The sequence below is a fragment of the Pygocentrus nattereri genome, chromosome 2 (assembly GCF_015220715.1).
Source record: "Pygocentrus nattereri isolate fPygNat1 chromosome 2, fPygNat1.pri, whole genome shotgun sequence".
Taxonomy (NCBI): domain Eukaryota; kingdom Metazoa; phylum Chordata; class Actinopteri; order Characiformes; family Serrasalmidae; genus Pygocentrus; species Pygocentrus nattereri.
In genome coordinates this window covers 3,633,394-3,766,831 of record NC_051212.1, presented here as the reverse complement: position 1 = coordinate 3,766,831, position 133,438 = coordinate 3,633,394, and the positions used below count along the sequence as shown (strand labels likewise).

The following is a 133,438-nucleotide window of genomic DNA, read 5'->3' as shown; positions in this document are numbered from 1 at the left end:
TTCCAGACATTTTTACTTGGTTTAAGTCATTTTATTAAGTAAAATTCTCACTATATTGGCAGATAATTGTGCTTTTTTGTATGAAAATGTGCTTGAAACCAGCAAAATCATCTGCCAGTATCACAAGATAATTTTCCTTAATAAAGGTACTGAAATAAGCTAGATAATCTTATAATAAGTCCACAACCATCTCAAAATGGGACATATTAGATATATCAACTAGATTTAAGATCATTTCACTTGACAAGATGCCTTTTTTTTGTCAGTGTAGGAATTTAAGACAGATAATTAGTGTTTTTTGCCCAAATCAACTCTTAAAATGGTTTATGAAAGAGGCCACTGATCTCAAAAGGACATTCTAAATGCTTCTGGCCTGTCGTCTGTCCACTTCAGTGCGATGCCAAATAAACAGACGAGCTGTTTCTCTCACAGTGATGCAGCTGAATTACCGCTGGTGGCGTAATGTATTGTTTTACCTCTCGGCCTCTCAGATAAACTCATTTAGGATTCAGCAGAGGAATGAAACCTGATCACGCTGTGTTTAGGGCTGTGGATGTTTTTAGCCCTTTGTGAGGTCCAAAAACCCCCACTTTGACCATAACATGAGCATTTAGTGGTTGCGAGGACATTTGGCTGCTCCTCATGAGGAAGAATGAGGTTTTTTTACCAAAAACACAACTTTCATTAGAAAAAGGAAAAGAATTCAAAGCTGTTCTTTTGGTTGCTGAGGTTGATTATTGAAAATATCTCTATAATTAACTGGTAAACAGAGCGGTTCAGAGCGGTTCAGAGCGGTTTGGTGTGAAACATTCCGTTCTAGAGAAACTTACCGAGTCAGAACTGTTCACAGTGGTGGTGATGGGAACCAGACGTCCCCCTCTGAATGCTCCTCACAGAAAGTTCCTACATGAACTGGTTCTGAATTCCACTGCCTGATGACTGAGACGCTGTTTTATGAGAGTTTTCTTTGGCCTAAAATATTTTTAAGGGATCCTATTTTTTCTTGAGATCCATTTAAATGTTTGTGTGGTTTTATTTCCCCAAAACAGCCAGAATTCATTTACATTGTTTGACATTCATGGCTTTCCATAGATTCTCTTATCCGGAGTGACTTACACTTTAAAGTAGTCATTTTCTAACCTCTCTTAATCTCTAAGAGTCAAACAGGCTGTAAGACTCATCTAAAGATATATGTAAATGAGTTCTGTGAGTGGGAGGGGCTTAAATGCTGAAGGCTGATATGCAAATGAGTTGTTTTCCGCGATATCAGAGAAAGAGCCTGTTTATATCAGGAGTGTTTACTCCCCAGACATCAAGACAACCCCTGGTATAGGGTCAGTTTAAATGGTATTCATGGTGGAGGGATACATGCAGAGGCTTGTGAGGCAAAACAGTTGTTACGACCTCATGTTGTGTCAAGGGAGCTGTGGGATCAGGAACATGTGGCACTGAAAGACTGAACTGGTGATGATTGATGATGGACTACAAGCTAGAGGAAACCACAATGAAGCGCTGCACTGTGACCTAGTACCACCCTGGAAGGGTCAATCTGGACAGCACCAAAGAAAAGAACAAAGCCGAACCTGTCCACACCAGCCTACTAAACAAAGAACTTAGCCAAATACAAAAGGAAACAGCTAACTACTCAACACTCACTGGCCAGTCAAAAGTTTCCAACATGTTCCAAGCCCATTTCCAAAAAAGTTGGGACATTGTGAAGAATGTAGATAAAAATAGGATGCAATGACATGCAAATCATGTAAACATATTTTTAAGGGAAAATATTCAACATATCAAATGTTGAAACTGAGAAACCTTTGTTTTTGAAAAATATATGCCCATTTTAAATTTGATGCCAGCAACATGTTCGAACGTTTGGGACGGGGCAACGAAAGGCTGGTAAAGTTGTGTAATGATATAAAAAACACCTGGTTGTTGATTGACAGCAGGTCAGTAACATGACTGGGCATAAAAGTGCATCTCAGAGAGGCGGAGTCTTTCAGAAGTAAAAGTGAGGAGGCTTCACCACTCCGTGGAATTCTGCACCATCAAATAGTGCAACAATTGAAAAACAATGTTTCTCAACATAAAATCACAAAGAACATTATCTTTTCATCGTCTACGGTACATAATAGCATTAAAACCATGTGTAGAATCTGGAGAAATCTCTGTATGGGCCCAGAAACACTTCTGAAAACCACTGTCTGTGATCACAGATCATCACTGCATCCACAAATGTTTAAAGAAAGTTCAAACTAAAACGCAAAGAAGAAACTGTACATAAATTGGATCCTGAAATGCTGCCACCTTCTCTGGGCCCGATCTCATTTAAAACAGACTGATGAGAAGTGGAAAGGTGTGCTGTGGTCTGACGAATGAGACCGGTCACCGCTAAGAACATCTGGTTCATTATTAAATAAGAAATATTAAAAAAAGAGAGCCCGAATTGTTAAGCAGCAGAAATCCTGTATTGAACAAGAAGGAGAAAACATTTCACTTTCTAAACTACAGCAGCGTCTCCTCAGTTCCCAAACACTTAGAGGCGGAGGTGAGACACAGCGGTAAACAAGACCCCGTCCCAGTTTTTTTGGAATGTGTTTTTGGCATCAAATTCAAACTGGACAATATTTTTCAAAAAACAATCAAATTTCTCAGTTTCAGCATTTGACATGTTGTCTTCATACTATTTTCCTTTAAAATAGATTTTCATGATTTGCACATCATCGCATGATATTTTTATTTACATTCTACACAGCGACCCAACTGTTTTGGAAATGGGGTTGTAAAAATAAGTTTAAAATGTGCAACTAAAATACCAAAAACTAAAAGCACTTCCCCTAAATAGAGACAAAGTCTTGCGAACGAAGTTCAAAGAAGTGCTGGTAAAATACCTGAAACCAAAGCAGATTCCCAACACAAGAGAACAAACATACAGACTAAAAGACAGAACCTTCATGATCAGTCCTGACTTCCTTCAGCCCTCATGAAGGCCTCTTTTAAAGCGTGACGTACCGGCCAGGCCTCTTAGAGGTCCTCCTCATGACTGTAGAGCGGGTACACCTGTGAAGGGAGAGACTGGGAGAGAGAGAGGCACACAAACAAAAAAACAAAAACAAAATATGTGCTTCCACGTAACACAGTCCCCAATGAAAACTGATTATTCCAGATTTTCCACTATTTTCCATCAATTTTCCATATAAACTCAGAAGACTCGTGCAGGTTCTCTGGTGGTTCTGGATGGTAAATAAAGTGTCTATATCTGTGTTGTAGTCATGGCGACACCTGGTTCCCATCACCACCACTGTAAAGACGTCTCTGACTACTGAATTCTGAAGAAAATTTGGTGAAATTTCCCTTTAAAGTTAAGGTCGAGTCTTAAACACACACACACGTACAATCATGTGCACACAGTAATGTGTGTGTGTGTGTGTGTGTGTGTGTGTGTGTGTGTGTGCTCCACTGTCTGCGGGTCTGAATGGGGACCCAGATGTGTTCAGAGCTGGAGGTTGTGTGAGGCAGTAAAGGTTCAGGGGGACGTTTGCACGCAGCCCCAGCTGACCCGGCAGACCCCGCCTCTTCCCTAGCACACAGCCTGCAGCTAGACAAGCCTCCATCAACCCTATGCACATTCTGCAAGCTGTGAAATGAAAATATGTCTAAACGTGTGTGAATGTTGCTGTTCACAGCTCAACTCCATAAAAATCACTGACAAAAATGTCTCGCATGAAAACATTTACTGCCAACATCTCCTGTGGCATACAGCACTGTGCACCTTTCCCATCACAACAGCCATTAACCCATAGAAACCTAAAATCTAGAAACCTAAAAATCTTGGGGAATTTTTTTGGCATTTTTTGTGGGTCAATTACAACGTATTTCCATGAGACAGTCACACAGTGCCACATGTATTCTCAGGAGACCCTGGGCTACTCAGATATGCCATTGTTTGACATGTAAATCCTCCAGAAATTGAATGAATTTGGGTCAAAAATTTACCCAGCGGCTGCTAAATTTAGTATTTTTTAATTATAGGGATCTTGTAAACAAGTGCAGTTGTAGGTCTCTTTTCAGAAATTGTTAGTGTAGTGGGTAACACCTCTGCCTTCTACGCTGTAGACTGGGGTTCAGTCCCCCACCTGGGTAACCACCCTACACTATACCAAAGAGAGTCCTTGGGCAAGACTCCTAACACGGCCTTGGGCTACCTATGTAGATTGACCAAATTGTAAGTCGCTCTGGATAAGAGCGTCAGCCAAATGCCGTAAATGTAAGCTAGTCTTAAGTGTCTTTGAGCTGAAAAGGCAATAATTTGATGGTGATTCACTCTGTTGGTTATTATGAGTAAAAGTAAACACTTAGCATAAGGCGAACATGTTTTTATTGATTTTCTGTCCTCTTGGATTCAGGCTGAGTGCTACAACTGATGCACAGCAAGACAGGCTTTATTTCTAATTACAAATTGCGTTCTATATTTAATATCAAATCATTTTAACGCTCAAAATCAATGTGAACTGAAAGCCCTTTGTTTATTTTATGAAGGCTGAGAGCAGAGGTGTAGTATAACAGTGTTGAGCGGGTTTGGGTGATGTTGGAGCTGATCTCTGGCTGATGGACGGTTACAGGTGGATGAAATCTCTCTGGATGGTGAGGTCAGAGTCTGATGATGATCTGACGTGTGAATCATGTCGCTGCTTTAACCCTTTTGTTGGAATAAAACGGCCAAATAGCTGAGTAATAATATCAGGATTTTAGGTGATTTTCTGAGCCAAATTACTCGCTGATGCTGACATCAAGCTCGATGACGGGCGGGTCTGCTGAATGTCCTGATATGTGGATCATGTTTGTATCTTAAACTGTTTGAAAGTTATGAAGGCTAGAAGTGACCTACCATTTTTCTCCAGGTCTTAACGGTTAAGATACATTTTTAACATTAAATTACCCAGAAATCTCAGCAGCTAAGTCTACTCTCAGCTGTGTTCAGTCAGTGAGTCTCTCTTTCTCTTCATTCCAGCTTCCGAGGAGACTCACTTTCAGTTCCTCAAAGAACCTGCAGACACGCCTCCAAAGATGATTTTCTGAATCAAACCCATTCAGTGGTGCTGAGGTCTGGACTCGCTCAGCTTCTTTGTTTGACGTGTCCGTCTCCTTTTCTCAGTGAGGTTCTTCTTGATCAGCTACACGTCCTTTCAGACCCACAGTGCTGTGTGGTCTTCTCAGAGTGGAAGGATGGACAGAAACATCTGTGGATGTTTTCAGATCTGAAGCAGCTTGATGTTCTCCTCTCTCAGAGATCAAAGCTTTCAGTGCTGTTTATCTGGATATTAATGAGACTGAGGGTCTACATGTGCTGAAAACACCCCATTACTGGGCTCAAATCCAGCCTCTTTATTAGATTTCCCAGCCTTAATCCCATCTGCGCAATCAGAGTGTGGTGTTTACATGACAGTGAGAATCAGATAATTGCAGGAATTAAATTATGGTCGTACTATTACGTGCATGTAAACACACTCACTGGAACAGTTTAAGTGTACAGACAACTAAAGAAACAATGAAGAAAGTAACAGTCAGTGAACGCTGTACACTCTCAGAAATAAAGGTACTAAACCATCACTGGACTGGGACCCTCAGGGCTCCATCTCAGTCTCTTCAGTCAGGGAACATAACTGAACCATAATCCACTGAAATGATGTGTTCTAAGCTGTACTGACTCCACACACCCCGCCTCGCCTACAGGCTTTTATTCTACTGTTCTGTTTTAAATCATTCGGTTATGAAAATGAACAAATACCAACTTTTCACCTTAAATCTTCACGGTCAGACCTTAAAACCACTGGAGAACCTTTGAGGGAACATTTATACTGTTTGTACCTTGATGAACAAGAAATGTACCTGAACAGAACCTCTATTTCTAACAGTTTACTATACTGGACACATTACATTATACTACACCATGAGTTTGAGTAATAAAACACGACTTGAATTGTTTAACAGAATATTTTTAGAGTTTTTTAAGCTTTGTACTGTTTATAAGAGGGACCCTGTGAACTCCCATATCCTGAAAGCTGAAAAATCTCTTTAATAACAAAGTGTCCAAACACCACAAGTTTAAAACGGAAGCCTAGTTCTGAAAAAGTTACCGAGATATGAGATTGTGCTGCCACAGTGCTGTTTATTTGCTTAGATGGCAGCCTGGACACTAAAGAATGAAAGTAATTTTTCCTCTTTTTAAGAAAGATTGAGGAAGAAATATCTGGACCAGCTACAGAAGCTCCTTAGAACTTCCACTGTGGGACACTTGAGAAATCTAGATGATAGTTATGCATCACTTTAACCGACAAGAGTAAAAAGGTGGGTCTTCAGCTCAATATGAAGAAAACTGAGGTAAACAATCAATCAATCAAATCAATCAACCTCTATTTAAACTATATTGAGGGAGACCCTCATTTACAAAGTAGCCGAGCCAATAGAGATCATGGACTGAGAAGTCAAATAGTAAAAACATAGCAAATACTAAAAATTAATAATAGACATAGTTATAAATAATAAAGACAATACATGCAAATGATAACAATATAGTGACTAAATAAGATAAAACAAGAATAAATAATATAATTATTTTAAAAAATATATATTAAAAGTTGGTAACCAGCAGCTCGAAATCATTGAAATAAATAAGAAAAGAAACAATAACTATAAGAAACAATAACTAAAATCACTTTTAAACTTAACTGCAATCGAGTAAAACCGTTACAATGACCACAGAAAGGACTGCCAACGTTTCCTCTGCTGGTGAAGATGCAGAAGATGTGGAAGTGGTGGACAGCTTGTGCCTACTTGCAATAAAATGACCAAAGAAACCAAACAAAAGTCAAAACACAGTCAATTATTAACAACAAATGAAAGCTGGACTATAAAAAGCAAGACAGGAAAAATATTCACATGAAAGTTGTAAGAAATGTTTCAGACTTGAATGAGGCACAATACAGACCAGCCAATCAGAACAGAGTTCATTTACATAAAGAGTGGTTCAAAAGTGATCATGTAGACAAATATGATGAAAAAAGACATTAAAAAAAGAATGCATTATTTTCACTAACACGTGTATGACCATTTAGTGCTCTGATGCTGTGCTAACTCACCTCAGGCCAAAAATAGGAGTTGTTTTTGTGATTACTTTGAAATGAACCTGCTAATTCTACAGACTCGATTGTTTTATTTGGTCAAGAATGATAGTGAGCATTCAGCATGGATTTATATACAGTAAAAGTGCTGTGTGGTTGTTATAGTGTACACTGTAGACTGGGGTTCAATCCCCTGCTTAGGTAATCACCCTACACTATACCAATAAGAGTCCTTGGGCAAGACTCCTAACACCACCTTCGCATACCTGTGTAAAATGTTAAAACTCTAAGTCGCTCTGGATAAGAGCGTCAGCCAAATGCCATAAATGTTAATGTTAGAATATGAGATTCAGTTTGCAGACATGAATCAAGCAGTTCAGTCAGGGCTTCATCAAAGAACATATTTTGTTTCCATTTGTAGTAACATACAGTATTTGGCTGTATGTATGAGAGCCCAGCCTGCACCGCTGACCGCCAACAGAGGGCGATGGTGGTGAGGTGCCATAGGTTCATGGAAGTCAATTCCCCTCTGGCTGATTAGGCCTAACCTGGCACACCTGTGGACTCTTCTACTTAAGTCTGTGGTAAACAACAGCTCTTTGTCACACCTTTGTAGAGGGGTGACCGGTACGGTACTTAGCCCAGGTAGGTGTTTAAAGGAAAGGAAAAAAGTAAACAAAAGAGAGAAATTGCTTCAAAACTACTTAAAAACCAAAAGAAGGCTTGACCAAGAAGCGACTTCAAGCTATAAGAGTGTTGCTCCACTAAGAGCGAACAGGTGAGACATGAAGTCTACCTTCCTCTCCTAATCACCGAGGACGTGTCGGTGTTTTCTGATTATATTTTGATTTCGGCTTTTGATTACACATGATGGTTTCAGCGTCCCCTTTGTTTGCCTTTATTTCTCATTGGTAGTCTGAGGAGTTACTGCAACTAATCAGTACATCAGTGGTTTGAGTCTGGCTCTAAGCCACCTCAACTCCAACATGCACAATCACCAAATTCATATTCCATCACCTCAATAAATTAATTGAAGACCCTTTTCCTTGGGTTTTCAACTCTGCACTCCCTGCCATCCTGTAACCATATGGTTCTGTTCTGGGACATACCTGCCTTTCAGTGTGCACACAGGGAAAGCCAAAGGCGGGGACAGCAGTATAAAGCCCCCCCCCCCCATGACTATACCAAGAAAGTGTAAAGCAGCTCGTAGGGGAGTGGTGAGAATGGGAAGCTAAAGCAGCTTAAATACTCACCCTGATGAATTTAGCCAATCATATGTGCAGCAGTCGACCAGCTGAGCCGTCAGTTGACTGAGCTCGCTGAGTTTGGGGCCTGACCTTGACTTTGTGGCCTTTCTGACCTAACACAACACTCTGTACTCTCTGGAGAGTTATGTATGAATGTTGTGGTACATAATTGTTTTTTAGTACATATACAAATCACACACTCGCCATTACAACACTGAGGGAACTGACTGCCTTTGCAATTTTCACATTGCTGCATTTTCTCAGCTGAAAGTCTTTGCCAGTGATGGCACAGTAGAGCATGTACAGCATGGCCAAGTGTCCAAGCTCAAGACAAAACCTCACCACAGTTTCAATGGCCTCTCAGCTAGGGAGAATCTTGGTATCAGCATTTCACTGCTGCTCACTAACCTTACACTGAAGGCAGTTTGTGCTAATAAGCAGGTTCTGTTCCCAGCCACTTCCAGATTTTTTTCACTTCAACAGATTTAAGATCTCCCCTTGTGTGGTCTGACTAAATCAGACTGCACTGTAAAACTGCCCCAATATCAGGTTCAGCTCAGTTTAGTCAGTTTCTCCAGATCAGTTTTAATGTTGTTTTGTTCCAGCCGGTCTGTGAAGCTTCTTACAGCCCGTTTAGTTTGGCGAATGGTGTTGGGTTCATTTCTGGCTGATTCCAGGTTGTTCAGCTGTTCCTCTGTCACAGCTGCCGACTGAAAAGCTGCTCAGTGGTGACGACAGTTTGGGAATTTAGTGTCGTCTCGTCTTCAGAGTCGGACCAAATCAGCTGTCAAATGTGATCTTAAGTGTCCGTTTTCTGTTTGTGGCAAAGTGAAGTACAAACGTTTGAATTGCTTAGCGTCTCGTACAGCTGTCAGTCGTTGCTTAGCAACAGCGTCTCAGCAGAGTAATGGTGTTTGCATGTGTGTTGTGTGTGTTTTTTTTTTTTTTTTTTTTTTTTTTTTTTTTTTTTTTTTTTTTACAGTGTTCTGGTGAAAATACAGCACAGTTGGAACAGCCTTAACCAATCAGCTTGCATGGCTGGGAATTGTCATATAAGATAATATGTGCTGGACAGAACAGTACGAGGCAGTGAAGGGTTTACGAAGTGAAATACAGTGACTCTGTAAACTGAGCATTATACACTGGTAACGATCTTCAGTCCAAAATCCAAACAACATTGGAATGAATCATTCCTCAAGATTCAGGTTATTCAGCCATCTATTGACTTCTTACTGAACAAAGCTGGTGATGTACAAGGCCATGCAGGCATTCACAAATTTCTGCACCACACTGATGACAAAACGGAACCATTCAGATGCAGTACATGGCCAGCACACTGACCAACAGTGTTGCCTCAGAGTCTCTGACTTTACATCGACAAGGTGGACTGACAAGGTAGGAGTGTTTTTAGAGTGGACAGTCAGTGGACACAGTATGTTAAACTTCATTCATACCAGCACCACATCAGTATTACAGTGCTTAGAATGACCCACCACCCAAACAGTACCTGCTCTGTGAGGGTCCGTGGGGGTCCTGACCACTGAAGAACAGGGTAACAGAGTATCAGAGAAACGGATGGACTACAGTCTGTAACTGTAGAACTACAAAGTGACCCTATGGAGTAAGTGGAGATTATTAAATGGACAATGAGTGTAGAAACAAGGATGTGTGTGTGTGTGTGTGTGTGTGTGTGTGTGTGTGTGTGTGTGTGTGTGTGTGTGTGTGTGTGAACTATGGCCCCACTGCAAAAAAAATAATGCTCAGATATTGCAGGGTGGGGATAGGATTCAGGATTATCTACTCAAACCCAAAGCATTAATGCAGATGGAGTAATGAGCTACTATATATACAAAATCATTTATAGGGTACGTTCTGTTTTTCAAATGTTTAAGTTTGTGGTTTTTTTTTTGTTTTTTTTGTAATGAGGTTTCATTTTTACATGATCATTGAAAAATACTATCCCATGTTTCCATGCCATTGCTGAAAGTGTTTGTCTGGGCGGAGCCATATTTCCATATTTTAGCCTCTGCAGGAAGCGAGGCTGCATCCCTGTCCCTCATGGCCACATGGTGAGCAGTAAGATCCCATTGTTTTGAAGTAAATGTGACCCAAAGTCTGAAATCAGTTTGGAACATGAATCATTTTCACATTTTCTGCAGTTCAGCAGTTTTTAGTGTTTTAATGACGATAATTTTCTGTGTGAACAGCTGTTCAAAGCTGTTTGGTCATGAACGGAGTTTGAGCTCAAAATGAGCTAAAATAGTTACCAAAACAGTCACCACTGAGACTTTTGGTACAGTTTGGTAGTTTATTTATTTTTGTAGTGACAAAAAGTTCAGTTTTACTTTTAATAACATAATTAGGGTCCAAGTCTTAATCGATAGTCCAAGATCAGTTTTAAAAAAAGTGTTTTGATTGCTCATTGCTGGTGTCGAGTCATTCAGCACAGCACTCAGGAATGTAGCCTCATTCACCTGAGAACTGCAATAATGGTACACATGGCGATGGTTAAGTCCTCAGGGATGGTCTGCACAAGAGCAAAGCTCAGGAGAAAATCTAGTGTGGCTGTGAAAGGTTTCTTTTATGGCATGAGTCACATCTTTAGCTCAGTAAAGATCCACTGATGTGGTCAAGTTTCCAAAAAGCTCCGCAATACTTCAGAGAAGTTGTGCAACATTTACATCCAGTCAAATGGGAACAGCACAGTGACTGCAGAGCTGGGCAGCTCGGGGGTTTCAGAGCAGCAGAGTTCAAACATCACTTAAATTATTTAGGAAGGTTTCTGCTGTAGCTCTGAGAAAACGGACACTTCAGTCTGTATCTGAAACTAAAACTTTCTACAAAGATGACCACAACAGTGAAAAGTCAAGTCTTGTCTATTTCTGATGTAAGAAGTCAAAACTTCAGCACCGTCCAACTGACTGACCCCTTATCTGACACCGTAACCTAATCTGCCCAAAGGTGAGTCTAATCATTCTCTATTATGGAGGGAACATCAGCAACTGAGTGGCTAAAAAGACAAGTGTACAGAAATACTGTAAAAATCACAGCCTTAACAGTCCAAACAAAGGAAGCCAAAATACTAAGTTACAGTAGCCACGTTTACATGCAGCCAAATAATCAGTTAATAATCCGACTAATAGCCCAATCAGAATAGAATGTCAAAGTAAAAACCTTAACGGGAATAGTCTAGTCCAATTGAGGCCATTCGGAATACAATTTCTATGTGTTTGAACGAAGTGGGTAATCCTGTAAATAATCTAAAGAATAATATCCCTGTAAACGCCTGAATCCGATTACATTCCCTATCGGAAAGTTCAAGTCCGCTCTCCATGTGTGTTGCGTCGGTTTATACCGTTCAACATGATGGAGCAGTAACTGGTCTGCAGAGGAGACGAAGTTCATGCTCTGATCTTTAAAAGACGGCGGTGGGACGGACGTCCAGCTTGTGTGTCTCAGAACACACAGTCTTCCTCATCTGTCCTCCTTTAATAAGGACATGTGAAGGACATTTTCCTGAGTCTGACATCAGTATAATGCAGTTAAAAACAATCACTGCTCACTGCTGCTCATCTCTCTCTGGCTGGACCTCATGTAATGCTGGTCGTCATAACATCTACAAGTGGTTCTCCATGCATGTGTATAATTTTAGATCGGATTACTTGTAGTGAGCATGTCAGATTTTTCCATCAGATTGTTGAGTAGTGTGAATAAACACCTCAGTCTGAATCTGTAATCAGAATGTCCTCAATTGGTTTGGCAAAAATCTTTGCATGTAAACAGCCAATGAGGGGAAAACCAGCATGCAGACTTTTTTTTTTTTTTTTTTTTTTTTTTTGGGCTTACATTTATGAAGTGTTCATTCATAAATATGCTTGAAAAACTTGATTGAAACAACAAATGTTCTGACAATTATATTTATATAAATCACTGCTGAGCAAAATCTTGTCTCCATTTTTGATGGTTTTTACTTTTGACAATGTGAAAATACCTGTTGCAAATTTCATGGTGAATGGACTGAAACAGCCCAAAATTATTTTGAAAAAATTCTGGTTACACTGACTTGCATTAAAAGTAAAGTGCTTGTGTGAGGGTTTTTTTTCCCCCTTCTCCTGTAAAGTTACCGTTGGAGGTGGCGGAGATTTTTGTTGGGAGTGACAAGGCTGGACAAGATTAGAAATGAGCAGATCAGAGGGACAATGAAGGTGGAGCAGTTTGGAGATGGTTTGGACATGTGTTGAGGAGGAATAGTGGATATATTGGGCAAAGAATGTTGGAGATGGAGCTGCCGGGCAGAAGGAGAAGAGGTAGACCTCAGAGAAGGTTTATGGATGTAGTGAAGGTGGACATGGAGATGGTTGGTGTGAAAGTAGAGGAGGCAGTGGATAGGGCAAGATGGAGGCAGATGATCCGCTGTGGCGACCCCTAAAGGGAGCAGCCAAAAGAAGAAGATTAAATTACAGGACTAGGTATAAAACCTGTCTGGGGAAACATGTAATTTAGCTAATCCAGATCAAACCAGATTGCATGTTTTGTGGTTTAGCTAGCTTGCTTTTAGTGTTTTTATCATTTTTCAACTGGTTTGGCTATTCACCATATTTAAATATATTCAAATCAAATTTATTTGTAGCGCTTTTTACAACGGATGTTGTCACAAAGCAGCTTCACAGAATTCCAGAAAAGACAATGTTTTAACAAGAATGTAAAAACCCTCTGCCGGGCAAGCCAGGGGCGACAGTGGCCAGGAAAAACTCCCTCAGAGCTGAGGAAGAAACCTTCGGAGGAACCATGCTCACCAGGGGGGACCCGTCCTCCTCAGACTACCTACAGAGTTATTATACTACTAATATTAATAGCAGTATTATTGGTAATATGAATAGCTAGGAGTTCATGAGAACATCAGTGTAGGGTGGGCAGCTAGTCCAAGGCAGGTGGTGGTAGCTGGGGCGTGGGCAGCTGGTCTGAAGTGGGTAGCAGGAGGGCTCAGCAGTCAGTCGTCCTTCAGTGTCCGGCTGGACATGTGGGCGATTTTATACTCAGAATAAAGGCGGGGAGAGGGAATTAGTTTTATTCTGTTTGTTTATATGTAAAACAGGGAATGTAAACATTTCCAGAGTGTGGCTAACGACTCCGGCAGATCTGACTATGACAGCTTAGCTAACAGGAGAGAACCAGAAGGACACACAGACACGGCAGCACTCTGAAACAGTCTGGCATCCCTCCGCTCCACCGTCCACAAACCCGAGTGAACGACCGCACCAGCATCTGTTTACCGTAATTCCCTGTGTCCATGGACCCCTGGAGCTGCTGCCTTCATCTAAGCTAAACTGAACAAGTGAGTTTTCAGCCTAGTCTTAAAGATTGAGACTGTGTCTGAGTGCTGAACATTCTGGAAGATCATTCCAGAGTTTGGGGGCTTTATAAGAAAAAGCTCTTCCCCCAGCTGCAGCCTTATGAATTCTGGGAACTATTAATACGCAAGCACTCTGGGATCTGGGTAGTCGTGAGGGCTCATAATGGGGAAATAAGGTCTTGCAGGTACTCAGGAGCGAGCCTGTGTAGGGTTTTATGTCAATAGAAGAATTTTATAATCAATACAGAATTTAACAGGTAGCCACTGAAGTGGTGATAGCACTGGACTGATATGATGATGATGATGATGATGATGATGATGATGATGATTTTCTAGTTTTAGTGAGGACCCTGGCTGCGGCATTTTGGACTAGTTGAAGTTTGCTTAGATTCCTGCTCGTACATCCCGACAGTAGCGCGTTACAGTAGTCTAGCCTAGTAATTAATAAGTAAGTAATAAAAGCGTGTACTAGTGTTTCTGCATCATGCAGGGATAGGGCATTTCTTATCTTGGCAATGTTGCGAAAGATGTAGAAAAGCTGTCCTAGTGATGCTGCCTATGTGTTGATCGAATGATAAATCTGAATCAATTATAATGCCAAGATTTCTGCTGCTGAGCCATGTGTGGCTGGAAAGTCGGCAAGATTTAAGATTAAATCTGGTAGTTTATTTCTTGCCAATTTTGGACCCAGAAGGAGAACCTCTGTTTTGTTATTGTTTAATAGGAGGAAGTTACGTGACATCCAGCCTTTCACATCTTTTACACAGTCCTCCATTTTCTTTAATCTGTATTTGTCATCAGGCTTGGCTGATATGTAGGTGGAGTATCGTCTGCGTAACAATGGAAGTTAATACCATGGTTACTTATAACTGTGCCATGTATATAGTATGACGGTAACATGTATATAGTAAATAATAATGGTCCTAAGATAGACCCCTGCAGAACTCCAGATCTTACTTTTGAATAACTGGAAGATAAATTGTTTACACTGAACTGATAACGTTCTGATAGGTAAGATTGGAACCACGATAGGGCCGTCCCTGTGATTCCAACCATGTTTTCTAGCCCTTCTAGGAGAATATTGTGGTCTAATGTATCGAAAGCTGCGCTGAGGTCAAGTAGCACTAAGAGAGATATGTAGCCTTGATCAGAGGCAAGAAGAAGATCATTAGTTATCTTATCTAGAGCGTCTCAGTGCTGTGGTGTGGCCTGAATCCAGATTGGAATTTTTCATATATATGGTTCTTATGTACATAGATATGAACTAAGTTGTTGGGCCACAGCTTTTTTTTAAGATCTTTGATATGAATGGTAAATTAGAAACAGGCCTGTAACTAGACAAAACAGTGACCATCAAGATTTGGTTTCCTGATCAGAGGTTTGATAACAGCTAAGTTTAAAAGCTTTGGGTACATTGCCCAGACTAAGGGACGAGTTTACTATAGTTAAAAGAGGGTTTATAATGACTGGCAGTACTTCTTTGAGTAATTTTGAGGGAATTGCTTTGAGTGTGCAGGTTGTGCAATTTGCAGAGGAGATAATCCTCTCTAGTTCTAGATGTGGGAGTGGGTAAAAAGTTTCCAGGCTCTTTTCTACAACTGGTCTGTTTTATATCAGCCAAGTCAGATGACAGCCAAGTTGGGCTTAATACTGTGGGTTGAATTTGTTGTCTAATTTTCAATTTTATTATTAAAGAAGTCCATGATAATTTCACTGAGTTGCTGGGATTTCTGGTTCAGTACCTGCCTGATTTTTTTTATTTTATTTTTTTTTTTTTTATTTTTTTTTTTTTGCAATTTCCCAAATCACATTAAACAGAACTCTAGGATTATATTTATTATTTCAATCAGTGAGGCCAGACATGCTGAGCGAGCTTCAGTGAGGGCATTTCTATACTCTATAAGGCTGTCCTTCCAGGCACAGTGGAACACTTCCAGCTTGGTTTGTCGTCATTTCTGCTCTAGTTTCCGAACTGTTTGTTTTAAGGTCCGGGTTTTATCGTTGTACCATGGGGCTTTTTCTGCCTTATTCTTTTTATTTTAAGTGGCACCACATTTTCTAAAGTGGATCGGAAGGTATTTTCTAAATAATCGGTTAGTAAATCTAGCTCCATTGGGTCTGATGGGGTAAAAACTGGCGTTGATAGTTCTGGCAGATTTTCTATAAATTGTAGGGTGGTAAAAGCTTTTATTGAGCACTTTGTAGAATAATGAGGGGACGTATATATATTATGGCTAAGACGTAGTTCATATGAAATTAGGTAATGGTCGGAGATTGCTGAGGTTTGCAGTAGGATATTAAGCCTGTCTATGTTAAGACCTAGGGTCAAAACTAAATCTAACGTGTGACTGCAGTAGTGTGTAGGCCCTGCTGCATTTTGGGTAAAACCAACAGAGTCTAGAATTGAGGTAAATGCCTCTTTTAGTGGGTCATCTACCTTCTTAAAGTGAATATTAAAATCTCCTACAATTATTACTTTATCGTTGCACACAGCCAGGTTTGCAGCGAAGTCACTAAATTCTTTTAAAAATTCAGAGTATGGCCCTGGTGGTCTGTAAATGTTAAATAATGAAAATGCGTTCTTTTTTTTGTGACCGGATTTGTACCATGAATGGAAAGGACCTCAAAGTAAATGAAGGTGTCGCATTGTTTCTGACTGATATCGAGAGTATTTTGGTAGATTACACAGACTCCACCTCCCTTGCCTGATAATCTTGGCCTATGTGCGTAATTATAGCCTACAGGTGTGGCTTCATTTAATGCTGAATATTCTGGTCTAACCCGTTTCAGTGAGACAGAAAACGTCAAATTTATGATCACTTATAGTTTCATTTACGATGGCTGCTGTTGAGTTTAGTGATCTTATATTGAGTACTCCAAACTTTAGACCTAAGGTGTTAGTGCTATCATCTGAATACGGATATATGTTGATTAGGTTGTTTAAATGGGCTGATTGAGGTTTTTCTATGATTTAAATTTAGTTTTAATTCGGGGCAAAGACACAGTCTCAATAAAGTTGAACCTGGGTGATGCCACAAGGCGGTTCGCAAATGGTCGGTTTAGCCTGTCTGTCTGCGGCCTGGTCCCGGCACTGGACTGTCAGCAGCTGTTTACATTGATTTGTTAAAAGTAAATTGTCACATGTATTTCATACACAACACTTTAATGGTTACATGTAAAAATTCAATTAATATTGAACTTTTACTGGTGTAAAAGATGCCAATTTCTAAATTGTTACTTTGTGAAAAAAATTTACGCGTCTAAATGTAAGTCCTTCCAGTAAATAGTAATTAATAATCATTTTAAAATCAATTCTGAAAAGAATTCTTGTTAGTGAAAACTAAAATCCTACTAGTACAATTCAAATTTTCACGTCTTAAAATTTGACAAATTTTGTTCAGGTGCCAACAGTAGTAACTTTTTCTGCTCATGTTAAATTGACTGGGTTAAAAGTTAAAGTTGCTTGCCAGATTTATTTTGTCTTGTTAATCAGCAACACTCGATGACCCCAGCCTTCATTTCTCAAAACACTAGCTGGTTAGAAACCATAACTTTGGGGGCCTTGGATCAGTAAATTTCAACTACAAATGAAGATCTACTGATTGAGTCTAGCTCGCCAAGTTGGAGAAACCTGCTGGAGGTCCGTATCTAAGAATTCAGAGGAGCACCAGGCCTTGAGATCGTTCATTTCCTCAGAGATTCTTCTGCCATGAGAATCTTTTTCCTAGAAATGTTATTGTTTACCTCAAAGGCCTCAACCTGCAGCCTTGAGGCTGAGACTACTCTGCTGTATAGTGCAAAAAAATCTCTCTAGATGCAGTTAATAACTTTTAATCTAGTCAAATCTCAAATGTGAGATTTAAGAGATCACTGCTTTGCATTAATTTTACATTTTTATATTAGTCACTAAAATGCACACAATAGTGCTCAGCCTTTTCAATCTAAAACCAATAGTCAAGTGATTTTAACATGCAGTTTAACTGGTTTTATTCAACACATAGTTTGACTATTGACTATTTTTAACAGAAAAATAGCTGTAGGATCACAGACGTGGACAGGCAGGAGTATTCAATTGTCAATTCTCACAGCCCAAGATGAGGTGCAAGGCTATTGTAAGTTTCGAAACTTTGTCTTTTTAGAATTATTCTTAAGAAAATACAACTCTTCTTTTTTAGAAAATAAGAACTTTAGTTCTTAAAATCTTCCTAAAATGTGTTTTTTTTTTTTTTTTTTTTTTTTTTTTTTCTTTTTTTTTTTTCTTCTTCTTATTTTAAGACAGACACTTTCCTGAATCTGGCCCATGATACCCAAATGATTGCACAGCACTTTGAACTTTTGTACTTCACACCTACCCAGTGAAATATTTAGAACCTGTTGGGCATTTCAGTGTAATTCAGTTAAACCAGCAAACTTACCATCATGTTACCCACAAGAATTACCTAGTACTTTAGAGTACCTTCACTTGGGAACCTGGGAGCTGTAAAAGTGTTGAATATTTTGATCTTTTTTTTAGGAGGATTTCACTTGCCAAGGCATCACTTTGCAGTTGCAGATTTATGAAAAGGCTCAATATCAGATTTAACAGGATTTGACTGGCCAGATTCCACCAGCCCTCCGTCTGCTGCAGAAACAATTATTAAAATGTCTTTACAGCAAATTTACAATTTTGGCTGACACTCTTATCCAGAGCAACTTACAATTTGATCATTTTACACAGGCAGGCCAAGGTGATGTTAGGAGTCTTGCCCAAGGACCCTTTTTGGTATAGTGTAGGGTGTTTGCCCTGGTGGGGGATTGAACCCCAGTCTACAGTGTAGAAGACAAAGGTGTTAACCACTACACTAACCAACCAAATGACATTCAGCTCCTCCGAGCCCGAAGGGGAGTGGACAAATCAGATAAAGGTCATTCTGTCCTGCTTGGATTAAAGAACTCTTCAGTAATATTGATTTCACATGTCAGTCAGCAGTTGTTTCTTTTTTGCTTTGACAACACCATCAAAATAAAGATGTTACATATCACATTCCCAACTGAGGAAGTGGACCGTACATAGACGCTCAGATGCTCCTACTACTGAGTGAACTCAGCTACTTTAAGGTCACTAATTGCTGACACACCTTGTATAATCTCCATAAAAAAGCACTGACTAATAAAATTGGATACACAGGTGGGTCACCATGTCCAGTGCCAAGCATAGGCTGGAGGAGTATAAAGCCGCCCAGCATTGGGTTGGAGTGATCCAGAACTGACCATCCAACATCAGTTCACCTCACTAATGTTCCACACTGTTGGAACACTGTTCCAACAGCCTTTCCAGAAGAGTAGGGGCTGTTACCACAGCATAAACTCACTATTGATGCCTTTCATTTCAGAAGAAACTGTGGTGCCTTTAAACGTTAGGACACAGTATACCTGTGTGCGCTGCTGTGCGTCAGGATATGATCACTGCTGAATAGGTTTCTGGAATTTCTTTTTGGGCAGCTTACAGCCAAGCAAGTGCACCGACAGACCCCAAGGGGGCTTGAGCTCCTGCTGTCTCAGCAGGCATGAAAAATGATTCGTCTTTTAACCGTTCAAATGGCCAGTGACCACCAGCAGGGGGGGTTGCCTTTATATGTTCGGTTGGCTGCTATACTTTAATTCCAGTATTAAAACACATTTTCAATTTTTAACTTTGGTGTAAGAGCTCCCCATATTTAGTTACAGTCGTGCTGTTTGTATTCATCTCTTGTTGTTTAACTGGTTCTGCATGGAGTGTACAGCAATTTGGTTAACAGCTGTTTTTAAATGTCTTCTAAGTAAAGTTGACAGACATTAAGAACAACTCAACACAGTGTTATATTTAAACCCTTTAGGTTTTACTTCTTTGTCTGACACCAAGCTGAATGGACACGGTGTTTAAACGTGCTGCTGAGTAAAGCTCAGCTTTAGTCTGGATGGACTGTGTGATTCGGGGGGTTTGTGGGACAGCAGGTTAACGCTGGGCTCATCTGTAAGGTTCTTTATACCACAGGAACACCAGTCAGACAGTAATGACACATGCTTCTTTCTGTAGTGACATTTTTAGCATCAGGTTTTCCTGAGTAACTTTCTCTGCTGTGGAGTCGTGAACATGCTGCTAAGGAGCCGGAGACTCAGAAACCACAAACTATAACATTTCAGACCGTTTATAGAGGAGCCGTCACACTTTTACATCACAATCCACACAATTACTGATTTACATGAAGAAATAATCACACAGTGGCATATTTACACTGGATTGTATGGATGGGTTCAGGTCATGCAGGTCTGCTCGTTTTGATGTTAAATAATGATAAATGCAGCAATGGATGGTGGGTTTTGTTGTTTTTTTTTTTTTAGTTCCCCACTGCTGCATGTCACACTGTCCCAGCTGTCAGTGCCAGATCCCATCTGCTGGTGGATCATGGATTTCCTGACCAACAGCAAAGAGCAGGTTTGGCTAGGAAAACACATCAAACCCCTGGATCCTCAAGGTTGCATGCTCTCATACCTTCTCTTCAGCCTCTACATCAATGACTGTCTCTAAGCAACCAGCTCTGAAGATCCTGAAGTTTCCAGAAGAAAGCACTGTGGTGGGAGTCCAGGAGAACAATGAAGATGGTGGGTGACTTCAGCCCCCGCCCCCCCCTTATACATGCTAACATGAGTGAGACGAGATATCTGGCGGTATTTGCACTGTCTTCAAAAATTTTCTGCCACATCACACACACACAGTCCATCTCCTGCTCACACACTTGTCTACACCATTCCTAATTATCTACACTTGTCCACAGGTTTATTTCAACAATAGTCTGCCTCCTTCTGCCTGTCCATATTGAGCCAGGCCCTCTCGTCCACACAAACGCTCCTTTGATTGAAATTCCCAAATTCACTCAATTCTTGTGAAGTGTGGAGAATGTTATAGCCCGGCTGAAGAGGGGAACTCCATGGTTTTGGAATGGAGATCCAACAAGCTCCTATAGGTGTTGTAACAATTTGCCTAGAGGACCCACAAGGTAATTAGCTTCAAAACCAATGAGGGGGATATTCTCTGGGATGCAAACACTATGGTGTTTAGCGATTATATAGAGGCAGCCAAAGAGGTGAGTAAGGTGACCAACAGAACCACAATGAAACAGGAATTATGTGACAACTTCTATCTACATGTAGAAAGTAGGGTAGAGGATAATAAACCAAAAGAAAATGAACCCAACAAACAAACCAGCATGAACACACCCCTGCACTACCAATCACTCAGAGCCCACACTGTCAAGAAAAACAACGTTCAGACTACTTAGCATGGGCTTTGGTTTAGGGAAATCCTTAAAGAAAATAACTTGGTCCCACCAGTCGAATAGCAGTCCATGGAGATTGCAGCTTGTAGGCCCAATGGGACAGATGTAACTTGGGGTCAAGTGATGAACCAAGGCTCAGCAAGTCTTCAAACAGTCCTGTTTCTCCCGACAACAGCCTCGGCATCCTTTTAGACCTTCGAAAAGAAAATACTTACAACGAGCCTGAAACACTGCCAGCAGAGAGAACATGTGCCTGAAGGTCCAACTCTTTACTGCTTCCTCCATTTACACACCTGAACAAGGCAACCTCCCTACAGTCCCCTGGTGGATAGGAGGGGGAATGACCCAAAAACACTACCTGATACTGGTGAACAGGTTGGTTAGAGTGTGATGGTCAGACTTTTGTCCATACAGTGGCTTAAACGCACAATAACAAAGTGCTTTGGAAATAATATGAACATCAGCAACAGTTAGATAATTAATAATAATAAACCCACTAACATTTTTATCTGGATTTCAAAACAACAAATATATAAATCAGTTCATTATTCAAAGGCATATACATCATAATGGATCTAGCTTAGTCTGTTCAGTCCAAACAGCCCTCAGGTTTCCTTCCAGGGAGCACAAAGCCTGAAGAATCCTAATCAGGAGTTGTATTTTACCCCACAACAATAAAAGGCTTCTGAATACCAAGCACTGCTGAACTGAGCACTATGTTTATTGTGCTGTTATTAAGCTCTGAGCTAATCCCACCTTTTGGTGCCGTTTCAGCTAATGCCGACTGGGGCTTGATAATAACTTAATAACTTAATCTTAACTTAATAAAAACACTAAACTAAAGAGATCTAAGACTCAACGCTATCTCCACTCACTGAAAAGACAGCACAGACCTGAATAATCTCCGCTAAGGTTACCGCCAGATGTCACAGTGTCAGAAAACTGTAATGCTATTGTAACCAGTGCAGACGAACTGATTCATTCTCTCAACAAATCATTTACAACTCTTGTTTTTTCTGCTGAATAATCTTGGTGTTCAGCTAGTGTGGCTACAAATATTCTTCAAACCTGTTGGGAACAGAAAACCATGAAAATGAGTGCAAGTTTAACCCTGGGAATTACTGCAATGTAATGGGAATGGGAGCGGCGTAACCGTGGTAATGGCAGCAGTGATGGTTGGTGCAGCATAGCTATAGAAACAAGTGTAAATGTAATTATGGAAATGGATGTAGCGTTACCATGGAAACAAATCTACTGTAACCATAAAAATGGGTGTATGTAACCCTTGAAATGGGAGCTCCATAGGCATGGAAATGAGTGTAAGTGTAACCATGGAAACAGGTGTAGTTGACTGCTCCATATAATAGTGGTGTATTTCAGCTTGATGAGCATCAATCAAGCCACGTTATTCTGTCTCTGCCATGTGGACTGAGATTGATCTGGATTTTCAGAAGTGTGAAGGGTCAGCAGTAAAACTACACTTCTGGTGTGTGTGTGTGTGTGTGTGTGTGTGTGTGTGGAGCTCCTGACAAAACACTCCTCAGTGCTGCTAGCTGACGTGAAGCCCATTGATTTGCTATCCGCATTAACTAGCACCTTGTGACATTCCAGCATGTCTCGGCCTCGGAGAGAAATCAATACCGGCAAGCATCTGTTCCTCCAGGTCCATTCTCTCCAGCGCTTTATGGGTCGTCAGCTTGACCCAAATCTCTAATATCAGCTTTTCCCATGGCCAGAGCTGAGGGACCATTTCTGCTGTCCTCTTCTTTCCTCCCAGCATTGAGTGGAGACTACAGGCTGAGTCAAAAGTCACAGGGCTTTATTTTGTAATTGACTTTTATCTCTGGGGTCATCTGAAACAAATTGTGTATGCTGAGACATCTTCAGCACCACATCATCGGGGCTTGTGACAGCATAAAAAAAAGAATGAATGAATGAATGAATAAATAAATAAATAAATAAATAAATAGTCCTGTGACTTTTGACTCACCCTGTATTAAAAACAAAGTGAACTGCACTGGTGCTAGTGATCAGTCGTGCAGTCAAATGTTATCAAATAAATTATGAAGATTTGTGATTTCATGATGTATTGTTTTCCTAAGATATCAGTTATGAGTTTAATTACATCATAGCTGATTCAGAACATTCTGTCAGAGGTTTACACTCTACTGATTGCAGTTAAATACAACTCCAAAAATTCAACTTACTCATTTTTATACACTCTCAGGCTATTTTCAAGCGTAAAAATACTCCTCAAAAACCTGCTGTATTGTTTTTGTTATCTATATTCCACTACAGCACAAAATCTCCTTCAGCCAACTTTATGCATTCAGTTTATTTTTTTTAAATGCCGAAATGCACCAAAACGGGCAAAAAAATAAATAAATAAAACATCTAACTGAATGGTGATGATGTGTATTGATGTATGATACTGGACTGGTCAGTATCAGATGTTTACAGGCTGAAAAAAAATCAGCATCACACAAATGTTTATTTTTGACTGATATTACAAACTGATATTTTGAGGCATTTACTGTAACAGAACGCTTAGATGACAAAAGTAACAGAGCTGGAGATTCTTAAATCGAGTAAAAGAATAAAGGTGTAATAAATTAATATCCCGAATGCCTCATGTATCAAAAGTGGTGGTCGAATCTTGAGACAAAAAAAAATTTAAATAAGAATTTTGAATGTAGGCCTCACAGTTCAGGAGATACGGGTCAAAATGTAAAATGTTGCTTCATAGCGCCACCATCAGATTAACTGGGATCATTTCACTTGGCTGAGTGAAAGTTTGCTCTAAGTTTATTGTTTGGATGACTTGAACTGTGTTCTTCACAATCGGTTTAGGGCAGAAAAAGCGAAATACTGGCAAAAGCAGTAGGGCTCCATGCACCTGTGGTGCTTGGACCCCTAAACATGCCATCATAGTCAAAAGTTTGGTCAAATTATGAGCTTTGTTGATTTTTTTTAAGTGAAGATGTTAACATGTCTGATACATCCTGCTGTCCGGTCAACAATCTGCTCCTGATCTACCTCATCACTGCCATTGTGAAGTCCTTGATTAGTTGATTGAGGTGCTGGATTTGGGTTGAAGGTGAAATCGGCAAGTTGGCAACTCCTGTCTTTTCTGGAATTCTGTGAAGCTGCTTTGTGACAACATCCGTTGTAAGAAGCGCTACAAATAATAAATTTGATTTGATTTGATTTGGTAGTTCTCCAGGAGGAGGGTTGGGGACCTCTGTCCTACAGGGAACACACCTACATGTGACATTTTCTGCAGATATTGGTGCACAACATCTATTTATTTGCTGATTTTGTTGGAAAATATAAGAGAGAAGATGGAATGTCACATTTTTGCCACAGGCCATATTTTACGTTTTTTTTTCTTTTCTTTTTTCTTTCACCCATATGTTAAATTCAGTAAGTAAACAGTAATTGTGTATTCAAATCTGCAGAGTGTGTCTCTAGATGACGCGTAAACAAATTTGCACTCAGAAAATCAACAAGAGTGAGATCGCTAATACAAGAGGTGGGAATGAGCTTTTGGCTAGACTACTGACAGGATGAGGAGCTCAGTCAACCGGGAGGAGCTCAGAGTAGAGCCGCTACTCCTCCACATGCAGCGGAGCCAGTTGAGTTGGTTTGGTTCTGATCAGGATGCCCCTGAACGCCTCCCAGTGGGGGTCCTGGAGCAGCTTGGGGTCCCTTGGAATGAGCTGGAGGAACAGGGTCTTCTGGGATTCTCTGCTCTCCCAAATGCCACCATGATCCTAGCTGGACTAAGCAGTTGATGATGATGATGATGATGATGATGATGATGAATGGATGGATGAAAAATCAATAAGGAATTAGACTGGGGTCCTAAAACTTTTGCACACACCTATAGACTAAACTGTTTAGCGTCACAATTTGTCGTAGTTCCCAAAAAATACTTGAAATACTGAGTAGCACATCTAAAACTAAAAGTACATTTTAGTGTCTAGTTTCTAAAATTTAAATCAACATTTCTAATTTTGGATATAAAATAATATGAACTTGTCCGGTGATAGCAACATTTATTTATTCTTTTGGCCGTTAGATCATTGGCATTGGAATCATGGCAAAACATGTACCGGATGTATGAAAATCCTGGAATTATTTCAGCAGATAATTACTTTGAGTAAATTATCAGCACCGGCCAGATTTTAGTTTGGGCAGAATAAACAAACGGAGTGGTAACGAGGTAACCGGCCTGTTTGTGGGGGCGCCACGTGCTGCATTGGGGCTGTTTTGTCTGCGTCTCCTGAAGGATTGTGGAGAAAAGAGCAGCTGCTGATGTTGATCATTAGAGCAGGAGAAGCTTTAGTGTCCTCTCAGACTCAGTGAGGCTTCATCGGTAATAACAGCAGAAGGGCTGAGACACCATCTCTCTGAAGAGACCGCCTGATGATAGGCTCTACACACACACACACACACACACACACACACACACACACACACACACACACACACACACACTGACTCAGGCTCAAACAAACCCCCACCCCCCCATCACTACCAAGGGTACCAACACTAGGGGTGTACACACACACACACTTGTAATTCTACCCTCATGGTCTTTTATTAAGTGCTGTCGTCGTTGAGTGATGGAGTGATGTACCCACACACTGCATACACTATAAACAGAAATAAAGGTTCTATGCCAGTACATCTTCTATTCATCGAGGTACAAACAGTGTCAACACACCTTTAAAGGTACAAGAGTGGTTTTAAGGTCCAACTGTGCACCTTAAATAAGATTTTCTCAGGGACAAATCAGAATGATAGAATAAAAGCCTGGAGGCGAGGCAGGGTGTGTGGAGTCAGTACAGCTTAGAAAATGTCCTTTCAGTGGACTATGGTTCAGTTATGTTCCCTGACTAAACATACTGAGATGGACCCTTTGAGGGTTCCACCTCAGTACCTTTTTTCTGAGTGTGAAACATTTGTGGGGTTTATTTTTCTCATAACCGATGACCTAATGACCTGTCTTCTGACATAATCTGTCATCATTGTCTCTTTTTTATTAGATACAAATGAATTCGCATTGCTTTTAACTGTTGAATCTCTTTGTATAAGGATGTGAACCAAAACAAGAAAATGTCCAATAAAAAGAAAAAAACGCAGCGCCCATTGCAGTAATGAGAAAATGGAAAGATACTATATTCTGCAAAATGTGTGTTTTATAAGTAGCTTTAATTCGTTACTCTGACAACATTGAACAGCTCTTAGAAAGAAAAGGCACTGGAACAAAAAACATTTACAGATTTATCTTCAAAACTGGAGAACTTGGTTGCTTAAACTGGCAAGTGTGACTAACGCTGGGTTGACCAACCAGACACTCAATATAAAATAAACGGTAAGATTTATTAAAAAGAGGATTAACCAAATAAACAGAGTTTACGCCAGACCAGGTCAAAAACCACAGCAGCACAAGACGATACGTGGCAGAGGGCAAAAACCGAAGTAGATAAACAAGCGAAGGTTCAAACCAAAGAGCCGATACACAGGTTACCTTAGCCAAGGGGGGAAATCCGAGAGTCAACAACAAGAAACAAAACGAGGAAAACAAGATTTCCGGCAAAACGAGACACCATCTCAGCACTGACAAGACAGAGTGAAACAGACGGGCATGAACACGCAGACTAACAGGTGACGGCAGTCAGGTGACTGGGATCTGAAGGATCTTGGAAACTGGAGTTTGAATAAAAGCAATGAGTCTGACTGAGAAGCTGAAAGTGTGACAGGGACGTAAAATGAACTGAATAATACAGGTTTATGTTTAATTATCCAACCAGGCATCCACGCTTGCTCACCCCAAATATAGCACATTCATACAAGTCGATTCCCAGCATTCTGATTCCCTGACCATCTAATCACGGCCTTCAGAAGTTCTTTTTGAATTTAAGATTAAGACCCTTATTAGTCCCACAAAGTGGAAATTTCACCTCTGTATTTAACCCATCCGTGAAGTGAAACACCACATACACACTAGTGAACACACACACACACACACTAGGGGGCAGTGAGCACACTTGCCTGGAGCGGTGAGCAGCCCAATCCGCAGCACCCAGGGAGCAGTTGGGGGTTAGGTGTCTTGCTAAAGGACACCTCAGTCATGGACTGTCGGCGCTGGGGATCGAGCCCTGTGGAGGTCACTGGTCAGTTCCCTAACCTCCAGCCAACTCGAATCAGATTTCAGCATGCTGTTTGTGTCACTCGTAACACAACAAACGCCGACAATGTCCAGTCCAGATTGATGAAGTGCTGTGAGTCAAGAGAACCAAAGATTCATGATTATGAAGAGAATTCTGAAGAGTTTGGAGGGTGAGATGATGAACGTCCATCTGTCCTGCATCCACGTATAAAAGCGTAGCTACGTAGTTACTGACCACAATTACCACTTTGGACTAGTTATTTCAGGACACACACATTTACATCTGATCACTTGCAGATAACAGAGCGGATTCAAAGGGTCTGATTTGAGAAATCTGATTTGCCTCTGGTAAGAGTGGTAAGATTACCCGTCCCTTTACAGTTGGCTTCGTTTCTTTTTAAGTAGCTACCCCTACACTGTTGGACAGTTTTTTGGGGTCTTTCGTATAACAGATTTAAAGAACTATACACAGCAATATTTTTTCATTTGAGTCATAATAAAATATCTCCTCTTACACAGTATTTCAAAACACCAATGTGGTCTGGATGGAAAATTCATAGTCTGTACTTTCCAGACAATTTCTCCCTTTTTCTCAATGAGCTACAAATCAGAAAGAATTAGTATCAATTTACACCACGACTTTGTTATTGCTGGCTTTTATGGACTAAACCCTTCCAAATGAACATAATAGCAGTATTTTGTGTTAATAGGTCTTTTTTCTTCATAGTGAGCTCACACTGAATTTTCAATTCAGTCCTCATGAAGTCAGTAAAACACACACACACACACATTTGGCCTCCTTCTCCAGCGGGGACCAGATGGATTAGAGAGGAATGAGCGAGATATCCACAGTCACACTGCTGTCCAGCCTGATTGATACTGTGTGATAGGAGGAGTGAAAGATGTGGAAGTGATGGCTGCCATTTGTCCTCTGTTTCTTATAGCGCTTTTACTGAGATGATTAATGCTCTTTATCCAGATACCCTTTCAGTGATTCTTGCACTTGAGCCAGATAGGAAAGCTCTTGTCTTTCACTCTTTCAGGTTAAGGGGGCTTGTCTGATGTGTGTAATCCATGTAACTTTCCATGTCTTTTTTCTGCCTTTTCCAAGTGTTTGATAAAAGAAACAGTGGATAGGAAAGAGAAGCTGTACAGAAGGAACCCAACACCATTACATCTCAATCAGTTAGTGGGTATACTGTGACTAGCTGACCACTCAGACAGAAACTTGTACATAACCACAGATACACACACGTTAAGTTAAGTGATGCATATTAGTCCCACAATGGAGAAATTCCACCTCCGCATTTAACCCACCTGTGAAGTGAAACACCAAATACACACTAGGGGGCAGTGAGCACACTTGCCCGGAGCGGTGGGCAGCCCTATCCACAGCACCCGGGGAGCAATTGGGGATTAGGTGTCTTGCTCAAGGACACTTCAGTCACGGATTGTCAGCCAAGGGGATCAAACCAGCAACCTTCTAGTCACAGGGCTGGCTTCCTAACCTCCAGCCCACGACTGCCCCAATATACAAGTCCTTAAATATATGGGTCTACAGTGAACTGCTCTGAGCCCCAGATCTTTACATGCTCAGCCTACGTATCTTCCCACCTGTACCACTACAGAGTGGAGAAGGAAAAGAGTTTTTCTTCTAAATTTCCACCAGGTGCTAAAAACTGTGACATTCACTTTGGAAGTGAGAGGCTGTCAGACTTTAGTCTCTCAAAAGTCTTCACAAAGTCCTCTGGTGTGTGGTAACATTCGTCATGCTGCCATGGTTATTTTTGGAGAGAAGGGCCAACCATGAAAGTCAGACTTGTTCAGGCTTTTTCTAATAGTGCTGTCATATTGTGCTACAGAGGCTTGTAGGTCACATGATGAGGCTCTCGGGTTGTTCTTTATATTCAAATTCAAAGTAGAATTATTGGCATGAGGGTCATTCTACAGAACTTCTATGGAGAGACAGAAGAGTCACTGGTGTTACGTATAATAAAGGAAACACCAGAGACGTTTTCAATGATCAGTGCATTTTACAGAACGGCTGCTACAGAACATCAAACCACACGCTGTCAATCAGGGAACGTCCACTAAAATATGAATTTAATCCATTCCTATTTTTTCACAATTACCTCAGAATAAAGTCGGTCACACCAGTGACGTCAGCTAAAAGCTTCATATGAGATCATGAGCTGAATGAGAAGATCTCTGAGAACTGAGAGACACAGTGGACTCACCATGAGCTTTTCTTCATAGATCCTCAGAAAACAGGTCAAAGGAGGTCGAGTGACGTCATCGGTGTGACTTTTATTACAAAATTAGAGATTTTTTGGTACACAGTAACACCAGTGACACGACTCCTGGGGGCCACAACGTACATTACATATTTTGGAACACACTTTATAGAACAAAAACCAAATATACAGTTAATAATAGCTGTAATGATAATAGATTAAAATAGCAGCAACAATATTAAAATAAGTCACATCAATTAATAAAATAACATACATTAAATAATAATAAAAAATAATAACAGACGCTGTTGTTGGAACAAAACCTTCTCTCCAAAATAACTTTACAGGAGAAGGAAAAACTGCTTTTAAAGTAAATCAGTGGAACCAGAATTTTTTTCCAAGTAATTTTGGGTCGTTTCTTTTGGTTCATTCTTTGTTAAATTTACAGGCAATGTAAAGAGTAACAGGCGTTTTCAAAACGGGCCAAAAACTAAAGAATTATGAAAATGGAGATATGAGCTTTTCTTCTGAAGGTGTGAGGTTGGGGTGTGGAGCGTTACTGTCCCTCAGACGTGAGATGCGAGAGATGGTGCGCTGCCTTCACTGGTTAAATTTCAAAATTTGGGAGAATGTTTTTTTAATTTCATTATGAAACTTTCTTGTGACAATTTGACATTTTCACAATGAAGGGGAAAGTGCAGCTCTGTCTCGACCACACTATGCTCTCTCTCTCATATATATATATATATATATATATATATATATATTTTTTTTTTTTTTTAATATATATATATATATATATATATATATATATATATATATATATATATATATATATATATATATATGAGTGTGTGTGTGTGTGTTTGTGTGTGTGTGTGTGTGTGTGTGTGTGTGTGTACACTGCTCAAATAAATAAAGGGAACACTCAAATAACACATCCTAGATCTGAATGAATGAAATATTCACATTGAATACTTTGTTCTGTACAAAGTTGAATGTGCTGACAACAAAATCCCACAAAAATCATCAATGGAAATCAAATTTATTAACCAATGGAGGCCTGGATTTGGAGTCACACACAAAATTAAAGTGGAAAAACACACGACAGGCTGATCCAACTTTGATGTGATGTCCTTAAAACAAGTCAAAATGAGGCTCAGTCTTGTGTGTGGCCTCCACGTGCCTGTATGACCTCCCTACAACGCCTGGGCAGCTCCTGATGAGGTGGCGGATGGTCTCCTGAGGGATCTCCTCCCAGACCTGGACTAAAGCATCCGCCAACTCCTGGACGGTCTGTGGTGCAACGTGGCGTTGGTGGATGGAGCGAGACATGATGTCCCAGATGTGCTCAATCAGATTCAGGTCTGGGGAACGGGCGGGCCAGTCCATCGCTTCAATGCCTTCATCTTGCAGGAACTGCTGGCACTCCAGCCACATGAGGTCTAGCATTGTCCTGAATTAGGAGGAACCCAGGGCCAACTGCACCAGCATATGGTCTCACAAGGGGTCTGAGGATCTCATCTGGGTACCTAATAGCAGTCAGGCTACCTCTGGCGAGCACATGGAGGGCTGTGCGGCCCTCCAAAGAAATGCCACCCCACACCATTACTGACCCACTGCCAGACCGGTCATGCTGAAGGACGTTGCAGGCAGCAGGTCGCTCTCCACGGCGTCTGCAGACTCTGTCACGTCTGTCACATGTGCTCAGTGTGAACCTGCTTTCATCTGGGAAGATCACAGGGCGCCAGTGGCGAATTTGCCAATCCTGGTGTTCTCTGGCAAATGCCAAGCGTCCTGCACGGTGTTGGGCTGTGAGCACAACCCCCATCTGTGGACGTCGGGCCCTCATACCATCCTCATGGAGTCGGTTTCTAACCGTTTGTGCAGACACATGCACATTTGTGGCCTGCTGGAGGTCATTTTGCAGGGCTCTGGCAGCTCCTCCTGTTCCAGCTTGCACAAAGGCGGAGGTAGGGGTCCTGCTGCTGGGTTGTTGCCCTCCTACGGCCTCCTCCACGTCTCCTGGTGTACTGGCCTGTCTCCTGGTAGCGCCTCCAGCCTCTGGACACTACGCTGACAGACACAGCAAACCTTCTTGCCACAGCTCGCATTGATGTGCCATCCTGGATGAGCTGCACTACCTGAGCCACTTGTGTGGGTTGTAGAGTCCGTCTCCTGCTACCACGAGTGTGAAAGCACCACCAACATTCAAAAGTGACCAAAACATCAGCCAGAAAGCAGAAAGGTACTGAGAAGTGGTCTGTGGTCCCACCTGCAGAACCACTCCTTTATTGAGTGTGTCTTGCTAATTGCCAGTGATTTCCACCTGTTGTCTGTTCCATCTGCATAACAGCTGTGAAATTGACTGTCAGTGTTGCTTCCTAAGTGGACAGTTTGATTTCACAGAAGTTTGATTTACTTGGAGTTATATTGCGTTGTTTAAGTGTTCCCTTTATTTTTTTGAGCAGTGTCTATATATATATATATATATATATATATATATATATGAGGGACAGAGAGAGAGAGAGAATGTCTGAGCACTAAAAAACAGCAAGCTAGCAAAATCAGGTAAAACAGCAAACACTTCCACCGGCGACTCCAAACAAAGGAACTACATCACCTGAACCTCCAGTCTTGATAGCTCGCCATTTGGAACGCGTCCTTTTCACTGTACAATTTCTAATTATTTGGATTTGGACTCCATATCTTTTCTTCAATCAATATCTTTTCTTCTTGGCATGATGTAGAGACACTAATCAGAGTCCAGAACACCCAAGTGCCAAAAGTTCTGCTTGTGCATCTGATTAATCACACCTGGCTGCCAAATGCTCTCAGTGACTGTGGAAGCAGGAATAGCGTTCTTGCATTTTCCCACCTGTTTTCTGAATGTTGGTTTACTTTTTGGGAAAAAACTGCATATGAAATCTGGTTTTTGTCATCTGAAGTTTGTTCATAGACGTTGGTGAGGACCACACAATTGTTATCCAGGCCCTGATGAATAAACACAGAAATAAGGAGGGAGTTCTTTCTTTTGCCCATGACTCTACAGTAGGTACAGTACGCAGATCAATGATTTATCTCAGTATCGTTGAATGGACTTTAGTGCTTACTCTGCTGTTTAGATGAGGACTCTTCAACATTGTGAAAATTCTTGCTTCAGGCCAGATACACTATTGTCCTTGTTGAAGCTCCGTGCTGTATCAGCATGTTCCCACAGGCCTGTGCTGTTCATCGCCCAAAGAGTGCAAACCCAGTGAAAATACACTACACAGATATAATAATGCAGGGCCACAGTGACAGAAACCAGGGGTCACAAAAATAGCCCTTTGATTTACTTTCAAAACCACCAAGCTACATGTATCATCTGAGCTTTTATTCGGACTGTTGATGATTTAGTTTTACTATAATAGTGGTAAATCTGAAAAACATCAGTTTTCTTCTGCATGGACCTCTGCAAAAAAAATAGATTTTTAGAAAAGGGCCAGAATTTTCTCACACAGCAAAACACAATCATCGTTTTTTGGTTTGCTTTACTTTTTTGTTAAAATTACTAATACAAATCTAGTAACACCCAATTTCTCAGCTAATTTGGAATTATTGAGGTAAATCTGGTTAAGATCGGTTTGTGTTTATTAAGTCTTATGTCTCATTTATACGTACAATTCTTTTTGCAAAATGTTGAATTTGTGTGTACTCTTATGTGAAATGTGAAGTTTGCATTTCGCTTGTTGTTGTTGTTGTTGTTGTTGTTGTTGTTGTTGGGCTACATTCAGATGGTAAATGTGGCCCGAAACTGATTTTCTCACCAAATCCGATTCTTTTGTTTGGCTGTTCACACTATATTTAAACTGTGACATTTTACACAACATTACTCAGAACAGATCACACTCCTAAACTGACCTGCATGTGCAAAAGAACAACACAGTACTTCATGTTGCTCCACGAGGCTCATCCAGATGTGAACACAAAAGAACCCAGACAAACATTTAAAGAGCTGCAGGCCTCACTTGCCTCAGTTAAGCTCAATGTGCACGATTCCACCATAAGAAAGACACTGGGGCAAACCCATGGCATCCATGGGAGAGTTGCAAGGGGCAAACCACTGCAGACCAAAAAGAGCACAAAGCCTCGTCTTGCATTTGTCAGAAAACATCTAGATGACCCCCTAGACTTTTGGGATGATATTTTGTGGACTGATGAGTCAAAGGTGGAACATTTTTGGAAGGCATGGTTCCCGTTATATCTGGTGTAAAACTAACATGCATTCCACCATAAGAACAACTGTGAAACATGGTGGTGGTAGTGTGATGGTCTCAGGCTGCTTTGCTTCTGCAGGACCTAAAGAACTTATCATAAATTGAAGGAACTATGAATTCATGAATTTCTCTACCAGAAAATCCTGAAGGAGAATATTTGGCCATTAGTTCATGACCTAAAGCTGAAGCACAGATGGGCTATGAAGCAGGGCAGTGATCCTAAGCACTCTGAATGGCTCAGAAGGTACACTATCAAGGGTTTGGAGTGGCTATATCAAAGTCCTGACTTGAATCCCATTGCGAGGCTGTGGTGGGACCTTAAACAGGTTCATGCTCGAAAGCCCTCCAGTGTAGCTGAATTAAAACAAATCTGCAGAGAAAAGTGGGCTAGAATTCCTCCACAGTGATGTAAAAGACTCATACAACATGATTGATACAGGTTTTGAATAAGTCCTGATTCTCGGTAAATGGAACAATCATGTAAACTTTAATTAAACTTAGTTTGATGGTCTGAAAGATTTAAATGTGACAAGTCAGCAAAAATAGAAGAAATTGGGGGAGGGGTGGAATTCATACACATTATAATTAGAAGAGAGTTCTATACAATTTTAACGTACATGTTTATCTGCTAAAGACCTGACCTCTGCCACCTTTATCGGCTGATATGAGCTCGGGAAAAGAAGCCTTCCTGAAATCCTCAGCTCAGGTTTTGGACGATTATTTGGTGTATTTCCAGGGGATGTGACATTTATGGGCCGAGATCCTCTTAGCCTCCTGACTTTCAGCTCTGAGCTCTTCACTGCTGGTGTAGTCAGAATGCATAAGCTGGTCATTCTTCATGCTGCCTTATGTCCCTCTCTACTTCCTGCCAGCTTCTTCACAATGCACCCTCAGGTAAATGTCACAGTAATGTGAGATCAGAGAATTACGCCTGTGTTACTATTAAACCGGACAGGACTGATTTAATAGAAGGAGAAAGGAAACAGAACATCCCACGCAGATGTTAGACATCAAATTTTGACATTATTAAATGGTTGAGATGTAAACCGAGTCATTCCGTGAGGTTTGTTGATGATACATTTTCTGTTCCAGAGTCAGAACTGTTCAGTGGTGGTGATGTCCACCTCTAAAAGCTCCTCACAGAAAGTTCCTACATGAAATGGTTATGAATTCACAATTCGCTGCCTGATGACAGAGATATTATTTTATCATTGTTTTGAGAAGGATTTTTCCTGACATATATTATTCTTTTAGCATCAAAGTAAGGGTTCCACTTTAAGGGATTCAAATTAAGTGTTTCTAATAACTTTATAATCATATTATAATTATATAACACCGTGCAGGACGCTTGGCATTTGCCAGAGAACACCAGGATTGGCAAATTCGCCACTGGCGCCCTGTGATCTTCACAGATGAAAGCAGGTCACACTGAGCACATGTGACAGACGTGACAGAGTCTGGAGACGCCGTGGAGAGCGATCTGCTGCCTGCAACATCCTTCAGCATGACCGGTTTGGCAGTGGGTCAGTAATGGTGTGGGGTAGCATTTCTTTGGAGGGCCGCACAGCCCTCCATGTGCTCGCCAGAGGTAGCCTGACTGCCATCAGGTACCGAGATGAGATCCTCAGACCCCTTGTGAGACCATATGCTGGTCCGGTTGGCCCTGGGTTCCTCCTAATTCAGGACAATGCTAGACCTCATGTGGCTGGAGTGTGTCAGCAGTTCCTGCAAGATGAAGGCATTGAAGCGATGGACTGGCCCGCCCGTTCCCCGGACCTGAATCTGATTGAGCACATCTGGGACATCATGTCTCGCTCCATCCACCAACGCCACGTTGCACCACAGACCGTCCAGGAGTTGGCGGATGCTTTAGTACAGGTCTGGGAGGAGAACCCTCAGGAGACCATCCGCCACCTCATCAGGAGCTGCCCAGGCGTTGTAGGGAGGTCATACAGGCACGTGGAGGCCACACACAATACTGAGCCTCATTTTGACTTGTTTTAAGGACATCACATCAAAGTTGGATCAGCCTGTCGTGTGTTTTTCTACTTTACTTTTTTATTTCATTCATTCAGATCTAGGATGTGTTATTTGAGTGTTCCCTTTATTTTTTTGAGCAGTGTGTGTGTGTGTGTGTGTGTATATCCTGTCCTAATTCTAGGCATTGTTCAGGGTACTATAATACAACACATTTTTATTAATTATATAATAATTACTTTTAAAGGTCAATGCTAATGCTACTAAATTCATGTGTTTTGTCTGAGCAAAAATTGATTTTGATACATATTTACATAAGCTGTACCACTGTAATCCATCTGTAGCAGCAAACACATCACCAGCCAATAGTTAGTGTCATATGGACTGTTAATGTCTAACTTACACAGTCATTACAGACACTTACTGTAAAGTGGGACAAAAATATCACAAGCACAAGCTCAAAGTGCAGACCTGAACCTTCTTCATACAGAATGCGGATCAAATATGAATGTTATTTATAATACAATTGTCTAATTACATATAAATACATAACTTTTTTTTTTTTAATTAAGGCTTGGTTTTTTTAAGCTGGTTCTGTTTTGTAGAAGTATAACTTCTGTCATTTTGGGGGACAAACCTGCGAATAACTGCATTTGTGATTACATTTCTGAATGATGCCATGATTGTGAACTCTAACTGCATTTGAAATGCGCAGTCATGACGCGCTCTATGGGGACTGTTCATTAGACTGAATCAGGCTTTGTGAAGATATGATTTACTGTAACAATCACAAAAACACTTAGCAGGAACATCTGATGCTGATGAGTGCTGCAGAGGCTGTACAGCACAAAGCATCTGATTTATTTACATCTCCAGCGCTGCAGCGCTATTTTTTAACAGAATCTGCTCAAAATGCATAATTATAATGCAGCACACAACGTCAAGTGGAATTCATTACATCAGCTATAATTATGATTTAGTTTGATATCACTGTTCACTCAAAACTGTTTGGTTTTACATTATTTATATATATATATATATATATATATATATTTATATAAAATCTGCTGCTGGAACATCTCCATTTTTGTCGTTTTTCAGTTTTTGACCTAATTTGAAAATATCTGTCCGCTTTTACATTCTGTGCAAATGTCTGTGAATGTGGCTGTAGAGACGCTAATAATACAACTGATCAGACTCTCTTACTGTTGAATAGATCACTGAACTAAGGTCAGAAGAGTCAAGGCTGTGGTCCTCTCTGTGGTTGTTTATGGATGTGAAAGCAGGACACTAAACCAGTGGGACAAGAAAAATATTGATGTGTTTGATCGTTGGCGTTGGTGAAGAACCTTGGAAGAGAGAAGACAAACAAACGGATCCCTGACCAAACAAAGCTCCACCTCTCATTCGAAGTTCTGACTGAAACTCTTATTTACACTTACAGCGTTTAGCAGACGCTCTTATCCTGAGCGACTTACAGAAGGTGCTTTCTCTGTCTAGAGAAAGTATCGTTGCTAGTTACCAGTAGGTTAGAGAAAAAGACAGTCCTGAGCTCAGATACTGCTAGAAACAAGAGTCACTGTAGATACAGAGAGAAAAGGAATAGAGTTGAGCACAGAACTCCCATGCATGCAGTACAATAGACGTCAATACACAGTGCAATACAATAAAATATGATGTACAGGTGGAGCACAATATATTGCAAACAATACTTAATTCAATGCTCCACATATTTAGGCCACATTATGAGAAGAAAAACCACTTCATTGGAAATGATAATGAGGCTTGGAACAGTTGAAGGTAAAACAATCAGAGGAGTCACAAAGAAACCATTAGGAAGCTTAACCTCTCAGAGTCTCAGGCTGGTTACATACAAAGCCTTTTTATTCAGTAACGACAGGGACTTCAGTGCAAACTGACCGAGTTATTCTAAGGTTTTAGAAATGTGTAATTAAACTTTGGGCCTGTGGACCTACATTTTTCGTTCATTAAGTTATAAACAATGTGAATGTAAAAAAGTTATAAATGTAAATGTGAAAGCTCCAGCAGTGGTTTTAAGGTCTGATTGTGGAGCTTAAATCAGGTTCTCCAGGTGAAAAGTTGGTATTTGTACCTTTTCATAACCGAATGTTTTAAAACAGAGCAGTAGAGTAAAAGCCTGGAGGCGAGGCGGGGTGTGTGGAGTCAGTACAGCTTAGAACAGACCATTTCAGTGGATTATGGTTCAGTTATGTTCCCTGACTAAAGGTACTGAGATGGAGCCCTGAGGGTTCCACCCAGTGACCGGAGGGGAACTGCCCCAGCAATCTAAACGAAACAGTGTGCAATTGCTTCGAACAAGCCAGGTTGCCCCTGCATTTGAGCGTTGAGGTCGGCGCTGGACAGCGGTCACGTTGTTTAACCTCCATTTGCAACTTCCGGGTGCAGACCCCCGTCCCCTTTCATGTGTCTGGCAGAAAAAAGAGATCACTTCCAGCATCGCCTGTAATGCAATCGACTACACACACATCAGGAAACGTAGTGTATTTACATTTACGGCATTTGGCTGATGCTCTTATCCACAGCGACTTACAGTTTGATAATTGTACACAGGTAGGCGAAGGCGGTGTTAGGAGTCTTGCCCAAGGACTCCTATAGTGTAGGGTGCTTGCCTAGGCGGGGGACTGAACCCCAGTCTACAGTGTAGTAGGCAGAGGTGTTACCCACTACACTAACCAACCACGTTGGTTGGTTGGTTCGTATTGCTTCGTCCTAGCGGGAGTCACAACAGAATAATCGAGGCCTTTCGAGTGAATCTCCCACTATTTTTTCCTGCTTTGGATTTAAAAACATTACAAAAAGGTACAATATACCCCTTTCCTCCGGGTACGTGAATGCAGTGCACCTCTTAAAACTCATTTAAGGGACACAATTGGACCTTATGACCCCTGTTGTACCTTTTGAGATGACATTTACATTGTTTAATGAACAAAAACTCACCTGAACAGGAGCCTGTTTTTTTACAGCGTATTGAGCATATCAGAGGCAGCCACTGAGCACTCTGGGGGGACCACTTACACAGCACTCAGCTGCGGTCCACATGTTTTCACACCTCTGATACAGACACAGTCTGAAAGTGTTATTTAAACAGAAACGTGAGTCATGTGGTGATGTGGAAAGCTCTGCCGTCTAACAGCTGACTCACTAATCTGCTCTCAGAGGTTTAAGGCTGGAGGGATGTCCACTTCACCGGACTGCTGATAGACTTCAGCGCACATCCTGTCCTCCTCTGACAACTCCCTCTGATACACGCACTTCAGGGGTCTCTCATGTCTCATATATACTGTTAATATACAGTAAAGTGCAAAGGTCTTAAGCACATTATTAAAACCATTTATCTCAGTAATAACTTTCTTTATGTTGGTCAAAACATCATATAACTGGAGCTGGGCGATATGGGCGAAAAAAATCACAATAAACAAAATTCATATCGTTTGATATCGATACATATCACAAATGTCAAATCATTATTTCTTTAAAGTTTGAAAGCTGATTTTTGCTCCTGGGTGGTTTTAAACTATCTTTTATGGTCAGAACATGACAAACACTCATCAAACAGTGGGCCATTTCACAGATATGTCATGGAGAGTTGGAGAAAGTGTCTGGTGAGCTGTTTTTACCAGCTGGAAAAGCATGGCTGCAGTTTTTGCAATAGTCATAATTTAAGAGAGAAAACAGATTATTTTTAGCTGTCTGGTGAGGAGGCTCAGCTGTCCCATTACAAACGCTAAACAAGTGGCCAAAAACAGCTAAACTGTTTAGTTTCTCAACAACGTCAACTTGGTATGAACAACAAACATTAGCTGGCTCAGTACGTCAGTGATGGACACCGCCTTACTGCCATCAGCCCTAACTCAGCCATGTCCGAGCACATCACTGTATTCAAACACCAGCTAGGAGACAGCTAGACTTCTCTATTCTATCGTAATAGTTTGAGAGGTGAACTGCAGTGTATCAACACCAGACAGTCCTCCTATTAGGTACATGTAAACTGAAAGCAGTGCTTTTGTGTCATGTTTGATCTACAGTACCATCAATTCACCATGTTGTGCGAGTGACGGAGTGCTGCTTCAAGTTAGCCAGCGGCTGAAAACAGCTAGCCTGGGATGATGGCATTCTCCCGCTTTCCAAAGCCTCACAGCTTCCTCAGTTTACTTTCATATAAATCAGGGCTGTAACTTGCATGAACCCACTTCTTTCACTACTTGCCTTGCTTGGGAATGCACTAATACTAAACTATGACTGAGGTCTGTAACAGTGCTGTAGTTATGAGGAGCAGATGTGATTTAAAACTGCTACAGCTTGTTTGGATGCACAGAAAGAGGTGAGTTCACTCTAAGCCAGAAGAGTAACACCACTGATCTCGTTATGTAAGTTATATCGCGATAATTATCATTATCGTTTTATTGCACAGGCATTACATATATCGTTAGAATACAGGCAAACAAACGCATAAAAACAGTAAAAAGTATCAAGAATTCATTTTTTCAAAAAAAGTAGTTGGTTTGAGCTAGTCTGAATAACAAAACTTGATTCCAGAGGTTTCTCCAACATCCCTGGCCTATCACATAGATGGTTGTGCTGGTTTTGATGGTCCTTAATCTTCTACCAGAGAGGAGTATCTGGAAGAGGTGATGTCCAGGATGAGAGAGATCAGCTGTAATTTTGCCTGTGCATTTCATCACCCCCTGCTGTTGTAGATGTCCTGAAGCAATGGTAGATTCATCCAATGATCCTCTGTCAGAAGACATCCCCCACTGTCCTGATTATGAGCTGGAGTTTGGCTCGTTCTTGTGAGGCAGAGGAACCAAACCAGATGGTTATGGATGATGTGAGACTGGACTCGATGATCGCTGTGTAGAGCTGGGTTATCAGGCTCTGTGGCAGGTTGAATTTCGTTCTCTGCTAAGCTCTCTGGGCGATGGAGGCCGTGTTCATCTCCCACTTCAGATGCTTGGATGTGGTGGTGCCCTGGAACTTGAGTGAATCCACCAGCTCAAGCCAAGTGCGCACATTCCCAGCAAGAACAAATGCTGCAGGGCACTTGCTCCTCGTGTAGTGCCCCCAATCCTCTCCTAGGGCCACAGCCCACTACCACAGCTCCTCCAGTGAATGGTAGAGCTTCTCACAGTATGTCATATCAATTCCTACTGGGGGTGAAGGCAGCAACAGCGGCACTTCTCCTGGCCCTTCCGCCCCCACCAATGCGCCAGCTAGGCTGAATGCCATTTGTGAGTGCTGGGACCCCACCTCCGCCACTGGTGACTGACCGGAGTTGGACGATGGTTGCCTTCCAGTTGTGTGATGATCTCTGGTTACAGCAGAAATATTGGTGAGTTAGTAGTGGCAAGAGCCGTCTGTGGTCCATACCACACTTGACCCACCACTGAACCTCCTCCATCTGTCTACCTACTTATTTACAAATATTTAGTTTATTTAATCAGCACTTCATTAAGTGATGTTAACTCAGTTGCTGCTGATGGAATCTATGTGATGGCTAAAGGCATCCAGGAGAAATCTCAAACCAATCTGTCAAATTTTTTGTAACTTTTTACTGCATTTATACGTGTAGCCATGATCTGCTGCAAGAAGATCACCAGATCTGCTGGGAAGGTCACCAATACCCAAGCTCTTCACCCCAATGGTGACCCTCACAAACAAAGCACACAGCCCAACACAAGTAACACACACATAACTACAACTAACGGATAACATTTTAGTCCCTTTGTTGGATGGGGCACTGTCATGAGCCTTTGTGTGTGGTCATCAGAGCCATGCCTCCAAACTCTCAGGCGCCAGCACCAGCCAGCAGCAGAACATTACACAGCTGCCCCTTTAAAGGTCAGCTGGTCCCCAGAGATCCACCAGCTCAAGCCAAGTCTTTGTGCATGCGCGCAGTCCTGGCAAGAACAAATACCATGGGGTACTTGTTCCTCAGCAGCGAGTGCCCCAGTTCTCGCCTGGGGCCACGGCCCCCGGTACCAAATGTGATGGTGAAAAATGTTTAAATAGGTAACCTGCCAGTAAAATCTTTAAAGGTTCAAAATGAATAGAATCAACATATTTTATTTGTTTTGCTTCTGACTGACAGATTCCCAGCTACCATGTACTTCCACTCACTGGCCATTTTATTAGAAACACTCGCCTTGCGCCTTCAGCAACTGGCCACTTTATTAGAGACACCCACCTTGTGCTTCGCCCTGCGTTCTGTGAGCACACACAGAACAGCTCTGTGATCTGGGCTTATCTGAGGTCAGTGCTGAGAGGCTGATTAGTGGACAGACAGAGTGTGATATGCCCAGTTAATTGATGTTATCAGTTTACTGAACAGAATCGGCGGTAAGGCAGCTTCAGACAGGCAGGCCCACACTGAGAGAACTGCCTCTGACAGCTGAGCTCCTGCAGAGCAGAGCGAGACCAGAGAGGACAGCCTGAAATGCATAATGGATCAGGATTACTCAGCCTGTCCTAAACAGGAACCAGTGACCTGAAAACGACCCAACACCCAGAACAGGACAGCACTAAATCACGAGAGGTTGGAGTGCAGGACAGGACTCTAGACTGCAGTCAGTCAGTCAGTCAATCAATCAATTAATCAATCAATACAGACTGCACTGTCAATCAATACAGACGGCACCATCAATCAATCAATCAATACAGACTGCACTGTCAATCAATACAGATGGCACCATCAATCAATCAATACAGACGGCACCATCAATCAATCAATCAATACAGACTGCACTGTCAATCAATACAGACGGCACCATCAATCAATCAATCAATACAGACTGCCAATCATTCAATACATGTGGCACAATCAATCAATATAGACTGTACTACCTATCATTCAATACAGACAGCAGACAATCAATCAACAAATCAATCAATACAGACAGCACTGTTAATCAATCAATACATGAGGCACAATCAATCAATATAGACTGTAGTCAATCAGTCGATCAATAGACTGCACTGTCAATCAATTAATATAGACTGCACTGTCAGTCAAGCAATACAGACTGCAGTCAGTCATTCAAACAATCAATCAATACAGACTGTACGGTCAAACAATACAGACTGCACAATCAATACATGCGGCACCACCAATCAACCAATAAATCAATCAATACAATACACTGTCAGTCGATCACTCAATCAATACAGACTGCACCGTCAGCCAATTAATCAATCAATCAATCAATCAATACAAACTGTACTGTCAGTCAGTCGATCAATACAGACTGCACTGTCAATCAATTTATCTATCTGTCTGTCTGTCTCTGTCTGTCTGTCTAGCTGTCTCTGTCTGTCTGTCTGTCTCTGTCTGTCTGTCTAGCTGTCTCTGTCTGTCTGTCTAGCTGTCTTTCCATCCATCTATTTGTGTACCTGCCTATCAATCTGTCTGTGTCTTTAATTCTTATTTATTCATATTTATCAGTCTTTAATCAATCACTCTCTTCTTCAATCAGTTTCATTTACTACTTAATGAAGAAAAACCCTTTTAGCCCGATGGACACAGTCAGTCTTTCAATAAGACCAAACTGTGCTCACAATAAACAAGCTCAGTTTACGTGAAGTAAACTTACTCTAACGATGACTGTGTGTGGCTCCAGGATGAGTGTCCAGCGCCCTGGACAGCGGAGAGCGGCTGCTCCTCCACACACTGAGCTCCGTTACTGTTAGTGACTCCTTGCTCTGTGCGCTGAGTGTACAGACGTACTTTCCTCACTGCTGCTGCTTTGCCGAGTTCTGCGTATTGATTCATGTTCTCTGGTGATATCAGGCATTCTTGGCCACGTTGATGCTCCACATGATCAGAGAAACGGTGAGACAGCTTGACGTGACTGATATTTCACTGTTGATCTGTCTGAAGTGTATGAATGTGCCTGTGCTGACGAGAGCAAAGAAACAAGTGTTTTTAATCATTATTTATCATTTTTATTGCCTTTACAATGTCTTGTAAAGTCTCCAGTCATTGCTACATTTGGTTGTAGATCTGTTTTTTTGTTTTATGGCAAAAAGTGTTGGCCTTTTTTATCTTTCGGCCAAAAACGTGAAATGTTTTGACCATTTTTTGGTCACTTCAGCTGGTGTGTTAACAGGTTGGCCCACCGGCAGGCTCAGAGCTTTACTACAGACTTCTATAACCTAAGTTACTAAATAACGAGCCTTAGTTCGTAATAAGCCTGAGATTTTAAGGGGTCACCACTGGCCACTTTATTAGAAACACCTACTTTGTGCTTCCAATCACTGGCCACTTTATTAAAAACACCTTTCTTAGGCTTCCACCAACTGGCCACTTTATCAGAAACACCCACTTGTACTTCTTCTCACTGTTAGTGATAAAGCCCTGTGTATGTGCTCAGGTTCTGGGGGTATCTGAGGTCAGTGCTGAGAGGCTGATTAGTGGACAGACAGAGCGTGACATGTTCATGTTATCACTTTTATAATCTAAGAACAGCTCAGCCAGGTTGCACTGATGTCCCAGCAGTCACTGTATAATAAAACCTAGTATGTAATAAGGCTGAGATTATAAGGGGTCAGCACTGGCCACTTTATTAGAAACACCTACCCTGTACTTCCACTCTCTGTTGGTGATAAAGCCCTGTGTTCTGTGTGCGCTCAGGTTCTGGGGGTGTCTGAGTTCAGTGCTGAGAGGCTGATAGCCTATGTGATAAGCCTTATTAGTATGTAATAAGCCTTATTTGTATGTAATAAGTCTTATTAGTATGTAATAAGGCTGAGAGTATGTGGGGTTGTACACTGGCTATTACAGAGCAAGGCAGAACAGAACTAGTGTAAAGCTGAGCTCTTGCAAAAGAAAGTTCTACAGAGTCCACGGAAGCCTATCAGAGATGTTACACTACACACTATGCGCCATTTACAATTTACTGTGTTTGAAGAATGACCTAAGCATGTGGTCCTGTGGATGTAGATGTTACCAGGAGAGGAGAATATCTTCCCAAAAAAAACAGAGAGAGAAAGAAGGTCAGCTCTGATCGCAGCCCTGCGTGCACAGACTCTCCCCAGCAGTGTCCTCAGGGCTCGAAGACTCAGCCGTGATTTAGCGAAATGTCAGATTTGCCCTACATGCCTCACACACGCTCTGCCACCCGGAGTCCTGGCCGTGCTTGTTTCTTGTGTACTTGTACTCCTGTTAACTGTGTCCACTTTCCTCGGGGAGGACCGGAGTGAGCGAACGAGGAGTGCTAACATGCAAATGAGGGAGGGAACAGCTGCTGTTTGGATCGCTCTCTTTTGGTCTGTGGATGCAGGACACCCTTCAAATTCCAGCTTCATCAACAGAGAAGTCCACCGTGAGCAGGGTGAGAGGGAATGCAGTCAAAGAAGCTCCCAAAAAAAGTGGCCCAAAACAGGGGCTAACACACACTGCCATCTAGTGGTCAGCAGTGGTCAGGAACAATAAACCAACAGAGCAGCCGCTCCATCTCATTACTCATTGTGTAAGACCATCTGTCTGTTTCAGTGCCAGGTTTAATATGTGCTCACGGCCTCCATTACTTTATGTAGTTTATTAGAGAAGCCCTCAGAGGAGTGAGGGATCAAGTGAACGTGTGACAACTTTGGCAGCCGAACTTACTAAGAAATATTCCAGGTTTTCCTCTTCACCCCCAAATTTGGTGGGCAAAGTCATTTATAAGCCGTAATAATGAAATAGTTTTTTTATTGAAAATGAGAGATATTTCAAAACCATAGTACTGGATTTGCTACGTTCACACTTGGATTTATGTAGCTTCATCTGTTACACACACAGCTATCGATGCAACCGCATTATGGTTCTAGCTTGCTAGTTGCTGTGCTAAAGGCTACACTGCTAGCAACAAAAATAAAGGGCCAGGATTCTAAGGTCTAATCCCATTTCTTTCTTTTTAGCCCTACCCCTTGATTTCGAGTGTCACCTTAACCCATTGGAACTGAGTTAGAGGGTACTGGTTGAGATCTTCCTCTGAAATGAGACCCTCTAATAAAAGAGCATCACTTCATTAACAGCTACCAGCGCTGCTCTGTAGGCGACCCTGCCCGTCTGCAGGGACAGCAGAGGAGGGGAAAGTTCAGCTCCTCACTGCTGGGCTTTAGTTACATTTAGGGATCAGACGCCTTCAAAGAGGGGGCAATTATTTATTATCACCCCCCTGAATACACTGGAACATTAAACTAAGATAAAACAGTGGTTATTGTAATTTTTAACAGTGAAAATTCTCACGTTTGTGGGTTTCTTTAGTCTCTTGCACAGCCAAATTTCAGTTTTTTCTTTTTTATAACGCTCATATAAAGGGACACTTCACCCCAGCCCTCTATCTCAACAAAAATTGGGACACCCTACCGCTAGACGGGAACATGCAAAACAGAGGACTAAGGGCTAAGTGGTAGGGGCGAGGGGTGAAATGGGACTGGGCCCAATGTTTACAGTCCGACAAAGCAATCATTCACAAAATTTCTATATGTTAAAAAGAAAGAAAAAAGAATGAAAAAAGAAGTCCAGTGGTACTCCTTACCCTCCTCCACCTTACAAAACGAGCCAATCACTCAGCCCCACAGGTGGTGCCGGGAGTGGACAGCTTCCACACCAGAGTTTACTGGAAGCGAAACCCAGACGGCTGATTTCAGAAGGACCAGGGATCAGTTCTCCAGGCTGCTCCCGGACTCTTAGTGCCGGACTCTTAATAGCTTTCACTATTTCACAAAGCAAGTAGTCCTGAGTCCAGAAGAAAACGCCACCGGGGTCGAAATGCTTGGAGTCAACCCACCTTTTCACCATAACTGGCTTGAGGGAGGCGTGTTATACAGGAAAGAGTTTGAGTAGGCTGAGTTTGTTTAATCGCCAGGCTTTATGATGTTCCAACATTGCTAACCAGCCGCCGTGAGCACAAACTCTGGTCAGAAAACTTTTTCAATGCGTCTGTCTGTACACTGCCCCACTGTGCCCATAACTCTGCTTTACAACATTAAACTGCGTTTTCTTCATGAGTACGGTTGCAATAAACAATGGGCCTCATTCACCAAGCGTTCTTAAGAAGAATTTTCTTCTTTAAACCCACTTACACAGTTTTCAGGAAGATTCTGTCATTCACGTGTGTCATTCACAGATTCGGTCATTCACAGTGTTTTCTTATTTGGGATTTGTTCTTGGGTAAGAACAGAATCTACACACACCCAAGAGCATAAAAGTGCAGATAATTCTGTGGTTTAAAACACGTCATTAATCTGACGCAGACGTTCCCTTAGGACCTTTCTCAAGAACAAATTTAAGGAAAAACCTAGGAAGATGGCTTATTCAAATATCTCATTCCACCTTAAATGGTGCTGGAGTAATATTCTGGTGCCTGTGCAACTGCTGCATCATTTAAGGTGGAACGGAAAATTTGGAGAATGTCAGCCTCGTGAAAAGAGGACCTATTACATAACATCCAACTGCTCTGGAATGAAATTGAAATCTGGTTAATAACAGTTCATTTTCAGTGCATTATGACTACAGTAATGATCTTCTCAGTACGTCACTGAAATTCCCCTTGTAGCGTCCTCAAGCTTGAGCTCCCTTCAGCAGCCTCATTAGATAAGCTGATGCTAATCATTTGTCAAGCTACCTGATATACAGGGTGATTCAAAAAGATGCATCTGATTTCAAAGTGCCATATTTTTAAACCGTGAGGCGCTGAGGAACCAATCACAATCCAACTGTAAGAGGGGGTCATAGAGTTTCTGACTGGCTCCTTCAGTCTGACAGGAGATGAGACCACTGAGCAGAAAGCGTTCTGCGTTCTCTATGTCAATAAGAGTGAATCCATCAGAACTGATGTGATTTTCATCCACAGTGAAGCTCCAACAGCTCAGAGCGTTCGGCGTTGGTTCCACAGCACTGGATGATCTCCGAAATCCCACTGAAAGAGCCGTGAGAGCAGCGACGCCCGACACGCTCAATCCAGCATGGGATGAGTTTGACTGTGGTGTTGATGTCGTCCGTAAAGCTGGAGGAGGTTCAGACTGAGACCTTGTACAATTACATAATAAACTCTATGCTCATTTAAACTGTTTCGAGCATCACTAGGATAATCTAGCTGAAGGCAAGTTTGTTCCATTTGAATAATCAACTGTTCACTGTCGCTTCCTCCACTTACCCCTCAACTGAACACGTTTGGCGCCTGAAGTTTGCTTCCTTACTTTCCACTGGAGCGACGAGGCTGGTTTAGCAAACAAGTAAGGGAAGCTTATACCTACCAATTAGCACGGTGCTAACTGTGTGTCTAAATCATCACACACTTGCCTGTATTGAGTAGTTAAGTGTTGGTTATGTAATGTGAGGAAGACTATGCTTATATATGTCCACCTTCTGCTTCCTGTGAAAAAGTTTTCACACCCCACCACCTCCCTGTTCTCAGTATATCTGTCAGTCCTACCTCTGTTCATCAAAAGGGCAGCTTCCATCCTTCTAGCTTAAAGCAGAAGCCCCCAGGACTCTCATCGATCAGTCTCCTACAGTCTCTTCTCATACTGTGACCATGTTGACGGTCTAAATGACTAAATCCCAAATAGACTTGTTTCTGCCACCGTATGAACAGAAGTAGAGACAAAAGTTGCATTTCTAGATGACTGATGCTACTGTTTTTGACATACTTTATACCATTTTAACCATAATATCAGGATAAGACAGGGTTCTTTGGATGCAGAGTTCTGTTCACTGGGATATAAAAGGCCAAAACTGAGCCTGGATCGGCAAACACTGGACAGAACTGCTAGGCCGCTGCTACACTTCTCCAGTGATAGGCCGGTAGGGGTAATCAACAATCGCCTTTCACTTCAGTTGGACGATGAATGATCCAAGCACAGCAGCTCCTGATCACTGGGCTTTTTCTCGACTGCAGAAACACTCAAAAACCGGCTTTTGACATTACGACTTACCTGAAGCCCAAAATAAACTGAAACTGAACCGAAACAGCTGATGAAAAGGTAAATGTTATAGCTCAGGTCGATATGAGAAGTGACACTTAAAGTGTTTTCCCGTCACCTTCCTTTCCGGACAGCTCACCTTAAACATGTTGCAAACAGGCACCAGCAGAAAAAGTGTATGTTTATTTTCTTTCCATTGCATGCAAATGAGCGAGAAAGTCCTCTCGGCGAATGAATGCTGGCTTTCAGACGCCGGGCCGAGCGATTTGCGCCTCAACACATTTTCACAACGGCAGCAAAACCTGGCACGGGCTGCGCTAACCTGGGCCTGCACAGCGGGCTCCTATTTACCCACGTTCCTGCACGCAGTCAATGGTGTGGAGGAAGCAGTGATCCGGAGCGAGGGAATACCTCGGAGGAGCGACGTGGAGAAAGGCCCCATTCAAAGCTGGAATGACAAATAGGTGAGGCTGTTTACGTACATGCTGTTGACACAAGTATGCTTTTGGCTCGGTGGGTTATTGCTAGGTATTTGGGAATAAATCTGAGCGACCCAGCCAAACAATGCTAATCTGTGTGGCTTAAAGTGATTTATTTCAAAGTGATGGTTCCTCTAATGGCTCACATATTCACTCACTCATCCCAGCATAGATGGGCTTTTGTAAACCATAAGAAGTTCACTCCTAATCAAGTGTATGCAGCCTATCTGCTGCCCAGGAATACTATGTTATGTATAACAACAGAAGGCCATCTCATGCTGAACAAAGCGAGCGAGGAGACATGAACAACGCTACTCTGCATATCTCCAAGTGACGACTCACTCATCTCAGCACTGTCAGACTTTAGAACCTCATTACTCCTAATAAGAAGCCCAACTGTACTCGCAACACAGATTTATGAAGTTAAAAGTGTCTCAGTTTACACACAAAGCTAGGCTACACTAGCTATGCTATGTGGCTAAAAGAGGTTTATTTCAAAGTGAAGTTTCCTCTAATGCCTCACTTATTCATTCATCTCAGCACAGATGTGCTTTAAAACCTGTTCATCCTTCACTATTACAAAACGTCATATCTCCAAAAAGGTAACTTTACAGGAGAAGGAAAAATTTTCCTAAATTTTAATGGAAGTAAATGGAAAAATGTTTTTTTCCTAATCATTTTTGACCATTTCTGTTGGTCTGTTCATCATGAAATTGTGACAGAACATAAAGGGCAACTGGACATTTCAAATTAGGTCAGAAATGAAAAATGACAAAAATGGAGAGATGAGAATTTGTTCTGACAGCAGGTTGCTGTTTTGGTGGTGATCGGCTATGCCTGTCTTTGCTGGTGTTCCAAGCAGGGGTAAAACTGTGGCCCTATTGCACACAGAGGAATTAGACCTCTGCATTTAACCCACACACTAGGGGGCAGTGAGCACACTTGCCTGGAGCGGTGCGCAGCCCTATCCACAGTGCCCAGGGAGCAATTGGCGGTTAAGTGTCTTGCTCAAGGGCACTTCGGTCACATACTGTGAGCTGAGGGGATCGAATCAGTGACCTTCTGGTCACAAGGCTGGTTCCCTAACCTCCAGCCCACAACTGTAACAACAGGAACATAATTACCATAAGACACCATCGTAGTTCAGGGTAGATTCATGGCAAACTACAGTAACCATAGTTACTATAATCCACCATAGCAAAACCATGGCAGTACATAGTAGGTGATGGTAAAGAGCTGCATGGGCATGAAATTCTGTCCCCATCCCTGTTTGGTTCAACACTGTGCCCTCCCCATCCCCATATTACCCAACACTGTACCCACCCTATGCCTGTGTGTGCATCACTGTCCATATTTGCACCCCAACAGTGAGTGTGTTTACATGCACGCAGTAATCCGATCATAACTGGATTATCTGATTATTCAAATGGTCGTGTAAACACCACACTCTGATCTAGAAATCTGATCTAGAAATCTGATAAAGAGGCTGGATTTTATCTCAGTATTCAGATTTCTCAGTGCTGTGAACTCACTCTGATTTCTTTCGGGTTTCTCAGTCTGAGCATGTGTGGAAACAGACGGAGGTACCAGAAATAAGCGAGCAGCACGGGTTTAGTAGACACTTGTGGGTTTTTTAAGGTTAAGGTTTTTTTTTTCTTTCAGGCAATCTTCAAATAAATGTTAGATTTTTGTCAGTATATTGAATGAAAAATCAAAAGGTAAGCAGTAAATCATGTTAATTTCATCCTGTATTGCTCTATATGAAACACTGACCACCTTGAACGTCATACCTGAAGTGGGATTTGCTGATTATCTTAGGGAGGTTAGTCTGATTATGGTTTGATGTGGTCTGGTGTGGAAGAGCCTCCAGGGAAACACAGTGTTAAAATGACTGGAGCTTATTGTGGCACCTGAAGAAACTTGGACCCAGTACCATTTCACCCCTTGCCCGTACTACTTAGCCTTACCCCTTGCATGTTCACATCTAGGGGTAGGGTGTCCTGATTCTTGTTGAGATAGAGGGGTAGGGTGAAGTGTCGAGGCTACATGACTTCCAACAGAGTGATATGAGGGGAAAAAAGAAAGACTGACAAAATGACTCCACAAGAGACCAAAGAATCCCACAAATAGCTGCGTTCCAAAGCCAAGGCTGCATTTATCAGCCGCTACATCATAGAAGGCCATTCCAAAGTGAAGCATCCTTCATATACAGCCTAGAAATGCGGCCTACATTCTGGATGATCTGAAGGATGTATCAGATATATTCTTCCCATGTTTGGTTACCCACAGTTCTCTGCACATAAACGATGGAAAGAGAAAAAAAAAAAGCACAACGAAAATAGCGGAAAACGAAGCCGTTGGAGCAGAGCTTGTTTTAAAGTGTAAATTGTTCATGCACCTGAAATCGTCTTTGATACTTTATAAAGTGTAAAATCACTGAGCCTTCAAATAATTTATCCCTAGATTGTCAGGCATTCGGATCCTTCCCTGCAGGAGATGGACAACATCTCCCAAGATCCTCGGGAGTCTCACGTGACTCCATACTCTCCACCGTGAACCTATCAGAGATCTCAGTCCCCTGATTATTAATGGTCCACACCTGTACGCTATCAGGTGATCAATAGCTTAGACTATTTAAGCCCGGGCTTTAGGTAGTCACATTGCGAGGTATTGTTTCACTGAGACTTACCGAGCGTTCGTTTATTATATTGTTTTCTTTCTTTCATGTTTTGACCTCCTGATCTGCTCTTTGACTCCTGGATTTTTGCCTTTTCCTTTTTGGTACCTTGGCTGGTGTTTTCTGATTTGTGGTTTTGACTCTAGCCTGGACATTGACTACATTGCTGCTTTACCCTTTGACATTTGTGATTTGTTTTGTAATAAATCACGTTGGTATTTTTATCCACGTTCACCTGCGATTCTGTCCACATCACACAGATCGTATTTTATTTAGAAATATTTGTAGATTGTATTCGCGCCTACAGAGCAGCGCTGGTAGCTGTTAAAGAAGCAACGCTCTATTTATTTGAGGGTCCCATTTTGTAGGGAAGATTTCAACCACTGCCCTTTGTAACTCCAAGGGGCAACACTCGAACACAAGAGGTAGGGGTGAAAATAAGAAATGGGAAGTGGGCCTTCATCTGGTACAAAATGAGTCTGACGCTCAAGTTGGATGTTTATGGTGGATGTTTATTCTGCTGAGGCGGGTACTAACATACGGAGCATCAGCCAAGAGGCGCAGCCTGGGACCCTCATTAACCCCTTTCGATAAGAGACACGATAACGTCTCATTTTTCAGGAAGGAAATGATGCATCATTTACTGCTGATAAAGAGTCCCAAGGCTGGTAAACGTGCTGAGGAGCTTCATGATGAATTCTCCATTTCGTCAACTTGTCTTTCTCTTCTCATATGACCTTCACTGCTGCATCATTCTGACTCCTGTTCCTTCGGCTTCAGTACAGCCTTATAAAAGATGGTTCTTCAAGGGATCTTTAGGTCAGAAAATGGTTATATAGAACCACCAACACTCAAAGAAGCCTTCACATGATTTAAGGATTCTTTGCACTGTGAAATCTTCACAGTTCTTCAGATAGAGAATAAAATATGACAGAGAATGTTGTAGATGGTTCTATATAACATGAAAAAAGGGTTCTTATATTGTTACAAGCTTCAAATTGAAACAATAGAAGAATCCTTTTGGGTGCTATATAGAACCTTTTTGAAAAAGGTTCTACATAGAACTATATACAGCATGTTCTCCATCAGTCTGAAGAACCCTTTTAGGATGCAAAGAATCCTTTATTCATACAAAGTGTTCTTTCAGTGCTCATGGTTCTATATACCATTTTCCAAAAAGGTTCTACATAAAAATTTATCAAAGCTCCTCAGCACATATACCTATATAGAACCATTTTCTTTACTAAAGAACCCCTGAAGCAGAACATAGGAAGACACATTCTGAATTCAAGTACATAAACATTCCAGAAGTCAGGCAGACGTATTTGTTCTAAGACCACAAGTAAGCACAAGCATTCTAGAACACCAGTAGACAAAACTGTTCTAACAAACCTGTTGATGCATGTTCCAGAACATCAGTACACATAAAAAGACACAGTGTTCTAAGTCCACAACTAAGCATAAGCATAGAACACAAGGACACCTATGCATTCTAGAAGAACTCTAGGCAGACACACGAGTAGAACACTGTCCAGCTGGGTTCTAGAATGCTTAAGTGAACTCCTCTTACCTATGTTCTAGCTGCTTATGCTTGTTTGTGTTCAAAGACCTTCTAGAACGCGGGCGCGTGTTAGTGAACCATTCAGCGTGATTTTGAGGGTTCTATAATGGCAGTAAGCACGACGGAGCTCGGCCAGCACACTCTTGGCTCATTGGGCCGTTCAGGTGTCCCCGGTCAGCGTGGACGGATGAGTGGATGCTAATAGGGAGAGACACCTGATTGCTTGCTGTAGGAAGCGAAGCTCCCCTCGAGGGCGCTGGAACAGCGCCAGGTCATAAACACGCCACTCAGCACCCCCCACCACCACCCACCTCCCGCCGCAGCGCACACATACTTCCACATACAGGCCGCTTTCTGTGACCCTCGCGCACAGAGGAGCCCCTTTTTCCAGCCGGTCCGAGCCGGGCTGCTGTTTTATTTTTGCGCTGCGGTGCGTTCACGCTGGCTAAGGCCCCGGGGCTCGCCGCGAGCCCTCAGCGTTCCGGGAACACGGAATACTGCAGCACTTGACGAGGAGCACACAGCTCCAGCCATCAGCTTAAATTAGGCGTGGTGAGGGGGTGGGGGTGTTACGGGCTGGCCTGGACGCTCGGGGCTCAGGGGTATCAGCAGGGCCGGAGTGATCAGTCAGGGATACTGGAGGCCCTTCGCGCATACAATGGCTGTGGGTGGGGTAAATATACTGACGGTGCACTCCGGTCCACCTTTACGACAGACGGAGGTTCTCCACGGTCCAGAACAATGAGCACAGGGTCTTCAGAGACGCCTCTCAGATGGAGAGCCAAGGGCTTTGGGGTTTTGGTTTTCATTCATGGTTTCATGCTGCACGCGAGCCAAATACTGATGATGTGCAATGTGCGTCAGAAAACATGAGCTGGAAAGTTTGTTTTCGTTTTTGAGTGCCAGAAGAAGACGAAGAAAAAAAACACTCATTTGCCTGAATAAATCCATACACTTTCTTTTTCTTTTTCATTCTGTCAACTGTGATCTACTGCAAAAACTCAGTGCAGGATTACACTGGTTTTGATGCCTTTAATATGGAGCAGTTTGCTTTAATTCCACATTAGTGGTTTCATGTATTAAATACGAGCTGTGACATAAACAAGAATCCTGCTCTAAGAACATAAATGGCAATGTATTGATTCAAGGATGACGGCAGCTACCCCGGAGCTAATTACAACAACAAAAGCATTCATTTTTCATTCTGGATAACAGACGCTGCACTCACGGCTATCATGACTATCTCCTTCGCATCTAGCCGCCTCATAATGCTGCCAGATATTGATGTCCCTCATGCGCCTCCTCTTTAAGTGAAACATCAGACGGCTAATTCACTTTGCCGTGATTAACGGAGGACGGCCAGCAGGTCTCATCAGCATCAGAGTACATCAAAACGGCTTCTTTACAGTGTCTCTCTGACAGAGGTGAAGGGACCTGCAGATGATAGAACGACCCTGGAACCGGCTCCCTGATAAATGGCCAATGTTCCACAGCCCTGGGGCCAGATTAACGAAAGCTTTCCAAATAGATCTTAAGATAAACCCTGCAATTCGCGACAAATAAAACTTCTCACACATTCTCTTAAAGTACTTATTTTGGTAACACTTCATTTAGGCTACCTATATAAGGGCTTCAAAGCACATGCATAAGCATTGAATAACATGTTTATAAAGCAATACTTGAGTATTTATGAACAGCATATTTCATTAATCGCAAGATGACATTAGATCTTTTATAAAGTAAATTAATAAAGCATCGTTCTTAAATGATGGAGTTTATACGTGGCTTTTTGTGGAGACCTAAATAAAGACACCACATCATATATATTTGTCAGGACAGGTGTTACAGCAGGAATCCATGCCTGTCACTTTTATGTTTACTCCTAAAAATGCCAGGTTCATATATCTTATCCTGTATCACCTTGCAATTAATACCAAAGGGTGTTCATAAATATTCCATTATTGATTTTTAAATACATAATTCAATACTTATTCAAGTGTTCTGAAGTCCTTATGCAGGTAGCCTTCAAATAAAGTGCAACCCTTGTTTTTATAAATAGGTTGTCCATCAGGTGTGAGACTAAGGTAAAGAGAATATGTTTTTAAGAATAGCTTATATGTTCATAGTATTTTTGTAAAGAAAATGTGAGAAAGACATCAAGAAAGAAGTGAATATTACAATAATAATAGTAGTAGTAGTAGTAGTAGTTGTAGTAGTTGTAGTAGTAGTAGTAGTAGTAGTGGTAGTAGTAGTAGTAGTTGTAGTAGTAGTAATAGTAGTTGTAGTAGTAGTAGTAGTAGTAATAGTAGTTGTAGTTGTAGTAGTAGTAGTAGTAGTGGTGGTAGTAGTAGTAGTAGTAGTGGTAGTTGTAGTAGTAGTAATAGTAGTTGTAGTAGTAGTAGTAGTAGTAGTAGTTGTAGTTGTAGTAATAGTAGTTGTAGTAGTAGTTGTAGTTGTAGTAGTAGTAGTAGTAGTAGTAGTAGTGGTGGTAGTAGTAGTAGTAGCAGTAGTAGTTGTAGTAGTAGTAATAGTAGTTGTAGTAGTAGTTGTAGTTGTAGTAGTAGTAGTAGTAGTGGTAGTAGTAGTAGTAGCAGTAGTAGTTGTAGTAGTAGTTGTAGTAGTTGTAGTAGTAGTAGTAGTAGTAGCAGTAGTAGTTGTAGTAGTAGTAATAGTAGTTGTAGTAGTAGTTGTAGTTGTAGTAGTAGTAGTAGTAGTAGTAGTAGTAGTAGTAGTAGTGGTGGTAGTAGTAGTAGCAGTAGTAGTTGTAGTAGTAGTAATAGTAGTTGTAGTAGTAGTTGTAGTTGTAGTAGTAGTAGTAGTAGTAGTAGTGGTAGTAGTAGTAGTAGCAGTAGTAGTTATAGTAGTAGTAATAGTAGTTGTAGTAGTAGTAGTAACACTTTTTTCTTCTGGTAATTTTGTGACAGTTCCTAACTCTATAGCAGACAATTGAGCAAACACAGTGACGGTGTGTGAATTGAAGCTTAATCTTGGTGCGATAAAAGAACATTGTTGTGCCATGCAACCATCCCCCGAACACTGCCGAGTGATGCGAGTGACGGCGGGAGGAGGACGTCAGCTGCCAGAGAGGGGACATTATTGGGGGCTGTTACTATGGTAACAAGATTAACCATCACTGGGCACAGACCTAAACATAATTCATCTAAACTTCTTTCTTAAGCCTTAAGATAGGATAAAACAAAGATATTTAAGAGGATCTTATTTCTTAAGACACTTTCGTAAATCTGGCCCCTGAGTCTCAGGACCAAAGCCGAAGTCCCAAAGGCAGAGCAGCAGGAAGCCTAAGGTTGAGTCCTGAGCTAGGTCTCCGGGTTTGAGCCCTGTTTGTGCTGCCTGATGGCCTGTAAGAAGACCTGTTTGACCTGGCTCATCATGGTGCTGTACAGCTGCAAGTCCTCCTCCTTGGCCTGCAGAGCGCTTTTCAGAGATGTCCTCAAAGCCTCCAGCTCCTCCTGCTGGACAGCCAGCCTGGAGGGACACAAACAGATTAGTTTACAGGCAGTGTGAAACCACCTGAACCGATAATTAAGAGCTAACACTGCAGCAAGAGACACTGGATTTGATTCAGTCGTGAAAACCTCCCATTTTTCTTTTTTCCCAGACTGGTAGCCAAAAACTGTGAGCAAGCGTGAATTCCCGAATGTGTCTGTGTGACCTGGCTTCTGTAGTTTAACCAGCCATAAACAGTCAGCACACAGTGTGCAGGTGTGAATACTTTTGAGGCAGTCTAAAGGCTGAACAGGTGAAAGGAAAACAGACTCACTGTGTGCTGAGTTCGCTCAGCTGGGCGTCGCGCGTCAGCTCTGTGGCTTTTCTGGGCGACAGGCCCTCCTGTTTCTCAGGCAGACTCAAGCCACTGTACGACGCACCTGTGGGAAACACAACACAAAGCCCTAAAACCATCCTTCCTTTATTTCACCTACTGTTTTACAGCACCATCTCTGCCCTTATGAAACTACATTTGTACTACACTGAGAAAACATAGGTTCTGCAATGAGCTTTTATGTGTCTGACAGTGACACTAAATCTGTCCAGCAATTAAACTACATTTGCATTGACACGACACTTGTCCACCAGTTGAACTACATTTGCAGTGAGACGACACCTGTCCAGCAGTTAAAATACATCTGCAGTGTGGCGATATTTGACCAGCAATAATGCAACACCTGTCCTTACAGTGAGACGACATCTGTCATGCAGTTAGACTGTACCTGTCCTACCGTGTGACCACATATGCACCTGTATATAACAGTGAGACTACATCTGTCCTATAATGGGATGATACCTATCCTACAGTGAGGCAACACCTCTCCAACTACATGGCTTGTTCTGTAGTAAGGCCACACTTTGTCTGCAGTGTGGACTGCACCTGTTTGGCAATGAGTGATGTTCTTCTTATAATTAGACAACACCTGTCCTGCAGTGAGTGAGTATAGTCTTTAAGGGGAGACTTCACTTGTCCCACAGTGAGCTGATACTGTTCCCCCATCCTACAGTAAAATGTGATCTTTCCAGCAGTGAGACTCCACCTGTCCTGCGGTGAGACTGACCCCATCCTGCATTGACTTCGTCTATGCTGCAGTAAGATTACACCTGTCCTGCAGTGACTTCACCTTGTCCAGCAGTGAGACTCCACCTGTCCTGCGGTGAGACTGATCCCATCCTGCATTGACTTCGCCTATCCTGCAGTAAGATTACACCTGTCCTGCAGTGAGACTACATCTGTCCTGCAGTGACTCCCTCTGTCCTATAGTTAGACCTTACCTGTCTTGCACATGAGACTACACTGGGCCTACAATAAGCTGTTATGTGTTCTGCAGTGAAACTATACCTGCCCTGCAATAAGCTGTTATCTGTTCTGCAGTAAGACTACACCTGTGCTACAATGAGTCATGTAATGAGGTGATATTACTGGTACCTGTCCTGCTGCGGCTAGCTCTCAGACTGGGTCCTTTATCTAAGTCCAGCTTAGCCCTCTCCAGCTGCTGCTCCAGGGTCACAGAGCGTCGCCGCTCTTCTCGAAGCTTCTGCTCGACTTCCAGACACCTCTGCTTCGCCTCCTCTTCCCTGCAAGAGTGTGTCAAGACTGGGTTTCTGAAGCTTTCTAACTGACTGGCTCCATCACACTTACAGTGTATGAGTGTTTTATGTCAACATAATCTGTACAGCTTCACAATCAAGACAAATATTTGATTGATTTTATATTTCTGAAGGAATTGTGGTCGTTTTACATTTGACATTTTTGTGTCTGGAGCCCATTTTTCAGGAATCAGGTAAGTTCCTGTTACATACCTCCTCTGCTGCACCTTGGCCAGCTCCAGAAGCCTGTCTCTCTCCACATTAGCAGCCTGGTATAGAGCCTTATACTCAGAGCACTGAGCCTGCAGAGAGGCCAGCTTAGGAGCACACACTGAGCAGCAAGGCGCATCAGACAACTCTCTGATTACACAGAAACAGTGATAGTCATGAAGTAAAGGACATAAAATCTGAGTATGTATCATATATGCTTACGATACTAGGAATGAATATAGACAATGAGAACAAAAAAGTTACTTGGAGCGATACATTATAAGAACCACTTATGATTCTTTCAATGTTGGTTCTTTAGAGAACATTTTTAGTAAAGTTTAAAGGTCTTTCACATAATGTAAAGGCTCCAGGAAGAACTCTTATTTTGGTATAGAACCTCCACTATGTCAAAGCTCTCAATATTTAAAAGATTCACAATTTATTTAGGGAATCAAAAGAGGTTCTTGTATGGCTTCACTCAAAAAAGCCCTGGTGATACCTTTTAAACATGTAGATTAGTAAAGGGATAAAAAGCCCCTTGTGATGGACAACAAAAGTTACACCAGGTCACGCCAAACCCTACTGTGTCAGCAACTGACCTGAAATCGGAGCTGTTTCCAGATGACAGCGCTGGAGCAGACTCAACAAGTTTATGTCCCAGTTTTGAGACAGACCTAAAAAAGCACAAGAGCCTCAGTCCTGGTCCACCCACTGACCAGAAGAAGAAACTTACTGTAGTTAGTGAATTCAACCTAAAAAAATGAGTTTATGTGGGGACAAGTGTCACATCCTCACCCAGCTATCCACCTCCCTGCCTGCAGAGGTCGCTCTCACCTCAGTTTTAGTTAGATCACTACAGACCTGACTGTTGTTTAGTAACCTACAACCCCATTTCCAAAAAGGTTGGGACAGTGCAAAATGTAAATAACAATAAACGCAATGATGAAACCCTATATTGCACTGAAAATACTACAAAGACAACAAATCAAATATTGTTTTTTACAAATATTTAGATATTTGTAAATATATAGATATATAGATAAATAATAGAAAGCTTTTAGTTTAGATAAGCTAAAGTGATATTTTACATCAATTCAAACCTCAGAGATACTTTGATTCAGCTTCTATCTTATTCTATTATATAATTCTGTACAGTCATGGCCAAAAGTTTTGAGAATGATACAAATATTAATTTTTACAAAGTCTACTGCTTCAGTTTTTATAATGGCAATTTGCATATACTCCAGAAAGTTATAAAGAGTGATCAGCTTAACAGCAATTAATTGCAAAGTCAATATTTGCCTAGAAAATGAACTTTATCCCCCAAAACACACTTCAACTTCATTGCAGCCCTGCCTTAAAAGGACCAGCTAACATCGTTTCAGTGATTGCTCCATTAACACAGGTGTGGGTGTTGATGAGGACAGGGCTGGAGATCAATCTGTCATGATTAAGTAAGAATGACACCACTGGACACTTTAAAAGGAGGCTGGTGCTTGGCATCATTGTTTCTCTTCTGTTAACCATGGTTATCTCTAAAGAAACACATGCAGTCATCATTGCACTGCACAAAAATGGCCTAACAGGGAAGAGTATCGCAGCTAGAAAGACCTCAGTCAACTATCTATCGCATCATCAAGAACTTCAAGGAGAGAGGTTCCATTGTTGCCAAAAAGGCTCCAGGGTGCCCAAGAAAGACCAGCAAGCGCCAGGATCGTCTCTTAAAAGTGTTTCAGCTATGGGATCGGGCTACCAGCAGTGCAGAGCTTGCTCAGGAATGGCAGCAGGCAGGTGTGAGTGCATCTGCACGCACTGTGAGGCGGAGACTCTTGGAGCAAGGCCTGGTCTCAAGGAGGGCAGCAAAGAAGCCACTTCTCTCCAGAAAAAACATCAGGGACAGACTGATATTCTGCAAAAGGTACAGGGAGTGGACTGCTGAGGACTGGGGTAAAGTCATTTTCTCTGATGAATCCCCTTTCCGATTGTTTGGGACATCTGGAAAACAGCTTGTTCGGAGAAGACGAGGTGAGCGCTACCACCAGTCTTGTCTCATGCCAACTGTAAAGCATCCTGAAACCATTCATGTGTGGGGTTGCTTCTCAGCCATGGGAATCGGCTCTCTCGCAGTCTTGCCTAAAAACACAGCCATGAATAAAGAATGGTACCAGAATGTCCTCCGAGAGCAACTTCTCCCAACCGTCCAAGAGCAGTTTGGTGATCAACAATGCCTTTTCCAGCATGATGGAGCACCTTGCCATAAAGCAAAGGTGATAACCAAATGGCTCAGGGAACAAAACATAGAGATTTTGGGTCCATGGCCTGGAAACTCCCCAGATCTTAGTCCCATTGAGAACTTGTGGTCAATCATCAAGAGACGGGTGGACAAACAAAAACCTACAAATTCTGACAAAATGCAAGCATTGATTGTACAAGAATGGACTGCTATCAGTCAGGATTTGGTCCAGAAGTTGACTGAGAGCATGCCAGGGAGAATTGCAGAGGTCCTGAATAAGAAGGGTCAACACTGCAAATATTGACTTGCTTCATTAACTCATTCTAACTGTCAATAAAAGCTCTTGTTACTCATAATATGATTGCAATTATATTTCTGTATGTGATAAAAACATCTGACAAACACACATAAAAACCAGAGGGCAGCAAATCATGTGAAAATATAATATTTGTGTCATTCTCAAAACTTTTGGCCATGACTGTAGACCATACAAAAGTCAGAATGAATCTAAAATGAATGAAATTCAATGTCTTGCTATAGTGAGGATGTAATACCTGGCAGAACTGGACTTCCTTCCTGTGTCTTCCTTCACCAGTGGAGGGACGGAGCTACTCATGCTCTTCGACTCTGTCTCCCCACTCTCCTGTTTCTATAGTGGCAGATATACGTATGATATGTAATAGTGGAAGGAGCATGTGTTAACCTTTATCCACCCAGCTTGGTTCTGATGGGGAGGGCCTAGCTAGTGTGTGGAGGTAACAGTGTAGTGTAGGTCTTCAAACTGTCCTCAAACTGTCATGATAATTTTGCCCGGTAATAGCAATTTACTGCAGGGTACTGCTCATAAGGCTACATAAGCAAATTATGGCAAAACTACATAGCGAGACCTATCCTACAGAGAGGTGACACCTGTCTGACAGTGAGACTACATCTGTTCTACAGTGAGGCGACACCTGTTCTGTAGCTAGACTACACCTGTCGGATTATGCTTGTTCTGTAGCAAGGCTATACTTTGTCTGCAGTGTAGCTTGAACCTGTTATGCAGTGAGTGATATTCTTCTTACAGTTTGACAACACCTGTCCTGCAGAGTCACTCCAATTGTCAAGTAGTGCACTGATACCTGTCCTGTGGTGCAACTCTGTGCTGCAGTGAGCAAATATTGTCCTTATAGGGAGACTCCACTTGTCCTACAGTGAGCTGATATCCATCCTATAATGAGAATCCACCCATGCTACAGTAAACTCTAATCTGTCCAGCAGTGAGACGATACCTGTCCTGCAGTAAGATTACACCTGTCCTGCAGTGAGACGATACCTGTCCTGCAGTGAGACGATACCTGTCCTGCAAGGACATTGCACTTGTTCCACAGTGAGGCGAGACCTGTCCTGAAGTAAGATTACACCTGTCCTGCAGTGAGACGATACCTGTCCTGCAGTGAGACGATACCTGTCCTGCAAGGACATTGCACTTGTTCCACAGTGAGGCGAGACCTGTCCTGAAGTAAGATTACACCTGTCCTGCAGTGAGACGATACCTGTCCTGCAGTGAGACGATACCTGTCCTGCAAGGACATTGCACTTGTTCCACAGTGAGGCGAGACCTGTCCTGCATTGAGACTCAACTGTCAGACTATGCTTGTTCTATAGTAAGGCCACACTTTGTCTGCAGTTGGCAGTGAGTTGGTATTCTTCAAATTGTTAGACTACACCTGTCCTACAGATTCACTCCACATATCATGCATGTTGTTAAATGCTTATTCTGATAGGCATCGGTCACTATAAAGGTTACATTTGCCAATTTTGGTCACAGAAGTTACAGCACATCACTACAAGCATAGTCGGCTAAAGTAGCCTTTACAACAGATTACGCCTGCCATCAGACTGTAGTTCCTTACAGTAAAGTGCTACCCTTTATATATCTTTATTAAAGATATAATTCTGTTCATAAAATGTCTGTTAAGTGAAAAAAGGTAAAGGTGTTTGTTTTCCACAAAAATGATTTGCAAAAAGTGGTTATCAGCTACAGAACAGGATGATAATACACCACACAAGTCGTACTTCATCTTTATTCAACACAAAACAGACATCAGAGGCAAGTTCCTTTAAGTATCTAAATACCTCTAAATAACTTGGTAACTTTGCTTTTTAGCTTTCTATCAAAGTTATTTTGCAAAACTGTAATGGCTTTGTCAGATAAATGTTGTATTTTAATACATTCTCAGAAAAAAGTGCTACGCTGTCACTGGGGTGGTACCGGCTTGTCACTGGGGTGGTACCCTCAAGGATACGTCTTCAGAACCTTTAGTTAAGGAACATAATTGCATCATATTCCATTGAAATTCTATTTTTTTTAGTTGTATTGACTCCACAAGTCCTGTCTGCACTCTAGTTCTGCTGTAAATCATTACATTAGGAAAACTAACAAGCTCCCTCACAGAAAGCCTGAGCCAATGTTTTATGACAGTTTTGAGAAGGTTTTGGCTCAAAACATAGCTTTAAAATCTGTTCATCAACCACTGAGGATGACTTTTTTTTACAATGGCTATGTTTACTTGCAAAGATTCCAATTATAGATTAAGACTGAGGTGTTTTATATTCTCACTCTACTCAACAATCTGATGGAAAATCTCTGTTGACATGCCCACTACAAGTAATCAGATCCAAAATCATGCACATGTGGGGAGAACCCCTTAGTGTAGACATTACCATGACAACCAGCATCACGTGAGTCCAGTCAGAGTGAGATGAGCAGCAGTGAGCAGTGCTTGTGTTTTTAATTGCTTTAAAATAATGTCAGACTCAGGAAAACGTCCTTCACACATCCTTATTAAAGAAGGCCGAGAGGAAGACATTGTGTTCTGAGACACATAAGCTGGACGTCCGACCCACCAACGTCTTTTAAAGATCAGAGCATAAACTTCATCTCCTCTGCAGACCAGTGTATGCTCCACACTATGACATGACGCACATGAGCAGAACACACTTAAACTTTCCGATAGGGAATGTAATCAGATACAGGCGTTTACACTGTTATTATTCCTCTATTTAAAGGATTATTTAGAGGATTAGCCACCTCGTTCAGAAACTGTGTGGAATGGCCTTAGTCTACTCCGCCTGAGGTGTATACATGGATGTATTCTATATATTCTACCGTTGAGATATTAGTTGGATTATCAGGCTGTGTGTAAACATGTCTAATCACTTACAAGCTGTTGTGTAGTAGCTGGCTAGTTAAACCAGCTGGTTAGAGGCATGTTAACTTCAAGAAACACACGTTTGTTGTCATGTTGTCGGGAAACTGCCAAAATGTAAACCTGTCAACTGTGAGTCAGTCCTTCGATTTGATCATGTGACACACTATGTGCCATTTTATTGGCTTTTTCCAGTGCTTGTTCCAACGCTTGCAGCTGAGTTGATCTGCAGGACACTGCATTATGCAGCTGAAGTGCAATCCAGTTTCATGTAGGTGTCAAGCAACTGAAGTTGTGGAAATTTCACCATGCAAAGCCAGCCCAAAGTGTGTCATAAGTGTGAAGTTTCTCTTACCTTGAGGGCAAGCTGCTGGATCTCCTGCTCCAGTTGCTGGACCTTGGCCTCCCTCTCCGACACCATCTGCTTGAGCTGCTGGACGAGGGAGCTGTGGCGCTGGGCCTCTGAGTGCAGCTGCGTGCCCAGGCCCTGCTGGGCCTCTTGGTGCAGCTTCTCCTTCTGGCTGAGCTGGCCCAACATGGCTTGCAGCTGAGCCTGCTGCTTCTGTGGGACAGTGGTGGAGGGGACGCAGGTTAGCTGTGTGAGGTGATCCCACTCAGGTTTAATGAATGTCCTCCCCTGTTTAATCAGTAACACTGCACCACTGCTCGTTTGGCTCACTGCAGCACATCCTGCCTGCATTAGGACACATCAGTGCCTTTTCAAAGACATTAGTGTGCCTCACATCCAACTGCATACACTTACATCCTTCTGCTTAGGTCAAATACACTCATTAGTGAACGTAAACATTTAATTAATAGGCTATAATCAATTACAGGCCCACACATGCACAGTGAGATATTAGGTAAAAGAACTATTAACTCTCAACTATTAAGCTGCTGCTCTCCACTCTAAACCCACAAACCAGTCGGACACTGTGAAACAAATAAATAAATAAATAATGGAAGAAAGGGTTCTTTGAGAGATACTGCAGAGGAACACTTTTGGTTCCCTGAAGAACTATATTTGAAAATAAAAATGTGTGGGTTTGAAGATTTTTTTTCTACGATTTAAAGGTTTCATACCAATTTAAGTTATTTTGAGAACCTTTACATTATGCTGAGGTTCTTTAAACCTTAAGGTTCTTCATAATCACACATTATACTTACAATAATCGTTCTCTAAAGAACCATTGACTAAAAGCCATGTTTGAAAAAGGCATGCATGTGTGAAAAACCTTTTAAAGAACCTTCACTAATTTAAAAGTTCTATAGAAATTTAACATTTCTTCCCAAAAACCTTACATTATGAGGAGTTTTTGAAACTTAAAAAGGTTCTACACACTCACACATCTCATATACAAAACTGGTTCTTTAAAGAACCGTCCGCTCGATTTTTTTTTAGGAGACTGAAAGTGGTTCTTCAGTGGTATTGCACCTTTATTTTTAAGAGTGTAGTGTTTTTGTTGGACTAAGATTCTAGCAGATGACTAACTGCCTGTATTTATTTGTTTGTGTATGTATTTGCTTACAGATTTGTTTACCTTTGCAACTGAATCACATCTGAAACTGTAGATATTTCTGTAAATAGATGATTGCAGCAAGTCTTTGTATATTCACTATTATTGTCTTCATAATTTTAGTTTTTTATATTTATATATATATGTATATATATGTTCCCATGTGTTTATTTTATTTATTATTATAATTCATATTCCTATTCATGTTATAATTATGATTTTATTATTATTGAAGTCATTTTAATTCATTTGTTTGCTTTTTTGATCTTATCCTCCTTTCGTTTAATTTATCTTTTTTCGATTTGATTAACTTTTACGTTTTAGTTACGCTTTAAATATTGCTGTATATTTTCTACTGGTTTTATGTATTTTTATAGTTAATGTTTACATTTTTATACTTATCTGATTTAAATAATTCATCCATCCACCCATCCATTTTCTAAGCTGCTTCTCCGTCAGGGTCGCGGGGGGTGCTGGAGCCTATCCCAGCAGTCTTCAGGCGGAAGGCAGGATACACCCTGGACAGGCTGCCAGTCCATCGCAGGATTTAAATAATTTTTATTACTAAATTTACTTTTATTATTTGATATGTTTTTAACAACCTGTAACTCGGGTCACCTTCAATGTTCTCCAAGGTTAAATAAAGGTTGCTTGAAATATTTAATGACTTAAGTTCATACAGTATTTTGTTTATATGCAATGTTTGGGACATTGTTTTATGATCATTTTAAGGAGGTTTTGGACTAAAACATGGATTTAAAACTATCATTATTATTATTATTATTATTATTATTAACATATTTCAAATTTTCCACTATTTTCCAACATCAACATTCCATCTAAAGCTCAGACGACTCATGTAGGTTTTCTGGTGGCTCTGGATGGTAAATAAAATGTCTGTATTTGTGTTGACCCCTGGATCCTATCACCACCACTGTAAAGAAATCTGATAAGTAAGTAATGTTGAATTATTTAGTAAACTGTTTGTTTATCTCAGCTGTCCAATCGCTGATTTTAAAGTGACACCATAAGCTACAATTTGGCGGGAAGTTTCTCATCTTCTCCGGCTTTACTGCACTTGGAGATGTAGATTCTTTTTTTTGTCAGATTAAGAAGATCCTCAATTACTGGACTCTCACCAGTAATGCGTCCACCAGCTCGTCGTCATGTTTTCCCTTGTCGAGTAGCGTGGTGATCTGAGTCTTCAGGGCTTTGAGCTCGGCGCTCAGGACGCGATTTCTGGCCTTGCTGGCCTCCAGCTTCTTCTTCACGTCTGAGTGTTCGTTCAGCAGGAGCTCGTAATCTGCACTTAGCTTCTGCAGGAACCACAGAGAAATGGGCTAAATCTAACACAGAGATATCTATGTATGCATCTCTGCCACATAATTAATAAATAAATGAATATGGCTTGAAAAATCACCCATAAAAATAGTCCCCAGTGCAAATGTTTGTGTTATGTGGTTTCCAGTGAAAAATGAGGTTCCTTTACAGAGGTGAGCCATTTTTCAGACTGCAGGGTTTGGAAATAACATCAGCTCAGGAAGATAAAGATAGTTCATAAAGCAGTCAGGAGCTGCATATTCCTGAATGAATTCAGCCTCATCTTTCAGAATTGAATGCATTCATTGTGGAATGTGGTTTTGTGAACTTAACGTTGCTTATTGAATGTTTGGGGACATCAATCTTTTCAGCATGTTTTAACATAGATGAACATCTCTGCTATCAACATACACAGAAAATAGGAAACTGTTGAGCCATTTTTCTTTGTAAAAACTGCAAACTTGCCAAAAGACCTTGGGAACAGAGCCAGTGGGATCTGAATAAAAGAGTGTGTTGTGGGTTTTTTTGTTTATTGTTTCCCTTGTGTTTCAGAAAGGTGCTATACAAACTATTTATTATTATTCATTTAATAAATAATAAAATTACACGTTTACATGCTCTTAATAATCTGATAAGTGCAGAAGATCAGATTATGTCAGTAACTATTTCAGTGTTTACATGCTCTTAATAATCTGATAAGTGCAGTAAATCAGATTATGTCAGTAACTGGTTCAGTGTGTTTACAGTTATGGCATTTGGCAGAAGTGTGAAAAAGTTACTGGGCAAACTTTTGATGGTCCAGGAATATGTACCTCTATTGTCTCCTTCCTCTCTCTCTCCATGGAGCGGATGTAGCTGTGGTTCTTGTCCTGATTCCTCTGGTGGACTCCCAGCAAGCTATCCTCCAGGCTGATGTCTCCAGACTGCCTCCTGCTGGAGGCGGAGCTCAGCTGCTGTTCCAAATCTCGCACCTACATAAATAAAACATTCCACCATCCTCATCCTCCCTAATCAGCTCCGACTCTCCCTCTGAGTAAACTCACAGAATGAACTTTGCTTCTTATAAAGTTATACACTCTGACTGAGTCATATCTCATGGTACTTATGAAATAAAACGTCTGAGTGATTCATGGACGCCAGTATGACTGCAGGATCATATTAACATGAGCAGTAAGACAGATTATTTTAATCTGTACATCAAATAAAACTGTGAATGTCTTTACAACCGGACTTTACTCAGTTTGGTCAGGTTACCTCACAGTGTCATTGCCTGGGAGCTTTCTTAATGGTAAAGAGTATACACTTGTCAACATCTATCCAAAAGTATCCAGACAGCCAGTCTAATGAGTGTATTTAGCCACTTTAAGGCGCCCACTTCCGATACAGCTGTATAATATCCATAGAACAGTCCAGACAATAGACTGCAACTCTCTAAAGCAGCTGCACATGAGCCTAAGGTCACCGTGCCCAATGTCGAGTAAGGGCTAGAGGGGTATAAAGCCTCCCAGCAAGTGGAACTGTGTTCTCTGGAGTGATGGAGCTCCATCCAGTACCTTTGGGATAAATTGGAGTGATCCAGAACTGACCATCCAGCATCAGCACCTGACCTCACTTATGCTCAATCAAATCCTCACAGCAATGTTCCAACATCTAGTGTAAAGCCTTCCCAGAAGCGCAGAGGCTGTTCCCGCAGCACAAACTCACTATTAACATCTTAATTTTAGAAGAAATGCTGGAGGAGCAGATGAATATATATGTATATTTAAATGTATAGCTTTAGGTCTGTATACATACTTTCAGGTATTCAGACCTGAAACCTGAAGACACTGTGAAAGCTCTGGCCTGAAGAGAATGGAGGGAGAACCGAAACAGACAGGCTACTTCTATATGTTCATATTCATGTATTATTCACTTCTTTGAAAACAGTCATTTGTGACAAACTACAAACTATTTTTATAATATTTTTGAACTTTGTTAAGTCATGTTCTTCACATATCAGTATGAATGCAAGCAGAGCACGCATGTGTTAAATTAATGAAACAGTTCATCCAAAATGGGCCGCTTTGGAAGCATATGGACTGTATGGACTGGAGAATGAATGTAAAGTTTCAACTGGCTGGTATTTTTCCTGTTGATCTGCTGATCAAACTGTCTGAAGATGCTTTGATCCATTTTAACACTCCTGTTATCTTCAACTGTGTAATGTTTTTCACCCTTTACAGATCATAGATTACTTACAATAATTAGCTCATTTTTCAATTCTATTTTAGAAATAATTGTTTCTGTATTTATTTTTTTTTTGTACATTGGCAATAACTAGACATTCAACACATTTTGTTTTATTTATTCTTATTTAAACTTTTTCAAAAAGAAAAATCAGAATCAGAATCCTTTATTGATCCCAGAAGGAAATTGTAATGTATTATTTTCTGTCTTGGGGGCATATTGGCTAATACCGACAAAACAATTCTTCTGTTCTGGAACAAACTGACCCTTTCATCTCTTTCAACAAAGTCCAGAAGAAAAGGTTTAACGCTCCTAAAATTTTCCTGCATTTTTAAACGTTGAAATGGGTCAATCTGACCCGCAACACATCAGAAGGACTAATCATTATTTGTCATTTTCATCACCCATTAAAATGATTTGTAAAGTGTTAGGTTTCCACACTTTGTTGAAGGCCGGTTTAGTCCTCCTCTTTGAGTGTTTGGTCAAAATCTTCAGCCTCTGACTCGAAAACTGAAGTTTTTCTAAAAACTATGATAACATGTCTTTTTGTGGATTCGGGAGAAATAAAACTGACATTGAAATGTGGAGCTTACTGCTATCATGCATTCCACTTATTTTCTTTGCAAAATAATGTCATGATTTTTTTCTGATATTTGAAAAATTCAACTTTGAGTTTTGTGACCATTTTCAGAGGTTGAAATGTTGGTTGATCTCTTATAAAAACAATGAATCGCTCATTCTGAGGTCCTGTGTGTGTCGCTCAGACTCACTCTGCTGCTGAGGGCCAGAATCTGCTGAGCTCGTCCTCTCCAGCTCCCCGGATTACTCAGCAGCTGCTGGACATTCACATCCTCCCCGACCTCACTGCTCAGAACCTACACACACAGCCAGCACACACTTTACCTCCAAGCCTTTACTGATACTGAATAATTCATATTAGATACTAAATCATCTGCAGATAACAATCTACAGCAGTTACAGTACAGCTCATAGGAGATACTGAACAATTCATAACAGATACTAAACCATCTACAGATACTATAATAAAGTACAGCAGTTACTGAACAGCTCATAGTGGATACTGTATAATTCATAACAGTTACCGAATTATTCTTAGTAGATACTAAATAATTCATATTAGATACTAAATCATCTACAGATACTATAATAATCTACAGTAGAGCTCATAGTAGACACTGAGTAATGCATAGAAGTTACTGAATTATTCTTAGTAGATACTGAATTATTCTTGGTGCATACTAAATAATTCATAGTAGTTACTGAATAATTAATGTGGAATTCTTAATAATTCATAATAGATACTGAATAATTCATAGGAAATACTAAATCATTCATAATAGTTTGTTTCGTTCCATTTCCTTTCAGAATTTCTGTAGATATTTTATTGTGTGTTAGCTCCTCCTTGTGTGCTGTCTGGTTATTGTGCTGTACTGTAATAGGTTTTATTGTTTTAGTTTCCTGTTATTTCAGTGAATGGACTTTCATTCCCCCATTCAATTTCAATAGGTTGTATAACACTTTGGTCAACATGAATTGTTTTGCTATATAAATGAACTTGACTTTATGCACAGTAGCACACAGTTTAAACCTGCAAGACCACCCATCACATTTAGAAACACATCGCTTAATTTCAATCCAGAGCTCACTGCAAAGCAGTGGCGAACAGCTGGCGAACGACTTGTGTGAAAAACGTGCATTAGCTGTAAATAGCTGTTAGCATTTTTCATTAGAGATGAAGGCACAGCTGATGAATGAGTGCTGACCTTGTGGGCTATCTTCAGCTCCTGTTTGACAGCTTGTATCTGGTTGCGGTATTCGCTCATCTTGAACTGGGCAGTGGATAACTTCTCCTGGAGGGACTTCACCAGCGGACTGGCCTGCTTACAGAGAAAAACGGCTACTGTCAGTTCAACAGAGTTAACAGTGTGAAAAGTTCCGTGCTAACTGCATGATGCTAACTGTATATCTAAGTCATCACACACGCCTCAAACCATCTGGAGTGGTTCAATGATCTCTCATGTGATGTTTGACACACCTGTAAACATGGACCAAATTACAGACAGAATTCAGCATCTGCTTCTTCTGATTTTATCCCAGTGACTGACGTTTGTCCATTTTAATTTAGATCTTTAGCTGAACAGTTAGGTCTTTCTACAGAAACATCCACTTTTCTGTCTCTCCATAGGAGTCACTGGTGTTACTGATCCTCATCGGTGTGACACATAATGTAATATAACACCAGAGATGAATGAAAAAAACGGCTGCTACAGAGCATCAATCCACGTCATCAATCATGAAATATCCACTAAAATATGGAATTTAATCCATTTGGATTCGATTTTTTCACAATTACCTCAGAATAAAGTCGGTCACACCAGTGACGTCAGCTAAAAGCTTCATATGAGATCATGAGCTGAATGAGAAAATCTCTGAGAACTGAGAGACACAGTGGACTCACCATGAGCTTTCCTTCATAGAACCTCAGAAAGCAGGTAAAAGGAAGTCGAGTGACGTCATCAGTGTGACTTTTATTTCAAAATAAGAGATAAGAGTTTTTGTTACGCGGTAACACCAGTGACACGACTCCTGGGGATCAAAACTTTCATTATATATTTTATAATATGGGAACGAGATCTTCTGTGATGCCTGGAATTCTACATAATAGATTTAAAAACCAATATTGCTAAATTGAGGCTCAAAAAGGTGTAATTCTTCAAATAATGTGTTGTTTTATTTTAAAATATAAATAAATTGTAACCCTAACATGTTTTTTTGTGTAATATATCTGTAAACGCTAGGTACACAAAAATGGACATTTCTGTAGAATGACCCAGTTACTTAAAAAAATTTGAAGGTAGATAATACTGAGTTTGCGAATGCAGACCACACCTTGGGAAGTGAGATAATGAGAGAAGGGGAACTCTGAGGAATTTTGGGCTAGAGTTCGGTACGGCTTCTGCGGGTCATGAGAAGGCCGACCCCCCATTATAGATTAACTGCAGATGGGGACAAGGTTGAGGAGAAACGGGAGGAGGTGGGGTGCGAAATTCGTCACAAGTAGGAGAAGTGAAGGACTGGTAGGAGGAGGAGTAGGAGGAGTTTAGGTGTGGTCTTTCCTCAAACTTCAGTTATGTCATCATAAAACTGGAAAGTGTCTCTTTAGTGCACAACGGTGTAGTACCTCCTCCTCAGAGTTCCTCGGTTCCTGTGTCTGACCAGCCTTCAGTCCAGAACTGAGAAAAGAAGTGCCCTGAATCTACAGAGACAGAGACGGTATTAATGCCTCACACTCTGAAGGACATATAAGGCACTATAGGCTTTTTACATTTTTAAGGTTGACTTCTGTTATACCGCTTGGTCTCAAAGTCAATCCAAAAGCAGGAAAGTTTTGTTTACCTCTTTTTCTAGTTCTTTTACTCTGTTGCTCATTTGTTTTGTTTTGGTCTTCTCCCGTTCGATTTCAGCAGCCAGTTCACGATTCTTTTTCGACAGCTCCACAATCTTGGTGGCCGCTGCATCTCCCGCCAGGCCTGCCGTGCCTTAAACAGAGCAGATCAAATCATTCAAATCATATTAAAGAGTCATTAAAAAGACTAGAATTTAAAACAACACTCAAACATCTTGGCCTCTCAGCATCAACATCTGATCACTATGTTCTGAACGTGATGATCAGATCATCATCCAATCAGGGCACAGCACTTTACACGTTGCTTCCGTATTTGATTGGATTTCATTTCCCTGCATAATATTTACAAAACCATTTCCAAAAAAGTTGGGAGGCAGTGCGAAACGTTATTTTAATTACTTAAATTAAATGCTATGCAAATCATTTAAACCCTATATTTAATTTAAAATAGTACTAAGACAACAAATCAAATGTTGGAACTGAGAAATTGTTTTTTTTTTTTTGGTGCTTTTTTTTAACATTATACATTTTTAGCCTTTTGTTTACCCGTCCCAACTTTTTTGGAATATGTTGTTGGCATCAAATTTAAAATGGGCATATGGTTTTCAAAAGCATTTGATGTTTCAACATTTGATATGTTGTCTTTGTACTATTTTCAATTAAATATAGATTTTAAATGATTTGCCCATAATTGCATTTTGGTTTTATTTACATTTTGCCCAGCGTCCCAACTTCTTTGGAAATGAGGTTGAACATTTTTAAGGCTAGTGTGGCACCAGAGCAGTGTAGGTGGAAACAGAGACTACAGAGACTATTTGTGTTTAATGCCTTGTATGAAGGTACAGAGCCTTCCAGGCATATTCATTTTTTAAAAAACTGGCTTTTCCAGAACACCGATCACCAAATGGGAAGGTACAGCTGTAAATAATCTGCCTAACAATGAAATTAAAAGATATTCTTATGTATAGCTTGACCTAGGAGGAGCATATGTATAGGAAAAAGAGTAGGCCCTAAAATGGACCCTTGTGGAACGCCATATGTCATAGCAGCAGATGAAGAGAAGATAGATGATGAAAATGATGGCCATCCTGTGCTACTCACCCACTAATGCCAGTCTGTCCTCCTCTCTCTTCTTCTTCAGATGTTTGATCTCAAACTCTTTCTCACTTAGAAGCTTATGGAGCCTGCCGTTCTCGTCCCTGAACTCCCTCAACTGCTCGAGTAGCTGCTCATTCTCATTCTGCAGCAGTCTGGAAGAGACAGAAGACAAACATACTGGTGACTAATGTTTATGTCGCAAAGCTCAAAGAGCTTGCTTTCAGCATTGAATGGCCAACTGTTTACAAAGGGAATTCTACTGGTTTTCCTAATTTTATGACTAATTAAGTAGTTGAGACATAAACAGAGAGATTCAGAGTGGGTTTGGTGTGAAATGGTTCAGACGTCTTTACAGTGGTGATGATAGGAACCAGGGGTTGCCATGACTACAACACAGATATAGACATTTTATTTACTATTTCATGTAATAACTGTATGTGACGGAGTTTTAAGAGGCGGTAAAGGGTCCAGATCATGGAAAAACGTATTGTTGTCAATTTTTATTAAATGATACAAAGCATACCATTCCAGTCCATACGACCCATATGGGGAAAGTTAGCCCCACCCATTCACCCTGAAGTTATAAGACTATTTCAGCCCTGCTTATTTAATAAGGCACAATACAAGGCAGCCAATCAGAACAGAGCTAATTTACTCAAGTCTTAAAAGCACAAAGGAACAAAGATAGCCTGTTGTAAAAGATAAAGGGATGGTTGGAACATGCTCATTAAAAAAATTTTAAAAAAGTAAAAATGAAACAATATATGTTAACATTTTCTAAGCCGCTTATCCTTCTGGGCATATATGTCTCACAAGAAACAAAATGCGATGGAAAAAAACTGTAGATTCTTATAAAAGATGGTACTTCAAGGGTTCTTTAGTAAAGAAAACGGTCCTACATAGAACCATGAACACTCAGAGAACCCTCTGCATGATAAAATGTTTCTTTGCATCATGAAAGTTTTCTACATAGCACCAAAAAGAGTTCTATGTAGACCAACAAAACAAAGAACCCTTTTTGGTGCTAAACTTACAGAAAAACTGGAGGAATTCCACGTTAAGCCCTTCAGAAAATGCTTTCCGCAGAGGTTCTGTCCTATTTTTTGAGGGACATGTTATGGATGCTGCCACAAACAGGTCTGCTAGCGATAAAACCTTTCATCAGCTGTCACCTCGCACTGAACTGCTCCACTAAGTCTCCGTCGTGAACAGAGAGGTTCAGGCCGTCCTGGAGATCAAAGGCTGCCTCGTCTCTGTGCGGCTCAAACACAGCCTGCCTGTTCTTCTCCAGCTTCCTCTGAAGCCGCTGTGTCTGTTGCTCCTGCAGGCTTTGGAGCTGAAGCCTCAGGTGCTCCTTCATCCTGTCATCATCTCCCTCCATCCCTGCAAGATCAGAGAGCAGCAGGTGACTCTGACAATGACATCAGCCTTTAATCTGAAAAATTTAAAGCGTTCCTGGAGCTCGGGTAGATTCGGAAATCAGGTCTACTGCCCAGGAAAACATTTTCTTCCTTAAACGTATTTTAATGGTGGCTGGTACCATATCTCCACTGTCGGAATGAAACCTTGCAGCAGGAGAAAGAAAAACAGTCTAAATGGACATTAAGAACCCGTTATCATTATTTAATGGAGATGTTTCTGAAGAAATTAGATATAAGATAATCCACCTGCATAAAGAAGGAGGGAGTCAAATTCAAATAAGATATTCAGAAAATGGGGCTCCTAGCAACCACCTGGAAGACCTGGTAGACTCCAATACTGCCCCCAACAGATAAACAGAGCTTAAAGCTTTTGTCTTTGAGAGAGAGGTTCTTCTATTCTTACAGTGTCAAGCATGCAGCAATAGAAGAACCCTTTTTTGGTGCCATATAGAACCCTTTTTCAGAAAGGCTCTGTACAGAACCATCTACATTACATTAACCATCAGTCTGAAGAGCCATTTCATGATGCAAAGAATTCTTTGTATAATTTAGATGAAAATTGAATATTTCACATTTTTTCGGTGTTTTTGCTTTGTGTTCAGCACGTCACAGCCTTCATAGTGAAGTCATCACGACTGGTAAATAACACTGAACTCATACAGTGACCATAAAATAAAAAATCTAAACAAACCCAAACTCTCTTCTGTTTTCGATTGTTTTTTAAATCAGCCTCATCTGCCTCGAAGCAAGCCTTGCACTATCTTAGCGTTTTCTCAAGCATCTTCTTAAGGAGCCCCCGAGATACATTCCCAACAGGACTGAAGAACGCGCAGCTAGATGGCTCTTCAGTGGTTCTTTACTAAAGATAATGGTTCTATACAGAACCATGAACACTCAAAGAACCGTTTGCATCCTTAAATGGTTCTGTGCATGGTTCTTCAGCTTGATGCAGAATGTGTTGTATATGGTTCTACATAGAACATTTTTGAAAAGGGTTCTATATAGCACCAGAAAGGTTCTTCTATAGCTATAAGCTTGAGGTTGTAACAATAGCAGAACCCTTTTTGGTGCTATATAGAACCGTGTACAAGACACTCTCTATGAATCTGTAGAATTTAAGAGAGAACATATAGCGTGAGGAAATTTTACTCCATGTGGTTTTAAACTATTTATGTTGGTCCATTTATAAATATAATCAACAGCTTCTGATGAGTTATAATCAGTCTGCACGCCCTTCTTCAAGGCTTCTAAACAAGTACTAAAGACAGAGGTCCTGTATTGAACCAAGAACACTGCCAGAACCCTTTGCATCATTTAAAGTGTTCTTCCCACTGATGTTGAACGTGTTGTACATGGTTCTATGGAATACCAAAAAGGGTTCTTCTATTGTCAGGATCTCAAATAATAATAGAAAAAATTTCTATTCCATTAAACAACATGCGTTCCTCTGCCTCTGTCCCATAGACGCCTCTACACTCTTAGCAAAAAGGGTTCTTTGGCTTGTAAAAATAGTGAAACTCTCTTTGATGCTGTAGAGAACCTTTGTCAAAAAGGTTCTGTATAGATCTATCTAAGTTACAGCACATTCTCCATCAGTCTGAAGAACCCTTTCACGGTGCAAAGAACCCTTTAATGACGCAAAGTGTTCCTTGAGTGTTCCTGTTTTTATAAAGAACCGTTATCTGATCTCATGGAGAAGCGCTGGAGAATTGACGTCATCTGTTTAAGAGCGTAGCGGAGCAAGTTAAGGCAAACTTACGAGGCTTCTTTCTGGAATGTTCCGTTCCACCTTAAATGGTGCAGCCGTGGCATTGCTTTGCCGCCGCGCTGCACAGTGTACCTACCCCATTTAAGGTGGAACGGAAAGAAGGTGACGAGCGAAAAGCCAGCTTTAGTAAATGTGCAGGTAACGCCGCCGAAACTCACCAGTAAATGTTCGGTGTAGAGCGAAGTGACTGTAGGCGGAGCACTTCGGTGATTTCACAGGAGAAAAAGGAGAAAACGCGGAAAATAAACAATACAGAGCGGTAAGAAGCGACGCTAGCTGGCTAATGCTAACGCCCCGGCCGAAGACGCGACCGTTTCCACGGCAACCGGTCTCCAGGAAGCCGTAGCGCGATGCCATGGCAACGCCGCCCTGGCTTCCGGCTGAGCGCTGATGTTGTGTATGTATTTTTATTATTTTTTCGTTTTTAAACTGTTTCAAAAGGAAAAGTTTGAAGGTTTTAAAGTGTGAGAATATTTTACTTTGGATGATTCTGGAAAAATGTTTCAAAGTGCAAACAATGTTTTTTTTATGTTAGGTTACACGATTCTCTATAATAATAATAATAATAATAATAATAATAATAATAATAATAATAATGCCATGTAATAACAAGTTTCCTGTACCTGAGAAATGTAAAGCCTGGTTTATCTGGACAGTAAAACATTTACTTAGAAAAAACAAAACTCTACTGGAGGAAATCTGGGATTAACAGTTACACACAAAAATGGTTCTTTAAGGGTTCATTTATAAAATAAATGGTTCCGTAGAGAACACCAAACACTCCTGGAACCTCTTGCACGATTGAGCGGTTCTTTGCATGGTAAAATGGTTCTTTAAGGTTCTTTTATAAAGGAAATGGTTCCGTAGAGAACACCAAACACTCCTGGAACCCCTTGCGTGATTGAACAGTTCTTTGCATGGTAAAATGGTTCTTCAGACTGGTGGAGAATGTGCTGTGGATGATTATACACACGATCCTTTTGAAAAGGGTTCTGCTATCATTTCGATGTCAAGCTTGTAACAGCAGAAGAGCCCTTTTTGGTGATTTATAGAACCATATGCAACATGTTCTCCATCATCTGAAGAACCATTTAATGATGCAAAGAACTTAATCATACAAAGGGTTCTCTGAGTGTTCATAGTTCTTTGTAGAACCGTTTTGTTTGCTAAAGAAGTGGTGGATGGTCTCCCACCCAGCACCAACTTTATCTAATAAATACTTATTATTTATTATATTCAATCCAGTGGTGTTGATTTGATGGAACACATCCATGTGAAGGCTGGAGTGCAGTGAGGAGTCGGGAGCCAAACCTGTGTTGGTGTGAAATACTCAGTTCTAGATAAACCTACTTAGTCGATTTCTTAAAGTGAGATCAGATTTGTTCCCAGAGGAAAAATGTCTGTCTCAAAGAAATAAAGCAGATCTCAAAAGCGTAGAAATGAAGGATGACAGATTTCTTGAAGAGGAGACATCAGCATTTCCCTGAATTCTGGTGATGAATGAGAAAAGCATGAGTTCTCCTTCTGCACTCACAGATTGCTGAGAGAGCTCTGGGATATAGAATAGAAACCCAGGTAGTGGAAGGGCAGTGGGCCACTGTTGGCCGGCTGACAGCAAAACTGGAGGCCAACTGGCTTTTTGCTCAGCGTTTTTGGGCCCAAGCAGAGTTTTAGACAGAATAGCACTTCCGATCGCTCACAGCCCAGTTTACTTACTTTTACTCAGCTTCTTACTTTCATTGCACTGAGTAATTCACTTCAGTAAAGAAATTAATCTCAGTAATATAAATAAAGCCACTCGTACACTCAGCCTAGTCATCCATTTTCCCCTCTGTAAAATTTGTCTTAGTTTATTTTCCAAAATAAAAGTCCATGGATTTAAAATCTGTTTTAATCTGGAAATTAAAAACTAGTTGTACCTTGTACACGGCACAGTAATCTGGGTGGTCCAAGGGTGGATTGTTTGTGGCATACTTATCAAGCCAGCGCACATCACTGCTGTTGGCACAAAACTTCGTATCTCCTTTTTTGTTTTTTAGTTTTTGACTCAATTTGGAAAAGCCTCACCTTTTACATTGTGTGCCAATTTCATGGTGAATGGACCAAAATTACTTGGACAAAAAGTCTGGTTCCATTGTCATTAAAAGTAAGGTGTGTTTTTTCCTTCTCCTCTGAAGTTACCACTTTGGAGATGGTCCAACAGCAGTGATATGCTGCTATCTGGGATTGTTATTCAGATAAGACTAGGGTGAGATGAGTCAGACAACAAAGAGTTAATCCATATACACTATGAGATTATTCTGAGTGAAAGTGAGGGTTATTTGTCAGGAGAAAATGGCTTAAGCCAGTGTCGCTCAGCCCTGGTTAGTGTTTTCTCAGCTCCCAGCACACCTGATCCAACCAGTCATCCCATTACTGGGTTAAAGTTAAAGCAGGAAAAGCACTACACTGTGCAGGACAGTGGGCTTCCAGGACCAGGGCTGAGAAACACTGTTTTTCTCTGTGATTCGCTCCTAACGATGCTTTGTGAGTTCAGACCATGCCTTCAACATGGTGGTGGTAGTATGAGGGACTGATTGAAGGAGGGGAAGAAACTCTGAGAACTTGGGCAAGAGTTCTGGGCAGCGTCTGCCTGTAGCTAGAAGTCAGCCCCAACACCCTGGCCATGCTCCTCACCTAAAACACCTACCTTGTAATAAATACATTTACTGTTTTTTACTAGTTACAGTGACTGATTTGATCTGTGTCTCACTGTTACTCTGATTCGCCTCTAATAGTGGTTATCAGTTATTACATATACTTTTATATTTATGGCATTTTGGCTGAAGGCGAAAGTAATTTTAGGAGTCTTGCCCAAGGACTCTTATTAGTATAGTGTAGGGTGCTTCCCAGGCAGGGGACTGAACCCCAGTCTACAGCATAGAAGGCAGAGGTATCCACTACACTACACCAACCACTTATTAATAACCATATTATTATTGGGTAGTGAAATTCCCCTGTCCATTCACAGGATGGTTTCTGCTCTTTTCTGTAGTTTAATATTTTATATTAATGTTAAAACCTTATTCTCTGCTAATGTTGCTCTTGCGTTACAGTATTCCATCCGGTGTCAACCAAAGGAGGATGGGTTCCTCTTTTGAGTCTTGGTTCCTCTCAAGGTTTCTTCCTCTTGCTTTTAGGGAGTTTTTCTTGCTGCTGTCGTAACTGGCAACACTCACGGAGGCTCAGGCCACATAAATGACTTGGTTTCAATCTGCTATTAAATCACGGCTAGAAGAAGTACATGAGATTAAGAGCTGGTAGTTTTCATTCATTAAGGTACAAATAATGTAAATGTTCCCTCAAAGCTACTATGGTGGGTTTAAGGTCTGACTGTGAAGCTTAAATCAGTTTTTCCAGGTGAAAAGTTGGTATTTGTACCTTTTCATAACTGAATGATTTAAAACAGAGCAGTAGAATAAAAGCCTGGAGGCGAGGCGAGGCAGGGTGTGTGGAGTCAGTACAGCTTAGAACAGATCATTTCAATGGATTATGGTTCAGTTATGTTCTCTGACTAAAGGTACTGAGATAGACCCCTGAGGGAACCACCCCAGTGACATTTTAGTACCTTTTCATTTTTTAAGAGTGTAAGGTGTGTTATGTGATTGATTGCTCTCTTTTGGATGTGGGTGTTTGTGTGATGGAGCTGCAGTGATGCAAGACGAATGACAGACAGATCTGACAGTAAAAAGTGTATCATATTGTAAAATCCCATAAAACCGCACCCGCATTACCAAATAAAGGATTACAAAATCCAAAACCCAAAACAGTTACAGAGTCCTGTTTTATTGGCAAACGTGTCAATTATACAACAGCGTGTTTTACCCTGTGATCCTCAAAATAGTCTTAAGTGGTTAAATAAATAAAATAAAACAAGTTCTAATCAACCCACAGGTTGCAAACAAAGGTGCAAACACACTTTGCAAGTGTGTAAAAATATTCATTTCAGTGAAACCCCCCCAAAACTCACAACCACACACAGACAGAGAGACCAAGCACAGCCAGATACAGAGAGACGAGCTGAGCTGCTGCCTAGGCTGATAACCGTGTCTTGCTGGTACAATTTTTCGGCTACTGAAGCCCAAATGATTCATGTGCCTGTCACAGTGCTGTATAAATGACCCGACAGGATTCATAGTGGAGGTTCTGTTAAGGCAGGTATATATTTGGGTCACACAATACGCATTGTCTTGATGATATGACACTACATCAGGCAATAACATATTACCATATTACAGTCCAACACAACACAACGATTATACTTATACCAAAACACCTTCCTTCATCTCTTCTCCTGAACAGCCTGTTTGGAGATATAAGTTGTACTTGTGGCAGTAACAGAGTGTCAATAAATGACTAACGTTTTTTGGTGGAGCAAATAATAATTTCTCAAACTCCTAGACCTGCTGATTCACCCTTTAACCCCGAAGATCAGCGCAGACTGCTGGCAACACAGACAACAATCTTGTCTAGCTAGTAGCTACAAAATGGCACAGAGATTTAAGATGAATGTGGATAATTTGGAGACAAATGGACTGATCTGTGTTTATAATCCCTCCAGCTGGTTTCCTGATACGTTTAATCTGCAAGGAGAAACTGACGAACATTAAAACGTCGTGAAGCTGAAGTCGCTTCTCATTCGCCAGCTTCTCGTTTGAATTTTCCCATTCCACCTTAAATGTTGCAGCAGTTACATTCTGGCATCTCAGACACCATTCAAGGTAGAACAGGAAAATTCTAACTGCTGGTGAATGAGACGTGACTTCAGCCTCGTAAAAGTCGAACGTTGGGAGACATTTTACAAGAGACTGTTTCCTGCCAGAGATGTGAGAAAAGCAGCTATAGCTGAGCTTAAAGCAGAGTAAAGTAAGCCTAGTAATACTAGTAAATTAGCACATACTGAGACATAGTTACTGCCAAAATGGCTTTTCTTTACATTTGGATTTCGACCTCTGAACTAGAAAATTTGGTGACACAATCTGTACAACAGCATCTGCATGTAGTTCCCTCTGTTTTCTCTGTTAACACAGGACAACATTGCCGGACTTTGACTGTATTTGTTTTTACAAGCACAGATGAGTCAGATTAAAGTCTGTGATAGGTCCTTTTTCAGCCAATTCAGCACCATCGACATTCCACTGGAGTGTTTAAATACAGAGCTCGCTCAAACTAAAGACCCAGTGTTCGAGTGCTAATATAGACCCCAGTTTACTGCAGACAAGACATAATCATTACTTTAGGACATAGTGGCTTGAAAAATGTACTTGAAAACATTAATGTATACATTTTGTTACTTTTGTCATGTATAAACTACTTTAAGAAATAAGAATTTAATTACCAAAAGTTTGCCAACTCCTGGTCAAATGGCATTTCTCTTGATTTTACTGCATTAGATCAGCCAGTGAGACTGCACGTCAGCTGCTCGTGGAACACCTCCAAGAGAAGTGGAGCATTTACGGAGTTAAATTCATGCATTTATTGAGGCAAATCGATGTATTCATTGAGGTAAATAAGTTAACACATCCTCTACGGAGAACACGATTAGATATGATATTTTAGTGCACAACATACTGAAAAAGAATGAAGCATAAAATATAAAAGGTGCCCAAACTTTTGCACTGGACACATTTTATGTTTAATTTCTTCCCTAATATGTTAAATTCAGCAAACAAACAGCAACTGTGCACTAATACGTGCAGAAGTCTGTTCTGTTCTGTCAGAGGACATGTTCACTTATTTCTTCATTTAGAAAATCGACAAATACATGGAATTTGACCAGGGGCGCACTCACTTTTGCACACAACTGTAAACTGTCCAGATTTTATTCCAAGTCATTTTGGACCATTTTTATTGGTCGTGAAATGTTCACATGAGGATGTAAATAATAGACAATAATACATGAGACAATATTAATCTAATATACACACGTATATAAACTGTGGATGAGAGTTGCAGCGTTCTATTCATCATGAGTTAAAAAAGATGTGTTAAATCACAGAAGAGCAAGAGAAGAGAAAATTTGTTTTGTACCCAACACCGCATGCGTGTGAAAGATTATCAGAACATCACTGCACCGGAATGGTTCTGCAGACAGTAAAGAACCCGAAAAAAGAACCATAAAGAGCTAGAGCTACTACATAAGAATTTATATGTAAACTGCAGCACATCAGCCACGTCATATACCAGCCTGGAAAATGTCAGCTGCTGGCCTGGTTTCCTAATAGAAGGACAAGAAAGACTACTCTCTTCTAAAACCCTCTCACGCATATTATAAAACATGTCAGTCCAATATTATATTAAGAATAAATATCAAGGAACATCTGAGGTGCTAAGAAAATAAAAGGGTCCAAAAATATGTCTACATCAAGTCCTGCGGCTCTTCACTTCTTCTCCACAGCTTTCTGCTCCAGGGCTTTCTGCGCCTCCGCTGGCTTCAGAACGAAGTCTTTGTACATGGAGTAGACCACGCCTGGAAAAGAGACAGGAAACATGCCGCACTTCAGAAACTGAGTAAATACAAACAAACCTGTCATGAAAACTGGGGAACAAAGCACCAAACATTCATGATGTAAGTGGGTTGGTTAGTATAGTGGTTAACACCTCTACCTTCTATGCTGTAGACTAGGGTTCCATACCCCGCCTGGGTCAGCACCCTACACTATACCAGTAAGAGTCCTTGGACAAGACTCCTAACACTACCTTCGCCTCCCTGTGTAAAATGATCAAATTATAAGTCGCTCTGGATAAGAGCGTCAGCCAAATGCCATAAATGTAAATGTAAAGTGGGTCGCTGTACTTAAGCGGTGGTAAATGCTGTTCAACAGCCAGAAAAATTAGTTTAAAATAAGAATAAACACCAGAAAGCCAATGACTGTACCGTTTGTTTGTTGTTCAATTTAGAGAAAGAACAATGATATTTTTTTAATTAATTCAGTGATTTTCAGTCACGTGTCACAGCAGCGACTTCGCGAACACTAAAGTAGCTATTTCACATAAAACCACAAGTGTGATGCTTGTTTTTCCAGTTTATACTGTAAAATGCATTAACACTGTTTGTATGGAGCCCCACTGGTGACATCCTGTATAAATGAAATATTAGGCCACACCTTAGTAAGGCATGGGAACAAGATGAAGTGTGGATGTTATAGAGGTTTCAGGTGAACATTCTGGATTTACCACCTTTGGCTCTGATTTTAGCTTTAATGAAACTACGTTAAAGGCAATGAAGGTCACACCTAAGGTCATCGCTCCAACCACGAATCCCTGAGCTGCTACACGCATGTGGATCAGGTGGACAGACATCTTCATGTTCCCCCTCTGCTTCAGCTTTAAGAGTCTGTACGCCACAATCCCAAAGAATCCAGCCATTCCTGCGGAGAAAAGCATGAAGGTAGAAGCTGTTTAATGAACTGACAAAGCCTGACTGACATTTCCTACATCACTCCAAATGGTGTTGATCAGCCAAGGCATGTCTGAAGTTTGCGTCTTTAGTTTTGCACTGCAGCCACGAGTCTAACGTAGCTAACAAGTAATAGGAACTTTTAACACGCTAATTAGCATTGTGCTAACACTGTGTTAACTGAACATCAAAATAAGTTCTTCAGTGTCTCTAATAGACTTGATTACATCGTTCATTTTCATTACAACTCACCAGCAGAAACATATGTGCTGGTAGAGTCTGGTACCGGTGTAAAGGGGGACAAACTCACTATTAACACCTTCATCTCAGAATAAACACTGGATGTACATATATTGTGGACAGTGTTTCAAATATATATAGTAATATAAAGTTCAAATATACAGTAACTATGAAAGTAGAACATTAATGTTTCCACAAATTTAGTCCCAAAGAGGTTCAAAATTAGTTCTTCAGTATCTCTAATAGACGTGATTATGTGGTTCATTTTCATTACAACTCACCAATAGGAACAAATGGATTCTCCTTGGCCTTCCTGAGGAACTTGGACTCCTCATACTCATCCACTGCGGAGTACGACATCTTGGCTGAACTGAAACAAGACACAAAAGAGATGGATCACTGTTGATTCTGCACTGATTGGCAGGTTTAAAGATCTGTATTTATCTTATTAAATTTATTTTCACTTATTAAGTATCTTATATTTAAGGACTGCACTATATAAATGTGCCAAAAGGGCTTCTTTGAAGCCACTTTTGGTTCCTTAAAGACCATTTCTATGGTACGGTTTTGTAAATGAGATGCGATTGTGAAGAAGCTGTTTGAACTTCCACAGAATGTAAAGGTTCTACACCAGTTTAGAGATTTGAACATTAATGTTTCCACAATTTTAGTCCCAAGGAGATTCTAAACACAGATTTTGTAAGATTGTGTAACAGTAATCACTGCCATAGCTGATGTTATGGTGTGGTGACCGTGGTGTAATATGTAAAAATAAATAAATAAATAAAATAAAATGTCAATTTTACCAATAATGTGACTGGGATTATTCAGAAATTAAGCCCAAGGCCTGTTGTTTTGGCCATAAAGACCAAAAGGTCACTTATTCTGGCTTGAGAATTGAACACAGCACATTAGTGTTTTGCTGCCAAGTGCTGGCCCTGTATCATCAGGAGATTCCTGAAGGCAAGTGTGGACACAGTGTTTTAAAAACCCCAGCAGCACTGCTGTGTCTGATCCACTCGCATCAGCACAACACACAATAACACACCACCCCTATGTCAGTGTTACTGCAGTGCTGAGAATGATCCACCACCCAAATAGTACCTGCCCTGTGAGGGTCAATGGGGGTCCTGACCACTGAAGAACAGGGTAACAGAGTATCAGAGAAACAGATGGACTACAGTCTGTAACTGTAGAACTACAGAGTGCAGCTATACAGTAAGTGGAGCTGATAAGATGGACAGTGAGTGTAGAAACGGAGGTGGTCATGATGTTACGCCTGATCTGTGTGGATATGGTAAGTGTTTTTAAAGCCAAGATTCACTGGCTCAGCACGTCTGTCCACTGATGCCGTCAGGATTTTCTAAACACTCTTGTTTAGTCTGTTAACTTCCTTTCCCGTAAATGCGTCTGCTGACTGACATCTCGGGTTTCTTCCTGCTGAGAAAAGTCCAGCGTGTTCAGCAGCTGCTGTAGGTGGAGCTCTGAGAAACCACAACATTACTTCCTGTAGTTTTCTTGATATGATCAGTTTGACTCCAAGTTACATCAGCGGGAGTCGAACCTACAAGCACAGTGCTAATTCAGAACCATCATCGGATGATTCGTTTTCATGTAGAAGTGAATGCTATTCAACACCAAGTTGAGAAGATCGAGATCATAAGCTTGAACGCGTGGTTTTCCACACCACACAGTCCAGCTTTTACGGTTTTCCCCGCTGGCTTATAATTATTTGTTGCGTAACTCCATCATTAAAATTCCTTCCTCGACGTTACATGGAGAACAGAGTGCATGGCATGGCTGGGCTGAAGACCCCACCATCTGCATTGCACCAGCTTGTTTAATGTGTGGAGCAGCTCGTTTGCTGGACAACCAGTGCTCCTGTTTCTACAGCACTTGTTCTTTTGTTATAGCTTTTTAAAAGTGGAGTCATTAGAATAGAAAGTGATAAAGACTTGAATTACATATAAAAACATGGCATTTCTGCGTTTTGCGAAAAAAGTCGTTAAACAGAGCTGTGCTGTCTCACAACTCACAGACGCTGTCCAGCTCTACAGTAAATGTTCTTAAGGGGGCATTTCCCACGTTTTCCTATATTTGTGTCGTTTTTTGGGGGTCTAATTTCACTCGGTTGTGTTGGTTCAGCTCCTCTCCTGCTTTACTCTTGACCACTCCTCTCACTTCTAAGCCGTAGTGCTTTATTTTAGACTAAAGCGGCTCTTCTCTTCTCAAAAACGTGCTACAAACTTAAGTTCCTGCGAAGGTGGATCTAAAGAAGTCCCACTCAGAACTAAGCTCTAGATAAAGCACCTTTAGTGAACAAACACTGTAATAATGACATGTTTATACAGTCGTCGGGTCTATTGGGACACTTTAAGACACTGTTTGCTCACATTTGATGGCGTCTGAATGTGGACAAGAACATTTTGCTGATCAAAGAGTATAAAAATAATGCTTTTATCATGATCGCATGATCGTAAATGCTGCTCAATATGACGATTTTTACCATTTATTGTGATCAATTACGTCGCAATGTGCTTTTTAGGTCATATTGTGGATCATCAGGCCTTAAGAACACTTCCCAGCTGCATGTTTGATTACAGAGCGAGTCTAAGTAGCCCTGTTTGTTGTCTTCAGTGCAGCACAGGATGTAAAACGTTGAATATAAATCGCTGTATTTATAGTTTTTGCTCATTTTTTTTTAATTGTCTTTTCCAAATGATCAGTGATCAGAGAAGTAACATCGGGCCATATTGTGTATTGTGAAAGCTTCTGGACGTATCGTGATATTACAGCTTTTTGGATTATCGCCCACCTCCATGTCTCGTATTAGTGCTCAGCTTAACCTCGCATAACCAGCACTACTGGAAACTGCAACTGAGAACATCACCACCACCACTACTATGCTAGTGATTTGTGCCCTTGACAGATGCACTGTGAGGGCAGGAAGTCTTTCAGAGGCCTAAAGATGGTCAAACTGCTCTGATCAGACAGAGACACCGAGCTGCTTTCACCACAGCGGTGCCGTCGATCTTCTCAGCTGCCCTGATCGGGAGTTTGTTAGCTCAGCTCAGCGTCACCTGCTCTGATGCCTCTAATGGGACTTTCCAGTAGTAAGTGACCCCATCACAGTCAGATCATTCTTCTGGAAGAAACACAGGAGACTCGTATGGCTCAGGCACCTCTGCTTGGGTGAAGGTCAGAGGTCTGAGGCCTCAGGCTGAAGCTCAGCACACAGAACCATCTTACAGAACCATCTAAAGAACAGTTGAGGGTAAATGAATCCATGTTTTACTGGTGAAGCAGTCAGACCGTGGACACCACAGCCACGGGAGTGAGGTGTGGTCGGTACCAGGTCACTGAGCGTGTCATGGGGTCAGTCGTGCTGGTCTCTCCGCCCTGAGGCCTGTGTCTCAGTGCTGCGGTGAATTAAGAGGTTCTTACCTTTTATCTGGTGTTCGCGTGCCGCTGGTTCGCGCGCTCTGTCAGTACCGGCTTCTTCACTGCTGAGTACTGGAGACGGAGCACGAGGACGTTCTGTGTGACGCAACGATGACGCGCGCCTCGTGAACGGGGCCATGACGCAACCGCCCCGGAGGCGCGTTCAAGCGCAGCCCCGAAAGAGCTCTGAGGCAAATTAAAAGCCCCTCCCTGCCAGAGAAATAGACATTATTTATTATTATTATTATCGTTATTATTATTATTATTATTATTATTGAATCAACAAAAAATACAGTGGGAAAAGTAAAGTATTCACTAAAAAAACATGAAACAAATATGAGAAAATGATCATAAAAATCACTGAAAGGGAGCAAGATGAGGCAAAAACAGATAAACAAACAAACAAATAAATAAAAGGGTGAGTAATTCTATTTTTAGGACAGGAAACTACAAAAACACCCATCGATACGGCATCAATATGCGCTGCCTGCTGCTAAAGCAGCTCAGGTGCAAATTAAAAGCCCCTAATAGACCTATTATTATTGTTGTTGTTGTTGTTGTTGTTATTGTTGTTGTTACACAAAATTAAAAAACGAGAAAGTGATAAAAAAAAAATTTTAATTGGGTTGCAATATGAGGCAAAACCAGATAAATAAAATAAATAAATAAGCCGAAGGAGGAACTGCAGCATAGTGAGAATAAAAGGTGGATGTGTGAGTTTTGTTTTCCATTTCAAGTCACAAAGGACAGAAGACCATTAAATCATGGTGGTTTTGCTTTTGAACGGGCTTAATGTCGTGCTGTGAGATCCCTTTAGATCCCATTAGAGAGTGGCTGGAATGCATGTGGAGGCATCTGATAGACTGTTATGGTCCTACATTAGAAACGTCAAGCCAGAAGAAAAGCCAAGAACACGTTACAAAGATTCAAAGGTTTCTGTGGTTTATTTATTAATTCATTCATTCATTCATTCATTTATTCATTCATTCATTTATTTATTTATTTATTTATTTATTCTCCGCAGGGCTGTCTAATAGAGACCGAGCCCGGTCTTCAGTCCCTGGTTAGACATGCAGACAGTGTGGTTTAGAACCAGTGAAGGACGGACCAGTGTGGAGCTCTTGAAGGCAGCACGGCAGGGGACGGGGCGGGGAGTCAGGGGGGGGGCGGGGTGTCAGGGGAGGGGGCGGGGAATGGAAACATTTGTCCTCCAGCTTTGAACACAGCCTGCACGTGCTGCTCGCCACCGCACGCGAGGGCTCTCCAGTGACCCTGTCCAGCCTGAAGTCCCTGTGTTACACTCAGACTGTGTCTCTTTATGCGTCACGAAACGTTTATAACACCTGTCTGTCGATCTGCGTGCGTGGATATGCACAACTCTTTTTTGACCCTGAAATAAGAAAATAAAAGTCCTTCAGAAAATCCAAGCTGTCTTTTCTTGCTCTGTCGAGCTGCGAGCAGGACAGCGTGTCCGGCTCTGCTCTGTGCAGCACGGCCACACAGTGGGGTCACTGGGTTCATCAGAAAACAGCTCTGTCACTGTGAGGCTGCAGGTTGTGATGAACAGAGAGACGAACACAGGCGCTTCCTGCTTTCTCCCTGAGCGTCCTGTGGGCGGCATCCTTTGACCACTGATGAAGGACGAGAGGATGAACAACACAAACTGTGCAGCAGCAGATGAGCTGTCGTCTCTGACTTTACATCTACAAGGTGGACCGGCAAGGTAGGAGTGTCTAATAGAGTGGACAGTGAGTGGACACAGTGTTTAAAAACCCAAATGGTACCTGCTCTGTGAGGGTCCATGAGCGTCCTGACCACTGAAGAACAGGGTAACAGAGTATCAGAGAAACAGGTGGACTGCATTGTAGAAGTGTAGAAACAAGTAGGTCCTTAATGAGTGAAGTGGCCAGCGGGTAGAAACACACACACACGTGTATATATAATTCAGTGTTTTAGTTTATGAACCCAAACAGCAGGAATAAAACACGGCCACAGTAACAGAACCAGAGCCTTTAACTCTCCTACTGTAAAGATTCATTGGGTCATACCTGCTGTCCTGCCGTTGACCACAAGATGGACCTCACTACACATACAGACATGTAAAAACTATTTTTGTTTAATAGCTTTGAGAAAGTTTGGTCTAAATTGTTTTGTTTTTTTATCTATTCATGGTGGAGGGAGACATGCAGGGTGCTGTGCGGCAAAATAGTCCCCAAAGAAAACTGATTATTCCAGATTTTCCACGGTTTCCATCATCAACATTCCATATAAACTCAGAAGACTCGTGTAGGTTCTCTGGTGGTTCTGGATGGTAAATAAAGTGTCTATAGCTGTGTTGTTGTCATGGTGACGCCTGGTTCCCATCACCACCACTGTAAAGACGTCTGAACCATTTCACACCAAAGTCGCTCTGAATCTCTCTGATTACACCTCACACACGGAGTTATGGGGGAATTTATTTGGAATTCCCCTTAAAGCCAAAGGTACATCCTACGTCCTTCAGAAGGTCTGAGTTTTCTTTCTTTCTGTCTCTTATGAACAGTAAACAGAACAGGGTGTCCAGCTCTGTGCAGCACAGGGACACAATGAGGTCACCGTAAAAGAGCCACGTCACTGTGAAGCTGCAGCAGATCCGCGACATAAACCTGTCCTTCCTCTTTGGTTCCCATTTGGTTCCTTTATTTTGTACGTAGCTTCAGCACCTGAGGTACTCAGAACGGTTCACCTGTTTACTGCATGACTAATAACAAGATTACATAATAAAAGATTGTGTAACTCTGACACAGCACTCTTAAAAAAGATGGTACTTTAAGGGTTCTTCAGTAAAGACAATGGCTCTATATAGAACCACGAATACTCCATGAACCATTGAGTGTTTGTATGGTCAAATGGTTCTTCAGATTGGTGGAGAATGTGTTGTATATGGTTCTATACGGAACCTTTCTGAAAATGGTTCAATACAGCATTAAAAATGCTTCTTCTACTGTACACAAGCTTGACAGTGTAACAATAACAGAACCATATTTGGTGCTATACAGAACCATTTTCAAAAAGGTTCTATGCAGAACCATGTTTAACTCATTCTCCACGAATCTGAAGAACGTTTCACCATACAAAGACCCATGTAACCGTCAAATGTTATTCATGGTTTTATATGGAACCACTTTCTTTACTGAAGAACCCTTGAAGAACCATCTTTTTAAGAGTGTAGAAATAGGGAAAAGTTCAGTGTTCTGTGTCTAAATCCAAACATTAGGAATAAAACACTGTGAGATCCACAGAAACTGAAACAATGTCATAAACAGTGTTAAACTGTGAAGCTTCACCGGGTCATACCTGCTGTTCACCAGTAGATGGACCTCAGTACACATACAGACCTGTACAAAGGTTTTGGCCCAAAAAGTCTCACAAAAAAAAAATAAAATAAAATATTACAGCACAACTCAATCCATATAAAAAGCATAACACATAAAAAGGTGTTATAACTTTTGCACAGGCCACATTTATTTATTTATTTATTTATTTTTACTACAAGGAACTAGACTATAATATTGATAATACTTATTTATATTGCACACTTCATACAAATGAAAGTGCATCACAGTACATTTTAAATAAAACAGTATATAACAAATTATATAAAGTAATGCAAACAGTACAAAATAATTTAAATAAAACAGCCTTAAAATTGAGAACAGAAGAATTTTGATGTGAGTAAAAACGGGAATTAATAAGCATTAAAACATAAAAGCTTGAGTAAAATGATCTAAATCTTCTCTAATGGTCCAAAATGGTCCGCTGACCTGTTTACAGTAAGTACAGCAGTACACTGTGTGTGTATCCCACAGCAAAAATACAGCAACTGTCTATAAAATGTTCTCCTTACTGCTCTCCCTATATTTCTGTACTTTTCGATCTACTCTAGATAGTGTGGCTCCACTAAAAAGTCAAATAGTACGGCAGAAAAAACTCCCCCCTTGGTTCAACGATCATACTCAAGCTTTAAAACAGACTGCCAGACAACTAGAAGTGTTCCAGTCCACCTGGAAGGAGAGCGTTATGATTTTATGAATTTCTTTAGTGATAAAATCGAATAAAAAATTAGGCAGAAAATTCAAATTACACAGTTAAACTCTACAAATCTGTAAAAAAAAAGGCTAGACCCTGAGAATATTACAGTCACTGCAGAGAGGCTGGTATCATTTACCTTACTTCAAGAAAATTAACTAGTTAAAATAGTTTCTTCTGCAAAATCTTCTACTTGTATTTTGGATCCAGAGAAAATTTTTACCAGAAATAACCAAGCCTATTCTGTTAATAATAAACTCCTCTCTTAGCCTTGGATACATCCCAAAAACTCTTTAAATGAGCAGTAATTAGACTGCTAATTAAGAAAGCGAACCTCGATCCCTGTGAACTCTCAAACTATAAACCTCTCAAATCTCCCCTTTATTTCTAAGATCCTGGAAAAAGCGGTAGCACAACAATTAAGCTCTTATTTGTATAGGAATCATCTACATGAAAAATTTCAGTCTGATTTTAGGCCACATCACAGCACAGAAACAGCACTAGTAAAAAATGTAAATGATCTTTTATTCTCCGACAAAGGAAATGTGTCTTTGCTAGTGCTCCTTGACCTTAGTGCGGCATTTGACACAATAGACCACTCTATCCTACTAGATAGACTAGAAAACCTTGTAGGGGTAACAGGAACAGCACTTTCCTGGTTCAGGTCCTACCTCACTGATCGCTATCAGTTCGTTAACGTAAAGGGTGAATCATCTGTTCTTGTAAAAGTAAAGTATGGTGTTCCACACGGCTCTGTTTTAGGACCTATATTATTCACAATATATATGCTACCATTGGGCACCATTATCAGTAAACACGGCATAAATTTCCACTGCTATGCTGATGACATTCAGTCATACAACACAGTTATATATATCAAGCAAACTGGATGATAAAATTAAACTTAGCAAGATTGAGGACTGTGTAAAAGGCATAAAAGATTGGATGTCAATTAACTTTCTGCTACTTAACTCAGATAAAACAGAGGTCCTCCTTCATGGTCCAAAAGCAGCTAGAAACAAACTGTCTAGCTTAACACTTAAACTTAACAATTTCTCAGTTGCATCAAGCTCATCTGTTAAAAATCTTGGTGTCGTGATAGACGCTGATCTGTCCTTCGATGAACATATAACTAATATCACTAGAACAGCCTTCCTGCATCTCCGCAATATCGCTAAATGAAGAAATGCATGATCTCTACAGGATGCAGAAAAAAGTTAGTTGCATTCATTACTTCAAGGCTGGATCACTGTAACGCCCTGCTGTCTGGTTGTCCCAACAAAAGCCTCAACAAGCTTCAGCTGGTCCAGAACGCTGCAGCCAGAGTCTCACAAGAACCAGAGAGTTTGACCATATTAGCCCAGTTTTATCAGCCCTGCACTGGTTACCAGTTAAATTTCGCATTGATTATAAAATTCTATTACTGACTTATAAAGCTCTAAACGGACTTGCCCCTCAGTACCTGGGTGAACTTCTCTCCTAATATGACCCATCACGCCTACTTAGATCACAAGGCGCTGACTTACTACTGGTACCTAGAATTAATAAAGCTCCATCAGGGGGGAGAGCTTCTCATACAAAGCCCCCCAGCTCTGGAATAATCTTCCTGTTAATGTTCGGGACTCAGACTCAGCCTCAGTCTTAAAGTCTAGGCTAAAAACTTACTTGTATAGTGGAGCCTTTGGTGATTAGTCTCCCTGTCTGGTCTAGACCTGCTGGAGTCTCTGCTGCTCTGTTATACTGTAATCTGTGGTCAGTCACTCTTTACAGAACTGACTGCGTTTTTCTTTCCTTTGTCGAACTGAATAGCTGCCCATCTTGTGCGTCTGATGCTGTTGCCTCTTCTGCCTTGATTGGTGCCGCTGCTCACCAGCCTTCTGGACTGGTTGGACCACCACTGAGCATCTTGCTTTACAATGCTGTGCAGTCCTCACCCTCAGATCTCTCTTTTCCCACTTTGTACTATAATACTATATACTCATGTTTGCTGTCCGCTGTCGACCGTAAGAGGACGGGTTCCCCTTCTGATTCTTGGTTCCTCTCAAGGTTTCTTCCTCTTTTAGGGAGTTTTTCCTTGCCACTGTCACCACTGGCGACGCTCATGGGGGCTCAAACCCGTATTTTCTTTTCTTTTCTTTCTGTAATACTGATTGTTCTGTAAAGCTGCTTTTTGACAACATCTGTTGTAAAAAGTGCTACTTAAATAAATTTTGCTTTGCTGCTTTGCATGTTGACATCCGAGGTCACCTGATCTCCCAGCGTATTCTGGGAGTTGGAGTCCGAGTCCGAATGTGACACGTGGTTTTACAGTTTTCAAACATTTTAGTTAACAAATTGAATTTTGCAGCTCTAAAATTTATGATGTGTCTTTTGGTCTAAATGTTACAGCATTAATGTTCAGATGTTACACAGTTGTATTCTATGTCCTCAGTGTTAAGGTTATTGAGCTCTATTGAGCATTAAACTAATCAGGATTTGAATTTTACTAAAGCAAAATTATAAATGACTGGATTCACTTCTATTGTCTTTTATTCCTTTTTCAGAAATGAAGAGAATTCAGCAATATGCAGGTCTGTAGATTCTTATTGATCACAGGACTAAATACATGTATCTTCTCTATTTCATGCTGTTTGTTGTTAAATGGGTTTAAATTGTGTCTGTTTCTCTCAGTGGTTGTAACTCTGGATTCAGAAACGGCTTATCCTGATCTGTTCGTCTCTGATGATGGGAAACAAGTAACATACGGAGACACAGAACAGAATCTCCCTGATAATCCAGAGAGGTTTGATCAGTGTTCCTATGTTCTGGGAAAGGAGGGGTTCTCCTCAGGGAGATTGTACTATGAGGTGCAGGTCAGAGGGAAGACCAAGTGGGATTTAGGAGTGATCAGAGAGTCCAGCAACAGGAAGGGAGATATTAAACCGAGCCCGGACAAAGGACACTGGTCTGTGTCGCTGAGTAATGAGACTGAATATAAAGCTCTGGACTCTCCCCGTGTTTCACTGTCCCTGAAACAGGCTCCCCAGAAGGTGGGGGTATTTGTGGATTATGAGGAGGGTGTGGTCTCCTTCTATGATGCTGAGGCCAGATCTCATATCTACTCTTTCACTGGGCAGTCTTTCATTGAGAGGATCTATCCATTATTTAGCCCCTGTTTCAATGATGGAGGTAAAAACTCAGCACCACTGATCATCACACCTGTTCATCTTTAGAAATGAGGATCTTTTGTCACTCAGAAATATTTTAGCAGATTAGATTAAAATACTCATCACAGCTTTACAGACTGAAACTGAAAGTCCTGTTTTATTTATTCGGTACTGAGCAAAAGTTTCTGGGACCTGAAATTGAACTAGAGTTAAAGCTGTTTATCTGGTCGGTATGTGTTTATTAGTTTAGATGAACATGAAAAAAACACACAATACGAAACGATAAGCAAACACTTTATGGTTGTCTGTGTTTTCGTTTAACCAAAGCCCAGCATTGTTTTGGTGTTGATCCAATACCTGCTTTATCTAATCAGTACTTCATTATGTTAAATCAGCTGCTTCTGATGTAATGTAATAATCCATGTGGTCTCTGGAGGCGTCCAGGAGAAACCTGGGACCAAACTTTGATCTTCAAACTATCTCACAGGACATCAACCACTTTCTACAAAACTAGACGTTTATTTTAGTTCTTAATGTTTTTCATGTTCATTTGCATTTCGCTGTTGTAGGAGTTTCAAAGTTACTCTGTCTGTGTAAACACTGGAGAAAACAGCAGCTAGCTAGTTAGAAGTTAGCTTTATTGTTAGCATATTTCTCACATCACTACTACTGAAATCACTAAACACTGTTTACTGTTTTGATAAATGAATGTTGAGCCTTTCTGCTTATTATTACGCTGAATACTGTTATTAAAACGTGTTCATTGTAAATCCAAACTCATTCAGATTACAGGCTAGCACTAGCTTGCTAGCTAGCATGTGGTGCTGAAGTGATGAGGTCAGCTAATGCTGGACACTGCAAACTCCTTAAAAACTGCCCCAGTACACAGTAAAACTGAATATCCCATCATGCAGAGCAGTTTGAGGAGATGAAGTCTCTCCTGACACGGTTAAATAACGCTCTACAGAGTGCGAGATGGTCTAGACTTCATCACAGTTTCTGATAAAGCTGAGTCAGGGTGTCTCACAGAATGTGTTCAGACGTTCTCAGTGACGTCGCTCGAGACGCGCTCCATAAACCACTGACAGGATTTCTCCACAGAAGCTCCGAAGCCTTGGCATTGTTTACCCATCACTCCTTTGAAGACGAGGTAAGTCAGTAGCTATTGTGATGTCTGGAGCCAGCTTGGCTAGCAGCTCGTCAGTATGTCACAGAAACTGGTTAAATATAACTTATGCTAATGCAGCTAACTAGCTAGCTAGCTGCCTAAATGAACAACCATGACGAATCGGTATTTTACACGCAGCGCCACCTAGTGGAGAGGAGAATATTGTTTCTCCTCTGCTACGTGCAGCAAGGAGCATAAAACGTGTTTGTGGCGAAGATGACAAAACTGACAGGACATAAAGGGTCTAATGTCTGTAAAACAGCTGAGGTTCAGGAGCTCACTGAACATCTTCCATTCAGTCAGATACACTTTCACACTGTTGAAGGAGTTCAAGTGTTTCTGGCTTTGCTGTGTGGAAGATGGACATTAGGACTCTGTAATTCAGTTACTAAACTCCACCTAGTGGCCGTAACTCGCAACTGCAACACACTGCCCTGCCGATGCGGTGGGCGTGGTCTGGTGACGTCACTGCGGAGAAGCGAAAGTACAGCGCGAAGCTGCTTCGGGAACAGAACCCACCTGTTGCAACTGCAACAGACTGCCATGTTGAAACAGTGGGCATGGCCTCATGGCGTCACCATAAAGAAAAAACCCAGATGTTTTCAGCTGATCTCCAGTCTGAAGCTCCTCCAGTGTTCGTGGAGAAGCTGAAGCTCCTGCAGGCGAACTCTCACGAAAAGGTGTCCAGAAAGGTGGAGCTGCTGATGTTCCTGAGCTTCTGATCTACCGCAGTAAAGTTGCTCTTATATTCCAGATCCGACATACATTCGCACTCCCGACGTCCGTGGCGTTAACAGAGCGCATGGCGACACTTCCTCTTCCATATTCCTCCTCCACAGAGCAAAAACCCCTCCCTGCGCTGTTCCTGTTCACTGGAAGGGCTTTTGAAAAGAAATCACCCCGAACTGAACCCGCACTGAGCGGATCTTCACCTACAAAAGGTAGGGACCGTCGTCAAAGTGTCAAAGTCTTCATGTTTTGTCTCGATGTGAACGTCAAAATCTCATCAGCATCTTCACTGCAGGTCCAGCTGAAACCCGAGCCACTAAGACCTTCCTGTGATTGTAACTTACTACAGCAGCACAAGTTAAATTCACTGTTGTGATGATTTATGATTCAGTTTCTAAATTCACAAAATAAAATAAAGAAATAACAGCTTCTCTACTGCAAGGCCCAAACCTGTAGAACTAATGAAATTAAAGTCTGTTCTGTTGTTCTAACTAACTACATCATGTCAACAAAACAGTTTTAATTCATGTTTTAAACATTAAAAAAATCAATAGCCTCTTTACTGTAAGGCCTGAGATTTTATGACGAGATGCATTAATATGTGCCGTTTCATTGCAGCTTACTATAAGTAGAATTTGAATTGTGTTTAAGTTTAAAACATTTGTCACACAATTATCATTGGGTTATTAACTCTGGGGCACCTTGGTTTATAAATAATATTCTACATAAATAAAATTAAAAAATCAATCAAATTTTTTTCTGTAGGGACCATAATGGTAAAACAAATGCATTAGAGATCTGGTCATTAATACAGTTTACTAGAGCAAGCAGAACTCAAATTAAGTGTTCCAGTGAATTTTAATTTAGGTTGTATAAAATCAATAGCCAAAATTATTAAAGAGTGCCTTATTACTAGAACTTACTACAGGAACCGGAATTTGAAGAAAACCTTGAGGTTAATATTGATTCATGTTTTAATAATTAAACATGCAGACGATAAATGTAGGGTTGAAAACTGTAATCAAAATGCATTAACCAGTGTCCTATGTGTGCAGCTTACTACAGCAAGCAGAGTTAAAATTAACTGTTGGGTTAAATTATTGTTAATATTTTATGAACAAAAATTCTATAGCTTCTTAATTGAAGGGCATAAATTTGTCAAATAAAATGCACTGAAAAGTTCCCTATTATAGTAACTAACTACAGAAGGCAAAAATTTGAATTATGTCTTGGGTTGAATTATAATAAATATCTTACATGAAAAATTCAATGACTTCTTTATTGAAGTGCCTAAATTGGTCAAATCAAATGTATTGAGTTCCCTATTATAGTAACTACCTACAGCAAGCAAAATTTGAAATAAGTGTTGGGTTGAATTATAATGAATATTTTATAAACAAAAAAATTCAATAGCTTCTTTATCGAAAGGCCCGCATCTGCCAAACCAAACGCATTAAATAGTGCCCTGCATGTACGGCTTACTACAGCAAGTAAAATGTATATACCTGTTAGGTTTAATTATAATAAATATCTCATATTTAAAAAATCAGTAGCTTCTTTATTGAAGAGCCTAAATTCACCAAAGGGCGCAAATTTTAATACATTTTTTTATATATAATACAAAACCTACAATAATACAAAAATAATAATAAAAAAATATATACAAAACCTTTAGTATGTTCTAAGCTGTATGGCCTAAATTTGTGGAAGACAAATGTTTTGAACAGTATCCTGTCATTGTTTTAACTACAGAACACAGAATTTCAATTGGTTTGTATCATTATCAGTATTTTATTTAAACAAAAATTCAATAGGATTAACGTATGGCCCAAAACTGTATTCCAAAGGCATTAAAGAGTGACCATTTTACTGCTTACCTTAATAAAGAGAGTATAATGTTTTTAGTTAAATTATAATTAAAAACTTTAATATCTTTAAGGTACAAATCTGTAAATACAAATATATTGAACAGTATCATGTTATTATAACTAACTAACTACAAGGAACCAGAATTTAAATAAAGTATTGTGTTGAATTCTGGATCGGGGCCTTGTCGTCGTGGGAGAGCTTGTGTGGTCTAGGGATCTTCAGAGCTAAGTCGTCAGGAGCAATATGCTCCTGGTAGGGTCTCCCCGGGCGAACAGGTCTGGAGTGAAGACCCAGACTAACACGATCCAAAAAAACCCACCATGAAAAATGGGCACAGAACACCATGTACCCAGCCCGGGATAGGGTCACCGGGACCTACCCCTGGAGCCAGGCCTAGGGGTAGTGTCCCCCAGCGAGCATCTGGTGGCTGGGCAGCCCACATAACCCGGCTGGGCTCAGCCCGAAGAGGCAACGTGGGGGGACCATGTAGGCCCACCACCTGCAAGGTCCAGCATGGGGGAGCGGTGCAGTGCTGCACAGGCAGTGGGAGATTGCATGGGGGCCCTTGGCAGCCTAGGCCCTTGTGACAGAAACTGGCTCTTGGCACGTGGAATGTAACCTCACTTGGGGGGAAAGAGCCGGAGCTTGTGCAGGAGGTTGAGAGGTACCAACTAGATATAGTTGGGCTCACCTCCACCCACAGTGTCGGCTCTGGAACCTTGATAGGGGTTGGTCCCTCCTACTCAGGGGTTGCACATGGTGATAGAAACCGGGCAAGTGTGGGGATACTCATGAGTCCTGGCTGGCGGCCATGCAGTTGGAGTTTGTCTCTGTGGACGAGAGGGTCGCCTCAATGCGAATTAAAATTGTAGAGAGGAAAACTCTGTTGTGTGTGCTTATGCACCAAACAACAGGTCAGGGTATTCGGCCTTCTTGGAGGGACTGGGCAGGGTTCTGGAAAGGGTCCCGCCTACACACTCCATAGTCCTACTGGGAGACTTCAATGCTAACGTTGGCAATGACTGGGAGACCTGGAGAGGCATGATTGGGAAGAACGGCCTGCCCGATCTAAACCCAAATGGTGAGTTGTTATTGGACTTCTGTGCCAGGCATGGATTGTCCATAACGAACACCAAGTTCGAACACAAGGATGTTCATAAGTGTACATGGTACAAGAGCTCCTTGGGTCAAAGGTCAATGATCGACTTTGTTGTCGTTTCATCTGACTTGGGACCATATGTTCTGGACACTAGGGTGAAGATAGGTGCTGAGCTGTCAACTGATCACCATCTGGTGGTGAGGTGGATCAGATGGCAGGGAAGACTGATGGTCAGACCCGGTAGGCCCAAGCGAATAGTGAGGGTGTGCTGGGAACGAATTTCAGAGGCCCCTGTTCGGAATGATTTCAACTCCCACCTGCAGGAGAGCTTTTCTCATGTCCCGGAGGAGGTAGGGGACATGGAGTCTGAATGGACCCTGTTCAAAACCTCCATTGTGGTAGCTGCCAGGCGTAGCTGTGGCCAAAAGCTTGTGGGTGCCTGTCGGGGCGGTAACCCAAGAACCTCCTGGTGGACACCGGTGGTGAGGGAGGCCGTCAAGCTGAAGAAAGAGGCCTTTAGGGACTGGTTGGCCCGAAGGACTCCCGATTCAGCAGATAGGTACCGACAGGCAAAAAAGGTGGCAGCTGCAACGGTGGCAGAAGCAAAATCCAGGGCATGGGAGGAGTTTGGTGAGGCCTTGGAAGAAGACTTCGTTCGGCCTCAAAGAGGTTCTGGACAACTGTCCGGCGACTCAGGAGGGGTCGGGGTGGCTGCGCCCAAGCTGTATTCAGCAAGGGTGGAGAAACTCTGACTTCAAATAAGGATATTGTCGGTCGGTGGAAGGAGCACTTTGAGGAACTTCTTAATCCGGGAGACGTGCCTCCCTAACGGGAGTCAGGGCCAGAGGCTTCTGGGGTGTCAAGTTCCATTTCCCTGGTGGAGGTCACTGAGGTAGTTGGTAAGCTCCTCAGTGGTAAGGCACCGGGGGTGGATGAGATTTGTCCAGAAATGCTTAAGGCTCTGGATATTGTGGGGCTGTCATGGCTAACACCCCTTTGCAATATTGCATGGACCTCGGGAACAGTACCCTTGGACTGGCAGACTGGGGTGGTGGTCCCTATTTTTAAGAAGGGGGACCGGAGAGTGTGTGCCAATTATCGGGGTATCATACTGCTCAGCCTCCCTGGGAAAGTCTATGCAAAGGTGCTGGAAGGGAGACTCCAACCGATAGTTGAACCTCAGATTGAGGAGGAACAATGTGGATTCCGTCCCGGCCGTGGAACAATGGATCAGCTTTTCACCCTCTCACAGATTGTTGAGGGGGCATGGGAGTTTGCCAACCCAGTCTACATGTGTTTTGTGGACTTGGAGAAGGCTTATGACTGTGTTCCTCGAGATATCTTGTGGGAGGTCCTCCGGGAGTATGGGGTGCCGGGGCTACTACTCCAGGCTATCCAATCTGTGTACTCCCGGAGTTATATAAGTTATATAATATTCCCATTACTAATGCTTACTTATTAATTCTATCAATGGTAACTTTTTCACTATATTAAAACAGGCTAATTACTTCATTAATGCTTTTTTATTTATAAATGCTGTATATATACTATGACATTCTGATTCATTTCTCTAATAAACGTCTCCATATTGAGTTTTATCAGTGCTGCTCAACTCTCGTCTCAGATCCCCTTCATGATGTCTTTGTGTCTCCTCAGTCAGTCATGGCTTGCTCCAGCAGTGTCCTGTCTGAAGATCAGCTCCAGTGCTCTATCTGTCTGGATATCTTCACTGAGCCAGTCTCGACTCCATGTGGACACAACTTCTGCATGGTCTGTCTCAAAGAGTGCTGGGACAGCAGTCCACGCTGCCAGTGTCCAGTTTGTAAGGAGGAGTTCTCCAAAAGGCCTGAGCTACGTGTGAACACGTTTATCTCTGGACTGGCTGCTCAGTTCAGGACGTCAGTCCAGGTGAAGTCCAGCAGAGCTCCAGAAAAACCTCCTTCCAAATCTACAAAAGTGCTGTGTGACTCCTGCACTGAGAAAAAGCTTGAGGCTCTAAAGTCCTGTCTGGACTGTGGATTATCTTACTGCAGTGACCATCTGAAGCTTCATAAAACAACACCTAAACTCCAGAAACACAAACTGATGGACCCTGTGGAGAACCTGGAGGACTACATCTGCCAGAAACACGAGAGACCCCTGGAGCTGTTCTGTAGAGACGACCAGATGTGTGTGTGTCAGTTCTGCACTGAGACAGACCATAAGACCCACAGCACTGTTCCTGTAGAGGAGGAGAGTGGACAGAAGAAGGTGAGGGATGTTTAGATGATGAATTATTATCTCTTATGTTTGTACATGATAAAAACGTCCTCAAATTAATGACAGGGTTTGTTGTGTGTAATTTCTATAGACTCAGCTGGTGAAGACACAGGTTGAAGTTCAGCAGATGATCCAGGACCGACTGAAGAAGATTGAGGAAATCAATCATTCTGTAAAACTCAACAAAGTGAGTTTGAGTTTCAACAGTGACTTATTCTGCAGTTATTGCTGTCTGTTCCCAATAATCTATATTCACAATATGTAAAGCTCAGAAGTTTACTCTATTAGACTCTAAACTGCATCTTACATCTTACATTACTTTACTGGTTACAAATGGGCTGAACTGACCACAGACAGGATGTAGGTGAGTTTGTGTGGATTGAGCCTGTTGTTGTTGTTGTATATAATTGGCTGTTATTGCAGTTCATATTCCAAATTTATGCTATTTAGGATGGTAAGTTTATGAGGCTGTTGATCCTTTGTCTGGTGAAATCTCGAACTGTACCACGAGCCCTTCAAGCTTCAGGTACAGCTCGGCTTGACCCGCCATCCTTCAAGGCGCATGGAAGACAAGCTTGGAGAATGTTCTCTGTACTGGCACCCAGGTGGTGGAATGAATTCCCATTGGCCGTCCGAACAGCAGAGTCTCTTGCTGTCTTCAACCGTAGACTGAAGACTCATCTCTTTACACAGCACTTAAATGAGCATTGAATTATACGCTGCACTTATATATATTTTTTTTTATTGTACTTCACTGTGTATTGTAGTTTATTGTATTGTATCTTATTGTTATTGTATTGCATTGAATGGCACAGAGTTCTGTGTTCAACTCTGTTCCTTTTTCTCTCTGTGTCCGCAGTAACATTTTGTCTCTAGCAGTATCTGAGCTCAGGACTGTCTTTTTCTCTAAGCTATTGGTAGCTAGCAAATATACTTTCTCTAGATTGACAAAGCACTTCTTGTAAGTCGCTTTGGATAAGAGCGTCTGCTAAATGCTGTAAATGTAAATGTAAACACAGACACATATGAAGATGAGAAAACAGCTATCGGTGCTTTTACTTCATCTTCATAGCTCTTAAATCCGTTATTGGAACAATAAACCTCTCAAACTACACAGTGAAACTCCACCTTCTGGAAGCTTGTACAGAAATACAGTGAAGAGACACAGAATCTGATGTGTCCCCTTTCAGAGAAACACAGAGAAGGAGAAAGCAGACAGTATGGAGGTCTTCAGAGCTCTGCTGTGCTGCATTGAGAGAATCCAGGCGGAGCTGCTTGAGGTGATGGAGGAGAAGCAGAAAGCAGCAGAGAGGCAGGCTGAAGAGTTCATTAAAGAGCTGGAGAAGGAAATCGCTGAGCTAAAGCGGAGAGATACTGAGCTGGAGCAGCTCTCCCACACTGAGGACCACCTCCACCTCCTACAGGTCAGAGTCCCTCTGTTTCTCCATAGTAATGCAGTCCATCACAGGACAGCACTGCCCATGCTGAGGGGTTTCTCCTCTCTCCTGCTGGACTGTAGGTTTACCCGTCCCTCTGCAGCCGTCCACTCACCAAGAACTGGACTGAGGTCAGGATTAAGACTGAGCACAGTGGGGAGACTCTGAGGAGCGCTCTGACTCAGCTTCAGCGATCACTCAGTGAGAAGATGGATGACACTGGTAAGAGTTTAGTGAGCAGTAAGAGCTCATGAGGAGTTTTATTGTAGGCCAGGATTTCAGGAACTCATCAAGATCCTGATGGTAGAAATGCATGTTTGCTACATTTCAGTACTAAATCCTGGATTATTCTCTGTTTAACATTCCCATCTATGAGAATCAGTTTATCAGTGGTGGAACTATCAAGCACTTTTATTTTGAAATACTGTACTGAATATGTTTTATATCACTACAGATTAGTGATAAACAGATATTTTGATATGAATGATGATAAAATGATATTCTGAGCCCAATGTAGTAAAATCTGAACAGGATGCTCTGTTGTTTTAATGTAATGAGCAGAGCAGGATGGCAGAGGAAACAGCATCTTTTAACCAGCTTTTTAAAAATACAGCATTCATGTTGGACTTTCTGCTCAGTTCAGTCTGAATAAGTTTCCTATGACTTCAAACAGCTCAGCAGATTTAACTCCCTTTAATTATTAGATATAATTACAGTTGAGAGCTGATAACTAGTTAGTCTCCTACTGCTCTGGTTTACTGATTAGAGCTGGACTGGACCATTAAACCTGATACTGTCTCTTCAAATCAGAGCTGTGGAAGAGTTTCATTAGGATTTAATGTCTTAATTGTGATTTTACAGTTTTCATTTTATTAACAAATTGAATTTTGCAGCTCTACAATTTATGATGTGCCTTTTGGTCTAAATGTTACAGCATTAATGTTCAGATGTTACACAGTTGTATTCTATGTCCTCAGTGTTAAGGTTATTGAGCTCTATTGAGCATTAAATTAATCAGGAATTGAATTTTACTAAAGCAAAATTATAAATGACTGGTTTCACTTCTATTGTCTTTTATTTCTTTTTTCAGAAATGAAGAGAATTCAGCAATATGCGGGTCTGTACATTCTTATTGATCACAGGACTAAATACATGTATCTTCTCTATTTGTTTGTTGTTAAATGGGTTTAAATTGTGTTTGTTTCTCTCAGTGGATGTAACTCTGGATTCTGAAACGGCTTATCCTGATCTGTTCCTCTCTGATGATGGGAAACAAGTAACATACGGCGACACTCGACGGAATCTCCCTGATAATCCAGAGAGGTTTGATCAGTGTTCCTATGTTCTGGGAAAGGAGGGGTTCTCCTCAGGGAGATTGTACTATGAGGTGCAGGTCAGAGGTAAGACTAAGTGGAAATTAGGAGTGGTCAGAGAGTCCAGTAACAGGAAGGGGCTGATTACACCCAGCCCTGAGGATGGATCCTGGTCTGTGTGGCTGATGAATGAGACTGAATATAAAGCTCTGGTCTCTCCCCGTGTCCCACTCTCCCTGAAACAGGCTCCCCAGAAGGTGGGGGTGTTTGTGGATTATGAGGAGGGTGTGGTCTCCTTCTATGATGTTGAGGCCAGATCTAATATCTACTCTTTCACTGGTCAGTCTTTCAATGAGAGGATCTATCCACTGTTTAGCCCCTGTTTCAATGATGGAGGTGAAAACTCAGCACCACTGATCATCACACCTGTTCAACATTAGAAATGACGATCTTTTGTCACACAGAAATATTTTAGCAGATTAGATTAAAATACTTTAGTGTTCATCCAATACCTGCTTTATCTAATCAGTGTTTCATTATGTTAAATCAGCTGCTTCTGATGGAATTTAATAATCCATGTGGTCTCTGGAGGCGTCCAGGAGAAATCTGGGACCAAACTTTGATCTTCAGATTGATCTCACAGGACATCAACCACTTTCTACAAAACTAGACATTTATTTTAGTTCTTAATGTTTTTCATGTTCATATGCCTTTTGCTGTTGTCAGAACAAAACCTCATATCTCCTAAATGGTAACTTTACAGGAGAAGGAAAAAACCTTCTTTATTTTTAATGGAAGTCAATGGAACCAGTCTTGTTTCCAAGTCATTTTGGGCCCTTTGCTTTGGCCCATTCATCAAGTTTTCAAACAATGTAAAGAGCGACAGGAATTTTCTAAATATGTCCAAACCTGAGAAACAACAGAAATGGAGATACAAGGTTTTGTCACGACAGCAGCAATTTATATGCTTATATCTTGTTGGATAAATAGTTGCAGTACTGTATAACAATGAAATTACACAGTGAATGAGTGAAGAAGGTAAATAAAGAAAAAAATCACTGTATTTTTGCCAGTTTGTCAGTGTTAAACATTTTTATATTTTGCTCATTAAATTCCACAACTTTTAAGAAGTAAATGTTAATGTTTGTATTTTATTAAATATTAAAATGTGTTCATCAAAACTGTTTCCAAGTTACTCTGTTTGTGTAAACACTGGAGAAAACAGCAGCTAGCTAGTTTGAAGTTAGCTTTATTGTTAGCATATAGCTCACATCACTACTACTGAAATCACTAAACACTGTTTACTGTTTTGATAAATGAATGTTGAGCCTTTCTGCTTATTATTATGCTGAATACTGTTATTAAAACATGTTCATTGTAAATCCAAACTCATTTAGATTACAAGCTAGCACTAGCTTGCTAGCTAGCATGTGGTGCTAAAGTGATGATGTCAGCTAATGCTGGACACTGCAAACTCCTTAAAAACTGACCCAGTACACAGTAAAACTGAATGTCCCATCATACAGAGCAGTTTGAGGAGATGAAGTTTCTCCTGACACGGTTAAATAACGCTCTGCTAGTCGTGTTGTTAGCTGCTCATTTGGGTCAGTAGGAATGACAGCTGATGATTCCAACTCCAAAAGATCCAGACGATCATCAAAGGCGTCTCAAGCCACTAGCAGAGGAGGAGCAGAGCGCGAAACTTGCAACTGCAATAGACTGCCATGTTGAAACAGTGGGCATGGCCTCATGGCGTCACCATAAAGAAAAAACCCAGTTGTTTTCAGCTGAACTCGATCTCCAGTCTGAAGCTCCTCCAGTGTTTGTGGTCAAGCTGAAGCTCCTGCAGGTGAACTCTCAGGAAAAGGTGTCCAGAAAGGTGAAGCTGCTGATGTTTCGAGCTTCATGTTTTGCAGTGTTTCTGCTGAGGCTCTGCTGCTCAGTACATTTCTGTCAGTAACGCCTTCAGCTGCTTCCGGACATTTACTGGTGTTAAACTGTTGGAGATGCTTTGGGTGTGGATTTATTTGACATGTTATAGCTGGAGCTGTGTGATCTGTGCTGACAGGGCAAGAGCAGACTTAGAGAGCAGTCATCACAAAGAGCAGATTTTAGAGCCATTAAACAGGTGGAATGTGGAGCTGATCAGTCAGACCAATGGGACTCATTTCACTCATACCTTCCACTTGGGTTCATGTATCTCTGGTTTATTTATTTATTCAATTCTTTTGAAAGAACTGAAATAACCAGAAAACTCAATCAACGTATCCTTTTTACGAGACACAAAAGAATGGAAAACAACATTTGTCATGTTTTCAATGACCTATTATGCTTTTCAGAGTGTTCCCGTTCCTTTAGTGTGTTATGTAGCTTTTTGTGCAATATAAACAGTCTGCAAAGTCTCAAAGCTCAAAGTTGATGCCAGAGAAACTCTTTCCCACAGAAACCACTTTTCTCAGCTGCCCAAATCCCATCATTGGAATTTCCTGTTACAAGATGATGTGATCTCGTAACACAGTCCTTACTGCCCACCTACTGGCAATCTCGACACACGCTCACACAGCACACAGAGAGCTAAAAGGTAAGAACCTAAAGCTCTGAAATCAGATTCATTTCTCAGTGTTACTCTGATAGGCTTCAAACAGTAGCTATCAATTAATCATTAGTTAATCTAAACATTTCAGTCCAATAACAGGCTGTTTTTTCCCTTTTCTACATATTCCATATTTTATAGTAACTGGAAAAACTTATCATCTATTCATACTGCTCTTATTGTGTTTCTGTTTTGCTTTCCAGTGTCGATCAGAAGAGGATGTGTTCCTCTTTTGAGTTTTGGTTCCTCTCAAGGTTTCTTTTTCTTGCTCTTAGGGATTTTTTACTTGCCCCTGCCACCCTTAGTGACACTCATTTGGGGATTGGGCCTGAATTTTCTGTAAAGTTGCTTTGTGAGAATAAAATGAATAAAATAGACAGTTGTCCCTACTGTAGTTAAATGTGTGTGACTAATCAAAGAAAATCGGAGAATCCAATTAAACAAATAATATGCAGAATACATACTTTTAAAAATAATTTATTTGGTTTGATGAAAAAAAGTGAACCTGTGCTCTTTCCCCCTGCAATTTCCCCCTGGGATCAATAAAGGAATCTGAATCTGAATAGTAAGTAGTTTGACTCCTTGAGCAGTAATGACATTTCCTGTACCTGTGGACAAATTTTGGCTCATCACTACTTACAGAACTGCATCTACACTAATTGATTAGTTGACTGGCTGCTTTGATTACTGGTTTATTGCAACAGAATTCTCTAAAAAAATATAAGTTACAATTTAGAAGAAAGGTGGTTAGTCTTAGAATGCACAACAAATAATAAACTGTTTCATCAGTTTAAGACTCACCAGTGTCGGCAGATTTTTTAGATTAAATTACAACACGCTCATCACAATCAAAAAGTAACATTCACCATAACCAATTAATTATAAAGTTATATATACAATGCCTATAAATAATTAAAATCCATTAAACGTATTCTAATTTTGTGCTTAAATGGCTCCATTAAATTCACTTCACGTTATGAAATGAAAAATGACCATAAACAAGACAGTCAGTATACTAGGTAGAGATGTTGTGGCTTCACTGAATGGCTTTTCTGTAAGCTTCATGATGGTTTGGGTTTCTATAGGAGCGGTGCTGATGGTGGTCATGGTGGTGGCAGAGGTAATGATGTTTGCAGTGGTTGTGATGGTGGCGTTGGGGGCGGAAGTCCGGGTGGTGGTGCTTATACTCAAATTTGTCAATATTTCCCGGTCCACTGCTGTGAGAGGGAACACAGAAGCAGGTGAGGTCATTTAAAGACATTTTATAAATTCAAACTTTTCCATTATCAGTAAGTACTACAAAACATCGCATACTGCCAAAAGCATTTCTAAACAATAGATAAATAATATTGGAAGAATACCATTAAATGTTTTTTGATTAATAAATATGAAGTATTGAACACTCACTAGCAGAGATACTGGATAGGATAATGTCCAGGAAAGCCTTAGAGTCATGTATTGCTGATATTAGAGATTCAATTGTGAATGTTATATTTGGAACAACTGTTTCATTTAGAAAGATTAGCTGAACATCCACACTCATTGGATCAGGCCTGCAGATGGAGAGAAGGAAGTAGAGACAGTCAGTGTTAGCAATGACTTATTTGTCAGTTTGTTGTATAAGCAGCAGTTACACAACAAATATGATTCCTTATCCACCTTCTATTTTTAAGTACTAGTAGCAGGACTGAGAGTAGGCAATACATTAGATTTGAAATCAGGCTTCTTTTTTTCACACAAAAAATGTTTCCTGAAAGAAATCATTTTATTATGATTTTTTTCTCTTACATTGCTCTTACTAAACAGCAACAAGAGTAAAAAATCAAAACATATTTTTTTATATTACTGTTTACTTATAATCACCTATGTTTGAACTGCTATCAATATGAAAAAGGCACTATAAATAAAGTTACTATTATTAGTATCATTACTATTATTAGCACTATTAGTAGAAGTAAAGCAAACTAGAATTATTAAATGTGTGCACATAAAATATCCACAAAAAACAATTAACTAAGAATCTTAAATAGAAACATCAGTCATTTTGAACTGTACTTGAAACTGAACCTTCTTGGCAACACAGACAAGTATTGTGTGTCATGGCACACAAACACGGGCATTCAGCAATCCCAAAGCAAAATGTGCTAGAATTAAATGTACTTAATTAAAGTGCACTTGTTTGTATTTACATTATATAACACAGTAAAAAAAAAAAATTGACAGTTTACAGTCATACTGTGGTGTCATAAAAGCTGAAAACTGTAACTATACCAGAATCTTAAGACATAGCATCTAAGGTATGTGTGGGGAAACAGCTCTTGGTAGACTCGGTCCAACTATAAAGGAATAGAGACACATACTTAAATTACAAACATGGAACATCGAAGACTTCCAACAAATGTAATATATGTGTATATTATACATTTATGATACTTTATTTTATAAATCTAAATATTATTTATGTTTGTATACATTTTAAGGATGTATGATGATTTTACAAGTAAAAAAATTCCTACTGCTAAGATGCATACACTATATATACGTGTGTGTGTGTGTGTGTGTGTGTGTGTGTGTGTGTGTGTGTGTGTGTGTGTGTGTGTTTTCTTACTTCAGAAGTGATATTGTTGGCCAGAGTGATGTACTGAGCTGAGGCAGTGTTGTTGTAAGCAGAAATGAAAACTCTTTGCATGCGAAAATGTAAAGTAAGAACTCCTTCTTCTCCTTTAGCTGGTTCTGTCATGATGTTTCCAGCCTGAAAGGCTAAGGAAGTAGTTGAAATAGCAGAAGTGCTGGTGTTTACAGCAGTGACAGCTTCAGAGATTATTATAGGCATGGATGATGTAGTAGAAACAGTCATAGATGATGGATCAATTGATATTTCAGTTGACATGGGTGAAATCTGGTCTTCCATGGGCTTTGTAATTGTAGAAGCATCCAATTCTGCTGAAACATAAAAATGTTGTGCAGACACAGGGGTGGTTTTTCTTTGTCCTAATGTTACAGATGTTAATATTTCTGCTGTTGAAGTTGCGTGTTCATCTGTTGCTGATGTTTCTGGCAGTGTTACCAAAGTGGAGCTTTCTGGTGAAGTTACAGGACCACCTACTAACAGTGTTGGAAATGTTTCTGTTGTACTCAAGGACATAATTGATGAACCCTGAAGTACACTTCTTTGAAATTTTGGTGATATGTCTGATACAGCTGTTGTTGCGAATGGACCTTTAGTTGGACTATTGTCAGCTGTGGACATCACATCAAGAGTTACAAGAGTTGTGGAAATTTCAGCTGCTGACCCAGAGACAAAAAGCCTTGCATGTTCAGCAGCAGATGTAAGTGTAGATGTGGTTGTGACAGACTCAATAAGAGGCTGAATAAAAGGAGTAGACTGACTTAAAAGGTTGGTCGGGATATAGGTTGCAACAGACTGCTCGGCTGTATTCAAATTCACAGTTGATTTCTCAGTCAAAGTCAGTGATGCATTAGTAGCTGCAGGAGTCAGGGTTGCCTTTGTAGCTGTAGAGTCTGCAGTCACTGGCAGTTCAGTTGCAACTGCACTCATGCCCATTGTTGGTGATAAATTTAAAGATGTTATGTTCATCTTGGGTGAAGTTACATGCCCTTGTGGTTTTGGCATATCTGGTAAAGTTTCAGAAGTGGCTGTTAATGTTTCTGGTAATATGGCTGCTGCTTGAGTTTCTGTTGTTGTTACTGATAAAGACTCTTTGGTTGAACTATTATCATTTGATGTTTCTGGTAGAGATCCATTTCTAGCTGTTGTTAAAGTTTCTGATAAGGTGGTTGCTGTTTGAGTTGCAGTTATTGTTGCTGAGGAAGATTCTTTGGTTGAAATATTATTGTTTGTGGAGATCACTGTGGTAAATTTTGTGACTGCTGAATTCAGTAGCTCTCCCGCCATGGAAGAACTTTCTATATAAATGAGTTGTGGTGGGGTTATTGCTTCCACTGTAGGTACAGAATCTGATTGGAAATTCAGTGGAAATTCAGATTCTGATTCTGGTAATGCCACAGTCTCATATGTTGCTGAAATACTGGGTGAAGTTGTAGATGTGGTCCTGCTAGTTTTTTCTTGTTCTACATGTTCAGCTCTAGTTAAAATCTCAGTTAAAATAACTTCTGTTGATGACATTAAAGTTATTTTTTCAGCTGCTTTCAATACTTCTGTTGAAAGGGCTGATGATTTCAGTTCACTGGATGTCACAGGTGAAGTACCTGGAGCTGAAACAATATTGGTTTCAGACATGAACATTGTGGTTTTTAAAGTATCATCTGCTGTGCTCGAAAGAGAAAGTCTCACAATATCAGGAGTAGATGAACTAGTCTGAATTCTGGTTGAAGGATCTTTATTTGATGCTTTTGTAGATGCTGTGTCTATGACATATTCAGGCACATCTGTGACTGCATCAGACTGTTTTAAGGATTCCAGATCTTTGAATGGTGTAGAGGCACTTGTATGGGATTTATGAACATCCTCTGTTGTCCTAAATAGGTTTATAGATCCAGTGGCAATTTTTGTTTCTAATGGAGTTACATGAACTCCTGTGTTTGACAAATCTGGCAAAGACTCAGATGTGGCTTTTACTGTTTCGGCTGATATTCCAGATACTGCTTTTGGTAATAATTTTGGTAATGTGGCTGGTGCTTGAGTAGCAGCAATGGTTATTGATGAAAATTCTTTTCCTGAACTGTTGTCATCAGTAGAAAATACTGTGGCAGATGTCATGGCTGTAGGACTCAGAGACTGTGCTGTCATGGTAGAACTTTCTTCTTTAATGAGTTGTTTTGGGGTCGCTGCTTCAACCGTAGATACAGAATCTGATGTAATCAAAACTTCTGACAAAGGTTCTGGTGAAGTCACATGCTTGTCTTTTGGTGAAATATCAACTGAAGTTGCTGATGTGATTGTGGATGTTTCTTCTGATGCTACATGTTCAGTTCTCATTAACATCTCTATGAAACTCTCAGATGTGGACGATAATGTTTCGGGTGATATTCCAGATCCTGCTTTCAGTAATATTTCTGGTAATGTGGACGGTATTTGAGTAGCAGCAACGCCTCCTGATGAAAATTCTTTTCCTGAACTATTGTCATCAGTGGAAATTACTGTGGCAGATTTCATGGCTGTAGAAGTCAGAGACTGTGCTCTCATGGTAGAACTTTGGTCATTAATGAGTTGTTTTGGAGTCGCTGCTTCAAACATAGATACAGAATCTGATCTGAGCAAAACATCTGATACAGATTCTGGTGAAGTCACATGCTTGTCTTTTGGTGAAATATCAACTGAAGTTGTTGATGTGATTTTGGATGTTTCATCTGATGCTACATGATCAGTTCGCATTAACATTTCTGTAAAAGTCTCAGATGTGGACATTAATGTTTCGGGTGATATTCCAGATCCTGCTCTCTGTAATAATTCTGGTAATGTGGACGGTGCTTGACTGGCAGCAACAGTTCCTGATGAAAATTCTTTTCCTGAAATGTTGTCATCAGTGGAAATTACTGTGGCAGATTCCATGACTACAGATGTCAGAATCTTTTGTGCTGGGGTCGGTGTTTCCACTGTAGCTTTAGAATCTGATTCAATCAAAATTTCCGATAAAGATTCTGGGGAAGTTCCATGCTCAGCTGTTGTTGAAACATCAGCTGAAGTTGTTGATGTTGCTAGTGATGTTTCTTCTAATGCTATATATTCCGTTGTCGTGAACGTCCCTGTTATAAGTACCTGTTCCATTGTTTTTGGGATGTTTGTTAAAAGTCCAGTATCAACTCTTGTGAATGTCTCTGATGAAGTGGCTGATGACTGCATTTCACTGGATGTTACAAATAAATTACCTGGAGTTGCCTCTATATTGCTTTCAGGCGTGAACATTGTAGTTTGTAAAGTACTGACTCCTGTGCCAGAGATAGAACCTGTCATAAGTTCAGCAGTAGATGTAGCCGTCTGAATTCTGGTTGACAGTTCTTCATGTTGTGCTTTTGTAGAATCTGTCTCGATTTTATATTCAGTCACAGCTGTGATTGTATCAGGCTGTCCGAAGGTTTCCAGCCCTTGGAATGGTGTAGGTTCACTTGTAGGATATTCGTGAGCCTCTTCTGTTGTCCTAAATAGGACATTTAAAGTTTCAGCTGTTATTTTCATATCTAGTGGAGTTACATTCTCTTCTGGTTTTAACATATCTGGTAGGGTCCCAGAAGTGACTTTTAATGTTTCTGCTGATGTTCCATATCCTGCTTTTGGTAATATTTCTGGTAATGTAGATCTTGGAGTTTCAGCAATGGTTCCTTTTGAAAAATCTTTTTCTGAACTATTGTTGTTCATAGAAATACCCGTGTCAGTTTTCATGACTGCAAAAGTCAGAGGCTGTGCTGTCATGGTAGCACTTTCTCCATTAATGAGTTGTTTTGGAGTCTTTGCCCCAACTGTAGTTATAGCATTTGGTCCAATCAAAATTTCTGATAATATTTCAGGTGAAGTTACATTCTCATCTGTTGGTGACATTTCAGATGAAGTTGTAAATGTGATTGTAGATGTTTCTTCTGATGCTACATGTTCAGTTGTCATTAACATTTCTTTTAAATGTACTTCTTTATCTGTTTTTGGGATTCTGCTTAAATATCCAGTATCAGTTCTTGTTAACGTCTCTGATGAAGACGGTACTGATTTTATTTCACTGGGTGATACATATAATGATGCGGGAGTTGCATACATTTCTGTTGTAGGCTTCAATATTGTGGTTTTGAAAGTATCTACTGCTATTCCAGAGACATAATTTCTTGCAGGTTCAGCAGTAGATGTAGCCGTTTGACTTTCGGTTATTGATTGTTCATTTGGTTTTATTGTTGAAGTTGTAGCATTCACATTTATAATTGTGCGTGCATCAAGCTGAGCAACAGTTCCCAGGCCCCCAAATGGTTTTGATTTTTGAACACCTTCTGTTGATATAGTGTCTTCATTTATAGCAGCAAAAGTGGTAAAGGTCAGAGGAAGTGTGTCAGATGTGGCCGTTAATTTTTCTGAGGAGACAACAGATACTACTGTTAGTGTTTCTGGTAAATTGAGCAACATATGAGTGGTGACTTCTTTTTAACTTGTGAACATTTTTGTAGATGTTATTTGCACGACAAACAGTGTAACAGTAGTAGAAAAATCATCAATAGGTGTAAAAAGACCTGTAGACAAGACTTTAGGTGGAACTGCAGATAATGCTGTTGTTTGTGTTGATGATGGAGTTAAGGATGCAAAAGATTTTTCTGGTACTCTGGTAGTTGTTCTCAGTGTAAAAAACTGTAAAAGACAAAAATTGCTTTTATTAGTTCCTAAATGATAATTTACACATTGGCCCTGACAGAGAATGCCACAGAGTGTTTGAAGGTACTTACCCAGGAGAAATTATTACTTAGTGACTGCAGATCTTCTAGGCTCACATAGATGGAGAATTTACCAAAGTTTACCAAAAGCCAATTACTGGCATTATTGGTGTCAGAATTGCAAGGTGACCCTGTAATAATCCATTGAAGAACTGAAGTGAGTTTTAAACATTGACATTCTTTGTAAAGAACAAAAAAATTAAATATGACAAAAGATGCAGCAAAGTGAAAAACACAACCTGAAATATTGACTTCTTGAGACCTCTTCATATATTCCACCAAACAAAGTGAAATTTCCATCTTTTTACTTAAAGTCATTTCTTCAAATGCTGTGACTAAACCTTTGAGACTATTGCAGAAAAGTAAAAGATCAGTTACATAAGTTATTTTCTTGAATTTGGTGATGAATTAAAAAGGAAAATATTGGAAGTCTACTTCGTGGTTCTACAAATAAAACTGATACAATATATGTAAAATAAAAACAGTTATCCACCACGACGAAAAACATACACTCACATTACATGGTAAGTGGCACAATCGACGTCTGCAATGGTGATCGTTAGCATCTCTGCGGTCAGACTGGGGAAGAGAGGGATAAGTTTGCTGCCAAACCAGTCAATCCAATCAGCTTTGGAAAATTTGGAGAAATTACTACTGATGATGTTAAATGTCCATTTCATCATGATGTTCCTCACTGCAGGATTTATTTGTAATGTCTAGAAAGACAGTTAGAAGGATTGTTAATCACTCTTTGTTGTTTCATATTTCACATGTGCTTTTCTTACAAGAATTTCCTCTTCAGAAAATCAGCACAGTACTTCTTATTACAACAGCATACCACAAATATTTAATTGACTGTACCTGTGACCTTGTACCAAGAGACACCAAAAATTCCTCAAGATGCTTCCAAATGTTGCCTTTACCTAGATGGTTCAACACTACTTTTATCAAATCTATATTCTGCAGTGCTCCAGATTGTATGGTCAGATCACATACTTGGGACACAGTAAATAGGTCCAGTGATGCAAACTGCAAAAGAAGAGACCGGGCAAGTGTTGTCATTCGTTGCTGAACAAGTCTTAACACATTGTCGATTACAGGGAATTCTCTGGAGTGCTTTGAGGCTCTTACCTTAGAGAATTCATTATCGAGCAATTGCAAATCTCGTAGAGTCACATAAATGGAATATTTGCCAAAATTGACCCAAAGCCAGCCACTGGAACTATTGGTGCAAGATCCACAAGGTAAACCTGAAACAAAACAGTCATGGAAGAAATTGACTCTATGCTGTTAAGAAAATTAACAGCAAATGATGTGATATGAACAGGAAGAAGTAATCAGCATCTTAAGGTACTACCTGAAGCATTGACTTCCTGAGAAACCTTGAGGTACTTCACCAAAACATGTGTGATTTCCTGTTTTGTCATCAGTGTCATTTCATCAAATGCCATGTTCAGTCCTTCAACACTGTTGTTAAGTAGTAAAATACAAGTCATATCAGTTTTTATAATAAATAATTTTCCTTGTGAATCTTAAAAAAATTCTGAAAACGTTTTCCCACATTTTACACTAAGACTGCATTGACACAAAAGGAAACCTGGTCTACTGTCACAAAGAAAAACATACACTCACATTACATGGTAAGTGGCACAATCGACATGTGCCATGGTGATCGTTAGCATTTCTGAGGTCAGACTGGGGAGGAGAGGGACAAGTTTGCTGCCAAACCATTCAGTCCATGCAGCCTTGGAAAACATGGAGAAATGACTACTGATGATGTCGAATGTCCACTTCATCATGATATCCCTCACCACAGGATGTATTTGTAAGGGCTAGAAAGACCGTTAGGAACACTGTTAATCACTCTTTGCTATTTCATTTTTCACAGATGCTTTTCTTACAGGAATTTCCTCTTCAGAAAATCACCATTGTATTTGGTATTACAACAGCATACCATAAAGAAAATAATTATTTGACTTTACCTGTGACTTTGTACCAAGAGATACCAATAATTTCTCAAGATTCTTCCAAACATTGCCTTTACCCAGATGGTTCAACACTACATTTATCAAATCTATATTCTGCAGTGCTCCAGATTGTAAGGTCAAATCATATACTTGGGACAAAGTAAAGAGTTCCAGTGATGCAAACTGCAAAAAAAAGAAGAGACCAGGCAAGTGTTGTCATTCGTTGCTAAACAAGTCTTAACACATTGGCAATTACAGGGAATTCTCTGGAGTGTCTGGAATGTTTTGATACTCTTACCTTAGAGAATTCATGATTGAGCGACTGCAAATCTTGTAGAGACACATAGATGGAATATTTGCCAAAATTGACCCAAAGCCAACCAATGGCACTGTTGGTGCCAGATCCACAATGTAAGCTTGAAACTAAGCAGTGAAGGAAGAAATTTCACAAAGTCAGGCTCAAGGCTGATAAAAACAAGCAGGAAACTATGTGATGTGGATAGGAAGAAGTAAGTAGGATTCGAAAGTACTACCTGAACCATCAATTTCCAGAGAAGCCTTGCGGTACTCCACCAAAGCACGTGTAATTTCTCGTTTTGTGATCAGTGTCATTTCTTCAAATGCCATGTTCAGTCCTTCAATGCTGTTTTTAAGTAATAAAATGCAGATTATATCAGTTTGGGTAATCATTTTCTTATGAATCTCAAAAAAGTTTGAAAACGTTTCCCCACATTTCACACCAAGACTGCATTGACACAAAAAGGAAACCTGGTCTACTGTCACAATGAAAAACATACACTCACATTACATGGTAAGTGCCACAATCGACCTCTGCCATGGTGATCGTTAGCATCTCTGCGGTCAGACTGGGGAGGAGAGGGACAAGTTTGCTGCCAAACCAGTCAGTCCATGCAGCTTTGGAAAATTTGGAGAAATGACTACTGATGATGTCGAATGTCCACTTCATCATGATGTCCCGCACCACAGGATGTATTTGGAAGGGCTAGAAAGACCGTTAGAAACACTGTCAATCACTCTTTGTTGTTTCATGTTTCACAGATGCTTTTCTTACAGGAATTTCTCTTCAGAAAATCACCACTGTATCTGGGATTACAACAGCATACAATAAATACAATAATCATTTGACTTTACCTGTGACTTTGTACCAAGAGACACCAATAATTTCTCAAGATTCTTCCAAATGTTGCCTTTACCGAGATGGTTCAGCACTACATTTATCAAATCTATATTTTGCAGTGCTCCAGATTGTATGGTCAGATCACATACTTGGGACACAGTACAGAGTTCCAACGATGCAAACTGTAAAAAAATTTAAAAAAAAAGACAGAACAAGTGTTGTTATTCGTTGCTGAAAAAGTGTTAACAGACTGCCAATTACAGAGCATTTTCTCTGGAGTGTTTTGAGGCGCTTACCTTAGAGAATTCATGATTGAGCAACTGCAAATCTTGTAGACTCACATAGATGGAATATTTGCCAAAATTGCCCCAAAGCCAGCCACTGGCACTGTTGGTACCAAATCCACAAGGTAAGCCTGAAACAAGGCAATGACAGAAGAAATTGACAAAATCAAACTCCAGGCTGATAAAAACAAACAGCAAATGATGTGAAGTGAATAGGAAGAAGTAAGCAGAAACTGAAGGTACTACCAGAAGCATCCACTTCCAAAGAAACCTTGAGGTACTCCACCAAAACATCTGTGATTTCCTGTTTTGTCATCAGTGTCATTTCCTCAAACGCCATATTCAGTCCTTCAATGCTGTTGATGAGACATAAAACACAGGTTATATCAGTTTTGGTACTAAATCTTTTTTCCTGTGAATCTCAAAAATGTTTCAAAACGTTTTCCCACATTTTACACTAAGACTGCATTGACACAAAAAGGAAACCTGGTCTACTGTCACAACGAAAAATATACACTCACATTACATGGTAAGTGCCACAGTTGATCTTTGCGATGGTGATCATTAGCATCTCTGCGGTCAGACTGGGGAGGAGAGGGACAAGTTTGCTGCCAAACCAGTCAATCCATGTGGCTTTGGAAAATTTGGCGAAATGACTACTGATGATGTCAAATGTCCATTTCATCATGATGTCCCGCACCACAGGATGTATTTGTAAGGGCTAGAAAGACCGTTAGAAACAATGTTAATCACTCTTTGCTGTTTCATATTTCAAAGATGATTTTCTTACTGGAATTTTCTCTTCGTAAAATCACCACTGTATTTGGTATTACAACAGCTAAAATAATTATTTGACTGTACCTGTGACTTTGTACCAAGAGATACCAATAATTTCTCAAGATTCTTCCAAACGTTGCCTTTACCCAGATGGTTCAACACTACATTTATCAAATCTATATTCTGCAGTGCTCCAGATTGTATGGTCAGATCACATACTTGGGACACAGTAAAGAGTTCCACAGATGAAAACTGCAAAAAAGACAGAGCAAGTGTTGTCATTCATTGCTGAGCAAGTCTTAACACATTGGCAATAACAGGGAATTCTCTGGAGTGTTTTGAGGCTCTTACCTTAGAGAATTCATGATTGAGCAACTGCAAATCTTGTAGACTCACATAGATGGAATGTTTGCCAAAATTGACCCAAAGCCAGCCACTGGCACTCTTGGTGCCAGATCCACAAGGTAAGCCTGAAATAAAGCAGTAAAGGAAGAAATTTCACAAAATCAGACTCAAGGCTGATAAAGACAAACAGCAAATGATCTGACGTAATAAGCAAGAAGTAAGCAGGATCTGAAGGTACTACCTGAACCATCAACTTCATGAGAAGCTTTGAGGTAATCCACCAAAACATGTGTGATTTCCTGCTTTGTCATCAGTGTCATGTCTTTAAATGCCATGTTCAGTCCTTCAATGCTGTTGTTGAGAAATAAATTACAGGTTATATCAGTTTTGGTAATAAATAATTTTCTTGTGAATCTCAAAAAAAGTTTGCTAGTGTTTTTGCACGTTTCACACCAAGACTGCATTGACACAAAAAGGAAATCTGATCTGCTCCCACAACGAAAAATATACACTCACATTACATGGTAAGTCGTACAATCGACCTCTGCAATTGTGATCGTTAGCATCTCTGCAGTCAGACTGGGGAGGAGAGGGACAAGTTTGCTACCAAACCAGTCAATCCATTCCGCTTTGGAAAATTTGCAGAAATGACTACCGATGATGCCGAATGTCCATTTCATCATGATGTCCCTCACCGCAGGATTTATTCGTAAGGGCTAGAAAGACCGTTAGAAACAAAGTTAATCACTCTTTGCTGTTTCATATTTCACAGATGATTTCTTCAGAAAATCACCATTGTATTTGGTATTACAACAGCATACCATGAATAAAAGATTTTTTTTGGCCTGCCACCACCCCTGTCTTCAGAGGACCAATTTTTCTTTATTACTGGTATTACAAATTTCTTTTGGTATATGCTGTCATTGTGTAGAGCAGACATTATAATATTTGTACCCTTAGTGAATGAACTGGGCTATAACTATTTATAAAACTTACGATTTATAAAAGCCGATGGAAGTTAAGGTAATTTTAGAATGTTGTTAATTGTGACCATGTTTTTTTGTATTCATGAGACAAGTTTGTCAGAATAGTTTTTTTAGGTATGGTTAGTGCCACCAGAAGAGTTCTGTTTTCTTCCTTGTTTAGATGGACTGATGATGTGTCACCTAACAGACAGAGTGATGAGGACGGGGAGATGGGCTGTTTTAACAATGGCTTTAGTTGGTTTATAACAATTTGCCAGAAGTACTTGACTGGTGTGCAATAACACAAGGCAGGTATGTAATTGTCAGGAGTGTTTAGTAAACAGTGTAAACAGATTTCAGTCTATTATTCCCATTTTATAGAGCCTTTGCCCAGTGTAGTGTACTTTTAGAGGTTAGTATTGTTAGTCAGGCTAAATGTGTTTTCCAAAATTTTTGTCCAGAGGTCGGTAGAGGGAGTTACCAAGAGATCTTCTTCTCTAATATCTGTATCTTTCCATTTGTGTAAAGTTGTTTTTTTGGTGGCAGGAAAGTCAGGGTTGTACTATATAGATGAGTGTTTGGAGGGTGAAATCATTGTGTCAGTGATCTTGTGCAGTTTCCACCAAGCTGTCAGTGTTGATGCTATCATTGGGTTTTTGAAACAGGAGTGGCGTTTGAGTTTTGTACTAATGAATGGTAAGTCTGAGAGTTGTATTTCATTACTTGAAGCTTGCTCTACTGCTCTCCATAATTCATCCGTTTGATTAGGCTTTATCCATTTTATTTTGTATTGTATTTGATTTGCTAGGAAGTATTGTTGGAAATTGGGCCCTCGAGGCCTGCCTGAGTTCTGTGCTTCTGTAATGTAACTAATTTGATTCTAGGTGGTTTATTCTTCCAGTAAAATTCAGAGATAACAGAGTCTAAGGCTTTGAACCAGGTAGAGTGAGGTTGAATTGGAAGCACTGAGAAAAAATTGTTTACTTTTGGTAATACTGTCATTTTGATTGTAGATATTCTGCCAATGAGGTACACTGGAAAGTTCATCCAGCGTTTGAGGTCATTATTTATAGTTGAGAGTAATGGGTTAAAACTGAGTTTAGGCAGATCTGACAGCTGGCAGGGAATTTTGATGGCCAGATATGTGATGTATTGGGTGCTCAAGGGGATAGGAAGAGACTGTGCTGCTGTATCTGATAAGTTCATGTTGATTGGTAGTATGGTAGGTTTAGTTCAGGTTTAATACAGTAATTGGAGATTTTTAAGTATTTTTCAATAATTTGCATGGTTTGAGGAATTCATGTGGGGGGATTCTGCAAAAACAGTCAGATGTCATCTGCATATACACTGATTTTATGTTCTACAGTTTGGGTTTGGATACCTTTTATGCTTGTGTTTTGTCGTGTAGCTGCTGTGAAGAGTTCTATAAAAATTGGGAATAGGAGGGGTGAGAGGGGGCATCCTTGCTTGGTACCTCTGTGCAGTGTGAAATTTGGTGATGTTAGTCCATTAGTATTAACTGAGGCTTTGGGTGCAGTGTAAAGAATTTTTATCCAGTTAATAAATGGTTCTCCAAACCTTATTTTGTGCAATGTGGTGAACAAGAATTTCCAGTTGACTTTATCAAAAACTTTCTCTGCTTCTAATGTGACTGTTGCAGTTTCTGATTTGTGAATCGATGTGTGATGTATCAAGTTAAGTAGTTTGTGCATGTTAGTGGTTTAATGTCTTCCTTTGATGAAGCCGGTCTGATTGGGATGTATAAGTGATGGGATAACGGTTTCTAATCTCGTCACCAAGGTCTTGCTTATAATTTTTATGTCTGTGTAAATGAGTGATAGTGGACGGTAGCTGGAGGGTAGGGTTGGGTCTCTGTTAGGTTTAAGATGAAGTGAAATTATAGCAGTATTCATTTCAGATGGTAAAATCTTGTCTATTTCAGCAGTCATTCCATTGAATAGTGGGGCGAGTGTTGTCCAGTAGTGTTCATAAAATTCAGCAGGAAAGCCGTCAGGACTAGGTGCTTTATTATTAGACGTGTGGTGAAGGGCATTATATTGAGCAGTGTATTTCCTGTCTCGTCCTTGATTACTGGTATTGTTTTTTCTTTATGTTTTATTAGATTACTTATTTCTGTGTTCAAAATGTTTGTGTCTTAATTGTTGTGTTAGGAATTGATTCTTCTAATTTATGAATTCATCATATTGTGTGTAACATTTTCTTAGCTCATTTTCAGTTTTATCTGTGGGGTTGTTTAACATCTTATTTGATACTTCCTTAATTTTTTTTTATTGTAGATTAGATTTGTTTTCTGTATCTTTCTTTTTCTTATGGAAGGAGTAGGATATTATTTTGCCTATAAGTACAGCTTTCCCAGTTTCCCCAAGTAGTGTTGGTGAAGTTTCTGGAGAATCATTTATTTCTAGGAAGGATGCCCACTCATTTCTGATATAAATATCAAATTCTAAATAGTTTAGGAGAGAAGTATTAAGACGCCATCTGAAAGATTTATGTACATGATTTATATTCCACTTGAGTCAAACACGGGTGTGGTCACTAATTATTATAGAGTGGTATATTATGTCTGAGATGTTAGATGTGATAGAGTTACTGGTTAGAAAAAAATCAATGCGGGAATATGAGTTGTGAACTGGTGAATAAAAAGAGAATTCTTTGGTCATTGAACATTTGAGGCGCCAACCATCATTGAGTCCCAAATCGGTCATAAAGTATTTAATGGTATCTGTTTATTGCCAATTGTGGGTGGAGTGTGCACTGTTTTTTCTGTCTAGATATGGGTCCATGATGGTATTGAAGTCACCTCCAATTATAAATTGTGGAATCTGAGATAGTATAAAGATGAGTGAAAAAATCCTAAAAAAGGGTGGGTAATCAGTATGTGGGACATGTATAATTCAATTGGGTGTATTAAACCTGTTAAACAAAGGTGAAGATGTTTGTGATTGTATACTGGGGTATGTGGTGTGGAGCGCTGTGTATGTGAAGAGAAATACACCTTTAATATCTGGAACATATGGCAGTGATAAGAAAAAAATTGTTTTTTACAGAAAAAAAAACATATGGGAAGAGGACGGAAAAACAAACAAAAAACAAGCAGAAAAAAAATGAAAGAAATAAAAGAATAAAATAATTATTTGACTTTACCTGTGACTTTCTACCAAGGTACACCAATAATTCCTCAAGATTCTTCCAAACATTTCCTTTACCCAGATGGTTCAACACTACATTTATCAAATCTATATTCTGCAGTGCTCCAGATTGTACGGTCAGATCACATACTTGGGACATAGTAAAGAGTTCCACAGATGTAAACTGCAAAAAAAAAAAAAAGACAGCAAATGTTGTCATTCAATGGTGAACAAGTGTTAACTCATGGGCAATTACAGGGAAGTCTCTGGAGTGTTTTGAGGCTCTTACCTTAGAGGACTCATGACTGAGCAACTGCAAATCTTGTAGACTCACATAGATGGAATATTGACCAAAATTAACCCAAAGCCAGTCACTGGAACTATTGGTGCCAGATCCACAAGGTAAGACTGAAACATAGCAGTGAAGGAAGAAATTGACAAAATCAGACTCTACACTGCAGCAAATTATGTGACGTATTAAGGAAGAAGTAAGCAGGATCTGAAGGTACTACCTGAACCACTGGCTTCTTGAGAAACCTTTAGGTACTCCACCAAAACACGTGTGAATTCCTGTTTTTTAATCAGTGTCATTTCTTCAAATGCCATGTTCAGTCCTTCAACACTGTTGTTAAGTAATAAAATACAGGTTATATCAGTTTTGTTAATAAATCATTTTCCTTGTGAATCTCAAAAGAATTTTGAAAACATTTTTCCACATTTCACACCAAGACTGCACTGACACAAAAAGGAAACCTGGTCGACTGTCACAACGAAAAACATACACTCACATTACATGGTAAGTGGCACAATCAGCTTCTGCAATCGTGATCGTTAGCATTTCTGTGGTCAGACTGGGGAGGAGAGGGACAAGTTTGCTGCCAAACCAGTCAATCCATGCAACTTTGGAAAATTTGGAGAAATTACTAGTGATGATGTCGAATGTCCAATTCATCATGATGTCACGCACCACAGGATGTATTTGGAAGGTCTAGAAAGACAGTTAGAAACCATGTTAATCATTCTTTGTTGTTTCATATTTTACAGATGATTTTCTTACAGGAATTTCCTTTTCAGAAAATCACCATTGTATTTGGGATTACACCAGCATACCACTGATGAAATTATTTGACTTTACCTGTGACATTCTACCAAGAGACACCAATAATTCCTCAAGATTCTTCCAAACGTTGCCTTGACCCAGATAGTTCAAGACTACTTTTATCAAATCTATATTCTGCAGTGCTCCATATTGTATGGTCAGATCACATACTTGGGACACAGTAAAGAGTTCCACAGACGCAAACTGCAAAAAAAGACAGAGCAAGTATGGTGATTCATTACTGAACAAGTGTTAACACTGTGGCTATTCCAGGGAATTCTTTGGAGTGTTTTGAGGCTCTTACCTTAGAGAATTCATGATTGAGCAACTGCAAATCTTGTAGACTCACATAGATGGAATATTTGCCAAAATTGACCCAAAGCCAGCCACTGGCACTATTGGTGCCAGGTGCACAAGGTAAGCCTGAAACAAAACAGTGAAGGAAGAAATTTCACAAAATCAGACTCTATGCTAATTAAGACAAACAACAAATGATGTGACATAAAAAGTAAGAATTATGCAACATCTGAAGGTACTACCTGAACCACTGACTTCCTGAGAAACCTTGAGGTAATCCACCAAAGCACGCGTAATTTCTCGTTTTCTGATCAGTGTCATTTCTTCAAATGCCATGTTCAGTCCTTCAATGCTGTTGTTGAGAAATAAATTACAGGTTATATCAGTTTTGGTAATAAATCATGTTCTTGTGAATCTCTAAAAAGTTTGAAAACGTTTTCCCACATTTCACACCAACACTGCATTGACACAAAAAGAAAACCTGATCTGCTGTCAAAACGAAAAACATACACTCACATTACATGGTAAGTGGCACAATCAACATCTGCCATGGTGATCGTTAGCATCTCTGCGGTCAGACTGGGGAGGAGAGGGACAAGTTTGCTGCCAAACCAGTCAATCCATGCAGCTTTGGAAAATTTGGAGAAATGACTACTGATGATGTCGAATGTCCATTTCATCATAGTGTCCCTCACCACAGGATGTATTTGGAAGGGCTAGAAAGAAGGTCAGGAACACTGTCAATCACTCTTTATTGTTTCATATTTCACAGATGATTATTTTTACAGGAATTTCCTCTTCATAAAATCACCATTGTATTTGGTATTACAACAGCATATCATAGATAAAATAATTATTTGACTGTACCTCTGACTTTCTACAAAGAGACACCAATAATTCCTCAAGATTCTTCCAAACGTTGCCTTTACCCAGGTAGTTCAACACTACATTTATCAGATCTATATTCTGCAGTGCTCCAGATTGTATGGTCAGATCACATACTTGGGACACAGTAAAGAGTTCCAATGAAGCAAACTGCAAAAAAAATAAAAAAGACAGAGTATGTGTTGTCATTTGTTGATTAACAAGCATTAACACATTGGCAATAACAGGGAATTCTCTGGACTGTTTTGACGTTCTTACCTTAGAGAATTCATGATTGATCAACTGCAAATCTTGTAGACTCACATAGATGGAATATTTGCCAAAATTGACCCGAAGCCAAACACCAGCACTGTTGGTGCCAGATCCACAAGGCAAGCCTGAAACAAAACAGTGAAGGAAAAATTGACAAAATTAGACTCGACTCTGATGAAAACAAACAGTAAACGATGTGAGGTAAATAGGAAGAAGTAAGCAGGATTTGAAGGTACTACCTGAACCATCGAGTTCATGGGAAACCCTGAGGTACTCCACCAAAACACGTGTGATTTCCTGTTTTGTCCTCAGTGTCATGCCCTCAAATCCCATGTTCAGTCCTTCAACTCTGTTGTTAAGTAATAAAATACAGGTTATATCAGTTTTGGTAAAAAATCATTTTTCTTGTGAATCTCAAAAATGTTTGGAAACACTTCGCACATTTCACACCAAGACTGCATTGACAAAAAAACATAACCTGGTCTACTGCCACAACAAAAAAACATACACTCACATTACGTGGTAAGTGGCACAATCGACCTCTGCAATGGTGATTGTTAGCATCTCTGCGGTCAGACTGGGGAGGAGCGGGACAAGTTTGCTGCCAAACCAGTCAATCCATTCCGCTTTGGAAAATTTGGAGAAATTACTATTGATGATGTTGAATGTCCACTTCATCATGATGTCCCGCACCACAGGATGTATTTGGAAGGGCTAGAAAGACCATTAGAAACAATGTTAATTAATCTTTGTTGTTTCATATTTCACAGATGATTTTCTGACAGGAAATTCCTCTTCAGAAAATCACCATGGTATTTGGTATTACAACAGCATACCATAGATAAAATAATTACTTGACTCTACCTGTGACTTTGTACGAAGAGACAGCAATAATTCCCCAAGATGATTCCAAACATTGCCTTGACCCAGATGGTTCAACACTACTTTTATCAAATCTATATTCTGCAGTGCTCCAGATTGTATGGTCAGATCACATACTTGGGACACAGTAAAGAGTTCCAATGATGCAAACTGCAAAAGAAGGGACCGGGCAAGTGTTGTCATTCGTTGCTGAAGAAGTCTTAACACATTGGCAATAACAGGGAATTCTCTGGAGTGTTTTGAGGCTCTTACCTTAGAGAATTCATGATTGAGCAACTGCAAATCTTGTAGACTCACATAGATGGAATATTTGCCAAAATTGACCCAAAGCCAGCCACTGGAACTATTGGCGCCAGATCCACAAGGTAAGCCTGAAACAAAACAGTCATGGAAGAAATTGACTCTATGCTGTTAAAAAAGTAACAGCAAATGATGTGATGTGAATAGGAAGAAGTAAGCAGCATCTTAAGGTACTACCTGAAGCATTGACCTCCTGAGAAACCTTGAGGTACTTCACCAAAACATGTGTGATTTCCTGTTTTGTCATCAGTGTCATTTCCTCAAATGCCAAGTTCAGTCCTTCAACACTGTTGTTAAGTAGTAAAATTCAGGTTATATCAGTTTTTATAATAAATCATTTTCCTTGTGAATCTCAAAAAAAGTCTGAAAACATTTTCCCACATTTCACACCAAGACTGCATTGACACAAAAGGAAACCTGGTCTACTGTCATACAGAAAAACATACACTCACATTACATGGTAAGTGGCACAATCAACATCTGCCATGGTGATCGTTAGCATCTCTGCGGTCAGACTAGGGAGGAGAGGGACAAGTTTGCTGCCAAACCAGTCAATCCATTCAGCTTTGGAAAACTTGGAGAAATGGCTGCTGATGATGTTGAATGTCCATTTCATCATGATGTCCCTCACTGCATGATTTATTTGTAAAGTCTAGAAAAATAGTTAGAAACATTGTTAATCACTCTTTGTTGTTTTAAATTTCACAGGTGCTTTTCTTACAAGAACTTTTTCATCAGAAAATCACCACTGTATTTAGTATTAAAACAGGACACCATTAATAAAATAATTATTTTACTTTACCTGTGACTTTGTATGAAGAGATAACAATAATTCCTCAAGATTCTTCCAAACATTGCATTGACTCAGATGGTTCAACACTACTTTTATCAAATCTATATTCTGCAGTGCTCCAGATTGTATAGTCAGATCACATACTTGGGACACAGTAAATAGTTCCAGTGATGCAAACTGCAAAAGAAGAGAAAAGGCAAGTGCTGTCATTCGTTGCTGAACAAGTCTTAACACATTGGCAATTGCATGGAATTCTCTGGAGTGTTTTGAGGCTCTTACCTTATAGAATTCATGATTGAGCAACTTCAAATCTTCTAGACTCACATAGATGGAATATTTGCCAAAATTGACCCAAAGCCAGTCACTGGCACTGTTGGTGCCAGATCCACAATGTAAGCCTGAAACAAAGCAGTGAGGGAAACATTTCACAAAATCAGGCTCTACACTCATGAAAAAAACAGCAAGTGTTGTGCCCTAAAAAGGAAAAAGTAAGCAGCATCTGATGGTACTACCTGAACCATCGAGTTCCTGAGAAACCTTGAGGTACTTCACCAAAACACGTGTGATTTCCTGTTTTGTCATCAGTGTCATTTCCTCAAATGCCAAGTTCAGTCCTTCAACGCTGTTGTTAAGTAGTTAAATTCAGGTTATATCAGTTTTTATAATAAATCATTTTCCTTGTGAATCTCAAAAAAAGTTTGAAAACATTTTTCCACATTTCACAGCAAGACTGCAGTAACACAAAAGGAAACCTGGTCTACTGTCACAATGAAAAATACACACTCACATTACATGGTAAGTGGCACAATCGACCTCTGCGATGGTGATTGTTAGCATCTCTGCGGTCAGACTAGGGAGGAGAGGGACAAGTTTGCGGCCAAACCAGTCAGTCCATTCAGCTTTGGAAAACTTGGAGAAATGGCTGCTGATGATGTCGAATGTCCATTTCATCATGATGTCCCTCACCGCATGATTTATTTGTAAAGTCTAGAAAAATGGTTAGAAACATTGTTAATCACTCTTTGTTGTTTTAAATTTCACAGGTGCTTTTCTTACAAGAACTTTTTCATCAGAAAATCACCACTGTATTTAGTATTAAAACAGGACACCATTAATAAAATAATTATTTTACTTTACCTGTGACTTTGTATGAAGAGATAGCAATAATTCCTCAAGATTCTTCCAAACGTTGCATTGACCCAGATGTTTCAACACTACATTTATCAAATCTATATTCTGTAGTGCTCCAGATTGTACAGTCAGTTCGCATACTTGGGAGACAGTAAAGAGTTCCACAGATGCAAACTGCAAAAAAATTGTTGTCATTCATTGCTAAACAAGCGTTTACACAACGGCAGTAAGAGTGAAGTCTCCCAAGTGTTTTGAGGCTCTTACCTTAGAGAATTCATGATTGAGCAACTGCAAATCTTGTAGACTCACATAGATGGAATATTTGCCAAAATTGACCCAAAGCCAGCCACTGGCACTGTTGGTGCCAGATCCACAACGTAAGCCTAAAACATAGCAGTGAAGGAAGAAATTGACAAAATCAGACTCTACACTGATGAAGACAAACAGCGAATCATGTGAGGTAAATAGGAAGAAGTAAGCAGGATCTGAAGGTACTACCTGAACCATCGACTTCCTGAGAAACTTTGAGGTACTCCACCAAAACATGTGTGATTTCCTGTTTTGTCATCACTGTCATTTCCTCAAATGCCATATTCAGTCCTTCAACGCTGTTATTGAGTAGTAAAATATAGGTTATATCAGTTTTGTTTATAAATCATTTTCCTTATGAATCTCAAAAACACTTTGAAAATGTTTTCCCACATTTCACACCAAAAGTGCATTAATACAAAAAGGAAACCTCATCTGCCTCCACAACAAAAAACATACACTCACATTACATGGTAAGTGGCACAATCGACCTCTGCGATGCTGATCGTTAGCATCTCTGCAGTCAGACTGGGCAGGAGAGGGACAAGTTTGCTGCCAAACCAGTCAATCCATTCCGCTTTGGAAAATTTGGAGAAATGACTACTGATGATGCCGAATGTCCATTTCATCATGATGTCCCGCACCGCACAATTTATTTGTGAGTTCTAGAAAGTAAGTTGGGAACATTGACAATCACTCTTTGCTGTTTCATATTTCATAGATGCTTTTCTTACAGGAATTTCTTCTTCAGAAAATCACCATTGTATTTGGCATAACAAAATACACACACACACACACACACACACACACACACACACATTTTCTAAGCCGAATCTCCCTCAGGTTAGCAGGGGGTTGCTTGAGCCTATCCCAGCAGTCATTGGGTGGAAGGCAGGACATATCCTTGACAGGTCACCGGTCTATCGCAGGGCAGACAGACAGACATACACAATAACATATACACACTCACACTCACACCTAGGGACAATTTAGCATGTCCAATTGGCCTGACAGTTTTTGGACTGTGGTAGCAAACCAGAGTACCCAAAAGAAAACCCACACAGATGCTGGGAGAACATGGAAACTCCACACTAACTCCACACAGACAGGCCGGCAGGGTAATCAAACCCACGCCCTTCTTGCTGTGAGGTGACAGCGCTATCCACCGTGCCACCGAGTATCACAACAGCATACTATGAATAAAATAATTATTTGACTTCACCTGTGACTTTGTCCAAAGAGATGCCAATAATTCCTCAAGATTCTTCCAAACATTGCCTTTACCCAGATGGTCCAACACTACTTTTATCAAATCTATATTCTGCAGTGCTCCCGATTGTACAGTCAGATCACACAATTGGGACACAGTAAAGAGTTCCACAGACGCAAACTGCAAAAAAAGACAGCAAGTGTTGTCATTTGATGATGAACAAGTCTTAACACATTGGCAATTACAGGGAATTATTTGGAGTGGTTTCAGGCTCTTACCTTAGAGAATTCATGATTGAGCAACTGCAAATCTTGTAGACTCACATAGATGGAATATTTGCCAAAATTGAACCAAAGCCAGCCACTGGAACTCTTGGTTGGAGATCCACAAGATAAGCCTGAAACAAAGCAGTGAAAGAAGAAATGGCAAAAATCAGACTCCACGCTGATAAAAAAAAACAGGAAACGATGTGACATGAAAAAAAGTAAGCAGGATCGCAAGATACTACCTGAACCACTGACTTCCTGAGAAACCTTGAGGTACTCCACCAAAACACGTGTGATCTCCTGTTTTGTCATCAGTGTCATTTCCTCAAATGCCATGTTCAGTCCTTCAACGCTGTTGTTAAGTAGTAAAACACAAGTTATTTCAGTTTTGGTAATAAATCATTTTCCTTCTGAATCTCAAAAAAAGTTTGAAAACATTTTCCCACATTTCACACCAAGACTGCACTGACACAAAAGGAAACCTGGTCTACTGTAACAAAGAAAAATATACACTCACATTACATGGTAAGTGGCACAATCAGCCTCTGCGATGGTGATCGTTAGCATTTCTGCGGTCAGACTGGGGAGGAGAGGGACAAGTTTGCTGCCAAACCAGTCAATCCAGTCAGATTTAGAAAATTTGGAGAAATGACTGCTGATGATGTCGAATGTCCAGTTCATCATGATGTCCCTCACCTGAGGATATATATGTAAGGTCTAGAAAGATGGGGAAAAACATTGTTGATCACTCTTTGTTGTTTCATATTTCACAGATGATTTTCTTACAGGAATTTCCTCTTCATAAAATCACCAGTGTGTTTGCTATTACAACAGCTTACCACAGATAAAATAAATATTTGTCTTTACCTGTGAATTTGTAGCAAGAGATACCAATAATTCCTCAAGATTCTTCCAAACGTTGCCTTTACCCAGATGGTTCAAGACTACTTTCATCAAATCTTTATTCTGCAGTGCTCCAGACTGTATGGTCAGATCACATACTTGGGACAGAGTAAAGAGTTCCAGTGACGCAAACTGCAAAAAAAAAAAAAGTTTTTTTAAAAAGTGTTGTCATTCATTGCTAAGCAAGCCTTAACACATTGGCAATTACAGGGAATTCTCTGGAGTGTGTTGAGGCTCTTACCTTAGAGAATTCATGATTGAGCATCTTCAAATCTTGTAGACTGACATGAATGGAATATTTGCCAAAATTTACCCAAAGCCAGCCACTGGCACTGTTGGTGCCAGATCCACAACGTAAGCCTAAAACAAAGCAGTAAAGGAAGAAATTGATGAAATCAAAATCTACACTGATGAAAACTAATAGCAAACAATGTGACATAAGTAGGAAGAAGTAAGCAGGATCTGAAGGTACTACCTGAACCATCGGCTTCTTGAGAAACTTTGAGGTACTCCACCAAAACAAGTGTGATTTCCTGTTTTGTGATTGGTGTCATTTCCTCAAATGCCATATTCAGTCCTTCAACGCTGTTGTTAAGTAGTAAATTCAGGTTATATCAGTTTTGTTAATAAATAATTTTCCTCAATCTCAAAAAACTTTTTTTCACATTTCACACGAAGACTACGTTGACAAAAAAGGAAACCTGTTTTACTGTCACAACGAAAAATATACACTCACATTACATGGTAAGTGGCACAGTCGACCTCTGCGATAGTGATTGTTAGCATCTCTGCGGTCAGACTGGGGAGGAGAGGGACAAGTTTGCTGCCAAACCAGTCAATCCATTCCACTTTGGAAAATTTGGAGAAATCACTACTGATGATGTCGAATGTCCATTTCATCATAATGTCCCTCACCACCCGATTTATTTCCAAGGTCTAGGAAGACGGTTAGGAACAACACTAATCATTCCTTGTTTCATATTTCACAGATGCTTTTCTTACGTATTACAACGGCATACCATAAATAAAATATTTATTTTACTTTACCTGTGACTTTCTACAAAGAGAAACCAACAATTTCTCTAGATTCTTCCAAACGTTGCCTTGAGCCAGATGGTTCAACACTACTTTTATCAAATCTGGATTCTGCAGTGCTCCAGATTGTATGGTCAGATCACGTACTTTGGACACAGTAAGTCGTTCCAATGAAGCAAATTGCAAAAAAAAAGACTGAGCAAGTGATGTCATTTGATGCTGGTCGAAGGTTTGCAGCCCTTGAGCATCTTCTGTTGACCTAAATAGGCCATTTAAAGATGTCGTAGTTATTTTTCTTTCAAATGCAGTTACATGTTCTCCTGTACTTGCCATATTTGGCAAAGTCTTAGATGTGGAAATTAATGTTTCCAGTGATGTTCCAGATCCTGCTGTCAGTAATAGTTCTGGTAATGTGGATGGTGCTTGAGT

General features: G+C 40.6%; 5 protein-coding genes across 6 annotated transcripts; 2 read left to right on the top strand and 3 right to left on the bottom strand.

Annotated features, from left to right (window-relative positions):
* Positions 1-56,164: 56,164 nt before the first annotated feature.
* Positions 56,165-77,126, bottom strand: ccdc13 (coiled-coil domain containing 13). The gene is made up of 16 exons (XM_017722943.2): positions 76,996-77,126; positions 74,821-75,031; positions 73,652-73,800; positions 72,541-72,683; positions 72,326-72,400; positions 70,908-71,021; positions 69,894-69,998; positions 67,710-67,868; positions 66,717-66,893; positions 64,416-64,622; positions 61,424-61,518; positions 59,236-59,310; positions 58,640-58,786; positions 58,266-58,414; positions 57,111-57,216; positions 56,165-56,815 (listed from the first exon to the last, which is right to left on the bottom strand). Exons 2-16 carry the CDS (start codon positions 75,027-75,029, stop codon positions 56,647-56,649), a joined length of 2,079 nt encoding a protein of 692 aa, XP_017578432.2. The 5' UTR covers positions 75,030-75,031; positions 76,996-77,126; the 3' UTR covers positions 56,165-56,646.
* Positions 77,127-82,328: 5,202 nt separating this feature from the next.
* Positions 82,329-88,090, bottom strand: higd1a (HIG1 hypoxia inducible domain family, member 1A). The gene is made up of 4 exons (XM_017722960.2): positions 87,960-88,090; positions 84,797-84,885; positions 84,112-84,246; positions 82,329-83,345 (listed from the first exon to the last, which is right to left on the bottom strand). Exons 2-4 carry the CDS (start codon positions 84,873-84,875, stop codon positions 83,257-83,259), a joined length of 303 nt encoding a protein of 100 aa, XP_017578449.1. The 5' UTR covers positions 84,876-84,885; positions 87,960-88,090; the 3' UTR covers positions 82,329-83,256.
* Positions 88,091-89,668: 1,578 nt separating this feature from the next.
* LOC119262659 (erythroid membrane-associated protein-like) lies at positions 89,669-96,670 on the top strand. Its single transcript, XM_037535720.1, has 3 exons — positions 89,669-89,679; positions 94,568-94,594; positions 94,695-96,670. Exons 2-3 carry the CDS (start codon positions 94,570-94,572, stop codon positions 95,234-95,236), a joined length of 567 nt encoding a protein of 188 aa, XP_037391617.1. The 5' UTR covers positions 89,669-89,679; positions 94,568-94,569; the 3' UTR covers positions 95,237-96,670.
* A 198-nt stretch (positions 96,671-96,868) lies between these two features.
* On the top strand, positions 96,869-106,224 carry LOC108442767 (E3 ubiquitin-protein ligase TRIM39-like). Of its 2 annotated transcripts, XM_017722958.2 has the most exons (8): positions 96,869-97,069; positions 97,178-97,279; positions 101,692-102,285; positions 102,386-102,481; positions 103,485-103,718; positions 103,814-103,952; positions 104,821-104,847; positions 104,942-106,224. In XM_017722958.2, the coding sequence occupies exons 3-8, from the start codon at positions 101,698-101,700 to the stop codon at positions 105,481-105,483; spliced, it is 1,626 nt and encodes a 541-aa protein (XP_017578447.1). In that variant the 5' UTR covers positions 96,869-97,069; positions 97,178-97,279; positions 101,692-101,697; the 3' UTR covers positions 105,484-106,224. The 2 variants fall into 2 exon arrangements, with proteins under 2 accessions (XP_017578447.1, XP_017578446.1); XM_017722957.2 differs by having other exon boundaries at positions 96,870-97,279.
* Positions 106,225-108,535: 2,311 nt separating this feature from the next.
* On the bottom strand, positions 108,536-113,822 carry LOC108442758 (platelet binding protein GspB-like). The gene is made up of 4 exons (XM_017722941.1): positions 110,245-113,822; positions 109,908-109,972; positions 109,044-109,189; positions 108,536-108,853 (listed from the first exon to the last, which is right to left on the bottom strand). The coding sequence occupies exons 1-4, from the start codon at positions 113,791-113,793 to the stop codon at positions 108,606-108,608; spliced, it is 4,008 nt and encodes a 1,335-aa protein (XP_017578430.1). The 5' UTR covers positions 113,794-113,822; the 3' UTR covers positions 108,536-108,605.
* Positions 113,823-133,438: the final 19,616 nt, after the last annotated feature.

What these genes read in the sequence shown, in the direction of transcription:
- ccdc13 (XM_017722943.2), bottom strand. Translation starts at nt 75,029, where the DNA reads ATGGAGGGAGATGATGACAGGATGAAGGAGCACCTGAGGCTTCAGCTC. An exon ending in AGCTGGTGGACGCATTACTG is followed by an intron (nt 64,623 to 66,716) that starts GTGAGAGTCCAG and finishes ACTGTCCCACAG; the next exon opens with AAGCAGCAGGCTCAGCTGCA. An exon ending in AGGAAGTCCAGTTCTGCCAG is followed by an intron (nt 59,311 to 61,423) that starts GTATTACATCCT and finishes GTGCTTTTTTAG; the next exon opens with GTCTGTCTCAAAACTGGGAC.
- higd1a (XM_017722960.2), bottom strand. Translation starts at nt 84,875, where the DNA reads ATGTCGTACTCCGCAGTGGATGAGTATGAGGAGTCCAAGTTCCTCAGG. An exon ending in GAATCCATTTGTTCCTATTG is followed by an intron (nt 84,247 to 84,796) that starts GTGAGTTGTAAT and finishes TTTTCTCCGCAG; the next exon opens with GAATGGCTGGATTCTTTGGG. An exon ending in GGTTGGAGCGATGACCTTAG is followed by an intron (nt 83,346 to 84,111) that starts GTGTGACCTTCA and finishes TCTCTTTTCCAG; the next exon opens with GCGTGGTCTACTCCATGTAC.
- LOC119262659 (XM_037535720.1), top strand. Translation starts at nt 94,570, where the DNA reads ATGAAGAGAATTCAGCAATATGCAG. An exon ending in GAGAATTCAGCAATATGCAG is followed by an intron (nt 94,595 to 94,694) that starts GTCTGTAGATTC and finishes TGTTTCTCTCAG; the next exon opens with TGGTTGTAACTCTGGATTCA.
- LOC108442767 (XM_017722958.2), top strand. Translation starts at nt 101,698, where the DNA reads ATGGCTTGCTCCAGCAGTGTCCTGTCTGAAGATCAGCTCCAGTGCTCT. An exon ending in ACCACCTCCACCTCCTACAG is followed by an intron (nt 103,719 to 103,813) that starts GTCAGAGTCCCT and finishes GCTGGACTGTAG; the next exon opens with GTTTACCCGTCCCTCTGCAG. An exon ending in TGAGAAGATGGATGACACTG is followed by an intron (nt 103,953 to 104,820) that starts GTAAGAGTTTAG and finishes TTCTTTTTTCAG; the next exon opens with AAATGAAGAGAATTCAGCAA.
- LOC108442758 (XM_017722941.1), bottom strand. Translation starts at nt 113,793, where the DNA reads ATGAAAATAACAGCTGAAACTTTAAATGTCCTATTTAGGACAACAGAA. An exon ending in CCAACAATATCACTTCTGAA is followed by an intron (nt 109,973 to 110,244) that starts GTAAGAAAACAC and finishes ATTCCTTTATAG; the next exon opens with TTGGACCGAGTCTACCAAGA. An exon ending in TGCTATGTCTTAAGATTCTG is followed by an intron (nt 109,190 to 109,907) that starts GTATAGTTACAG and finishes CTCCATCTGCAG; the next exon opens with GCCTGATCCAATGAGTGTGG.